Source organism: Erpetoichthys calabaricus, chromosome 2 (genome assembly GCF_900747795.2).
Source record: "Erpetoichthys calabaricus chromosome 2, fErpCal1.3, whole genome shotgun sequence".
NCBI classification, from domain to species: Eukaryota; Metazoa; Chordata; class Cladistia; order Polypteriformes; family Polypteridae; genus Erpetoichthys; species Erpetoichthys calabaricus.
The window spans coordinates 279,912,522-280,033,170 of record NC_041395.2 but is presented as its reverse complement, the minus strand read 5'-3'; the positions used below and the strand labels follow the sequence as shown (position 1 = coordinate 280,033,170).

Here is a 120,649-nt window from a genome sequence, read left to right as displayed (position 1 = left end):
CTCAGGGCAGCTTGCAGACAGAGTCAACTATGAATTGTGCATCATATCAAAGTGTGCTTCAGGAAAATGGAGAAACTGACCTTTTAACATGATAATGATCTGAAACACAAAAGCAAATCTACCAAGGAATGAATCAAAAATGGACGATTATTGAATGGCCTAGTCAATGCCCTGATTTGAAACTCATTGAAATGTTGTGGTGGGGAATTGAAATGGTTAGTACAGGCAAGAAAACCCACAACACCTGGCAACTGAAGGAATTTTGCATGAACGACTGGTCAAAAATTTCACCAACTTGATGTCAGAGACTGGTGGACAGTTATATAAAACCTCTACAAGAAGTCATTTCTACTATAGGGGGCAATATCAGCCTTTGAGGACCAAGGGTGAACTTATTTTTTTTTCCAGCAGACCATTACATCTGTTGATATTTTGTTGAATAAATTACTAAGAAGGCAAAATACCACCTCAACCTGTAGGCACAATTTACATACCTGTTCAAATACGTTTACAAAGTCAACAGTTTCCATGGGGTGTACTTACTTTTTTACATAATTGTATATGGAGGTTCAAAAATTTTATTAGGCAGGAAGGTTGTACTGGGAGCAACCCAAAATTGTGTATTACAGTGATCCCCCGCCTATAGCGGAAGTTACGCTCCAGACCCACCAGCGACAGGTGAAAATCCACGGTATAGAAAGACTACATTTTTTTATAGTTTAAGCCTTAAAATACCCCTCCCACATGCTTTAAACACATGTAAACCTATTAAAACACACTTTGTAAACACATATGATATGTGGATGCTGGGCTAAGGATATGAGTAACATCTCTCTATTATAAAACATTTTAACATCACGCAAGACAAGGCAGTGAGACAGAAGGACAGCTGCTGTACAGGCTTTTAAATGACTGACACGCAGAGCGAGAAGCAGAACAGGCATCTTGGCAGAAGCAGCACAAAGTCCACTTCTCCTTAGCGTGCATTCAGCTCCCCCTTCACAACGCAAAGTGGCAGGAGCATAGCGCGCCTCCATGGAGTGGGGGGTTTGAGCGAAGTGATGGAGACCAGATCATCTCGGATAGACACTTTGATGACACGCCCTACTTACAAACAATTTTAAACAAGTTCACTGACATCTAACCTAGCAGTTGTTGGAATGCTTTTGGCAAGAAGCAGAATACGCAGCTTGCCAGCAGCAGCTGCAGAAACCCAGCAGATGATCCAAGCACTTCTCCTTAGCGTGCGTTCAGCTCTCACCACCCCCTACCCCCCTTCAGAAAGTGCAGAGCGACAAGCAGAACAGGCATCTTGGTAGAAGCAGCACAAAGCCAGTAGCTGATCTGTCCACTTCTGCAACCCCCCCCACCTTACAAAGCAAGAGGCAGAGACACGAAAAGGCAAAAGGACAGCTGCTGTACAGGCTTTTAAGTGATTAACACAAAGTACAACAAGCACAACACACTGCTGGCCAGCAGCAGCAGCAGCAAGACACCAGTTGAACTGATCACATCTCTTTAGTGTGCGTTCAGACCCCCCCTTCGCAACGCAAGCAGCTTTATAAGTGCTACGAGAAAGAGATTTAACCACGCCTGGGGCAGGAAATAAAGGACAATTATTGTTTTTACAAAGGTTTTAAAGTAAAAATGAAAATAATGCATATGTAACAATTCCCATGAAAATAAGTCTCTTTAAATTGTTTATCCGGTAAACCAAACCCAGGGGTGGGCGAGCGAAGCGAGCAGGGGGCTCCGGCCCTAGTAATAATAATAGTATTAATAAATCTGCGATGTAGCGGGGGCACAATAGCTGAACTGCGATATAGCGGGTGATCACTGTATTCCAAAACAACTCAGTCAATCTTAATGAAATTCTGCAGGAGTAATATAGCTGAACCAACTTAACATCCACGTTACATGGTATTTTAAAAAATGTCATCAGGAAGGGTGGTTGTGATGGTGGAAGACATCACTTCAAAATCAGTCAAGGTTCATTAACTTCTGCACGCATATTAATGTTGAGGACACTTAAAATCTAGACTATAAGACCTTTCAAAAGTTCCAGTTGTAAAGAGGGGGCACAAACTGAAAACCACATTATCATGCCGAAACGGTTAAGCCGATGGAAATAATTTTGACACATTGTTTAGATTTATCCCTACTTACAGTGAAGGCTATATTCCACATCTTTGATTCAATTAAGTGATATGGGGGATTTGGTATAATGGTGGACCAACACTAAAAAGCAGGTATATCTACTTTCACAAAAATGGGCATATAAATATTATTCTTTATGCAATTTAACGTTACAGACTTCCAGGAATTTCACTGGGGAGTCAGAATGAGGACAAACTCCACAAAAATCACTTATTGCTCCAAAACAGCTTAGTGAATGTTCATGACAATCTGAATATATATCACAGTTAACCCAGTTTCACATGTATACATTAACGAGTTTCAAAAGTTTCAACATGAATCATGGGAACAATGCAAAAAATGGTAGTTTTGCCCAGCTTACATTCTGTATCAATGATTCAATTATTCAACATGCCATGTAGTTTATTAATATAGGATTAAACATCTAATGGTGAAACCACAGCAAACCAGGAAATACAAAGAGTAGTTCTCAAGGTTCCAACCAGACATGGAATTACAACAATTATGGATTCCAGTCATACACAAAAAGAACAAATTTTTTGACTCATGATAGCAGACAGCAGATAACTGTCTAGATAGCAGATTGATAGAGAAACCATGGAGATGATGGATGGGACACTAGTATTTCAGACAGTAATGACAAAAGAGTTATTACCGTAAATACCCGCATATAGGACGATACCATGTATAGGACACAGTGGATTTTTGACCCTAAAAACCATGGAAAAACCTGTGTACCTGTTTATAGGACGCATCCTGATTTTGAGTTATCGGGGTACTAATTAAAAGCTGCTGCCGCCAGCGCTCGTGATTGTATCCATGCATTTGTGTTAGGCTGGAGTATCTCTGAACAACAACAAAGAGCGAGAAACATACTAGACGGTGAAAATGACATCTCGGTGACGTGAATATTCAAAATAAAACAATTTCCAAACGTTACAATAAGGCATACAGGTGGATGTATAGTAAAATGAGCTTTCAAACGCTGTGTCATTCTCCAAAATCGATACAGTATTAGCGACGCTACACCTGAAAAATAATTTAATTTGAAATGGTGTGAAATGGGGCGGCACGGTGGCGCAGTGGGTAGCGCTGCTGCCTCGCAGTTGGGAGACCTGGGGACCTGGGTTCAATTCCCGGGTCCTCCCTGTGTGGAGTTTGCATGTTCTCCCCGTGTCTGCGTGGGTTTCCTCCGGGCGCTCCGGTTTCCTCCCACAGTCCAAAGACATGCAGGTTAGGTGGATTGGCGATTCTAAATTGGCCCTAGTGTGTACTTGGTGTGTGGGTGGGTGTGTTTGTGTGTGTCCCGCAGTGGGTTGGCACCCTGCCCGGGATTGGTTCCTGCCTTGTGCCCTGTGTTGGCTGGGATTGGCTCCAGCAGACCCCCGTGACCCTGTGTTCGGATTCAGCGGGTTGGAAAATGGATGGATGGATGGATGGTGTGAAATGCCAGTGCGGGGGCAATGGACTGAGGCATACCCCAGTAGCTACAATTGCAGCACTGCTAACCGACTGTCGCTTGAAAACAAACCTTGAAATTCAAATTGGATTCAAACCACTCCTCTCTGTCACCATCACACCGCCATTGTAGGCAAAGGAGAGGCACTGACACATGCACACACGATCATAAAGTCCAATATCCCATTACGTAGTTTTAAAGATAACTGTCCATTATTACCCAGTCAACATGGCGAAGACAACACGACAGGGCTATACTGCAAAGTTTAAACTGGAAGTGATCACGTACGCGAAAGAACACGGGAACCGGGCAGTTGAGCGGCAATTTGGTCCGACAGATTGCGTAATCAGAAAATGGAGAAAAGCCGAAAGTACCATCAAAGAAGTTTGTCCCTGTGACTTACCGTATTACGTAATTGTCATTGCAAATGCCAATCTAACAGGAAATTGTCTGCGTGTAAAAGTAAAAGAAAATTTGAATCTGATGGGGTCAGGGATATCCGGGGAATACGGTAAGGACAGTTTGTGAGGTATCAGCTGCGATAGTTTAACACTCCAGTACATTGTGGTGAATGCTGGTAACAGTCAGGCGGGCGGGCAGGCGGGCAAGCCATCAAAGTTTGTCGCGTTTGGGAATTGCTGTATGCAGCGTGTAAAACAGTTTGCGAGTGTGCGAGTGTGGCAGGAGAAGGGTACCGTAATCACGTTTGGGAATCGCTGTATGCAGCGTGTAAAACAGTTTGCGAGTGTGGCAGGAGGAGGGTAATTGTGTTTGGGAATCGCTGTATGCAGCGTGTAAAACAGTTTGCGAGTGTGGTAGGAGGAGGGTTAGATTTGGTGGGCAGGGCTCTGTCGTGTCGTGCGTAGTGAATTGTTGGTGGGCGGGGCTCGGTGAATTAAATATATAGATTTATAATTTTTGCAATAAATGTATCCATGTATAAGACACACCTGGGTTTTTAGGCCTACTTCTTAAGAAAATAATGCGTCCTATATGCGGGTATTTACGGTATTTAAGAAATACATAAATATTTGCCTTCTTACTTTAACCAATTATATAAATAAAACATATATTGTGACTGTTCACACTGCTCTTAATCCTCTAGTGCAGCTTATACTTCAGGAAAACACTCTTTTATACAGCATTCTAAAACAAATTGAAACTACTGGCACTAACAAATGCTGGATCAGCTGCCGCCATACTATGTAAAGCAGTTATTGCACGTTGCTACACATACTTAAAATACTCAGTTCACTCTCTTTCATGTTTTTCTAGTCTCTCTCTGTCCTGCATAGACTGCATTTGACTCAGTCCTGGCCTCTCTCTTTACAGCTGAAACCTCTTGAGGAAGACACCTGCAGGTTCTTTTAAACTCAAGAAACAGAGGCGGAGAGATGGAGACAACTTGGGAATTGCCTGCTTTGCTGAGTGTTTGAATAAAGGTTCCAATAGGAAATAAAGCTTGAGTACTATTCCTCCAAGTGCCAAAATTTTGTACAACTCAGTAACCCAGATATGAGAGTACAACATTAAAAAATGGACTGAGAACTGGACATATTTAGTTACAAAAAAGCAAATATTATTGGGATAAGCAATCTAATGTTCTGAAACAATTTACTGGCATTCTCTTGAGAGGACACACTGCACTATGATGCATTAGCCACATCACTTGCTTACATTATATCCTAAAGTAGGAATAAGACATGCAGCTATGCGAGAAAGTTAAATGTAATACTGCGTGAATATAAAAAAGCCTGTTTATAGAGGGGGCCTCTGGAAGTAGCATGGAAAAAGGAACAGGGAAATAGGGTTATTTCATAATACAAGTTCCCTGTCTGATAGTTGGCAGTAGGGAGGTCCACTACATCATGTGGCCTGCTTCTATGAATGGTAAAGGATGGCAGGCTCTTTAAAGATAAGCTGGTGCTCTGGTTTGCATAAGTTCCAATGGGCTATCCAAAACATGGCAAGAAATCTAAGGATTACCCAGACTGGTAGGGCCTGCCAGTAAAAGATGAGTCTGGAAGACAAGTTGAACAAGAGTTTGACTGAAGCATGGAAGGGAGACCAGAGAATCAGAAAAAGAGGTCCTGGACCAGCCACCTCACCAGACAAAAAGGAATCTGACATTGCATAGGCAGGCTCTAAGAGGCATTGGGATTTACTGCTTTCTGTTTAATCTATACTTTGTTACTCCTCAATATTACCCACTCCTTTGTTTGTTTAGTTTCTATTAACTGACACACTCTTTTATAAGAGGTTCATTATTTAGTACAGTGTTCATTATGGACTGTGGATGGGTCAGGAACACCAAAGCACCTGCAGTCATGCACAATTTGCTGCAATTATGCTATTAGATTGAAACAGCTATTGCATTTAAACATTCAAGTCCTCACAAAATGGCAGAATACATTTGTACCCTTCAAACCTTGTAAGAATCTCCTATTCCTCTGTGAAGAGTTGTGACTCTATGATCTGTTTATAAACCCTTATGGTAGTAAATAAAATTGTCAAATGAAGGTACTTAACTACTTCAAATTTTAAGGGCCGATAACTAAAGTGACAAATTATGATTTAATCATGTGATTAGAAACTGGTCAAAATGTGACCAACGGTAACTGACAAAGGGAAACCACGTTTTGAAATTCTACCAAAAAGGTGTCATTTTTTCTCATTCATGCAATTTACTTCTTAGGGTTTTAGGATCACATTTATTGCAAATAAAAATTGTAAGTAAAATATGTTAGCCTTGTATGGGACCAGTAGTTTAGGAAAAAAAAAAAACAAAGTTAGGCTTACCAGGTGCGTCATCACTTTCTGAATTTTGCCCATTGCACGCTATTCTTGAATAATCTGCAAGTAACAAACATGCTTGTCAGTAAAATGTTTAACTCCTACTTTGTAATAGAGAATTTTGGACCTGTTGCAACTTAGAAATTAGAACTTCTGCCATCTTCTAACAAATATGAGAGCAAATGGACGCGCACAATAAATTCAAATAATCTGGCTGAGAAGTTCAACTGTTATGGAAGTCCAGGAAGGTGTGCGATCAGGCTGGGCCCCCTGGTGGTCTGCTTTAATGCAGCTCATAGAAAGGAGAGCTAGACTGGGTCAGATACGAAGGCACTCAAGGACAGCCACAAGACTACAATACATAATAGCAGTATACATTTAAAAAGATTGACGCTGCTAAATAGTTTTGTTCCAATCATTATAAAATTATACATCCCATCCTTGGAAAACACCTGTTAGTTTACTAAAAAAAAATTAAAACTAGCAGCATAATAGTTTTTCATTATTTGATTAGTTATAGCAGAGTACACCCTTTAACTAATACATCTCTCATAAGATATCACTCTTGTAAACAAAGATATCTGATAACATCGAAGGAAATCTGTTAGCGTTATCAGATGGTGCTAAAGCAAACTGAAAAGACACCCGGTAGATTAAGCCATCATACCAGTGTCTTGACCTTATTTTGCAAGCTGGTCAGGCTGAACAAGCCGATAATGCATCATGCAAGGTTCACATTAAATACATCATGCGAGGTTCACATTTATTTGTGCAAACAGTGGCAGATATTTAGCAAATGACATAACATAAGAGAATATAACATTCTCAGACAGGCTTAATGCAATTCTGGGTCATGGGGTCCTACAGCCTACCCCAGTTACACTATGTGCAATACAGGAAACTGCCCTGGACAGAGTGCCAGTCTATCACTAGGCCCATCACTTGGGCATTTTTTGAACTGGTAATTAACCTAACTTGCATGTCTTCAGAAATGTGCGAATCTGTAATTCCCAGAAAAAACCCATACATACATGACGAGAATATGCAAACTCAACATGGAATATGCTCATGTGTAGACTTTGAATATTTAGCAAATCGCAAAAGTATAGTATAACCTTATCCAACATAACCATCCATTCACCCATCATATGCACCTGCCTTAGAAAAATCAAAGTAAAGTTGCTTGGACCCTACTCCAGCAGCATCAGGTATAAAGCAGGATCCAATCCTGGAGGGGATTTCAGTTTATCTTTGGGCACACTTACACATCACCCCAAAGTCACTCAGATTTGGCCAGTATAGTATTTGCTATAAATCTAAACCTACCCCACTAAAGCATGTGAAGAAAGTGCACATTTCGGGCAGACAGGTATCTAAACCCAGGACTCGGACACAGTGATGTAGCAGCACTAATTACTATAATGGCCCCTTTTAAGATCTTTTACAAATTAAGGTTACAAATGTAATTTTCTGAAATTTCACAACTATTTCCTGACTGTAGCCATATTACTAAGTTATTCTTTCTAAATGCATCTGTTACCTGGGATGCTGCAAATCCATTTGCCATCATCTTTATTGAAAATGAATATTAAATGCATTAAAGCAGATCAATTGGCATAAGTGCTTCTTACTTTCAATTCCTTTTTATAAGTTTCTGATACATGAATGGCACAATGGTGCAGAAGTTAGCTTTGCTACTTCACAGCTCAGGCACATTAGTTCAAATCTATATGTGCTTAGTGTGTGCGTATTCACTCCCTTCCCCAGATGCTCTTTTTTCCTCCTAGTTTTTCAAAGATACAAAGTTGACTCTGAATTGGCTGAATTCAGGGCTGGCTTTAGCCGTCTGCATGAAGGGGATTTCAGCATGCATAGACAACACTTACCCTTAAAAAGTAAGACTGCACTTCTCAACTATGTTTGTGTCTTCATACTCATTATTAATTTAAATAATAAGGACTGAGGTAACAGTGGCAGACGAAAAGGTCAGATTTAAATATCTTCATTACATTTGTATATTTAAAAATCAAGTCATACACAGCAGGACACTATACTTTCAAATGTAGAGACAAATCACCAATAAAAATTGCCATTTTTTGTAACCCTGCCAAGACTGATAATGGGTAAAGGGTGCTGAAGCCAACCTCAGCAGCATTAGTGCAAGGCATGAACTAATACTGGATAGGATAACAGGTCATCACAGTATACATTCAAGCACACACCCATCTAGGGTCAATTTAAAATGGCTGATCATGTATGTACATCTTTCAAAGGCGAATCCAAATCTTAAGTAACCAGCTGAAAACTAATGTGAGCATATGGAGAACATTTAAACTGTAAAGAATGTGTGGCCATGAAAGTAATAACATCCTGTTTTTTCAAGGTGTTAGGCAGAAACCGTTTACCTCTCCATCTAACTATAAAAATTTTACTGAAGTTGTGCAAAGATTTAGTTGAAGTAAGGGGTCAGGTTGGTTTAGGATTTCAGTCAGAATGAAAAAAATGCAAGCAAGCAACTTTAAAATAAACAGGAAAACAAAAAAAAAAAAGTTTTTCAGTGTTTGGGAAAAGAAAGTAATTCCCATCTAGTCCTGGCTTGTGCTTTTTTCTCATGACTGCCAGAAGACTTCTACAAGTAATCATGAACAGGATGAACCTTCTGTGTCAGTGAAAGCCTGAAAAAACTTTACATACATCAATACAGTATGTATTAACATTGCTTACGTTCATCCCTTCTCTCAACTCCTCTCATCTTACTGAAGGCTAGCAAAATCAGGAGAGCACAGAAATACAGAAGGCATTAGTCTTTAATTTATTTTAGATCAGTCAACTAAAACATGTTATAAAACTTTACAGAAAAACATATATTTCATTATATGGTGACACAAGTCACAGAGTCATTAACAGATGTTTATGAAGCTTATACTCTCTATGAAGTCTGCATGGAGGTTTTCTCCCAAATTCTAAAGTCATTCAGACCCTATTAATTGGCTGTACATGACCGAGTGCATGCATATTCATGAGAACATTATGCAATGGACTGGTGCTCCATTTCAGGTGGTTTCCTGCCTTGCTGCAATACTTGTAATTATTGACATACACCCCTGTAATCTTGAAATGTCTTAATATTGGGTGCACATTTTTATATTCAGGGTAATGGAGAATTGGAGTCTACACTTAACACAAATCAATGCCAGGCAGGGTACCATGCAAACTTCACCCAGAAAACATACATTTGTTTCCTAACATATTAATATTAAGGCATCATCTTTTTACCTAAAAATGTTATAAATGAAATTGTAAACAAAAATGTAACTACTACCAGCTTAAACATTAAATTGTCCTTATAATACATCTTGTTTTTCTGTTTGTAATTTCTGGTATATCTTATTTATCACACAATATTTTTACAAAGATAAAGAACCAGTTGAATAACTTCCCTTTATTATTTTTTTACAGAAAGTTAAATAATAATACAGATTTAACTATTTTCTCAATACTGTTGCATTACAAACATCAAAGTAAAAAAATGAACAAAATGACTTACCAAGGCAAAATAGGGTAAAAGCATAAATGCACCCCATAGATACTCTCATTTTGTCATCTGCTCACTTTTCTGAAGCACATACTTCATTATCTGTCCTCTTGAGATGCATACGCAGGTCATGTGACTTGTGCATTTAGCCACTTCCTGAGTCTGCTGCTTTGGCAGACTCCTTCCTGCAAATTTAGTATGACATACATATGGATTAGGCATATTAATAATGCAGCCTGTAGAAATTACAGAAAATCACTAAAACAAAACTAAAACTGAACTTTTTTTAAATTATTGCACATTATCATTTAATGTTACTATATTTTACACACAGAATAATGTCATCCATCCATTTTTTCACCCACCTTAGTTGCTTATTCTGGCAGCAACAGGTACAAGAAAGGAACAAAATATGAACAGTGCTCCACTGTGTAGCACAGCACCTTCCCTTAAGCTGTCATACTGTCTAATAAGGGAAACATTTACAGCTGCCGATTAACCTAACACTCAAAATCTTTCAAATGTACAAGGGAAACCAATCTCCCTCAAAAAAAACAAAAAACTTGCATATATTGGAGGAAGTTCAGTCTCCACATAAGTAGTTACCTGAATGAATGCATGATGTCCTAGAGGTAAAAAGGCAGGGACACCAGTACAGAAGAGAGACAGAAGAGAGAAAATTGTGGCTTGAGAGAAAGCACACAAGATAGGAGGATATGCAGCTGATGCCAGGAGCTGGACTGTAACCTTAGAAAACATGGGTTTCATTTATAAAACTATGTCGATTTGAGTGTGAAAATATGTTTTTGCCAAAAAACAAGAAAAGGCATATGTCAAAAAAAAAAGATCTGAATTATAAAACCTGGAGCACACACGTTTCTATGCAATTTACCTTTATAAATCACAACAATCTTGTAAATGTGAGCACTGGAATGCAACATGAACCGGTTGCCACCCTGAAACAATCATACCTGGACTATGCTAATAAATCTTTTATGTTACAGGTGGAGCTGAAACCAAAATGGTATTCGACAAAACACAAATACTGTGTTTTTACGAATATGTACAAATATTTCTAAAATTATTTTGTCTTTAAACTTTACAGCTTCCCTTATTGTCTTTATTGTTGTACAGCATCACGAGCATCCGTCTCCAGCAGGGCATGAAAATGGGCTGTAAAAGTTGCCACATCCTCACTATGAAATTCCAAAAATCTGGTCTTGACAATCAACCAAGATTAACGAAAATGTCCTAATTGTAGATCCACTGACTGCCAATTCATGAGATTTGTGTTTTGTAATGTTTTAAGTATTTGAGCCATTGATGGCTTGCTCCTCATCCTCAAAACTGAATAGCTCACCAGTGACAAGTCAGCACTGATCCGATGATAACTTTTTGACAGACACATTGCTTAACTGATTATTTTTATTTTGTTTGTGTTACTGAGAGATCCTAATACATATAGTATACTCTATACAAAATAATGTTACATTGTACTTAGTGTTCTAGATTACACTGTAATAATTTGGTTCTGCAAATATAATGACAGTTTTAGTAGCTCCCTGAATATAAGACCAACAAAAGGCACTTTATGGAAGAAAGAAAAAAAACAATCTTTTATTTGATATGCTATGATGTGAACTCTTGTTAGTAAGGCCCATATAACTAGAGACGAATTCTTTCATTTGCTCTACTATCTTGTTCAAATGTATTATGTTAGGAAAATAAAGTGTATGTGTACTTGTGAGGGAGTGTAGTGTCTTTTCAGATAATCTGACATAATCAGCAATCGTGGACAAACATTTTTAGCCAATTACAATGTTACAACGGTTTCCAGTGAAATTGGTGTGGAAAGTGGAGTATGCACATTTCAGAACTCTTTTTGTGCACGCACAGGTTTTATAAATCTGACTTCAGATGAACCAACAAATAGATGGCAACCAACAGGGAACAGCATATCATTCCAAGCAATAAGGCAGGAACTGCCTGGAGGCCACTTTATGAACCTCTAACCCACTGGGTGTTAGAACACGGTGCTGGACTAGAAGAAGCAGGATTATATATTTTGTTAAGGACACCAAAACCTAGTGCAGAGAGTTGCGGCTTAGTACGTCAGGCTATAATGTCTTTGATTCATCAGGTGGTTGAAAAGATAGGAACAAAAAACAAAAACTAAACTGTCCAGAAAGAGAGGGAGATGCATAGAGAGAAGGAAGGTATTAAATGGAATGCTATATTGTCATTGTGAAGAAAGCAAGTGGTCAAATCACCCTACCAGGAGGGCAAAGGTTCAAGAATTGTATACAGAGACCCAGAATGTGGCACCATGGTTTTGCTTCTGGTCCATCTATTTGTACATTAATGTTCTTCTTGTGTTCATCCCAGCATTGTTTCTGTTCAAGAAATAAGCATTCCTTATTTGGACCTGACCTGCCTGGTGCTCATACAACTCAACCACTCCTCCCTTGATAAACAGTGGGGCCAGCCTTGCTCTTCCTGACTTCTACCACCAGCTCCTAGATTTTTTTTTAAACAATGAGTTGCTGATGGTACAACCTGCACCTCAGCAAAAATGGCAACTGGGCCTCTACATTCATACCTTTATATCTCCATGACGCAGGTGTCATGATTAGTACCATTCCCTGCTTTGCTTAATTTGACAGCACTAAATAGTTTCACTCCAATAACGTCTTTATCTTCCCCTAAGAAGTTCTGTGTATTTGACACCCCCTTAAGCTGAAGAAATTAAATCCGGTGTTCTTTTATCTAAATTACAGTGGGCAATATGCACAGCATAGGAGGTTAACACACTAAAGCATAACTAGATTCCTATACTCACAAAAGAGGCCCCCGTTTAAAATGAAAAAGGTGCCTCAAATGTGACAGTACTTTACGAACTGTAAGTGCACTGATTTTGAGTTACATAATGTTGTGAACGGTGCACTCCAACTACAGTAAATGTTAATTTGGAATGCATGTGACGGAAGGATAAACACTTAAAATAATAATAACTTTAACATTTATACAGCATCTTTCTCACTACTTAAAGCACTTTTCATAGTGAGTGGGGAGTCACTTCAACCAGCAGCAATGTATAGTATCCACCTGGATGATGTGACGGTAGCCATATTTGCGCCTGTATACTCACCACAAATTAGCTGTTAGATGGCAAAGTGGTGACAGAGAGCAATAACCAAATAGAGACAGGGGATGATTAGGGGCCAGAATGACTAGGTCATGGAGGAAAATTTAGCCTGGACATCGGGATACACCCTACTCTTTACAAAGGATGCCCAGGGATCTTTTATGACCACAGAGAGTCAGGACCTTGGTTTTACGTCTTACTTACTTATTTAATTTTCTTATGTGAATCTTTCATTTTTATTTTCCATTCTAAGCATGGCTTAAATTCACTACTTGTCAGTATTGATAATCATCAAATTCTTCATCACTAACTTGGGTATCGGATTAATGGGAAAAAAAAAATCACCAAAGGCACATTAAGCACAACACATGAACAACAGCTACTTGATTTATCATTAAATACAACACTAGTTATAATTAAATGTTAACATTTTGGTATTGCAGCATCAGGAATGAGACCCATTTCATTTCTGGTTCAATCAAAGTGCAGAGTGTTGGGCATCTTTGTCTTTGAGGTCAACATGGTACTGCCTCCCACTGAGCGTTGTAGGTGCACTAAGCAGTACAATGACACACTGTAATGGCACCCACCTAATATTGACTCTAGGTGGCTAATGGAAAGACTGTGCAGGATAGTCTGGATAAATGAAACATATCAGAATGTCTGATTCCGCTTCACTCTTGTCATGTATCACACCAATCCAACATTTTTCATCATACATGCACCCAACATAGCCTTCAATAGGACACTGGTCTAATGTGAGGAACGCATCTGATCCATCAGGAGTGTGATCGTGAAAGGGATCTCAGCTGTTGCTTCAGTGGTAAATATTCGGAGAATCAATTGGCTGTCTTCATCAGACACCCAGCTGATTTTGAGTTTGCCATCTTCTTTCTGGTTTAATGGAAAGACTGTGCGGGATAGTTAGTAATGTAACAGTGATATTCTCAAGTACCAGGTACTCTTTTGGCCATGGAAAATCGCATTCACTGTTCAGCAACATTAGATCATTTAACATCATTTGATATTAAAAAATGTTTTGACATTTTAGATAACTTACTGATTGAAAACTCAGTGATTACCATTATTGACACATGGCGCATTCAACCTATAGAAAATAAACATGAAAGATTTGCATAAGAAAAGTAAGGTTTGTATTTTGAGAAAGAAGGGACAATGTAGAATAAATGAAAAATATTTTTAAAATTATCTGCACATTCTCACATGCCGTTAGGGTGCTCTGAAAATGGAATCCAAAATGATTTTTTGGATTTTGTGAAGTCTGCTGTGCAAACCTTGATACAGTTACTTTTCTGTTTGGTTTTTTTTTCAGAAAGCCTATATAGTTATATGGATAAGGAAAAAAAAATCAAAAGTCTTTGTTAGTTATAAAATTGTGTTTCTGAGGCCTAAGCTTAGCTAAGCCAAAAACCAACCAACCAACCAACCATTATTCTACCCGCTATATCCTAACTACAGGGGTCTGCTGGAGCCAATCCCAGCCAACACGGGGCGCAAGGCAGGAAACAAACCCAGGGCAGGGCGTCAGCTCACCGCAGTAAGCCAAAAACCCAAATTAAATTTTGATCAATTTCAAGAGGCTGCTTTGACCACGCAGGGGTCATCTGGACCAAATGTTTCAATTTTGTTACATACTATACCAATTAATATACCAGCGTGCAAAGTCTGAGCCTGCTCAGTGTTTTAGTTCTTGAGCTATGGACTTGTGAAATTTGATGAAGAAATAAGGCCAGATAAAATCGACACCCTCCTCCCCTTGGTAAACTGGATGTATCTTGGAAAATATTGCTCTTACACCAAAAAAAATAATAATTACAGGGTGCCTCATGACTAACATGGATACACCTAGTATTTTTTTCAAACTTTTTGGAGTCCGAAGTGCATGGGCCATTGGTTGATTTGACATGGAATGACCCATCTGTCTCAAATATTAAAATCGTTCACCTTCCTTGTTTATCACTTTCACAAAATTTTTCATCAGTCCATGTTTCACATGAAGAGGAGGTAAAAATATCTTTGCTGGATTGACAAGTGTTTTACGTGCCACACTTTCCTGCCCTTGAACCAAATGCTTATGGGGAGGCCAGGTCTTTGTAATGTAATTAGACACTTTAGCTTGGCTGTCCCTTTTGTAAATAACACAACAGTACTTAGTATATCCAAGCTGCATTCCTAGCAGCAGTGCCACTACTTTTAGACTACCTCAGACATCCCAGTTGTACTGCATATGTTATAACAATAGTTTCATTTTTTCGTAGGTTTCTTTCATTTGTGCTACATATCCAAAGGGTATTAAAGGGTGGACATTGCCACTGTATAACAAGACAGCTTTCAGGTTAAACAATGACGAATCAAAACACCATTTTTGTTTGTCTGCTCAAAATCCAAAGCCATGCATGGACTAAATAAAAAGCTTAAAAAATGTTGTGGGCAACATATTAGGAAACTTAAAATATAAGTTAAAAAATACTAAAGACAGACTGAGGCAATAAAACAGTATGTGATAGAATAAAACTGTCAATGTTTGTGATCAAAAGACCACAATACACAAAATACACCCCACAGAATTAAGGAAGCAGAAACTTTGTTGTCCTTCATAATTAGTTATTGGAATGACAGCCTTCAGATTTCTGGCTACCAATGGATTTGCCAGCAAAAAAAATGAATATGTAAAGGGAAACACAAATCACAACAGTAATAAAGAAGAATAATGATAATGTAAACAAATGCTTGCTTCTACATCCTGTAGTACTTTAGACTATAAGAATAATTAACAGAGCAGCTGACTGCTGGATCATCAGGTTTAATTTGACCAAGAAGTGACATCAAGTCAAGTTTTACTCTCTGCTATGCTCAGAGGGGAGCTATGAAAACACAAATCCAGATGCAGCACTCTCTGAGCCTTTGAGACCTTTAACATTACTCTAATGGAAAGTGCAGCAAAACCAGCTGCGTAGCCATATTTTACTCTAAGTTGTTAAAACATAAGTTGAATGCATACAACATCACCATCTAACTGCCACCTGCAAGCCTGTTCATTATCCAAACCAGAAGGTCTGATGTGTGTTTGGGGGAGTTGTTGTCTTTTTATTATAATATATTATAATTAGTGAGCCAAAATAATTCATAAAAAACAAGCATACGTGAAACAGCCATCATTGGGCTCCTGTATATGATCTATTCATAACAGGATTGTGGGAAGCTGCAGAATCACCTACAATTATTATTATCAGTGGCCGACACACTTTTCCAAGGTGACTCACTATCTGTTACAACATGTTACATATACATTGAAGTAGCTGCTAAAATGGTTTGCTCAGTGTCACACTGTGAGGCAGATGCAAGAACTAAACCAGAAACCATGTGGCGTAAAATTCACAGCCATAGCCACCACACCATTCTCTCTGCCATTAACAATGCAGGAACCAACAAGCAGCAAACCATACTTATTTACACTAGACCAATCTGCCATTAAACCTAATCAGCAAATCTTTGTAATTTTGTCAGAAGCCAGAAAAAAATTAAAATTAAAAGACAACCTAAAAACATGCATTGTTCATCAAGATTTATCCAAGAACTGAAGACAGATCTTTAACTCATAATTAACACTAACATAATAAATGTTGGCTGGAGATGGATTGTGTCTTGTGCCCCTTTCTTCTGGGAGAGTTTCTGACCCTCCACAATCCTGAAATGAGTTAGAAGGGTTTAAAAATGGATGGGTGGGAGTATTATTATAATTGCATGATCAATATCATCCATTATTATAATTGGCCTTTTATACAGTCTAGTGATCTGACTAATTCTCTACAAGGGTTTTAACAACTGCATACAATGAGGGTTTAAAATGCAACTCTGCTGCTTTCAAGTGTTACTCACTTCTCTCCACCGAAAACTGTACACATTCTCAAATTATACATATACTAAAAGTGATCTTGACATTGTGACATTGAAAGAGATCTCTGGCTTCACTCATTCATTTCTAAAATTTGTTGTGACTCAATGTTTGTTTAACAAAGTCTTATGACACTGCCTCTCATGGAACAGGTTGATGCTATTGGTTTACCATGGACTAGACAACAACGTCGCAAACCAAGCCAGACAGAAACAAACTGACAGAAGGGGCAGACGGTAATGGAAGGCAGACACAATTTTCATGTAGTACAGAAAGGAAGCAAAGTCAAAGCTAAATTACTTATTGATAATGAAGGTGCACAATCTGTACATTGAACTTTAACCAGTTTAAAGATGAGTACTGTACCTGGGAAAAGTGGCCCAAAGGAATATTAGGATATGTGCTGTGGTCCCCAGAGTGCTGAACGTTAAAGTACAAGGCTGTTGTTTTAATCCCACATTCATTTTATTGTGTGAATCTGAGCTAGACACATAACTGGCCTGAGGTGCAAATGAAACAAGAAAATACAATTGTTTACATAAATGTCTATTTATCTGTGCATGTAAAGTAATCTAAACATGTGAAATGTTCTCTGCAAACATAACGTATTATTATTGCTTAAGTAATTGAATCATGTTACGTGTATAGGAATCAACTTGGAACAAAATAACAAAATGTGAAAAGTATCTGAGGAAAAACTTTTTGAATTACCTAATAGTTAAAAGTAAGCTATTTATTATGCTGAGAATCTGAGAGTGTGGTTTTATAAATAGATTCATGTGATTAAGAGCATTGCTAAATTTTCTCAGTGTTGCTCAGTGAACAGGAGGTGTGTGCAGCAATGACTGCCAAGGCCCACTGTTTGCTAACAAAGTATTCTTAAAAGGTCTGCAAGGTTACATCTTGCCTGAAGAAGAGGCCTGAGTTGCCTCGAAAGCTTGCATTTTGTAATCTTTTTAAGTCTGGCCAATTAAAGGTATAATTTAGCATGACTTCTCACTAAGGTCTACCAGGGAAAAGTAAACACATGCTGAATAGAACAGGCAAGGAATATTCTGTTAGGAGCATTGGGGTCAGAGCAAGCTCACAAAACTTCAACTGAAAATCTCAGCTGGGAGAAATAAACTAATATTACTCTTCAACACTTTTCTAATGCCCCATAAAACCCCATAATGAAATGTTTTAAGTTTTTAATCCAATAGAATAAAGATCATTTAGATTTATGCTTACAATACTGTAGATAAAGAAACTAATACTGAATGCTAATACCTAGGGATATACACTGGCAATCGGAAGGTTGCCAGTTCGAATCCTGTAAATGCCAAAAGGGACTCTGCTCTGTTGGGCCCTTGAGCAAAGCCCTTAACCTGCAATTGCTGAGCGCTTTGAGTAGTGAGAAAAGCGCTATATAAATGCAAAGAATTATTATTATTATTATATTATGAAAAGTCTTATCAAACAATACTGATAAAAGACATCACAATTTCCAATGAGCTTTTTACAATAACCCTGCACACATACACAACCTCTGGAGATCTACCCAAAAATATAAATTACCCATTCATTAATTTTTAATCTTGCATAATCCAGTTCAGGGTCAAAGGACTGGAACATACTTCAGTAACACTGGACACCAAGAAGAAATAAGCCTGAGGTGACACTTAATTAATACTTATGCACCATTCACTATCAATAAATACAGTTAAAATAGATACAAGATCACATGTACCACAAACACACACACAGAAAAATCAGAACAGAAAAACACTTGATACACAGACAAAAACAATTTTTTTTCCCCACAATAAGCACTCCACAGTATACAATGGTGTAGAGTATGCCCACAATTCTGTCAAAATATAACAAAAATCTAAATCTTTGGTGTGAATGTGACATTGCCGGTGTTAGTCTCATTCCAAAATTAGAAGGGGGTGTCTGTGCAGTTTTGAACATCTGTTTGCAATGCTTGAGTAAATGCCATGCGTTCATTCATTTGAAAAACTGCACATTTCATTAATTAAATAAATTTACACTGGCTCAAACATGCTTATTAATTTTCACATTTCTGCAATTAATTTAAATTATGGTATGTAACAAATACATTAGATGCTGCTCAGTGATATACAGTTTATACTGTACATTTTATCTAAATGTACATTTACTTGTGCTATGTATGGTATTACATGTCTACCACCCATTTCATCAGACCAGCTTTTCCTGATCAGATTAGCAGTCAGCCTGTCAGCACAAGTCAAAATAGGCTGGTAAGCTTAGTAAGAAATTCTCTGTAACTTATAAAAAAAAAACAGCTAAAAATGTAACTTAAAAAATAGAGTTTATTGAAAACTGGTTTATTTTAGCAATATTACTACATTCTAAATGCAATCTATACTTACAGAAATGTATATGCTTTGATGGTAGCATTTCCTCTTAAGTAAAAAACAAATGCATTAAATGCTACCCCCAACAAGTGCCATTTAAGGTACTTTTTAATCACTTTTCAGGTGTTAAGGCTTTAAATAAATTTTTAAACAAGAGCTAAGGCATCTGTCTGGGACAGCTACAGTAGGGACCTGCGGGTTGTGACAAACAGCCTTTCATCCCTAGTGAGTCAAAAAAAGCTCCAACAGGTCAGTGATCTAGCATGCTAGAAAGTTTCTAGCTGTATCTCTGAATGATGGCAGACTTCTCCTTCTGCTGAGGCATGTGTGAATGTCTGTCATATCAGTGGGCTCTCCTCTCCAGTAGCTTGTGCTCCTGGGAAAATATTCACTGCTGCCATCTCCTATTATAGCATCGCTTGTCTGCAATATAAGGCTGTGGGAAGATTACTCGACGTGAAAACCATTTGAAAACTGTAGGGCTGTGTGCTCAGATCCTCTGCATACCCCATGACCTTCTTTGCTAAGAGGTAAGTGTCTACAGATAGTAAAATAAAAATGCCCTCAAATACCTTTCCACTTTTAAACGACCCAAGTGCCTACACAGCACAAGTATGAAATTAACCTACAAAATATAACTGAAGATAAGCCAGGTTTATGATAACATACTGTATACATTCACTTATATTCTGACAGTCACATTTTGCTCCGATAAAAGTATTCTGAATGAATGATATTCTAATTATATAAATATCCATTTATCTACCTTCCTAATCCTCTAATCCAGGGCAAGGTCACAGGGCAGCTGGAACGCACCTCAGCAATCATAAGGTGCAAGGCAGGAACAAAACCTGGACCGGGCAAGCAAACACACACAAACTTACACACACTCATTAGGGCCAATTTAGCAACACTAATTCACATAACCCGTATGTCTTTGTACTTTGGCAGAAAATCAGAGCGCCTGGATGAAACCCACGCAGACACAGGGAGAACACCCAATGAGCACCAGGGATATGAACCCCAGTCTCCTTAATGCAAAGCGGCAGAGTTACAAGTGCACTGACCCTTATATGACATATAAATAACATAATACTTTCACATTCCTAATCCAAATCAAGGACAAGGGAACTGGAGTCTGTCCTGGCAGCATAAGACACTAACCAGGAACTAGCACTGGACTGGGAACAGATATACAAAATTTAGACTTCCAAAATAAATCAAAAATAAATATAATTCACCCTAATTAAATTAACATTTCTTGACTTAGTCAGTGGGTAACTGATGTTCTATACTATTTGAAATTGGAAAAAATGTAATTCTCACTTAGAGGATCTGTTCAAAACTTTGTTAAAATTTGGCCGAATCAATCAATAATGTTTCAGAATGAGATTCTATTTCTTTCTTGTTGCTTTTACAGTAGCTTTGGTTGGTGGCTCTCCTTTCTTTCTCTTGGGTGGGGTTGAATTTTGCTTTGCTTTGTTAAGTTTGACTTGATTGTATAGAAGGTTATCTGCTTCTATTTAAAATCAATAAAAAAAATTGAAAAAATAATTAACATATTTTGTTGTTGAAATAGTTCATGAATTCATGAACTAACAGCGAAATTAATTAAAACATCAAAATGTGAAGATTAAAATAAACCAGAACAAATATAACATGAAAACTAAAACTGCACAGTCACTTTCTGCCTCTGTTTTCATATTTGCCAGCTGCATGTGCTATTAGCAGTGCTAATGTCTTCTTCGTTCTAATTAATAATCAATCACAAGTAATTAGTATTAATGTAGTCCCTTTAAGTGACTCATCTAGCATGAAGATTACATATATTTCTATTTAAAGCAGCATTCTCCACAAATATTATCCTTTATGCAATACAACATGCAGTGAACTTTACTGCCTTATTAACTTTATTTACTACCTTTGTAGAAAACTACAATAAAATTCTGGGAGTGCTAATTCAGACTAATTTACTGAACATTCTTAATTCAAGAAGAGAGAAGAGATGAACGAGGCCATAAGAGCTTAAAACCTAGCAACTCCAAATATAAAAATAGCTGATGAGCCTGTTTATTTCATCTGCCTGATACACGACACCAAATGGTTATTCCAATACGTGTGTTAGCTTCATCCCATGTTACAACTCTGTTTGGCTTCTCCAGCTTCTCTTTCTTTTTCAGTACTTTTTCTACACTTCTTTCTTGCTTAGTCTGTTTCACCTGGTAAATGAGGTGGGAGTATGTTCAAAGTTTGTTTTTGTTTGCATTTTTTTTTTGTTCAGCAACTTAATGGTTCTACCACTGACATGCTCTGAAAGTAATAGAAAAGTACCTATTTTTACTGAAGCTGCTGTGCTCCAATGACGCTATTCGGATTTCTATCAAGATACTTGCAGACTTGACATTTAAGCCTATCTCAAAATGGAATACAACAGCAAGAGGTAAGATACTTTCCATGATTTAATAATTTTGAGCTAGATCATTCAGGATATAATAAAAACAAAATGGTTGAGAACAAGTTTTAGTATTTTATATACTATTTCTGTAACTAGTGTAACTGATGTCTTGAAGTTGCAATACAAACATCTTTTAAGCAAACATACAAAATAAAATTCTTTAATGCATCTGAATGGTAAAAAAAATCATAAGGTATTTAAAAAATAAAAATATATTTCTTTACAAATACACATGTATTGTTTGACATATTTATGCTATCAAAACACTGTTTAAAACTGAAATTGACTAAAAAATGCATATATTTTTATATAGAATTATATAACATCATTTATGACAAATCTTAATTTTTTAAATACACACTCGGTTTTGTGTTACAAGTATATAAAAACACACACAGACAAGCACAAGAACATGTGCATATAAGGTATTATCCAGGTATATATTTCATGTACAATATAACGCCTGTTCAACATACACTATGTGTACATAAATATATAGTAACTTGGGACAAGAAGAAGAAACAGGTTAAAAATAAATGCTTCACATAACCAACAAGATATAAATCATCAAGTGTATATATTTTTTTAAATGGCAGATATATTTAATCAGAAGGGAACAGATATTGTACACACATGCATATGTATAACTTAGTTCTAGGTTTACAAACAAACACAGTTTAACTTTACCTAGTATAATATGCCAGCCTGGGTTAAGATTAAATTGTTTATAATTATAATTAAGCTTACATCATTTTAGACAGTTAAATTACATATTTAGTGAAAAGATTTTAAAGTATAAAATGTACCAGTTTTTAGTTGAATTGATGCCACATGTAATAAATGCTGGAACAAAAACATTTTGCTTTTTTCCCTGCACCCTGAAATTGATCAAGTGAGTCTGATGATGGGTAGATAGATAGTATTTTGGTTTTCATAATAATCATTTTATACCATGAATTAAATTAAGAGTAATGTTCTTTGCTTAAATATGTACGAAGCATTATTTTATTTACTGTATGGCTTTCTGTTAGGACCAATGTCTTTTAAATAAAAATAATGCAAAAACTTTATAAAAAAAGATTTGATAAAAAAAACACTGTGAAAATGTGAAATTATTCTGTTCAAATAAACTAAAATGAGAATTGTAACTTAAGAATCTCCAGCCATTACTCTGAACTGTCCCTAACTATTTTTAAAGCAATGCAGAAATTTTAAAGTCCTCCTGTTTCTATGGGATAGCATTTATATATAATTTTTCTTGGTAATTTTAATTTGTAAATACTCTGGCCTAAAATGTTAATCCCCCATTTTTGATTTAAAAAGTTTTTTTAGTAATTAAAATGCATTTCTGCTTAGTTTCTTAACAATAAATGAATAGGATCCTGTCAAACTAGCATTTCAGACGAGGCTACATCTTACCTTTTGTCAACCCTGTTTTTACCATTATGATGATGGATAATATATAAACATGTCTGAGTCAGCCTAATGTGCAACGTATATATGTAAGTTTATAATAGAACAAAAGACGATGAAGATGCGTAGGGATTACACATTCATGTGGGCCACTGTTTTGTTTTAAATTTATTAAAGATTACTTTCTAAACACGGAATGCAAAATATTTTAAAATGTGGTGACTGTTCATTTTAAAACATGGATCAATGTTTATTTTATTATTTCATAAAGCACACACTGCTGGAGTCTGGCGATATTTTGAAGCCTAAAAAGTGTTCTCTGGCCTTTTCATAAGCCCACTTTCATAAACATTAACTAGGTTAGCACATGGCTTGAATAATGTTAGGTTGAGTTCCAGTATGAATGAGCCTATTCATTATCCTTTGTAACATAGACACTCTTCAGGGCCAATATCCTAAAGACTCATATATGATATTAGCTTATCTAGGTATCTAGTTAACACTTTTAGAGGGTAAAACTGAAAATAAAACGAGAGCAGCTATCAAACTGTGCTGTCTGTTTTTCTTCTACTATTTTATTTGTAACTAAACTTGATAATTAGTTGCTTCCTAAATCCCAATTAAGCTAAGAATGTCCATTGAGATATACAGATTAATTTGGCTCAGGGTCAATTCCTCAAAAGTGTAAAAAGCCTCCCAAAATGAAAACTGCTCAGCAACCGAGGAACTAAATGCAAATTTAAAAGTTTACCAGGCTGTGGCCACCTGCTTCTGTAACATGACAAGCAGCAACTTAATAGAGCTAAAACAAAATAGAAATGTTATAACAGACAACTATCAATGTTGAAAAAAAATGACCATTTAAATCTTAGTAGTCTAATGAGCTATTGTGAGAAAACATCAATGTGCAGGAGACCAGAATGCAATGATTAGACAGCTCCTGTGATGTACCACAGCATTCACTCTGGTCATAAATGACTTTCCTCTCTAAAATCTTCTACACTAGGCCCTATCATTCTGTCGTATGGTTTCTTCTGTCAGTGCTATGCCGATGATATATCGCTATATCTGTAGTTTCCTGTTGAGGACTGCATGGTAAAAGCTAGAATCTCTGCATGTCTCACTGATATTACAACCTGGACGAAGGAAAACAATTTCCAGCTCCACTTGACAGACAGACTTTCTTATTATTCCAACGTGTCCATCAATTCAGCGCTAAATTTCTGTTCAACTCGGCTCATTATCGCTTACACCAGTGAAGTCTGTACATGAACTTGAGGTGCTGATCATTCTCCAGCTGTCCTTCACTGACCATGCTACAACAGTCTCTCCTTCACTCTACACAACATTCAAAAGATAAGAACATATCTGACAATGTATGCAGCAAAACATCTGGGCCAGGATTCTGCTGGCAGAAGTACTGGCATGTGTCACCAAGCCACCAAATATGATGCAGCAGCACACCTGGCGTTCAGCCAGCAAAGGAGGGCATGTGACTTCTCTTGTCAGATCACTACATTGACTACCTGTAGTGGCACATATTAGGTTCAAATCCTTGATGGTTTCCTACAGAGTAGACAAAAATTCAGCAGCTATATATGAAGACACTTGTGAGGTCCTGTGCTCCTTCTCGACTAATCAGATCTGCTGATGTTCAGTGTCAGGTGATGCTACCTCTGTGTGGCATCAAATCTCTATCCAGACTTTTTTGATGTGTAGCTCAAGATTGTGGAACAAGCTGCCCACCTCCATTTGAAATTCTGACTCCCTCAGTGTGTTTAAGAAGCATTTGAAGACTCTCTTGTTTGGTGAATTTCTAAGTAATTGTAGCTGTAAGGCTTCTGATACCTAGGAATTGTAATTAGCTTGTATTTTGTTCTGAGCTCTTCACTTACAAAGGTTCATTTTGTAACATTGTCTTGTAACACTTGTTCCTTAACAATCCTCTCTGAATCCAGACTGATTTTTATTCAATTATCTTGACCTCTTTTGTAAGACATTTTAGATAAAGGTATCTGATAAGCAAATAAATGTAAAATGAAGAGCAGTTGTCAACAGCAACTGCTCACAGTTAAATCCAACAGGTACTTTGGACAACGTTTTGCATTTATTACTATATGCACTTGTGTGAAAAATACAATGTTTTCATTTTAATATAGGTAAAATACAACTACAGATGAATGAATTATCTTTGTTTATCACTCGACTTTCCCTTATCATCTGTTCTTTATTATGTGCAGACACTGAAAAGTCCAAAATGTATATAACTGAGGGTAATGTACTTGAGAAAGATAGTCTAGAGAGTTGGGAGAGTAATTATATGAGATGCACTAAAGTTTCTGAGCATGAGTGTGTAACATGCTTAAGGAAGGATAACATACTCATTCTTTATGGGTTATAAACAACAGCATGAATGCTCCGAGACACAATCATTTCCATCCTCAATTTGAGATGTTTTTCAGTATTTACTCATTCTCTAACTTGATCAATCCACTTCAGGATTCATCTGTTCATCAAAAACCTACTTAATCAAGTTTAATGTTGTCCAGTAACAGGCCCTGCATGCTGACTCTTCTCCTTCCCAAGGTACACTAACACACATGAAAACACTCACATACTCATGGTGGACCAATTCAGAGTTTAACCGAAAATGTCCATCACTGAATTGTGGGAACTGGGAATTTACTATCCTCACCTTTATAATGTAAATGAAACATATCTGAGAAGTTGAAGCACTTAAATGTGAGACAAATTCGAATTTAAGAAACAAAAGAGATCTTCAGACAAAAGGGTCTGTTACTAGCCTGTGTTTCTTAACCATAACTGCTTTGAAATTAGTACTTTCTGTTAATCTTCAGTCCAATACTGGAATTAGCAACATATTGTATGAACACCAGCGGGAATACATCTAGAGACTTCTTTGTCATTTGACAGGCAACATACATAGCAACTGCAAACAACATGGCCACTGCAATGGTTTTGGGCTGCGCAAAGGACCATTGAAATACCTCTGATTTTTTATGATGTGGGTAGTTCTCCTCCAAAGTCTTCACAGGGGTCTCCACGCTGTCTTGGGAGCAAGTCAGAATCCTCACTGGTTCACTGAGACACACTTGACTCAGTCAGTTCCAAGGTGAGCTTTGCTGGTTTCAGGGGGAGCGAGCTCTCCAGAAGTGAAAAAAAAAAAAAAAACAATCCAAAACAAATATGCAGCAGATGAGAGCTACAGAGACAGGGTAGTCATCAACCTTTGGTTGCATATAGGGGGAGACAATGAATCTTTATAAAATAAAAGGTTTATTCACTCAAATGTTCTGAAACACAGAAATGCTCTGAAGAGCACACAAAATCACAAATGAATACACCTAAAAAGGCAATCCGATAACTAACAAATTCAGTAATCCAAGAATCATGGTCAATAAACAGAGAAGAGGTGAGAAATGCAGTAAACAATAAACCATAAATCACAGAAAACACAAGAGAATTCACCACAACAAACATATAAGAATGAACCGCATATGAAAAGTTTGGTCGCAACACAGAGACAGACCAGTAGCGTACCTCATAGGGACCACCCACAAGACACAAGGGGCCTGAGAGAACATGTGGTCACTCATAGAAACGTAATTACACATGAAAAAATATACACAATACATAAACTAATGTAATGCATATACTTGAAAATAAAGAAAGACATAAAAAATTGGAACTCAAAAGCCAATTTGGAATATAAATGAGCAGAACCGTGACAATAATTACTTATATTAAAAATCACAGCATTATTCAGGAATTAGTAGAAGTCTTTCAAAGCTTAAATTCTAAGCAGGTATTGGATTAAATAATCACTATAAGTAGATACAACAAATAAGAAACTGTAAGGAAATTATGTATGACAATCTGCACCTCAACTCTCAAGATTTAATACAAATGTCTAAATAATCTAACATTCAGTTCTACAAATATCTATGTCATAGTGTACAGCACTGAAAGTACATACATCAATTAAATCTGATAAAGATCAACTTAATGCCATTAAAAGTGAATGCTAAAATTTTGAGTTCTGAGACTTCCAGCAGACACTCTACTCTCTCCTCCATCTTTCCAGTACTTCAGAAGAACATTTAACCAAATAGCTTCTTGAAGCCTACCCACAGGGAATGTCAGGGTCACCAATAACTGCTAATTACCTCTGTACTTATGCTTCCAGACAGGCAAGTAGTGCTTCTTTTCTATCTCCAGCAACCATCTACTTCTCTGTGGTTCATTATTCTTCTCACTCTTGTTATTCAGACACTTGTTGCACCTTTTCTACAACTGAATATAAACTAATTGTAGCTATGCTTTTAATGATATTGTGCATATTTTCAAATATTATAAGTAACATTTTCTGGTGACTTGCACTTTAGAGTGACTTTAGCATAACCGAGAAGCAGTGGCTCTGGGGAACAGCTTTGCCATTATGCCGTGAAACTCTGAAAGCCTGGCCAAAGTAATTTGTAAATGAAATTAACAAATGTAGTATTGATGTCTGCACTACAAACACGGAAAAGTAGAATCTCGCAACATTAGAAAAAAAACTGTTGAGTTGATTAGTGACTCTAAATTGGCCTAATGTGAGTAAGTGTGGGTGTGCAAGAGTGTGCCCTTAAGACCTATCTGCGGCTTTTTCAAGCTTTTTACCCACTGCTACCAGCTCTGGCTTCCTGCCACTCTGTGCAGGGAGAAAAGTCTGTTACAAAGTGAGATGCACAAATTGATTATTTGATGGAGTGTGGTTTATTTTGGTTGCCTACATTCTAAGAATATCTATGTCACAAACATATATAAGCATTCTTTCTGCATTTTCTTTCTCACATCTAGATCTCATCTGTTTAGTTTTTATCATAGGAGATTTGCTTGTCCTTACCTAATTTTTAAGGCCTTTTGTCTTACACCCTACTGATTTTCTTAAATTTCTGTTTTTAAAATACCTATTTCTTCTCGATTGCTGCTTTAACTATAATCTTGTCATTTTTGTCTAAAAGTGATATTAATTCAAGGATAATGGCTAGTACTACTGCTCAAATCTCCAAGGACTGGAGTTTTCTTATTTGGTCTAGTCACTGTCCAAGTGGAGTTTCATTCCACCCATTTTTCCCAGGTACTCTGGTTGTACAGACATCTCTAAATTCTCTTTGTGCAAGTGTATGCACTCAGAAATAGACATGTCTCACCCAGGACAGGTTTCTCCCTTGTGCTCAATACCTCTAGCATAGGTTCCATCCTCCTCCCCAAAACCTGTAATGGAGTAAGCAGTTTCAAACATAGTAATCTATTTATATGATAATGCCTTTCTACAGAAGTTCAACACAGGAAAAGTTACAGTACATATATAAGGCCAATATATGTAATTTGTATAAAGAATGAAGAAACATGACTTCAGGTTTAAGTGTTGGAATGTAAACCACAAGGATGGCACTTTAAATCAATATCCTACCCTATGGATGTCAATGAACCTACATGTGGCCTAACTGTAAACATATGTGCAGTATATAATTGTTTCAGTTTCATTTTATGTCACTTACAACTGTCAATTAAAAAAGTAAATGAAAACATTCAATCAAGAATATATGTTCATTTTACCTGTGAACAGCTGAATTAATGTCAGAGACCAATTGGCATTACAATAACGTATTTGACAACTCCCTTAACACGGCTGTCAACTCAAGCAGACAAAAACTCTCAGTGCCCCAATTAGCATGCCTAATCTGTTGATTTACTTGCTGCAGATGCAGATTTTTTTTCTGAATTATTCCTGAAACGTTCAAGAAGACAGAGTTGTAAAGACAGTTTTTTCAAGAATCTATCAACATATTTTCAATGGAGCAATTTATTATTCTTTATCCGGACAGCAGTGACAAATTTTTAGTTCAAGAGACTGCCAGTTCCACATCCTAACAAACTAATGGGCTTCCTGATGGATTTTCTGCCCTCTTTTGAGGCAATTATGACTACAGAAAAATATCTGAGGTGTAAGTTTAAAATACCGTATATTTATTGTTGTGGGAAACAGCCCAGACACAGACAGGTAGACATCGTTAAAAGCACCACAACATGTTTATTTACAGGAATATTTACAAGTGAAACACGGCACACAACCCACTTTCACCCCCAAAGTCCAGGCCTGTCACAATGCCTTCCTCTCTTCCCCATCTCCACTCCTCTCCTCCCGAGCTCCATCTGTCTTCCTCCCGACTCCAGCCATCAAATGGAGGGAGGCGGCCCCTTTTATAATCACCCGGACGTGCTCCAGGTGCATCCCAATGAGCGCCGGCTGGCACTCCCTGGTGTGGCGGAAGTACCGGCTGTGCACCTGGAAGCACTCCAGTTGTCCTTGGTCTTCTTGCCCCCAGGGCCAGGGCTCCTCAGGCATCGGGGTGCCCCCTGGCGGTGATCACGGGCCCGTATAGGGTTGAGCTTCTAAGCTCTGTTCCCACGGTTCCCAAAGCCACCAGGGTGGTCGCCCCATTGTGGTCTGGAAAAGGCGTAATCCCTCCTCCAGTCCTTCTGGGCGTCCTGGCTGGGTACCACCCCCTGCCGCTTGCCACATTGTATATATAGTACATTCATTAAAAATATATTATAAAAAAGCAATAAGTTAAAAAATTTTACTGATCAAGTCATTCTTGTTATGTTTCCATCTGTAAATTTCGCCATCCAGTGTAGGGCTGCTTGGAACTGGAGCATTGGACCAAAGGCAGGATATAGCCCTAGAGAGGGCATCAATCAATCGTGGTGCAAACTCACACACAAATGACTGAATCTATACTGTAAACATAAGATTTTTTCCAACTTTATATTAAATAATATGTATCAACAAAAAAGCAAATAATGGAGTGTTGTTATCTTACTAAATGATAAGCTAAGAAACTATTTCCTTTCTAGAAGCATTATGGTGATCGATGAAAAAGGTAAAAGAAGTCAACAAGTTTGGTATAAGGGCTGGTTCTAAGGTGAACATCGGTTGGACCGGGCATTGAAGTGCAACTGCGCACAAGCAGCAAATAAATAAGACATTGCAGTTGCACCTGTTTTTAGAAGCACACTGAGCCCTTGCCAGCTGTCAGCCAACTTAAGTTAAAGAATGTAGTATGAAATGATGGGCAGAACTTCACAGAGATTACTACAAAAAGCTAATTAAATACGAAGTTTTATGACTAAAGCAACTCTAACATTTACATGTAGCTTTTTGAACTTTGGACTCTGACTCCAAACATTAACAAGTTTCCACTCTTCTGAATTTGTTTGCATTAGATACCAACCTCTTTTGGCTACAGAAGATCAAGGATTACATAATTTAAATAAATATACAGATATAGGAGATATCAAGTTTAACATATAGTAAGCAAAAATACTTAGCAGTTACCTCAGAATGTAGAGGGGCTTGGAGTTATAAAATACACCTTATTAGAACAACTAGACTCCTATTGGACTTATTACTGTCCTAAACCAAACAATACTCATAAGTGACCAGAAAAGCTAATACGATGGTTAACTGGCTTACCACAATGACACTACCCATATTCATGTAAAACTTAACATATAAATATTTTTTCTTTTTAAGAAGGTCAAATTTTATCAAATCAGAGAAATCATGACACTCTGCACTGGTCAAATATAATCAATCCGTAGTGATTACAATGTTCATTTCAAAATTGAGCAGAGGTATAAAATAATACATGCATAGCAAGCACCGCCGCACTTAACTATGCAAGGGCATCAAGCTAACTGGATCGAACAATCAGAATCAGCAAAGTTGTGCCCATGCCCTCCAAAGCTTTCCAAGGCTCTGAAAGTCAGTTTTATTGGACACAATTTTTCCTAGCTAGTCAAACTTACTGTTTTTGTAAAAACTGATTTTGCCCGGTTACCGACGAAAAATCAAAGAAAGTGATGGTACAGGTAGATTTTGTTTTAAAGTGAATTGTAACTTCAATAGCTTGAACTCATTTTAGTTTTAAACCAAACTGAGATAGAAAACATAAAAGTTATTTACTGGAACTGCTTGAAAAAGGTAGTCATTAAATTCTCAAATATGACCAAATTGAAGACATTTTTAAAACACAATCTTCCGATTATATTCAAATTCTTTGTCATCAGCCTCACCCTTCTACATCTGGGGGATTCATTTTAAAAACAGTTATAAATTGTGTCTTTTTATTTACATGTTAATTATAGGCTACTGTATGCAATGATGTTTATATTAAAATATCAATGTGCACTGTTTCTGTGAATAAAAAATTAAAAGTTAAAGTAGAAAAAAGTACCTTATTATTCTGTATTTTCTATTGACTACTGTCAGTAATGAAGAGATCTGTACTGATTTTGAACAAGCACATTTAAACTGTCTGTTTAAATAAATGAATTATGTTTAAAAAAATGATCACAAGCGTGCCTTATCCAATGCTCTACTGTCACAGCGCTACTATAACATTTAAAGTGCATAATGAACCTGTAAAAATATATCTGGAATATTGTTTGTAATTTTGGACTCCATATTAGAAAATGGACACAACAGCACTGGAAATGACACAAAGAAAAACTCCAGGGTGGCAGGATAAAAGCTAATTTTTAAGACTAAAGGAGCAACATTCATCCATCCATCCATTATCCAACCCACTATATCCTAACTACAGGGTCACGGGGGTCTGCTGGAGCCAATCCCAGCCAACACAGGGCATAAGACAGGAAACAAACCCCGGGCAGGGTGCCAGCCCACCGCAGGGCACACACACACACCAAGTACACACTAGGGACAGTTTAGGATTGCCAATGCACCTAACCTGCATGTCTTTTGACTGTGGGAGGAAACTGGAGCATCCGGAGGAAACCCATACAGACACGGGGAGAACATGCAAACTCCACGCAGGGAGGACCCGAGAAGCGAACCCAAGTATCCTAACTGCGAGGCAGCAGCGCTACCCACTGTGCCACCCAGCAGCAACATTACTTCAGCTAAACCAAATAAACATTAAGATGTATTATGACAGAAGAGTTTTAAAAAATGAAAGGGAACATTGTAACTTGGATGCCAATTTAAAAACACGGGGGCTGAAATGGAAGTTGGTAAAAGTTAAATACTACACAACAGTGAAGAAATATTTCTTCATATACATAACTTTAATAGACACTAGTAATAAAATATTAAGTAGTGCAGCTAAAAGAAGCACCTGTTGGATCTTCAAATCTCAACCTGGAATACATTGAAAAACATTAAGTGAAAAGGAAAAGAGGAGCCATGTTGTAATATGTATATTGTGCATTTACTCTGTCATAAACTTATTAATTTTTTGATTTGGAACTGCCAATGAAACAGTAGATCACTGACCCATAATTTGTCTGAAAGTCCAAACTGACACTAAACTTCGAAAGCTCTCCAAACAAATGTACAAACTGGCTGCATTTAGAACTTCTACCATCAACACAGAGGTGACAGCCACTGTAGCCTGAAATGCACACTTTTACTTGCATTCTGCTAGAGGTGCAAATCAACATTCAATCCATTTCTTCACATATACTGTAACTCTACAGAAGACAATTATTTTCTACATTAACTATTAGAATTTTGTTGTCACCAATCACTCCAGTTAAAAACAGCATTTGGTCCTTTATTTTCTGACTGAAAGTAGGATTCATATGTATATAGTGAATTAAATACTAAACAAATAATAAACATTATCAGCAATTTACTTCCAGTACAATCATTTACGCATATAGTAGTGTAGTAGCAATCATGATAGCATACTGTAGACCTGCTTGAAAATATTGGGAAGAAAAAAGAAGAAACAAAACAAAAGTATCAAAGGGGAACCTTTATGTTTTTCTATCTTTTAATAGCAAAAAGTACTCTTCTATCTGGACACTTTCCAGAAATTGTGGTGTGAAACAATTCAGCCGTTTCTGGATAAATTGCTAGAAAAAAATTGACTGAAGGCATCACTGGACTAGTATTCATCTAGTGTAAAAACTCAAAATCTCGTGAATCTACATGGAATGTGTACTATGCCGTGAATGACACAGTCTGTTCCTTAACTATGATACTGATACTTGGGATTTGGTTCTTTTGTCACTTCAGTACTATGCCAGTGATGGCACCTGTCCACTCTCCTCTGGCGTGAGGTTTTTGATATTAAAAGATAGAAAAACAGGATTATTGCCTTTTAAGACTCTACTACGCTTTCCACTTAAAAACTGATTTGGGTGTGAACTTGAACTCACTTAGTTTTTGATGACAAATACTGAAACATGTCTTCTAAAAGAAATGTGAGTGATAGTCTGCTTAATCAGAATGTACCACTCAGAAATATGAATTAAATTGTTCAAACTGTGTCTAAATATTTTTACTTGACTTTGAAAATATTCAGTTTTATATGTGTAAAGCTTTATGTACATTTTAATATAACAATCAACCATCAGCAGTAATTGCTTTAATAAAAACATTAAAGTGAAAGAGAGTAATACATTAATTTAGACTGAAAAACACAGGATTTTGTAATAGATTGATACATATACAGATAGATAGAACTTTATTTGTCCCAAGAAAGAAATTTGGCTTTTTACAGAAGCTCTTTAAATAAACAAAAAGAAAAAAATTCAATAATGAGAAATGCTGAAAATATGCAGAAATAGGACATTTTACCTGAAAGTAGAAACTTCATGCTTACTTTAAAGGAAATCTTGGTTATCATAACTGAAAAAGTATGATGGTCAGCTTGTGCTGTTTTTATGTCTCTCTATTATATAAAAAAAATCCTGGGATGAGATAAGACTTTTTTCAAGAGATTTTTTCAAGTCCTGCAAGATGAGACTTTGGCCATGAGATTTTTTCAAGTCACGCCCTCCTCTCAACCATATTCAACCATGCACATGGTACTCTCACCTCTCATTTGTGTGAATGCTTTTGACAGACGCAGTTCCTGCTTTCTCAGCTCTTATAAATTTTAATGTTTTCCTCACTTTAATTTCCCAGTTAAAGAAGACGTATTATGTCCAAATCTTACTGAAGAATTTCGTCACAAAGGTTTATCAATAGAAAAAATGAGCACACGGGCAATCCCAGCACCGAGAAACAATGAAGTCAAATGAATTAACGCCAGAAATGTTGATCGGTTACACGGCAAACTGGTTAAATGTGTATCAATAGACTATGCTGAAACAGATGGTGGTGATCGTGTGGAAGATGAAAACATCAACTTACAATATCCCGAAGAATATCTACAACCATTAACACCGTCCAGTCTTCCACCGCACAAATTACTATAGAAAGAAGGATGTATCCAAGAAAGGTAATGTAGTACATCTTCCAAGGATAACACTAGAATTTGAGAAAATCATTTTATTTAATAGAAGGAAACCAAATTCAATAATGGGCAGTTATACGTTGCGTTGTCACAATGAAGGTCCAAACACAGAATTAAAATTCAATGCGATATTGATGATAATTTAATTAAAACATTTGTTTTTACTTAAGTTTTACAGTAAAAGTGTAAGTTTAAAAAGTATTTGCACGTTAATTTCAAAGCCAAACAGAAGGAAATTGTATTACGCAACTAATAACTCTTAACGCAACATGAAACCTAATTTACTCTCAAATTATTACGTTTTACTATTTTTTAATATGGTTAATTACTCGCTGTAACGTAAAATTGTTAGCATTATTATGCATATGTAACAATTCCCATGAAAATAACAATCTGTTTAAATTATACATCCGCATCCCCGTACACGAGCAGCAGAACCGCAAAGAGGCTAATGTGTAGCGCAGGCCCGGGGGTTGGTGAGCGAAGCGAGCAGGGGGAAAATCCCCCTAGTTTTAAATAAAGAAACTTCTTTGGACTAGCTTGTACAATGCATTGAAAAAACATTACATCAATGAACTAGAAGTCAATAACTGGTGCAAAGGTTATGCTTTTAACACAATACTAATAGGTCAGAAAGCGGGCACCATTTCTAGTGCTGCTGCCTCACTGATTAAGCATCCTAGGTAATATTCTCATGTCTGGCTATTGTGTATGTAGAATTTACATGTTCTTCCTGTGCTTGCCTGTGTGTTCCTTTTAGTACACTAATTTTTCTTCCCACATTACTAAAATCATATAGGTTAGGTGTGCTGCAAATTCTGTATGGGATCTGTGTAAGTGCAAATGAGGATGTCTACATAAATGGCTCCAGCAATGGACTGGCACCATGTCTGGGGCTGCTTTTTGCATTGTGCCAATGCTGCTAGGATACTCTCCGGTCTGCTCAAACCTGAATTTTATTAAGCAGATTGGAAAATATTATGTTACCATACTAATACATACTAAAAATACACAAATACCCAAAAACAACATACCTTTCCAACTGCAAAAACGATATTTCTCTAATCAACAGTACTTGAACAGGCCCCACATGGCAAGGAGAAAATGAAGAGCTGAAAGATCTGGATTAAATTACTGTCAGAATGGGGGAAACAACACTACGACACCAAAACAAGGTTTAGTAATCCAACATTAACAAAGAAAAAAACAGAATGCTTATTAAAGCAATAAGCCAAATAAAAGCCATGTCAGGCCCCTCTACACAGATGTGTTGCTTACCTGATACAACAGCACAGCTAACTTCCTTACCCCAGAACACCCATCAGCAGTTTCTCACCAGAACTGGAAGCAGCACAGTAATAGTAACAATAGTGGTCCTGTCACTTCTATATAGTGAATTTTGTTTACATGTCTACTCAATATGTAACATGTCACCACACTACAACGTAATGATAAAGGTTAATATACTGTATCTAGAAACCATGACCCTGCCCTGGATAAGTGAGCAGGAAGATGGATGGATGGATGGATGGATGGATGGATGAATTAAAGACATCCTTATACAAAGACATGAATTTCAGTTGTTAATTCACTTTCTTATTCTTTAAAATGTGTCATGTTAATTAAAAAATATTTGTTAACTACACAAACTTAAATTATTTAGACTTTAATTGTGAATATCATAAATATTCTTTCAGGAAGTTTGAACGTACTGAGTAAAACTTAACTCTATGTCAGTAATGTTCCATTGATAGATTTGCCAAGTGTTTAAAATCAACTAGAAGTGTTTTAATATAAGACCAACACAATTCTCTTATTTTGAATAAAAAAGGCATAGTTATTCATGGACTCATTCAATATGCAAGTCATCCATATGTTTACTTGTAAAATATTGCTTTTTGCACCCTCATCCAGTCATAAAGGCAAAAACACTAAGATAGGCCAAGCTACAAACAATCCACTTCTGAGCCATCCTATTCCAATAAAGGGGTGTGGGGGAGGCGCAGTCAGTTTCTACACAGACCTAAGCAGTAATACATAAAGGATGGAATCATCCAGACAAGGCAGTACGGGTTCCTGGAGATAAATGCAGCCCTTTGTTAAAAACCGCACAAACGCGAATATGAAGCACACCACGCACGATGTCAGGTGACCCGGCGACCAGACTGAAGTTACCTTCTAACCAGCTACTTACTGGCGCAAATCTGTACAATAGTTTACAAGAGCTGGCACACACATAGGTTGCGCGTGAACCTGCTGGGTTGTTCTAAAGAGGGATACTGTACCCTTTATTTTCATTACTAGGACAGCAGAGCTTAGCAGTGCAATCTGGGTGCCGCCCCTTATATTCCTTTCGGTTTTGTAATATTTGTTTACAGTATGTTATCAAATTGAACTTGTTTAACCGGCCCTTAAATCAGCTTGGAAAATTATACATCTGTCACAGATATTAGTTAATAAAGGCATCTCAATTATTATTAAACAAATACAGATCGCAAAAGCCGATATCAAACAGCGAACATCTAGATGGGTGTTCACATCCTTGCGTAGTGGAAGTTACCCTTTCAAAGAAAAAATGTTTCCCCCACCAAAAATGAATGTTTTGAGTTTATATAATATAAAGAACATGCAAACGAAGACGTACTACATTAAAAATGAACTTGCTTTGGATCCCGTGATGCATATTACGGAATATCAATCCGATATGTTAGCAGACCTGTTTACTTGTTTCCTAGCGAAACTGAGGAATCCATTACTTCCACCTCGGCTGCAGCGGGCCAAAATGTAATAATCGGCAGATAATTTAGGTGTTAAGATAGTTCATCAAACAGTCCGTCGCGGGGTGCATCTGTATGCTAATCTGGCATCATTCCGACTTCAGTGATATAATTACTAAATTATCCGAAGCTGTATTGCTTTTAAAAATAATAAATCTATGCCACACTGCCACTCGCGTATAAACGAACCCAAAACACAGCGCTGATTAGAAGTGAAGGATCTCTGAAAACTAGATATAAACTTGAAAACGAGGAGAAGAGGGCAGGGAAACTACTGGTAATGTTACCGCTAACATGAACATTTTTCAAATCTCATCACAATATATTTCAAAAACATCACTGCAAAACAACAAAAGTGGTTATGGATTTCGTCAGCATCAGCAATAAGGAAAAATAAAGAACAATCCTACACTGAAAAAAATATGAATCGCGGTGTTGAAGTATACCGTTTCTATTGGTTTCTTTCTTCAGTCGAAACGTTTCGTCTCTAACTTATTTTTCTTTTAATACCATGATTAACCTTCTTATTTTTGTATTTGAAATACAATATGCATCATTCTTCTCATAATAAGGAAAGAACGCGACGCATCTACTTACGGGGTGTGAGCGCTACGGCCAGTCGAGTTAACCAAATGCACGCCTGGTTTTGGCAATGAGACAACTCGATGTTGCCAATATATGATGCGCGTGTTTGCCAAACTGTGCCTCCGCGCTGGTTTGGCACTTCTTATTACTAAAGCAGCACTTTGATGCGCGCTCGGATTGTGGTAAGCAGTTTACCTTTCTCCTAAGGATCATCCCATCTTCCGACAGGTGCTCTACGTAGGCGAGACTTGGAGACACGGCTGCACTTTTTGACTTCCATTATGTTATTACGTTTTCCGCGACGCGGTGGGGAGTGTTCAGGGCCAGCAAGCATGCATTCCCAGGGCATCGACTCTGCGGTGATAAGAAGTCAGTGAGTGTCATAATAAACTGTGCTCCTGTACATTACGCTTTATGTTATTTGTGCCCAACCACCGTTCAAAATCTGAAGTTACGGTTATTGTAAAATCTAAATATTTTTCCAAAACAGTGCGCAGGTTTTGTTATCGGTATCTGAAGAAATACATGTACATTCAGATTTAGAACCGCGTCATCCAATGAATCAGAATAACATTGTGAGAATGCTGAACAGCCTCCTCCAAAGAGTTTTACTTCAGCAATGGTGAAAATGTGCTTCAATGGGCCCATAATCCGTTTACTCAAACTTTAGAAAGGGAATGCCATACGTCGCTTCTGATCCCGAATACAAGACGCAGACCTGCGCCCCTTCGTATCCCATCGTCTCTCGCTTAGTCGATTTAAAAATGTGCTCAGCTGAACGTTAGCTGCTCATTGCCATGTTGCTTTTAGTATTCTTATGAAGCATTTGAGATGTTATTCTTCATTGTACCAATCTGTCCTGATAATGTGTGCAGTACTCTGTCTGTCTGGCTGCTACATTAGCGAGTTCAGCTAAATATGTGAATTTCCCCTTGGGATTAATAAAGTATCTATCTATCTATCTATCTATCTATCTATCTATCTATCTATCTATCTATCTATCTATCTATCTATCTAAATTTTAGTGGATGATCATTACAGATTTATTAATTGATGGAGAATTTTATAATTAATAGTTCATTTCTGTGGGTTTTTTGAACTGTAATTAGTAGAACATCTGTAAATCCCTTTAATCTAATTCAGGGTATATATCATGTGTACAAGGCAATCATAGGTACCACTGCGCACACACCCTCACCCCAAAGGGGCCAGTTAGGAAAATACAGTCAACTCAGCATGCACATCTGTAGTGATGTACAGTATAAGGAAAACCGGAATATCAGCAGGAAAATTCACATAGGCACAGGGAGAACTTTACAAAATGTATGTCAGGAATGACCAGGGAAGGATTTCAAAGCCAGGACGCTGGAACCTTGAGACAGCCTCTTACATAAAGAAATCTATTGCAATATACCTGAACATATGTGTACGTATGTTTCAATAAAATGTAAAATAGATGTAGTCCAAATATATATTTTTCAAGATTATATCTGAATTATAATTAAACAAATATTTACCTTTTAATATTGTAAAAATGTGTCTACATGGGTTACGTCTGGGCTTCCACCCACAGCTCAAAGACATGTTAAACTGGCATGTGTGTGTGTGTGTGTGTGTGTTGGGGGACATTCTGGACCAGTGCATCAGTCAATGATTGTTCCAGCCTAGCAACTGATGATTGCTGGGATAGGCTCCAGCATCTTCATGACCCAGCTATACATATGCTGGTATAGAAAATGGATGAATGGATGGATAATTTGACAAACATATTTAGAAATGCATTTTGAATAAACATGCAATACATTGCATTGCCAGTTCTACATTTCTGAAAGGTAATTTATGCCTTATCTTTTAACTTTGAAAAAGTAAAAATCACAGGCTTTCAAGTGAATCCAATTTGTAGTGAACTCACTGTAACTCACTATTGGTGGTTCACACAGGTACAATAGATGTGCCAGTGTATGTAGGATGCAATGTATGAAACATGTAATCTAAGCTTGAAATTTTTTGACATTTACAGTAAAAAATGTAAAAAAAACATTCTACTGTCAGGCTAACAATTTAAGTATAAACATTTCTGGAATGTTAAAGCATCTGTGCACAAATGTTTTATTTATGGAAAGTTGTAGATTCTCAGGTAGCATATCAAAATACAAAGCAATAATCTGCACTCAGAATGAAATGCAAGAATGTTAAAGAATTACAAAAAGCTCTTTAGATATAATTTATTTGAACTCACCTACTTTTAATTATCTTTTACAACGTACTATACTCAGGATAAAACATTGCAGTTTAAAATGTTATTATCTAATTTTAATAGGTTAATAACAGGTTTACATTTTGTGCTGTGTTATAGTGCAATTGGGTCTAGGATAGATCCCCACATAAACATCACTTTATAGATATCTATTGAATGATGCTTTCATTTTTAATATTATATATATATATATATATATATATATATATATATATATATATATATATATATATATATATATATATATATATATATATACAGTATATACAGTATATATATATATATAATTTTATATATATGTATTCATTGTATATATTTTGTATATTTTTAAAAATATATTGCAATATACAAAAATGGCAATATTGATATATTTTAAAATACATTTCAACATGCTTCAAGAGTTTATAATAAATTTACCCTTGAAGCATACTCTTAACATATTTCAAAATATACTCATATTTGTAGCAATGCATTTTAAAAAAATATATTTTAAATATATTTCATTTCTGTAAGGGACAGCACTGTGCTGCACAACTATGACGACCTATAATTGCTATATTTTCTGTAATACCTTTTTATTATAACTACAGTTAAAATAGTGCAGTTAATATTAATTAGCTATTTGATTTTAAGGTAAATGATAAATATTAAATTTAAAAGGTAAATATTACTTACACAGTCAAAAGTAAATAAAATTTGTTTTGGCTATGTATCAGGTAAAGGCTACACAGCTGAAATGTTTTGCCTTTTACCTTCTTTTCTTTATAGTGTGAGAATAACCTTTACATTTTTTTCTTACAAATGATTCATTATTAACATCACATTCAAACACAAAGATGCTCTTGTAACAGAATATCTTCGGCCAAAGATCAATGATTGACTTTGCAATCATGTAGTTTCTTCTGAGGCTTCATATTTTTGACACATATGTAAACAGAGCAGCTAAGCTCTCAACTAATCTGCAATGGTTGGTGAATTAGTTCAAAATGATCATCTGTTCATTAGATAGACCTGGAATATGCCAACAGGAAATTAATGTGTAAGGAGACTGTTGAGTTAACGCCCCTATTCGGGATGAGTTTATTTCTCATTTCTTAAACATTAGAACAATTTTGACCAGAACATGGCCACTCTATCCAACAAGTTTGCCAGTCCTAATCACCTAGATTCTTCAAGTTGTCCTATATGAAAGATTTATTTTAGACAACGGGATCAACTTTATTAATTTTCTTCATAATTTTAAGCACTTCACTGATGTCACCTTCAGAAGGCTATCTCCTGCCTCTCATTAGGAATCAGGAACATGGCTGGCATTTCTTTTGGCAACAACTGTTTTCAGAGACCCTGGTGAAACTGTAAACTTAAAGAAAAATTGGTCACCCTTACATTTTTATCACAGTGACCTCTGAATTTAACTGAGAGGTACCAGCCGGCCAGATAGGCAGCAACTGCAGTAGTAGATGTGGTGAAGGCATATGTGTGGAAGGAGTTTTATGAGGCCATGGGTAATGATATTTGGGTGGCATTAAAGATGTTCTGGCAAATTGTTCAATGACTTATTAAGGGTAGGCAAGATGTTTCCCAAGGTGTTGTTAGCAAGGGTGGGTAAACCAAGGTTCTGGCTTGTGACTGATAAGATAAGATTTCTTTTCTTAGGACATTTTTCTTTTGGACCTTCAGAGTCTACTACAGTACATCAAACCGACATGTGCCTACCATAAATATCAGAGAAGTGCAAAATTTAAGGAATACATGTTAACACATACAATCATAAAAAGTGGGAAAAGGATCTCTCACTCAACATATCAGAAAAGGAGTGGAAGGTAACAATGCAGAGTATTCACTCAAGCTCCATATGCGCAAAGCATACAATTATTCAACTCAAAATTATATATTGAGCACATCTGTCTTACGTAAAACTGTCCAAAATGTTTCCAGGGCAAGATCCAACCTGTGAATGCTGCAATCAAGTTCCAGCCTCACTGGGTCACATGTTTTGGCCTGCACCAAATTAACATCATTCTGGACCAAAATCTTTAAATGCCTTTCAGACAGCCTTGGTGTCACAATCCCTCCTAACCCATTAACAACTGTGTTTGGGGTACTTTCCAGATGGGCTTAAAGTGGAGAAGGACAAACAAACTGTAATTGCCTTTACTACACTATTGGCACCTAGACTTATCTTGCTCAACTGGAAGAATCCTAACACTCCTCTTTTAAGTCAGTAGGTAACTGATGTTATATACTATTTGAAATTGGAAAAAATCAAATTCTCACTTAGAGGATCTGTGCAGAACTTTTTCAAAACCTGGCAGGACCTAATCAATAATATTTTAGATTAAGCTTTTAAAGCACTGAGGAAGCAGATTCTCTTCTCTTTTCATTTTCTTCTCCATTTAACTTCCGCTTATTAGATTAGATTATTTATTTATAAAAGCACATTTAAAACAACAGAGGTTGCGCCAAAGTGCTGTAGAAAAAAAGCATTGAATTAAACACAATACAAAACAATCATGCAAAAGCAGATTAATAAAACAACCAATTTTAACATCCACCACAATCCCATCATACACAATGAAAGACAGAAGAAAACAAGTAGGACTTAAGCCAACTTTTAAAAACCTTGATTGAGGATGAAGACCTGCTGTGCAGAGGCAAGTCATTCCAAAGCTTAAGAGCAACAACTGAAAAAGTTCTGTTTATTAAACTCATCAATTTACTTATTTTTACTAGCTTTAAGTTTTACTCTGTTGGCCATGCTCTCTTTCTCAGGGGTGGGGGTTGATTTGTTTTCAATCCTATTTTTGTAAAAATTGATCTATTTGTATGGAATGATTACAATAAAATCAATAAAATTTAAAAAAAAAACATAAAAACTGCAAACATTCAGAATATCGTTAAACCTACAAAGACATAACCCCTGAAGTTTCCCCTACTTCATAGTTTTAAAAGCTTTGACTAATCACTTTAAAAAGAATGCTTATAACTATTTAAAGTTCATGGACAGATCCTGAAACACTACTGCGTGAAGTTGGAATCTAGAACATGTGTAGGAACAGCAGTGTTTATCTGAACTTGCCTAAATATATTTTATTCTCTCAACCTAAATCAAAACTGAATTGGTTTAAGTGTGTATGAACCTGGACTTCAATATACTGGAATACCATCCAAGGTTTCTTAAGTATTGCTGCTGGAATTGATTTTGGTTAATACTTCCTTTTATAGGGTCAAGTATTCTAAGAGAATAGATGGAAGAAATATTTTATGAGAAAACAATTATTCCAACATTCAATTTATGCAGAATATTGTAACCACAGAAAGCAGATTTGTTTCTTCACAGTGTAAGGTGGTTTTGACATTGAATAAAGTTCTCTGCTACATTGTTTGGCAGGTTGTAGCTTCAGTTTATTAAACTATATCTCTTTTTTTTTTTTCAAGGAATGAATATAAAAGTGATTTTGGATATCAACTCAATACCTGGTAAGTGGAATAAAAGATCTATGGGTGGAAATGAAATACATACCTTTTAAGGAATTTTAAAGTTATTAATTATGTATTAAAACAATTAACTGTCTAAATTGGTGTAATTTACACTTAAGTAAGTCTATTTATTTTTTTAAAGAAAATATGAGAAAAAGAAAGTAAGTTATTATCCACTTTGACCCACAAACAAACACTTTAGAAAATACTGATGCAGTAACATACTAAAGGAATGAGCAATATAACCTTGATTAAATTGCTTATTTTAAGAACTACACAAATTGATTTATGAATAAACAGAAAGAATGAAGTCATGCAGAACCAAGAATGGCCACCATGAACTAAGTGAAATTAACTACTTTAGTCATTCAGAAAACGCGACATACAGACACATTGAAAGTCTGTACCATTCTCAATGGCATCAAAAAAGTTTTACTGCCAATCAAAGTAAAGGCAAAATCCACTCCAAACACGAATTAGGATGCATTATATCTGAAATAAAGGGCAACTGTAATCTACAAAAAACTACCATATTGCATACAGTAGCTAACAAACATATATTGGGACAGTTTAGCAATCAGTTAACCAGATAAGCTTGATTAACTTAACGATCTTTTCACATATGTTAAATTTCGTAATTATTAACCCTATTAATTATAAATCAGGACTGAATTAACACTGTTCCCCAGATTCTGATTGGCTGGACTTTCTTTTGCCAATACCCTTACATAGGCTTTTCCTTAGGGTATAAGTAGTACTTTCCCTTGAAAGTCACCCTTAGGTCCTCTTTTCACAATGAGATTTACAGTCCTAGCATACCATTACAAAGGTATTGCCCCCTGTTTTTTAGTCATCATTGAAGATGTATATCAGGCAAGACTAGCATTTCCTGAAAGATATTTATCCACCTGCATGTCACTTTCTCTGCAGAATGTAACATGTAGATTTTGGCCTCTTGGCCCCATATATCTGAGAACTCTGGTGCATGATGGAGTACTTTGCAGTCAAATGTGACTTAGAGTGTACTGAAGACCTTTATTCTACAAATATAATATCACAATTCTCTTCTGTACAAGAGTGACTCAAGATCATAAAGGACTGAAGGCAGCACAGAATATGACTAGCTCACAGTTGCCTTCTTTTCAGGACACATGTAGCAGTTGCTGCCTAAGAAAAGCAAACAGGATTATTAAAGACTTCAGGCATCCTACACAGCTGTCTTTTCACTGATTTTCTCTGGTAAAAAGTACTAGACCATTGGCACTTATACTAGTAGATTCAGAAACAGTTTCTATACAAAGATTGTAAGGATATTGAACAGCCTGTTATAATAACAAATACTGTACATGTTCTTGCATACTTATGTTGCATTATACTGCATAAATGTTGCATCTGTATATGGGTCTTTTTGTTGGTATTGTATTACTGTCACAACTCTGAGAAGACAGAGTAAGTACTATTTAACTTTGCCATGTATACATGGCAATAAATCTGAATATGAGACAAGGAGGGTGCAGCTGTCTCAAATATAGTAGTTTAAGTAATGTGGCTCATGCCTTGCAGTTCAAGGTGCTGGGAATAAATGAACGGATGATTAATCAAATGACTCATATTCTCATATCTAGCAACATTCACAGAATTTACTTACAGATATGAATAGGTTAATTCTAAATATAATTAAATTCAAATGTAACAATTTTGATGCATATCTAAAAAACGCAATAAAAAGTTTTTGCTGTTAAATCTAAGTGAAATAATGAATCTTTATGTCCTTTTTACGTCCTCTATTCTAGTTCAGGATCTAAGAATTAAATCATTAATTTATGTAAAATTGTATCTTTAACTGTTATATATTATTTGAAATTGGAAAAAATAAAATTCTCACTTAGAGGATCTGTGCAGAAATTTTTCAAAACCTGGCAGGATCTAATCAATAACATTCTAGAATAAGCTTTTAAAGCACTGAGGAAGCAGATTCTCTCCCCGTTTTCTTTTTCTTCTCCATTTATCTATATTCATTTATTAATTTATCTATTTACTTATTTTTATTAGGTTTAAGTTTTATTCTGCTGCCCATGCTCTCTTTCTCAGGGGTGGGGGTTGATTTGTTTTCAATCCTATTCTTGTAAAATTGATCTATTTGTATGGAATGTTGTATGATTTCAAAAAAAATAATAAAATTAAAAAAAAATAAAAAATTAGGCAGGCATGTATTAATATTTTCATCAATTAATTGAACATGCTGAGCCATTGGAAACCTGTTGGATATTTCAGCATCTTTCAGTAATTAATTTATATACTTTTTTCTGTCTCTGCCCTCTAGAGGCATAAGAGAAAGGCTTTCAATTCTAATCTAAATAAGACTCATTGATCTGTGATTTATTCTCAATGAAATCCTATTAGGAAGCCATTAAGATCAATGATATTCAGGGTAGGGCGGCACGGTGGTGCAGTGGGTAGCGCTGCTGCCTTGCAGTAAGGAGGCCTGGGTTCACTTCCCGGGTCCTCCCTGCGTGGAGTTTGCATGTTCTCCCTGTGTCTTCGTGGGTTTCCTCTGGGTGCTCCGGTTTCCTCCGACAGTCCAAAGACATGTAGGTTAGGTGCACTGGCTATCCTAAATTGTCCCTAGTGTGTGCTGTGTGTGTGTGTGTGCTCGCCCTGCAGTGGGCTGGCACCCTGCCTGGGGTTTGTTTCTTGCCTTGCACCCTGTGTTGGCTGGGATTGGCTCCAGCAGACCCCCGTGACCCTGTAGTTAGGATATAGCGGGTTGGATAATGGATGGATGGATATTCAGGGTGTCAATACAGTCTATGTATTTAATAAGCTTTGCACTCATAAACTGCAACCTGCTTATAAAATATTATTATTTAAAAAAAAATTATTTAAAAAAAGTTTTTTGAACAACCAGTATGCTCAAGCTTTTATCAATGCAGCTTTTAAAAATACACTGATACTATATACAGAATGTAAATAAAAACAAACACATTAATTCAGTGTCAAAATCAGACATTGAAAGAGTGTTGGCTTTCAAAGATATTATGTGATAAGTGTAGAATTTGTACAAATAAAGAGTACAAAAAACGTAACCACTTACAAAGTCAAACAAAATTATATTACACTATTGAAGGCTAAAAACAAACTTTATAAATTATGATTTTCACCATGGTGATAAATATTACACTCAATATAAAAGTGTACATTTTTTTCTCATGTATAAACAGTAAAATAATGCATGTCTTCTGCAAATCAGTGACAGCAGTATAGTGGTACCAACAACAGACAACGACTACAACATAGACAGTAATGTACTGTAAGAATACACAGAATCAAAATCAAAGAAGACAAATTGCTATGACAGCAGTTTAGTTAAAAAATATAAAAGCTGCATAACAATACAGTTGTAGTCCTGTCAAATGATATCAGTTTCATAGTGCTGACAAAATATTCTCTGTTTCAGAGTAGCAGTAGGACAGCAACAGAACCGTTCAAACCTACAGTAGTACAGAATAAAACAAAATATTGCAAATATACATTAGAGATATTAAAATTGGAATACATGTAACTTGTGACATGACAATACGCAATCTGATCGGTAGATCTGAGCAATATATGGTACATGGACCTTTTAGTCTATCTAGCTCTGATGACAGTCTCAAATTCTAAATTAAAGTAGAAAAAATGTAAGCTATGTTAGGTTATGCAGGCATAGTTACTGCCTTGTGCTCAGTGTTAGTGTGATAGGGACTGTCTGCCTATGAGATTTTATATTGAATAAGTAGGTTCAAAAACTGAACAGATGGACAAATCTTGTGCCCACTGTGGATTTTACATTGGTAGAATTCTTTCATTGTCTTTTAATCTCTTTCTGTAGACAAAATATCACTTTGTCAGTCATCAACCAGCAAAAATGGACAACTACAGTATATCTCAGTTTCCTTTGGCTGAAATTTTGGAAGTTAAGTAAAAATAAAACATTTGCTTCTGCACAAATCACTGCTTTTTACATTTTAGACTCTTCACTGTGTTTTTTATTTAGTAAGTACAGAAATATATCTTTACATACTAGTACAGGGGTGGCGAACTCCAGGCCTGGAGTGCCGCAGTGACTACAGGTTTTCATTCTAACCCTTTTCCCCATCAGTGACCAGTTTTCACTGCTAATTAACTTTTTCCCCATTGTTTTAATAGCCCTGTTAAAAGGGTTCAGCCCTCTGAATTGATTCCTTTCTTCATTACATGACAGCCAAGCAGAAATGAGATGTGAAACGAGCTAACAGATGACCAGCTAAACTGGGGCTTCAAACTCCAACCAATTTCACTCCAATCACTTTCTTAATGAGAAACAAATTATTGCTGTTAATTAAACCCGTTATTTAATTCCATGGTTTGTTGCTGCTCTCATTCTGCCACAGCACGCATTTCGAAAACTGTTGTTTTTCTGTTCTTTCTAAGAGCACAGTCAAAATGTTTTGGTGACCTGAGAGATCAACCTTACCAAGACCATCACCTCTCTTTAATTTCAGAAATTGTGTGATGGGCACAGGGGAGCTGGTCATGTGGTGGCTTGTTTTGTGTCTCATTGTTGTTTGGCTGCTAATTAAAGAAAAAGAAACAACTATGGGGCCTGAGTCATGTTAATTAAAAGAAGTAAGCAGAAAAAACTGGTCACTAATTAAGAAGATGGTAAGAATGAAAACCTGCAGCCACTGTGGCACTCCAGGCCTGGAGTTCGCCGCCACTGTACTAGTATATATATTTATTTATATAATATATATGTTATGAAAATGCCGAATGTTAGACAATAAGAAGAGTTGGAGTGTCACTGTGGCAAAACCCCATTTAATGATTGCAAAATGAAAAAAATGAAAGAATAAGGCACTACTAGGCAGAAAGCAGCGGACACTGACAGTCATACACAGAAGTCACAAAAAAAAAAAGTTTCTGACTAAGAGCTCCGTGCCTACCAGATGAGGAACCAAAATGAACGCAAGTTGTCAACTCAGTTTTATAGTGCACTCCTGGAAGTGGCAAAACTTACTGGGCTGGCGAGGAAATGATGTCAGTCATCTGCCAGCTGGAGTCCCTTTGAACTGTGAAGGAGGAGGGAGACTGAGTTACTGTAACAACAATGTCACCTCTCTGCTCAGAGTGGTATTGCTTACCTGATGCAAGCCTTAAAGATGTCCCATACTCTCACATCCTTGACAATGCATATATTTTCTTGCTTATATTGTATTACATTACTGTAAAATATTTTTATCTGTCATGAATAGGCCACCTTTCAATTTCAATAAAAATATTTAAATGAGAAAATGTTCAAGTGAAATTTTACAGATACTTCATGGTTAGTTTGAGCATGAAGAACATCAAAGTTGCTTTCTCAGTGTTTTAAATTATTTTTTTTTTATTTTATTGATTTTAGTAAAATCAAATAACATTTCATACAAATAACTCAGGTTTTACAAAAAAAAAAAAAAAGGTTCAAAACAAATCAATCCCCACCCCTGAGAAAGAGAGCTAGGCCAGCACAGTAAAACTTTAAGCTATAAAAAATAAGTGAATAGATAAATTAATAAATGAATAAAGGTAAATGGAGTAAAAGATGGGAGAGAACCTGCTTCCTCAGTTTAAATGCTTACTCTATAAGGTTATTGATTAGATCCTGCCAGGTTTTGAAAATGTTTTGTACAGATCCTCTAAGTGTGAATTTGATTTTTTCCAGTTTCAAATAGTATAAAACATTAGTTACCCACTGACTTAGAATAGGAGAGTTAGGATTCTTCCTGTTGAGCAAGATAAGTCTACATGCCAGTAGTATAGTAAAGACAATTACAGTTTGTTTGTCCTTCTCCACTTTAAGCCCATCTGGATGTACCCCAAACATTTGAACTTCAAAGAGGAGTTTTATGAACCAAACACTTCAGCCCTTTAGGAAAGAGTAAAGTATTACATTTACATACTTCAAAAATTAACTCCTGAAACCTTTGAATAATCATTTCTATTATTCAATAAAAAGATAAACTTAAAAAAATGATCAGTATTAATTGAAATTCATTTAACTATTTTGAGGGCAATCATTTTTTAAATCACAGTGTCCTATGCACTAATGAAAGATTACCTTAAGTGCCATGTGAAGTTTCTCCATATTTTACAGCTTGCAAGATACTTTGCAAATACAGCCATTAAAAATGCATTACATGTACAAAATCTACTGTTACATTCAAGAGAGGAAATACAAGAATTAATATAGTATATACGTCAAATACACCATAAATAAAATCAATTACTTAAACTGGTCATTTTTCAGTTGTGCAGTTGTTGGCTTATTCTGTCTGAAATGTACTGGCGTGAGGTCAAGGTCACTGTTTGCCTGATGTCTAACTGCTGACCAACTGCTGTTCTGCTCCCAAGTGGTAATCTTCATTAGCAGCTGACAAAAGAGGTCAAATATGAAAATTCTTTGGGCAGGGACTGGAATGGTTATGCAAACAGGCAGTAGCTCACATTAAAGGAATGTTTTGCACAGCCTGTAACAACTGATGGAAAAGAGAATTTAGTAAAATTTAAATATGTGTTATGCATTGTGAAAACAATATTTCATGATTAAAGCAACATTTTATTTTGAATGTTAAGTTTTTACATTTAGAGTCAAAGTCAGGTCTCTGTACTGTTTGTAATATGTAACATGCATGTGCCCCAATGTAACTTCAGAGGTCATCTAGATGTCTGACTATTGTTTAATGGTGTGCAGTTAACAGGTAAATTCCATTTTTTGGAGTTTTCTGTCTTAGAAATAAGAAAAGAACAAAGATCCAAGACAGCAGAATATAAATTGATTAATATATTTGTTCATTAGGAACCTCTGCAAAGAGGTACACATGCTCAAAAACATTATTGTGAAGTAGAATCCTTATGTTTACTACAAGATTGTATCTAACAAGCAGACTTCATTACAAAATAACCCAGTAAAATACACTGTCTAAAAAAAACCATACCAGTAATTCAGACATGAAGGTTAAATGGTATTTTAGAACAGAACTTCCAGTTGCTATTTATGGTGTCTGAGAGAGACTTTGGCACACTTCTCTTACATTCTCAATTTAGCGGTGCCCAGGCTTTTTTAATCATTAGGCTCTGTGTGTACTTTTTCCTGTACTGTGTCATTGGTAGCAAATTGCAAATCTGTGAAAGAGCAGATGATAATCCAACAGGGCAATGTAAACCAAACAACCTTGATATTCATCTGCTGCACGATTCATTTGGATAATAAGCACCAAATAATTACAGATAAACTGTGTGCCAAGATTTAACACATAACAATGGTTTAAAATCTGACTATAAAAATCCAGCTTCAAAATGATTTATCAGTAATAAATGCACTATATATTAGATATCAAAATTAGTTGGACTTTGTTTTTGCTTTAATTAACAAAGGTCTCCCCTGTCTTTGTGTGCATCTCTTTGCTTTGAGCTGAAATCACTTTTAAGTAGTACTGCTTAATTCTGCAAAACAAATTTCATCCAGTGAAATATGCACTTAAATATCCATGTGAAGAAACAATCATAAAGCACTACGAAAAACGGTTAGATATTTGAATGCCTGAAAATCACAAGTTCATCAATAGACTCTCCTTCCATTTTTAAAATAATTAGATGACACTATTTTTTGTTGCCCTAATGAATAACTGGAGACATATTAAACAAGTTGTTTTTAGAATCTGATGTAAACTGACAACTGTACTTCTCCAATGTCTCTGAGAATTAATAGGTAGATGATAAATGTTATACTCATATACATGTATTTTCATAGAAAAGGGTTATTGTAATTGTTAAGGCAAATGTGTTCAGAATCAAATTGTTTCCTGGTACTGTATACAGTATGTATTTATTCTAGAGTTACAGACTATATTGTATTTTGTTTGTTGTGTATCTTTACCTGCCTTCAGAGACAATTAAATCATTTTCAATTGTAAAGGCATACCCACTTCATACATAGTATGTGTGCACAGCTTCTGCCTCCTCCTTTGTTGACATAGTAAGGCCCGGGCAAATGTTCTTTTTCTCATCCTAATAAGGTAATTAACAGACTAGTTCATCCACACATCCATAATCAAACATATTTAAGCCATATAAGGATTACAGGCCAGATCCTTTGACATCAACCTCAGGTTCAAGGCAGGAACTGCCATCTAATGGGCAGCAGTGCATTGTGTTATGCAACAGCAGCAATATTCAAGTGTAAAGTCTTCTCTCATTTTTAAAGAAGTGTTAATCACTTCATAACATTCTCTGACCTGCTTAATCCAATTAGCGGTTTCATGATGACCGAGCCTATTGCAGCAGCACTGGGCACAAGGCAGGAACCAATCCCACACAGGGCAGCAGTCCATGTCTGGTTCCCCTCACACACACAACATTAAATTAGAATCATAAATTAATTTAACATATGCATTCTTAGGATGTAGGAGAAAAAAAATTTGCAGAAAAAGGGATGGGGAGAATATGCAGGGCAGCAACCAACAAACAAACCATTTCAAAACTAAGTTTGCCAATGAAGTGTTTCTTACAAGCAAATAATGGAATCCCCATGTCTGACAAAAAAGTCCATGGGGTTTTTGGTTGATGGCAGATGGTCATTCTAGAGACTCTTTAGGCCATGTCTATTATTCTACATTTCCATTACAGACCAGTTTTGCATTTAGTTATAATGTTTGTTGTGAAGCTTTCACAAATACAAATTTTCAACATATTTTGAGTTGCTTCTTTTTTTAAAAAAGTGCTCTACTTTTGCACTAAAAACACTAATGTTTATTTATGTTGCTGTTTCCCATCATATTAAAATACATATACGCTGAGTACATATGAAAAAGTTTGGGAACACCTCTTAATTCTTTGGATTTTTGTTTATCATTGGCCGAGCTTTCAAAGTAGCAACTTCCTTTTAATATATGACATGCCTTATGGAAACAATAGTATTTCAGCAGTGACATTAAGTTTATTGGATTAACAGAAAATATGCATCATAACAAAATTAAAGAGGTGCATAAATTTGGGCACCCCAACAGAGATATTACATCAATACTTAGTTGAGCCTCCTTTTGCAAATATAACAGCCTCTAGATGCCTCCTATAGCCTTTGATGAGTGTCTGGACTCTGGATGGAGGTATTTTTGACCATTCTTCCATACAAAATCTCTCCAGTTCAGTTAAATTTGATGGCTGCCGACAGCCTGCTTCAAATCATCCCATAGATTTTCGATGATATTCAAGTCAGGGGACTGTGACAGCCATTCCAGAACATTGTACTTCTCCCTCTGCATGAATGTCTTTGTAGATTTTGAACTGTGTTTTGGGTCATTGTCTTGTTGGAATATCCAACCCCTGTGTAACTTCAACTTTGTGACTGACGTTTGAACATTATTCTGAAGAATTTGTCGATATTGGTTTAATTTAATCTGACCCTCATCTTTAACAAGGGCCCCAGTCCCTGAACTAGCCACACAGCCCCACAGCATGACGGAATCTCCACTAAATTTGACAGTAGGTAGCAGGTGTTTTTCCTGGAATGCGGTGTTCTTCTTCCGCCATGCAAAGCGCTTTTTGTTATGAACAAATAACAATTTTTGTCTCATCAGTCCAAAGCATTTTGTTCCAAAATTAATCTGGCTTGTATAAATGAGCATTTGCATACAACAAGCAACTCTGTTTGTGGCATGAGTGCAGAAAGGGCTTCTTTCTCATCACCCTCCCATACAAATGTTCTTTGTGCAAATTGCGCTAAATTGTAGAACGATGTCCAGATACACCATCTGCAGCAAGATGTTCTTGCAGGTCTTTGGAGGTGATCTGTGGGTTGTCTGTAACCATTCTCACAATCCTGCGCATATGCTGCTCCTGTATTTTTCTTGGCCTGCCAGACCTGGGTTTAACAGCAACTGTGTCTGTGGCCTTCCATTTCCTGATTATATTCCTTACAGTTGAAACTGACAATTTAAACCTCTGAGATAGCTTTTTGTAGCCGTCCCCTAAACCATGATACTGAACAATCTTTGTTTTCAGATCTTTTGAAAGTTGCTTTGAGGATCCCATGCTGTCACTCTTCAGATGAGAGTCAAAGGGAAGCACAACTTGCAATTGACCACCTTAAATACCTTTTCTCATGATTGGACACACCTGTCTATGAAGCTCAAGGCTTAATGAGCTAATCCAACCAATTTGGTGTTGCAAGTAATCCATGTTGAGCAGTTACATGCATTCAAATCAGCAAAATTACAAGGGGACCCACATTTTTCCACAGCCAGTTTTTCACATTTGATTTAATTTCATACAACTAAATACTGCTTCACTAAAAATCTTTGTTCGGAAAACACCCCAGTACTCAGATGTTCCTAGGAAATGAAAGACATACCACTGTTATCTTTTTTGTTGAAAGTGGAGTAAATTATTGTCCAGCCTGAGAGGGGCCAAACTTTTTCATATGACTGTGTATCTATGATTAATTAATATTTTAAATTTTAATCCTATTGATATCTATGGGGCTTCGTCCATTATTAAAGCCATACAAAACACTGTTGCCAAAGCTGCAAAAGTAGTAAGATTCAAGTGTGAAATTTTTTGAAATAAACAAACAATTTGGAAATAGCCTAGGCTTATGTGTAGCATAAACTAATAATAACCCATTGTTGCAAAAACTAAAGTATGCAGATGCCAACAGATATTCTCTATTTAGCATTCAAACTGAGGTATACAGATGCCTACCCTTAACTAATCACATTAAGGTTAAAAATTGGGTGGAAAATGCCAAACCATTTATTAGTATTATTATTTTTTTAAAGTTTCCTTTTTGTGAGGGGTAATGCAAAAAGAAAACTCTCACAATTGTTTGAGTATGTGTCAGAAATGCTGAGTAGTTGAGCATCATTTTTTTGTCTATTTGCAACATGGTGAGGTCTAAATGCGAACGTACACAGCAAAATCACCAGTTTATATTTAGAAGCAATCTTATCATGCACCCATCTGAGAGTTACTTCATCCCTGTAAGAAGTAATTGCTATGTACCAAAAAGAAGGTCTCACTCTGTAGTTCATAGATAAAGATACTGCTATACCTAATTTTCTAATTTGGTCTACTGTCATTAAACATTACTTCAAAGCATGGTTTCTGCTATTACTTACTCTCTGTTAACCACACATAGTACATAGAGTGCACCAATTTTATTTATCTGATGATACAGTATCAATCAAATAGATTCAGTTTGGAAACAAGTGCACTGATTTTGAAGATCAATACTTGTAATCTACAATTTCATAAGCAGTAAAACTCAAATGTGTAAGGTCATCATTCCAGTCATTAGTCTAACAGTTCACTTGCTGGATCACAATGTTTTATAAAGTCTAAGAGCTTTTCTTTGGCCATCTGACTATTGGATATTAGTTAAACTGTGTACTCCAGTCATATAATAATTCCATAACTGCGGTAGCTTGAGTGGCTTATTCTGCTCCTATACGCAGCAGCTGTCGAAACAGAAAAGGTCTAAAGTATTTTGCTAAATTCTTGTTATCATGGGTCTTAATGGGTTAGTAGAACTCAGGCCAAGAATAATGTTGAGATATTATTGTTGCTTGATGAGTGTTGTGGGATTCTTGAGTGGAGTGTGACGGTGGCAAGGAGTAGTGGTGAGGAAATGAAATAGCTATCTAACCAGTCTGCAAAGTTGTTGCTAAGGCTATCTCTACCTTTAGGGTATATCCCTAAAGTCTTTGTTGAGATTATAACACATATCCTTTTCTTCTTTGCTTCTGGTTTTTACAACAAGCATTTCAAAAAGTCTTTAAGTGCCACATTTGTATGGGTCCTCTTCTGCTTCCTTGTTCTTTTCTTTCACCCACTGTAGAAATTCACCCGTTTCTGCTTATGCCCACCATTTTTCAACCACCTAACTTTTTTTCTAAGTTAGCTTAGTTATGCCCCATTCCACAAAAAAATTTAACTTGCAACTGATGATATAATTTGTGCTGAAAAAAAATTCTCTCAAGAATTTTGTTTTTAATCGTAATGAAAACTTATAAGTTTTTTGTGCTGCTTTGTTAAAATATTTAACCGTGTGTATGTTCATATTGTTATGCATATATGAAGATGAAATTTGTCGAATGTTTAGCTAGGAAGGGGTTTGGTTGGCGTGGGGGCCTTATGTGGACAAGCACTTGACTTTCTTACAAGAGAACTCTTCCAGTGTCCTGTTACATGAAGAAGGTGAGACCAGGTACAATTGGAGTATTTGGGAAACAGCAATACAAAGAATTTTGGCACTGCATTAGGGTGCTCTAGGGGGAAGCTATAGGACTTTCTGGGGGCTTTCTTGATGGTTCAAGTGGTTTCTCAGGAGATAATCCCACAATGGTTTTTAAAGGTCCTGCCAGTGTTTCACTGAGGTTAGAGTTATAAAGTGATGGGCAAAGGCTCAAAATGGCAACAAGATAGTAGGGCCAAACTAGTGGTGGGAGATGAATAGAGAATTGTGGAAGGTGAATAGAAGATTTGTTTTGTTTGCCTGTGGCACCATATTTTCGGTAGTGGGCAAGTAGATCAGTCATCTGGTCATATGAAGAGCAGGGTTTTATTTTAACAACTATTATTTTGTTCCTTGTTCATTGGGTTTATTTTGAGTAACAGACCTATTATTCTGGATAAAAAACTATTTTAATTATACACGCAGTACAGTCTCACACACACCTTTAATATGCTTTTCAACTTTTTAACCTCTGATGTTCTGAGGACTTCACGTGTCATTACAACTTAATAATATAATGTAATGTTAATAAAATTACAGAGGAATAACTTGAAATTAGTTGGCAACAGTGAAGAAGAAAATATATTTACTATAAATTTAAATGAAATAAATGCTTAGAAGCAGAGATCATTTGGAAAGAGAAAGTAGACACTGACCTATGACACCTCACAGCTTATCCTTTCTACAGATGCCCTTTAACACCCTACAGTACAAGATATGGTAAAAGGAAACATTACAGTATGATTATCAGTAATGCCATTCTCTCTTCTAACTGTATTGAAGACCTGAACTAGTGAACCGTACCACTGAGAAGAAGAGATGAAGGGCTTAGTAACAGATGGTTTTGATGACTGCCATGATTTTTGTATTCAATAATGAAACACCAGCTGTAAAAATCAATCTGAAATGATGCTGTCTCAAAGTATTTGAAAAGTAAGTGTGCTCAGGGCCTTAAATAAAATAAGGCTACCATGTACCTCAGAAATGACATAGTGAAGTGTCATAATTCATAGAATTACAGAACTTCCTGTAGAGATGTATTGCTGTAATGAACACATTATTATTGTATCTTATCAAAACATGAAATTTGTGCCCATGCTTCATATGTTTCCTGTGACTACTGTATAAGATGATTAAATGTAAAGTGGTAAGCTCAAAGAGGAAATACAGAATTTTTACTCCTGTTTAAAAATATTCCAATACTGATGTGTTGAATTTGCCAATTCAAACATAGTAAAGCAGCTGCATCTGCACAGGAAACAATGCTATATTTACCTGACTCTGCTCAAAAAGTGCTTGCGCAGTCTCCCTCATAAGACCACTGAAATGAAATGAGCTCTTTCTCATATGTCAAAACTTGGAAACCAGTCATCTCTGCTTGCAGCTATATTTAATCATGCTGTCCGTACTTGGGAGGTACATAAGTGTTGATACAGTATGTTTCAAGCTGAAGTTTATTCAATGCTTTTCAGTAATTATTGCCTATGAAAATGTTGTTCTAGCTGACCTCTCAAAACTTAAAATGTATATACTCTGGATAACTTAAAAAAAATCTTGCTAATGGTAGGGTTTTAATTCTGTTCATTATCAAATCAATTAAATCCTGTTGGGGGTCTTAAGATGCTGGAGCTAGTCCAAACAACATCAGGTACAATGTGGCAATCAGTCTAGAATGGGGCACTCATCCATTGCGGGGCACATGTCTACACAGACCATACTCAGACACACAGGGACAGTTTGGAGTGGTCAATACATTAAATACACATGTCACAGGGAGGAACGCAGGTGTAACCAGAGAAAAATCTCACAGACATAGAGAGAATATTCAAGCTCAGCACAGGCTGTGTTCTTTGCTGGGATCTGAACAGAGGACTATGGAGCTAAGAGGCAACACCACTTAATCTGCAATCCAACTTCTTTATTATTTTTAATTATTCTGATATAAGAAAAGGCAGCTTGAAGAAAAACAAAGTGTCAGTCTGTAGTTACAGCATGTTCATTAAAAAACGATACTGCTATCCCTAATTTTTACATTTGGTTTACTGTCATTAAACATTATTTCAAAGCTTGGATTCTACCATTGCTTATTGCCTATTAACCACCGTAACACACGGCACATACTGTGTACCAATTTTATTTTCCAGGTTATCTGATAATATGTCACATTGATTGCAGTCTGGTAATCAGCCACTCTGAATGGTGTCTATACTGAAGTAAATGGGTTGCAGTCCACACGGAGTCACTAGTAAAGAAATATGGAGCAGTAAAGTGGGCTTACTGAGTAGAACAGCATAATCTCCACCACACTCCCTTTGTCACCTAAGCTTGCAGGTTGTGATCACATTTGCTCTTTGACTAGAAAGGTTAATTAACATTCAGCACTATAGTAACCAAACTTAAAATGTGCTACAAACCTGTCTTGTGTAAGAAAAACATGTATTTTCCATTAGTTTGCATAGTGCATATGATCCTGCTTATTGCTACTATGTATTGAATTCTTCCTTGATTTTTGCAGAACACTTAAACAACTATAAACTGCAGCTGCAGTCTACATTTAAAAATAAATTGGATGAATGTAAATAATTACTGTATTCCAGTTTTTAAAGCACAATTTTTATTACAAATCACAGTGATCTAGTAAATTAAAGTGTACAAATAAGTGTAAGAAAACCATTCCATTTATCATCAGTAAGTCAAATTGTACATTTTAAAACACTTTTTAAATTTTGAAAGTTAAATGCCATTTTGGTAGCCAACTTTCACATTTTCTTTAAAAAAACATCCAGGTCAGAATGATTAATTGTTGGCCACCTCAGTATTGTGTGTGCCACCAGTCTCACTGAAAGAGGTTTGCAGTAAAGCTTGATAACTGGACATATGAGTGACACTGACATCCTATACCCTCTGCCTTTTCAGTGAGATCCTTTTTAGATGCAGTAAGCTGCCTTAAATCAAAGAGACAACTTGTCGCAGTGCATTAAAAATAGCTTTGGATTTGATATTATTGTTTAGTTTCCATAGAGGAAAACTTTGATAAAGTTCATCTGAGGCCAGGTGAAGGACTTAAAGGACAAATTCCCAAATATGAAAGTTGTATTTTTGTATCTACATTTGTTTCTTTAATATGCAACTCTTTCTTCTAGGTGGCAATCAATGTGACCAAACCTAAGAAAAAAAGGAAACTTTTCATGTGAACAGAAACAGCAAAATATGAAGATAATTAATTCTGTAACTTAGGTATGTTTATTTTTTATTTTGAGTTTCTGAAAGATTATCTGCAGTTGTTACGATTTGCCTGGACTAAGGAACAAAAAGAAGGCAATGATTAAAAGGCAATGAATGCTATCAATGTGATTCTGAAAACTACATGTTTATTTTTCTATGTTCTGTCTTGTTAAATAATGAACAATGTGTTGTAGCAGTCAATGCAGTTTTTAACAGCCTTTACTCTGCTGGCTATGTCTCCTTGTCTAATGTACAGAGTAATTTGAATCGATAGACTCCACTGCATATAGAATGAATATTCTAAAAATTAATCTCATAAGTGATTAGCATATAATATATACATTTTCACAGAGTATCCAGGTAGGTCCAGTTCTGCAGCAAGTGGTATGTAGTACCAGTGAAGAGTTGGGTGACAAGATGCACTACTGTGCATTGGGAATGGAAACTTTGATGGCCTTACCAGCAACACCAGGCCACTACCAGCAGGGGGTATTATATCCAATATATGCTTCCCCTTTAATCACTGTAGATGGACTGATGTGGACCGTTAACTGGGTGCTGGGATTTAGGACTGTGGGGACACCAAGGGCTAGTGTGGGGGGTTCTAGCCAGAAGGCTCCTGGGATTTTAGAGGACAATATTGACCACAGAAATGAGAGGTCTGTCAAAAAGAATCTTATACTAAGAAATATAACATTTTGGGCTCATCACACCTCAAAGCATATTAATAAATTGTCTTCTGTGAAGTCCATTAATAAATCAATTAAAGCTCTGCCAATGTTTCTGTCAGTCTCATTAATTTATTAATATAGCTCATGGTAAGGTAAGTTAACCCAGAAGCATTTTCGGATCAGTAGTTAAAAAACAATTACAGTCAAACCTCCCAGTCAGACCTTTTCAGTTAAAGCAAACAGAGATTAAGAGGTGACATGATTGAAGTGTATAAAATTATGCAAGTAATTGGCACAATGGATGGAGTCTGTTACTTTAAAATGATCACATCACAACACAGGGGCAGAGCTGGAAACATGTGAAGGGTAAATTTTGCACAAATGATAAAATGTTTTTCTTCACATAGAGAACCATAGACACATGGAATAAGTTACCAAGTAGTGTAGTGGACAGTAGGACTCTGGGTGTCCAGGATTACAGGACATTCAAAACTCGACTTGATGTTATTTTGGAGGAATTAGGTGGATAGGATTAGTGTGCTTTGTTGGACTTAATGGCCTGCTCTTGTCAAGAAATTTTCTAATATTCTAATGAGTGTGGAGATGGGTGGAAGGGTTTGTAAAATGCTTTGTTAGTGATAGGAAGAGAGGCTAGGCTGAAATGAAGAGAATAAGGGGTGTACAGGATAAGACTGCATAGAAACACACTTTCAGGTAGGCAAGTGGGAAACCACCCTACCTATGAGATAGGTATAATTTATTCTGCCTTCAATTAAAATACAGTATAAGAAGATGAAAACTGTACAAAATGGGCAAAATTTGTAACCAGAAAGATTAACAATCAAACTATCAAAGTCAAAGCAAATGCTTAATTCATGGGTGTTGAACTTCGGTCCTGGAGGGCCGCAGTGGCTGCAGGTTTTCTTTCTAACCATCTTCTTCATTAGTTACCAGTTTTTGCTGCTAATTAACTTCTTTTGCCTTGCTTTTAATTAACTTGAATCAGGCCCCTCATTTGTCTCTTTTTCCTAATAAGCAGCCAAACTAAAATGAGACATAAAACAAGACACCACATGACCAGCTCACCTGTGCCCATCACACAGTATCTGAAAATGAAGAAAGGTGAATATCTCGGTAAGGTTGATCTCTCAGGTTATCAAAACATTTTGACGGTGTTCTTAGGAAAAACAGAAAATCAACAGTTTTGGAAATGTCTGCTGTGTCAGAATTAGAGCTACAACAAGCCATGGAATTAAATAACAGGTTTAATTAACAGCAAGAATCAGCTTCTCATTAAGAGATTGGTTGGAGTGAAATTGGTTGGAGTTTGAAATCCCAGCTGGTCATCTTTTGGGTCCTATCACATCTCATTTCTGTTTGGCTGTAATTTAATGAAGAAAAGAAAAAAAGAATAAATTCAGAGGACTGAATCCTTAAAAACAAGGCTATTAAAATTATGGGAAAATAAGTTAATTAGCAGTGAAAACTGGTCACTGATAAGGAAAAAGGTTAGAATGAAAACCTGCAGCCACTGCGGCCCTCCAGGTCTGGAGTTTGACACCCCTGCAAAATTGATAGTCAGATAGATTGTAAATAAAAGTCTAAAGCCAGAAAGTCAAACAATAAAGAAAGCACAAGAGCAGGGTTTAGGATATCCACAATATTGGATGACCAGGAGGTATATGATACTGACCTTTATACATTTGACTTAGTGATGTCATGAGCCACATACATTCAGTTGAGCCTGCTTAGTAATGGCATATGACTGCAGACAGATGATCACAAAATGGCAGTAATTTTCAAAAAACAAAATGCATAATGGGCAGTGCTTGAAGTGCAAACAAATAATTGCAGATGTTCTATGGTTTTGTTGAATTCTTGGACCCCCTTAAGATTCAGTATAAATTTAACGCAGTTTCATAATGGAGTGGGTAATGGATTACCTCAAGGTTTTGTTACATTGAAGAGCCAAGGTGTGGTGTCTTCCTTGTTGGTTTCAAGTGTGCCAGTAGGAGTACAGTATATCGAAGATCAGGTTGGGGGGTACCTTGGATTTTCAGAATGGAGGGAAATGCACTGGTATGATATCATTTAGAATATGCCATGCCATTAAAATGGAATATGCCATACCAGTGCATACCAGTCCACTTCGAGCACTGATCATGGGAGAATGTTATTAATATGTGTCTTCTCTCCTTTACAACCTCATTATCTTGTACCCTTTTGTTTGCTGTTATTTTTGCCAGTAAATACCCACTTTTAGTTATTTTGGTCTCCTTTAACCTTATTTTTTGGTTTAGGCAGCTTAAGTGCACCCTACTAGTCACAACTGGTATAGTCAACAGGGTCTTGGGTCTTGGGTCTTCTGTAAACCACGACTTGTAGAGTTTTACTTTTTTTAAGGCAAATCCTGCCCTGGTCTTCAATTACAATAGTAATGGTATTACCTTATAAATACCTTAATATATGTTTGTTGAGTTTTAAAGTATCTGCATTGATGAGTAGTAGCATTGTTGTGACATACTACTATAAATAAATTTATGCTTTTTCAATTTAATGTATTTACTGGTTACCTTGGCTGGATAAAAGCAGAGAATGTACAAATTAGATATCATCTAACTTGTACTTTCAATTCTATTACTTTAAATGAAAACAATATCTTACTCTGCTTGATTAGAAATTCTACAATATGGTTTAAATATTTTTTTAAGATGGGGAAGACCATCATGATATTAATGCAAAACTTTTATGTGATTTCATTTGCAGAAATATATTTAGTTTGCAATGTGAGGATGGAAAATTGTTCAGATGCAAGATAACATTGCTAAAGCACATTGGAGACTGACTAGAGCAACTGGCCTTGTGCATGAAATTAGGCAAATGAAATTAGCATTCTGGAGGAAGGCCATATGAATCACAAAGGAAACATGCAAGGGCACTACAAATATATGGATGGCTTTAGTGACACATCCAGCGTGGGAAGCTTTATAGATGATACAGACAGAGAAGTTAGTAATCTTACAGATCGTGCCTTTAGGAGTCTGTGCATTGGTGAAGATGCAATTTATAATGACTCAGATTTTGCTATTTCTCCTGTGGAATGTAATCCTGCTTTCACTAATCTTCCGGCAGGAAATGGTAAAAGGACTTCAAAAGAAAAATGTATCTCAAGTGTTCACTCGGCAAAGTTAGAAGAAAAGTCAGTAATTGCTGAAACATTCCAGCTACCTACGGTGCACAACTCCAAAGAAGATGGAAACGATACAATAACTTTTAAAAACGATGTTTTGTATGGAGCAGACTGGAGACAAAAGACAGACAAGTCAATTGTTTCATCCCTCATCAAGGCTTTTGATACAACAGGAGGAGATCATTTCAATGATGCAAGCCCTAACTTCAAACAAAATATCTTGTCAATCACTGCTAATGAAATGAACAAGGAAAATGATTTTGAATCATGGGACAAATCAGCTCTCATTAGTATTCAAAAGGAATTACTGGAATTTTCAAATGTATGTGAACAAAATTGTGCATCATGGAAGAAAAGAGATCTTAAAGAAAGGGGAAAGAATCATGATGGTTTGTATTTACATGCAAATAATTTTCTTGTTTCAGAGAAGGGTATTGCTCATCAGTCTAAAGTAGGAAATACAAACATTACAAACAAAGTGTCTAAAAGTAAAAGTAACAAAGGAAAAAAAGCTGGCTCAAAAAATGCATTCCTCCACAGTGTAGACAGCCCATTCAGAACATGGAATGATTATAAGAAAAGCTCATCCCAGAACGAAGACGTAGAAGATCTGCAGCATGCTAAGGAGTTTCCAAAATGGTCTGATTCTTCTGGCTGCAAAGGACTTAAAATTGACAGCAAAATTAAAACCCATCAAGTGAAGGAAAATAGTGACCTAAGGAACCCAAAAGGAAAAACTAGTGTAGCGTCCTCATCTGTTATGCAAAAGGCATCTGCTATTGGGAAACGATGTGAATCCGAGATGGGAAGTAATTTTACACCCTGGAGAAAAAATCGAAATCTGGTAAAAAATAAGCTACCCATTCATCGACCGTGTACTGTTTCTCCATCTAGTGAAAAAAGCAGCCAAAATGAAATTGGCTATGGTGTTAAAAAATCAGCACCATTACCATACAATGTATGCACAATACAGGATGGGCAAATGTCCCGACTAGAAACCCCTCCTTTTAGTATTTCACAGCTTTTGACACCTGTCATACATACAAGACAAGAAACAGATATATCAGAAATATTTAATTATATAACTTCACCTACTCTATCTGATGTATCGACTACTCATGAACCTGATTTCAAAGCAACAACTGACAATAAACTACGTGACAATTATAAATCCATGGCTTCAAGTCTGCTTTTCAATCTCAAGGATAACAGAAAACGTGTAAAAAGCACATACAGTCCTCCAGCCTTTCGAAATCATGATACACAAGACAGAACTAAACATGGCTTAAAGCAAGAGAGGACTTCTAAAAATAATCAGATTAAGTCAGACCTTCCTGCCCCTGAATCAAATGCTAAAAGTAATAACCATGTTGTGGAAGCTGCTTTGACACCTGCAGTGGAAATATGCACGACAAAGCCTATAGATTCAAAAAGTGAAATAGTTGTTGATGACTACTTGACTTTGAACTCTCCACCAATAACAAAAAAGACAAACATGACAAGTAACAAGGAACCTTTTCATAATACAGCTCAGGATAATGCAGTAATTAATCTGCAAGCAAATGAGCTTGGAAGTAAATCCAGTGAGGTTCCTGAAGTCATACCTGGTACAAGATCAAATGAAATGAGTTGTAGGAAACGACCAGAATATCCTTCTCTAAAACTGTACAAAAAAGAAGACTGTGCTGAAGAAGAGTCAAAACAACAAGTTAATACTGGGATTAAAAAGGAACCTACGCTTTTAGATCATGTCAAGGAGAAACAGAGAAGCCATTCAGACTTTCAACCAAATACTACTTTTCACAGAAATCTACAAATACCTACTATAACTCAGCAAGACAATGGAGAGGTGGAAGAAAATATTGCAAAGCAAAATGTTATACATTCATTCTCAGAATGTGAACTAAACAGAAGCTCAGCATCATCTAAACAGTCATATTTGTGTTTAGATGATGTCCATCATAGTGAAATGGAGCAGAACTCAAGAGAAGATTTGACTAGAGGGAATATACAGGTTACTAATGAGCAGAAGGCAGAGCATTTAGGTGCAGAAAGTATGACTACGGTAGAGAATGGAATGTTAGAGTTGCAGTATTATGCACTTAGTAGTCATGATAGAGCAGGTGAAGAAAAAAATGGAAGAGAAAGTGAAAATCAAAGATCAGTGAATACACCCCAGAAGGAAGAAACTTCCTTACCTTCAGATGTTGTGGAAGTAACAAACTGGGTGCAATGTTTAATGGATGATGCTAAGGCATTTACACCACTACCAACATCAAATGTGTCCTCTCCATCTAATATAAAGCTAAATATGTTTAAAATCAAAGACAACACATTTCGAGCTTCCCCAGTTATTAAAACTGTAAAGCCTCTTTTCCATAAAACATTTTCAGAAGAATTACCATCAAATTGTCTTAAATGGGGAATGAAAACCCCTGACAAAGTTAAAGATGAAAGAACAACTGAAAGAGAATTTGTCAGTGATATTCTTCCTACTACTGAGAACTCAAATGGAAATCTTGTTGAAAAAGCAGTCTTCAAAGTAACGGTTTCTGCTGCTGATACTGCCTCCCGTGTTGGAAGCCTGACCAAAGATATAACCCGCAAATCTAAGCCAACTCCCAAAGAAGACTTAGCGTGCAAACCATATGTAGCTGTTAAGGAAAACATTAGCCACAAATCAAAAGCTGCTGAAACAGAAAATGTACATCCTAAAGAGTCTGTAGCTTTCATTAAAAACACAATCCTCAAAACCAATGAAGACTCCACTCAGGTTGCTGCCCAAAAATCTAATTTAGTACACAATGAAAACTCATCCACCACTGTTAATGTAGCAGAAATTGGCAAAATTTCCCAAAAAGTATGTGACAGTTACAATGAATATGCTTCTTCAAAAGCAAATTTGGGGCCCAATGAAAACATAGTCTCCCCAAAAACTACAGCTCAAACTGGCAATACATACTTCAAAGCAAAAGATGGTTACAGTGAAAATGTGGTCCACAGAGTAAGTGCAACTCCTTCAGAGGAGGAAGCAAATAAAGTTGCAAAAGAAAAGATTCTGCATTTCTCTGAAAAGGTGACGCATAAAGCTAATGTAGCTCCCACTGAAAAAGTCTATAATGCAAATTTACCACTAGCTGAGAAGGTAGTTCATAAGCCAAATGTTGCTCCACCTGAAAGCATGTACTTAAAAAGAAAGGATGGTGACAATAAACTTGAGACATGCACAGCAAATGTAACTCCTCCTGAGGAGATAGCTCATAAAACAAACAATGCCTTAAATGAAAAGGTTCTCCAACCCACTGAGAAAATACCATTTAATGCAAATATAGCTACTACTGAAAACACTCATGGTAAGGAAGATATAAATCACACTGAAAGTTTAGGAGGTATACTCCATAAGGGAAATGTAGATTCAAATAGAAAGGTAACCCATAGAGAAAAAGTAAATAACAATGAAAATGAAAGTGTAATCCATAACACAGATGTAAATTACCATGGGAATATAGTCAATAGGGAAAAGGTCAAACCTACTGAAAGTTTAGAAAATGTAGTTCATAATGCAAATGTGGATACCAGTGGAAAGGTAGTCCACAGGGAAAATGTAAATCCAAATAAAAGCATGTTATGTGCTTCTAGTGTGGAAAATGTAGATTCCATTGAGAAAGTGGTCCATAGGGAAAAGACAGATACCACAGAAAGTGTAGAAAATGTGATCCATAAGTTAAATTTAGATTGCAGTGAGGGCACCGTCAATATGGAAAAGGAATATCCTATTGAAAGAGTAGGAAGTGTAGAACATAAACAAAGTGTAGATTTGATTGGAAAGACAATTAGTAAAGAAAATGTAAGTCTCACTGAAAATTCAGAGAGTGCAGTCCACCAAACAAATGTAGATTACAATGGGAAGTCAATCCAGAAGGAGAATGTAAATCCTAAAGAAAGCACAGTCCATAAGGCAAAGGTAGATGCCAATGGAGAGGGAGGACAGAGGGAAACTAAAAATTCCACTGAAAGCGTGCTTCATAAAGCAGATGTAGATTACAATAGGAAGTTATTGAATAGGGAGAATGTAAGTCTCAATGACAGTAAAGTTCATAAAGCAAAGGTGGATGCCAATGTAATGGCATTACAGAGGGACATGATAAATCCTAAGGAAAGTATATGTCATAAAGAAAATGTGGACTGCAATGGAAAGAATAGGGAAAATGTAAATCCTAATGAAAGTTTAGTCCAAAAAGCACGGTTAGATGGCAATGTAAAGAGAAGACAGAGGGAAACAATAAATGCCACCGAAAGTATATCTTGTAATGCAAATACAGTTTCTAATAGCAAGGTAGACAAGAAGGGGGATGTAAATTCCTCTGAAAGTGTACAAAGTGTCATTCAAAAAGAAAATGTTGATACTAGTGGCAAAGTAAGACATATGGAAATAAGAAATCCTACTGAAAATGCAGTTTATAGGGCTAATGTAGATACCACTGGAAAGGGAGCCCAGGAGGCAAGTATAGTTCTGAATGAACATGTTACTAGTAAACCAAAGGTTCTCCCAGAAATTTTAGTACTCAAAGAAAATGTAACTCACAAGGAAAAAGAGCAGACCATGAAGGATGTATCTTTAGCTGAAAATATATCTCATAAAGGAAATGTTGCATCCTTTGAAAGTACAAATTCCAAAGGAAATTCAGCTCTATTGGAAAAGGCATTTACTGTCAAAGTGAACAGAATGAAAGATTTTGACTCCCATTCAGATTATCCTTCTAATAAAAACATAGCTCATCCAGTTAACTTACATAGTGGAAATGAATTGTTCAAACCACTTCTAAGTCCCATTGGAAATGTGGCAAAAATTAAAGCTCCAGGCACTGATATAGCTCCAAAAATAAATACAGCTCCCATTCACAATTTAGCATTTAAAGGAAACATAACTCCCACTGAAAAGGTAGCTCAGAAAGCAAACATTTTCCCCATTGAGAAGGTCACCAGCAGAGCACACTCAGCATCTGTAGAAAGTGTTGCTCCAAAGGTATGTGTAGCATCCCTAGAAAATATGACTCATAAAGCAAATCCATCATCTAAGGAAAATGCCCTCATGAATGGATCTGCATCTCAATCTAACAATTTGACTCCCAAAAATAATGATGTCCCCATTAAATCTGAAGACCAAAACACAAATGTAGCTTCTCCTAAAAATATAGCCCCAAGATCAAACATAGGTCCCCTTCCAAAAAACAAAGTAGCTCCCACTGAAAACATTTTACATAAAACACATGTACATGCTGTGGAAGGTGTCTTCGTTAAAGCAAATGCACCCACATTTGAAAACACAGTCCCTAAAGTAAATGCATCTCCCTTTGAAAATGTAACTTCTGCAAAATATGCAACCAACAAACTAAATGCTTCTCCAGAAGTTAAGGACAATCCAGGCAGAGGTAAAGTCCCTGATACAAACAAATTATTTTTTGGGAGTAAAAAACATGTTCCAAATGAGTCTAGTCCATCCCTTGCATGCAGTTCACTAGCAGAAAAGGAAGCAGGACCGAGTTTAAGACAGCGGTTGCCACAAAGTTTAGAAAGTTCTGCAGCAGCCAAAGTGGAGCCTGAAACAAAAAGTCAACCTGTTGTCAGAAGAGAACATTTGAGGGACATTGCTGAAAGATCAGACTCAGTTTACAGTACTAATGAAAATAAACCATTAGGAAAGCCACCAGTTGTTCCTCCAAAAACTGAAAAAGCACTTCGCCGAGCTAAAAAGCTCACAAACAGAAGAAAAAAGGCAGAAACAAAGACAGACATTGAAAGCAATGGTGTGGGTGAAAAGAAGATTGTTCATACTGTTTCTAGTGTCCCTACATCACCGACTCAGTTGTCCCTGTCACCTATGAGCATGAACACAATACCGTTACAATCAGCAATGGCCCTAAAACCAAATATTATTTCATCAGTTCCTAATATTGTAGCATATGAGGGAGCCCAAGCTATTCAGTCTTTTCCAATTACACAAAGGAAGCTTTTGCAAGATCCTGAGTCTGGCCAGTACTTTGTTGTGGACATGCCTGTTCAAATGAAAACAAAAACATTCTTAGATCCAGAAACTGGAAAGTATGTTCAGCTCTCAATACGTTCTCCAGAAGGAGGATTGTCACACGCATCATCCTTAGATGTTTTAAATGCTCCTTATGTACTTTACCCTGGATTTCTACCTTTACCAGTAACATCTTTGCCAACGTTCAGATCTTCATCACAGATGTCAGCCCCAGCTGTTCTAATGGATAACCAAGGAATAAATGAGATTTTGAAAAGGGACCCTGTTGATCAAAAGTATCCTATAGACAGCAGTCCATATATCGAGCCTGTGCACGATACTCACAGCCAAAAAATGGATCGTTCAGTGTACAGTGAAGATAAAGATGCCAACACCCCCAGGAGCTTAGATATAATCTCTATGAGTGAATTGGAGGACTTTGCAGTAGAAAGCTTTTAGTGGTATAAAAATGTCAAAAAAAAAGGGATTGCATTAATTGAATATAAAAAGTCCATGTTATGTCTTTTTAAGAAAGCGTATCTTTGGAGTGTATATGGAAGATCACCTCTGCTCTCATACATGTAAACTGTTAAACTACATATCATTGTCTCTAAACATGAGATCAGGCATTCAGGTTGAGATCCCACATGCATTACTGCAGTGTTTCCCATATGGTACTTGGTCTTAGAGCTCTTCTCCTAAATTTATTTGGTTGCAAATAAGCAAATGTTCCATAAGTAATAAATTATACTAATAAATAATTAACATGGTAATGGCTTTACTCGTTTTGGATAATTAAAAATCACAGTTGTTTTTATGATTTTACAATAGCAGTATTGCTAGGTTAGGTAACTTGTGTGTCATCACACAGCAGGACTCTGGGTGACACTGAACCATAAACCTTAGCTATCAGATCAAACAATCTTATGTTGTTTAAACAATTATCTTACAATGTGAATGTTAACAGTGGCAAATGAAATAACATTAATTTTTAAGGGAAAATCATGCAGCACTTACGGTACATTGCAGAAAACGGAATTCTCTGGAAACTCATGTTTAACTATATGTTGTGCCTATCAATTCTTCATTTAGATTCCCATTTCATAGCTTAGGAGTTGCTTGTTTCAGTTGCTTCTTCTATCCAAGATCTTAGCTGTTACAAATTAGTACAAGTATTTTAAATTAGGACACTGTTTAAAGTATGGCACAATGTTACAGCAGGTAGCATTTGTACAACACAATACCTGGACCGTGGTTGAGTTTCCAGTTGTGGTGCTGTCTATGTGAAGCTTGAATACATTTACTTTGCTTTATTGGATTAATTATTTGGGGATGTTGGGGTCATACCAATACATGCTGTTCAGCTGATTAGCCCAGTGCCAGTGAATAACGCGGTATGATAGACTGACATCACTTAGAAAACTGATGGATGGAAAGAATTATTCAAAGGCTGTAATTCTGGTTTAAATGACAATCAGGTTTTTCAAAGATTATGATTCTTGTTTAAAGGTCGATCAAAAGACATTGTTGGTGACCATAACTGGGAAACACTGCACTAATGCTTTTGATTTGAGTGTATGTCCTATGACGTGCTAGTGACTGTTTTTTTTTTGTCTGCGTGAACAAACCACAGGTGTAATACTAATGAGATGATATACTCCTTCAAACAGATTTGTGCAGCATACTTTTGCTACTTTAGCATGTAAAATTGTGTGTTCTTTTCACCAAACAGTTGTGTTAAACCTATAACCTAATTTAACAACGTAAGGGGTCCAGGATGGATATTGTCTATACTTCTTGGCAGATCTACTATTTTGTTAACCAGAATGAGAACAATCCTTAAAGTGTTTGACAAAATGGTAGCTGCTGAAGTGCCTGTTCATTGATGACTGGAGCGTCTCTAGTATTCGATGTTGAGAATTATGCAGTATGATTCTTGTAAATGAATGAGCTTTCTTTAAACATTTTTATAAGGCTTGTTGTATAAAGATAATAGATAAAGCAGGGCTGTTTTTGAAAAATGTAACTTTTGAAGTTCACATGGAAAGCATTCCAATGAAAAGACCTATTCTCAAAAAAGTAGGTTTCTTGTGTTTTTGGGCATTTCTCCATGTGATTTGTTTTATTTGCCCAGATTTTTTGCTCTTTTTTAAGCAATACATCTGAAATTTTAGAAGTTCACTTTGCACAGCAAGGTTGCATGCATTAAACAAAAACAATGGTTTTGGGTTACATCTGTTTTGATTACAATATTGCTCAAAGAATCAAACAGTAAATAACTTTTGCAATATTTCAATATCTCTGTGGTTTATACTCCCTACACTTAAAAGCAGACTTGATTTTCAAATGCAGATGCTTATGTTCATATATATTTTCAAAAAATATAGCTGTGATTTATTGCTGATATACAGTAGGAGGTTGTTTTATGTCATGATTCATGAAGGAAAGATACAGCTCTTTAACAAACATTCCTTGCAGCAACAGAACGTATTTCAATTAGACTTCTGACATCATCACCCTTCTACTTCTAGAACATTAAAAAATAAGAATAAATTTTAAATGCATAACACTAAATTCAAAAGATTATTAGTATTCCTCATTTATTCATAACAGAATAATTACAAATTTGCAATTAAAACTAGAGAATGTCTACTTCAAACCTCAGTGATAAAAATAATATGAACATGTTATTGTATTACTGGTAGACAGCACAGTGGCCCAAAAAGTAGGATTGCTGGACTCAACTCTTGTGCTTGTTGGCCTGGGTGCTGTCTTTTTATGTTGCAGATTCAATATTTACATGGGTTTCTCCAGACTCTTCAGTTTCATCTCAAAGTTCAACAATAATCATTGTCACTGAATGTGACTTGTTAGCCTAAGTGTGTGGCCTAGAACGGACTGGCGTTCCATCCTGGGTTGGGTTGTACATTGGACGTCATACAATTGAGACACGCTTTAGATCCCTGGTATACAATGATAGAAATAGTGAGTATATACAATGAAGGATTTTCAGTTTAAATTATTTATCATAACTTTAAGTTATAATGCTTGTAACATCTTCTGAACAGAATTACACCCAGATATGTTCGAGTGAAACATTGTAGCCATTCCATTAGTAAGAATGGTTTAAGCATTTTTCATTACTGCAACATCTCATTTTCTCCTAGTACACTGTTTGTCCTACAAGTTGCTGTTAATGCACTGAAAGTGTGGATTTATGCATTAGATCTTTCATATATGGTTCATTTGGGATGATTTTTATCCTACTTTATGTATTCACTGAGCTGCATCTGCACCAAGATCATGAAATTCAGCAATCTTCACAATCACACATCACTTGCGTGATTTCACTCCACACTCACACACTGTACTAGAAGAGTCCTGGCCCAACACATCAAATTACAAGCCGCCGTGTATAAATTTGTACTTACTTCATTTATTGTTAAAATGCCAATAATAAGGATTTTTTAGACCTATAGAATGAAAAATATCTTGAGTCCTCTCAAAATGAATGTTGCTTCAAAGGAATGTTACCAGTGTCTGTATACATTAAAGCAATAAATAAGGTAAACTGTAGCAAATTTGTACAAGAAAAGTAAAACAACAGAAACTTATTTCAGTTTTTATATTTTGAAGAGGTAGTTTATTTTCAGCAGTTTTATTGAATTCCAGTCCTGCCAGAAATGAAATATCTGATGCAATTTCAACTATTAAAGTATCTAATGAAAAAGAGTTATAAATAGAATAATGAATATAATGAAACTGCTGAAATAAAATATTATTCCTGGACCTGATTTAGAGTTCCTACAAGTTTGGGATTAAAAGTTCATTAAATATATGCATTTTTGCTTATGATACACACTCCTCAGACTCATACAAAAAGGTAATCTAATTAAAAAACTATGGGTAATCAGTAGAATACCACTACATTTTTAATGATATTTTATATTTTGAAGATTTTCTAATCAATAATGGTTGTCTCTGTTATTTTAGGTAATGATTTTCATTTGAAGAGGAAGTGACACCCATAAATGCATATTTGTAAATTTATATTTTTTTACATATGGGATATTCTGTGGATTTATTTCTAACCTAATATTACCAAACTGCAGGCAGTTTGACACAGTTTGGTACAGGGATGGTAAACAAAAACTAAAAGGATCCCTTCTGTTTCATATACAAAATATTGAGGCTTTTTAACAAGTGTTTCTTTTCTGTTTCTCTAAGTTAATGATAACAGATGCATCAACAGGTTCTTGTGGCTTGCATTATTTGCACTGCATTGTGTCAACTAAAGAGTGGTGGCAGCCAGAAACTTAGGTTCAGAGCAACATTTTATTTTTAGGCAACATACCCAGAGGATAAGACTGCAGGAAAGAAACAGATTGGTTTCTTGGAAGATCTTGGAAGTATTATTAAAGAATCTTAATACAGTATGTGCATTGTGTTGAGGACACCATTATTTGGATTGCTTGTTTCAAGTTAATGTACAAAGTGACATAAGCTGACCCTGCATTTCAGATTGATGTTTGAAGGCGACTGATTTTTAAAGTCTAATGTTTTATACCTCTGAATGGGTTGGCTGGCATAAATATAAATGTGGATATAATGAGGTCTTCTTAGAAACATAATTTTCTTTCTTTCAGTTGAAATTTCTATTTTGCAGGAACAAAAGCTTGCATGTATAAACACTGCTATTTAGAGTGTGCATTTCAAAATCAACAAAACAGTCATATTATTGTATTATTAAAAGAGTAAACTACCAGATGACAAAATAAAAAAGTAAATATATAACTTGGCTCTCCCTTGTTTTAGCATGTACTATACAAAACCTAATTCCCAAAATCCACCTGTGTGTATTACAAAGCCAGGACTGAAACCAAAGTCATACTTGATTGCAATACTCAAATGAAACAGAAACAATATGATTTAAGAAGATGCTACTTTGGTATAGCTGTAAGATGATAACAGCCTCTCAAATGAAGGACATGACAACCGATTTGGAGGTAAACCCAGCAGGATCTAACAGCAGACACACATCAACTTGTGTCATACATTGTGATTATCTTCATTGTGGAGTAACAGTGTTCTCCACGTACAGTGTGAAGGTTCTCTTACATTGAGGTCATGAATTCCACTGCATACTCACAGCCCCTGTAGCTTATAATTTGCCTGAAATGCATTGCTAAGTGGAATACTGTTAAGTAAAATAGGTTTGCTCTCCCATTGTTTAATGTCTGGGTGATGTTCAGCTGCAGCTTCTAGACTCTTGAATGTTTATCAGCATTATCAGTCCCTTGTGCTTTTTGATCTTGTTTTGCATCTCCTGCTGCCATCCTCCAATTGTGAAGGCAAGTATTAAGCTACACCACTATGTGCTTTTGCTGGCCACTGTATTAACCTTAAGTCCAAATTCTTTCTTAGAGGCCAGTTCTAACCGTGTTTCATAAATATTTTGGCTGAGTTAATACATTTTTGGAGGAGGTCATGAGAAACAACCTATCATGACTAACTTTTTGGATGGTACAATACTTTTCTTAGGTCTAATTTTTTCACCTAAATCTGAATCCCCTTTTCAAAAGAAAAAAGTAATTTCTACAAGAACGTGTCTCTGCAGCAAAAGTTCTAAATATCTTTTAGTAATAATATTAATCACTTTCACACAAATATGATATTTTTGTCACCAGTGTTTAATCATATCTATTTAGTTTTGAGCACAAAGTTGTATTTTCCTGAAAAAGTACAGAATCATAAAATTTCTTAGACATTTATTCAGAAATGTATATTATTTAAATTCATGAATATATATATTTTCTTACATGAGTTTTTCAAATTTTAAAGCTAGTGATGCAAAATAGAATTACTAAATAAATATATGAGTATGGTATCTAATTACTTTATGAGACCTCAAACTTTGTAAAGGCTCTGAATCAGGACCAGCAAGTTTAAGATAATGTTAAGATACAAAAGCAAACAAAAAAAATACCTCTTTCTTTTCTTAAAAAATGATGTGTTCCTGTTGTAAAGACATCTTATTATGTTTACTCAAATTTTGCTTTTCAAGAGAAATCGTTTTATTAAAATGTATTGTTTGTAAATGTAATGAAAATATGTAGAATTTGTACTTAATCTTAATAAATATTTATTTTTTGTTCAATCATTTTTCAATTATGCTGAAATAGACATCTGCCTAAACACTCTGTTTTCCATGTTGAAGTGAATAATAGTGTATATGCTCTTCTCATTGACAATCTATTGGTAGTTAATCAATTGTTTTCACCCCACTTTAACTTCAAAGGGTAGCCTGACAGAGCTGCAGGTGGAGCTGCCACATCACAGCATGTCATGCCCCATTGATTTCTTAGTTGAGGTGTTGCTGGCTTTCCTTGTGTTTCATTCCTTTGGATAATCTCTTGTCCTCTCCTTTTCTTTCTTTCCACATGCAGACAGGTATTGGCAAGACTAAAGTGGCTAGATGTGTGCTGGTTCAAGGCTTATCAATGTCGTCCACCTGTTGCTTCCATTATTGTCAATACAACTGACTCTCCAGTTCTAGAAAAGATGTTCAATAGTGGGAGGATGAAAGGAAATGTCCATACTTCAAAATACAGTTTAGTATTATTTTGCAATGTGAACTGAAACCTATTCAAAGAAATATAGTAGTAGCAGTAGTAATAGTATTGTCATGTGTGCAGGGTGGAGAAACTCCTACCTGCATTTCTGACCAACATGCACAATGTCACCACTCTGTAATACCACTTAAACATTTTATGTATAAAATGGATTAAAAAAATATCCAGACTTCTTCACTTTATGCACATTATTGTGTTGTAGATATAATTTTAAATGGATACATTTGCTAATTTTGCCCATCAATGTTCACTCAGAAACTCATAATGACAAAGTAAAAACATTTTCAGAAAGGTTTGCAGATTTATTAAAAATCTAAAACTGTAATCTCTCCTTCATAGTGGTATTCAGCAACTTTATCCAGTACTTTATTGAATACCCTGTGGCAGCAATTACAGCTCTGAGTCTTCTTGGGTAAGTCACTACAAGCTTTTGCACACATGAATTTGGTCAGTTTATCTCATTCTGTCTGGCATATCCTCTCAAGCCCTACTAGAATGGATAGGAAGCATCTGTAAACTGCCATCTTCAGATCACTCCATGGATGTTCTATGGGATTAAAGTCTACGCTTTGGCTGGGCCTCTCAAGGACAGTCAGACTTATCCCAAAGCCACTCTAGTGTTTTCTTTCCTGTACGCTTTGGTCATTGTCATACTGTCATTGAAAATGAACCATTGTCTCAGTCTGACGTTGTGTGCACCTTGGAGCAGGTTTTCTTCAAAGAGCTCTTTGTACTTGGTTGCATTCATCCTTCCTTTGGTTCTGACCAGTCTCCCTGTCTCTATGGCTGAAAAGCACTCCTGTTGCATGATGTTGCCACCACCTGAAGGGTTATTGCAGAGGAAAACAAGTGCTGAGAGAGTGTACACACCTGAATCTCATAATATTGCTGTTTTTGTTGCTTTCAAAAATAACATATACAAGGTATTTTACAATGTTTCTGTAATCTTAAGATGCGAATCAATGCTCAGCAACTTCCTTGGCTTAAAAAATGGTTGTACTTAGTAGGTTTTTAGTCTTTGGATTTCTCAACATCTCATGCCTAATGGGTTCCTTTATAAAACACGATGACTATGTGTTTTTGTAAATGAATAGAAAAGGCTTAACTTCAGAACATAATTTCTGTGTCAAATGCATATATACTATGTTTGTGATGAAATAACTTTGACTTCAAAAATACCAAACTTATCTTTAAGAGAAAAAGAAACAGTGAAGTGATTTAAAATAAATGGAACATATGTATTTTGCAGTACAAGCACTGATTGGCTCTGGCTGGAATGAAAACCTGCAGTCACTGGAGCACTTCAAGACCTGCAGATCTGTGAGGTGCTTGCCAGCACTGACCCAATGGGGTTTTGCTCTCTTTGACACTCTTTTAGGTAGCTTGCCATCCTTAGAGGGACCACTCACTTTGGCCACACTAGAACGGAGATTGTACGAGTGTTGCATGTCCAACCTTTTTCATAGGCTGTCTTGCAGCAGGTATTAAAGCTACTCATTTGAATCATGGAGTGCCAGCTCATACAGCTGCTGACTCAGTGCAGATGCCAGCCTCAGCTGATGTAAATATTAATGGTTATAAAGCACATAAATATACAAAACAACCACAAAAATTGAGTCAAGGATATGAAAAATTTCTTAACACTTTTTCTGTTTTCTCAATATCTGCTATCCCCCAATTTCAGTGTCATCTTCAGATTTCACAAGTTTACTAACTACACCAAAATCCACATCATTAATATAAATCACAAAGGGTAATGCTCAAGGACAGACTCCCTGGGGACTCTACTGATGACCTCAACCCATATGAAATATTCTCTTCTGATCTGTATTCTTTGTCTGCAACCTATTATCCAATTTGAAATCCAGTTTTTTAAGTTACGTCTGATATGAATACCTTTTACTTTCACAATTAAGCTTTGTTCAGGAATTGTATAAAATGATTTTTAAATGTCTAAGTAAATTATGTTGTTTTCTTTTTTTCTACTTCTTCAGTTGCTTACTCAAAAAACTAACATATTTGTTGGACAAGATCTTTCTTTCATAAATCCTTGTGGGCTGTTATGAAGTGTATTATATTTCTATAATAGCCTTACACTTTATTTCTAATTGTAATTCACATAATTGTACACAAGTTAGAAGTAATTAGAGTTTATTAGTTCTGTAATTGGTCTGTATCCAGATCAAAAGAATCAAACTGACAAGTTCTAACATGTATCAGTATAACGTGTTTCAGTAACAACACAGCAGAAAGAAAATCATTGCTTTTATGGAAGATGTTTGTGTATAATTAAAGTGTACTATTTCACAAAATGCATTGACAGGGAAGTGAAACACGAGGCAATATTCTGTGCTGAAAGTTTACAGGGAATATGTATTTGCTTGTTTTTATGCTGAACAAGCATAAAATAGTTATTGAAATACCTGTAAGCACCTTTCACAAACATTATTCACTGCTTTTAAAGAATGCAGTGCTTGTATAATTTCCACAGGGGATGAGCATAATTGATTGGTGTATTGATCGCTCTTGTTTCAAAAAAAAGTCAAAACAAAAAGCAATATAAAATGCTTTACCTAACGTCTTCATCCTACGTAAATAAAGCATGCAAAAGCCATTACTGCTGCTGCAGACTACAATGCCCCACCAATATTTATTTCTTTATCTCTTTACTTATTTATAGTCTTGAGCAAGAGGCCTCTTTCTCATTGAAATGAGTCAAATCTTGCAAATGTAAAGAGTTTTCTTATTCCATTATTATATTTATGAACTCTATAATCAAATAAAAAGTTATAAATTTGAGTAGAATATCATAAACTGATAGATGTTACTGTAGTTAAAGAAAATCAAATGTTATCAAAATTTTACTATAGCACAGAAAACAAAGAAACCTTTTTGTAATTTTGTTATGCTTAATAGAATGCTTAGAAGAGAAATGAAATAAACTTCTTTTATGAAAGACAGATTTTATCTGCCAAGCTCAATAAAAGTTGATAATACTGAAACAGACACTACATTTCTTCATTTTAACATGGAATAAACTAATATTTAAGTGGAAAAAAATTTCAGAAATGAACAACACAATATTTAAAATTTGCGATTTAATTATTGAACTTCACTAACATCAAAACAATTGTTAAACAGAAACAGTGACCTAATTTTTAATTATATATTTGTCAGTGATGTAGAATACAAAAACTAAGCACAGGGATTACACATTTACAGTTCATTGTTGTACAGAAGTGTGTAAACAACTCAAAACCATTTAACCAAAAAAAAAAAAAGTTTTTCCTTCTTTTTATCTTTCCTTGACTTTTTTTAGCCTAAGAACCAGCTTAGATATTGTACCTGTTGCCTGTCTTGGAGACTGTGATGTCACATATGAATACATGCAACTGAATATATGTGCACATTGCAAGGATTATTTCTGAGTGGCAGAAATGCATGCAAACAAGTTTAACAGTCCCTCCATGGTTTTGTGATAATTTGCTCCGATTTCTGCAACCAAAACTGATTGACTATGCAGCTTTTCTTTTAAAATGTTGTGATTATTATATATTTAGAAATGGGTTCTTTTCACATTTATTTATATGAAAACCTATAACACACCTTAAATATTATTTTAAGCAATTGTATACAAAATAAAACCTATTATCAAAGTGGCAGAATGTATTCTTTCCTCCAGAAAAAGAACAATAATATTTCAAAGTAATTAAAAAAAAACAACTTATTGGAGTTTGCATGTTATCCCTGTACTATATCTCTATGCCTTTCCTGCAGTACTCCAATTTTTCTCCCAAATTCTCAAAGCCTTGTAGGTTTAGGTAAATAGTGCCAGTGTGAGTGTGGCTGTATGAGTGAGTGAACCCTGTGACTGGCTGGTAGGCACTCTGGACTGTTTTATACCACTGAAGCTAGGATAGGTTCTTGCTCCCTTCTTCCAAATTCAGGCTTAAAGGTACTCAGTCTATTATACATATTTGAAGGAAATGACGTTTTTGAGCATTTTTAACTGTTACAATGCAGTCATAAATTTGCAGAGGTTCATTTTATCAAATAAAAAGGGTGAAAAGGGCCTATTTTTAGCCTTCAATTTAGCAAAGCTTAGTCAAGTTTCTTCTGATGTACAGCTTAAACACAGGGCATCGGCAGCCTCCCAGGTCTTCAGCTTCTGCTGCAATGAACAGCCAATCAGATTAAAGAATTCCGCAGCTACACGCTCCATTCAAGAGCACCTGCAACAGGTAGGTAACATCTAAATCATGTGAGTGTTACTAAACATACTCAATGAAAAAAATAATGTCTAAGTAATAAAATTGATAGAGTTATATAACTAATGAAAAAAAAACGTTGGATGCAAGGGAGTTACCGATTTGCCTTTTTATACATGCTTTTCAGTTCTGTATTATCTGATCTCTCTTTGAAATTCAGTTTACTTTTAGTTAGTCTTAATTCTAACTAAATTTATATTTTATTTTTATATGTTGGTTTCAGTTTTAGCTTTAGTAATTCTAATATGGTTATATAACAGATATTATGGAGTTTAGGTTTGTGTCACTCACAGAGAGAACTGTAAACTTAATGGTTTTGGATATAATATTTGTTAAATGTTAGACGAAACCTAGAGTTATGTCCCATTAAAAACAAACCAGATACTGAATATGAACAATTTTGTAAAATGCTTACATTTTTTGATCAAAACATGAACTTTTCCATGCAAATTATCAATACAAATTTTACTGTAATAAAACAAATAAAAAATGGCTGAAGCAGACTAATATAGCAAAAATGTAAAGGAGAGAAATGCTTTTCTACAGTCAAACCATAACATTTATTCATGTAGCACACGTTAAACTTGGGGTCAACATAGCTTTGAAGACATGCCAGTTTTGATGACCTTCTTTGTGTTTTCTGCGTTTGACAGAATTTGTTCCCCAGTCCACTGCCCTTTTCATGTATATGGACTTGGACTTGTATGTGCTCGCTGATTCTTGGCCCTGTTTTTGAACCTGTCATTTTCTTTGCACAGAAACAGGTCATACAGTAGCTTGTGATGACTCTGGTGATACATTTTAAGTGTTGCAGGGTTTTTACCAATAATCTGAATTGCAGACAATATACCCTGCTCCATGACAATGCACTTATAATTATCACTTTCGATGTTGTATTTAAAAAATCTCCCATATAGTGCTTTGTCATTTTCTACCAACCACATTTATTTATAAAGCTGTCTCAGAGAAAGTTTTTATACAGAATTTTGCTACGTGAAGGCTCAAAAGGTTATGAAAAATCAGAAAACAGTTTCTATTCTGACAGATGTGATCATGAAAACAAGGGAGGGGGCTTAGAGGGTGGTGGCCCCTTGGCTTTAATCATTGCTTGGGCCCCACCTTGCTGTACTGAGGAAATCGCAGAAAAACAAGGATGTGGTGTCAAGGCTTAGGAGTAGCCAAGATATGAATCGCCAATGTACAAGAACAGCAAGCAGTCCATGAGCAGAAAGTGACAGCAGACAATAGGTGTATGGACAGCCACCACACAACAAAAGCACCATCTTTAATTATGAGATATATGCGTATACCGTTCATATGATATTATAACATGGAGGGCACAAGTTAAGACCAAAGAAATTGTGATACCAGAAAGTATCTGTTTTAAGAGAGAAATTAAGAAGGGAGGGAAATTATTTTAAAATACTATTTTTGTACCAAAATTCCACAATATCAGATATTTTCAGCTATGAATGCAAGACAAAATTAAAAACAAAAACAAGCAAAACATAGAAGCAGCAATTTTAGTTTTTCACCAATTTGCAGACCTTAGGCACTTTTTCCAAACTACCTTTTGTCATGATACCAATAAACTTGACCTGTAGTTGAGTACAAATAATGCGTACTCAGTAGTTGTAGAAGGTTTGTATCGCTTCACTGTCAAATGTTCTTTCTAAAGCACAAGTGTTTTGTCAACAAGAACCTTGTGCACAGGTATGTAGACTCTAGTGAATATCACTTTCAGTGTATCATAGAATGGCCTTATTTTGCAGAAAAAAATATTTCTCTTATGCAAAGTGACAGGCTTGTTGTTATTAACAAAATGCAAACACCTGTGTAATAAACTGAAACATTTTTCACTAATTTTCTGTGCACAAGGTAAAGATGTTGTTAATCAGCTCATTTCAACTTCAGGCTTTTTAATTATGCCTTGATATACCAAAGCACAAACAAAAACAGCAGCTTATCACACCTAACATCAAACTACATGTGTAGCCTGCAGTTTTACCTTGGGCCCAGTTTTGAAAATTGCCCAATTTTTGCACTTTTGCTACATCACGCTCATTTAGAAAAAGAATCATAGTTTACCTGTTAAGTAAGCTCTTCACCTTTGCATACCTCACTATCACTAGAACTAGAATCTATCTATCCTTATGTATAAGGACAGTCTGTTTCTAAAGAACTGTCACTGTTATCACACTATAAATTGCTTTCTTCGTCATGGGCTTTATGCTACGATATTGTAGCCTATACAGTAATCCCTCCTCCATCGCGGGGGTTGCGTTCCAGAGCCACCCGCGAAGTAGGAAAATCCGCGAAGTAGAAACCATATGTTTATATGGTTATTTTTAGAATGTCATGCTTGGGTCACAGATTTGCGCAGAAACACAGGAGGTTGTAGAGAGACAGGAACGTTATTCAAACACTGCAAACAAACATTTGTCTCTTTTTTCAAAAGTTTAAACTGTGCTCCATGACAAGACAGAGATGACAGTTCTGTCTCACAATTAAAAGAATGCAAACATATCTTCCTTTTCAAAGGAGTGCAAAGCAAGCAGTCAAAAAAAAAATCAATACGGCTTTTAAGTATGCGAAGCACCGCCGGTACAAAGCTGTTGAAGGCGGCAGCTCACACCCCCCTCTGTCAGGAGCAGGAAGAGAGAGAGAGAGAGAGAGACAGATAAAAAAAATCAATACGTGCCCTTTGAGCTTTTAAGTATGCGAAGCTCCGTGCAGCCTGTCCTTCAGGAAGCAGCTGCACACAGCCCCCCTGCTCACACCCCCCTACGTCAGCGCAAGAGAGAGAGAGAGAGAAAGTTAGCTGGATAGCTTTTCAGCCATCTGCCAATAGTGTCCCTTGTATGAAATCAACTGGGCAAACCAACTGAGGAAGCATGTACCAGAAATTAAAAGACCTATTGTCCGCAGAAACCCGCGAAGCAGCGAAAAATCCGCGATATATATTTAAATATGCTTACATATAAAATCCGCGATGGAGTGAAGCCGCGAAAGGCGAAGAGCGATATAGCGAGGGATCACTGTATTCAATTTGCCTTGCCACCTCAACCACTGGTTAAACTGCAGGCCTCCATGAATAGTTGCTACTCACTGGAAACACGTGAACTTTAGGATGATGGTGTGTTTGTGACTAGCTATAGACAAATGATCACAGAGAATAAGGTAATGGGGTAAAGAGGACTCAATCAGGACAAAGAGAAAAAAAAATTTCATATCATTTTATTGATTCTGGAGCCGTGGCAGCCCAGGTTAGCCCAAGCATAAGACTGCTCATCCTGAAAACAAAGTATTTTTTGAAATGTATTATTTTATTCGAATTATTCTTTTCAGCTACTGTAACAGTTTCATTTAATCTTAGGATTTCATTTCAGTTTTGTTAATTGTTTATTTTTAGCTTATTCATTTTTCTTTTTATTAATAGTTTTCACCTTAATATTAGTTTTTGTTTACAATAATAAAATTGGTGTTCTTGTAACAAGCAACAGATTGTTTACCAAATAAATGAGTGCAGGAAATTTGTGCATTAACAATTATAATTTATTCAGGATACCTGTATGTCTGTAGTACTAGGGTGTTGTACCGTGATAGCCATTATGAATGTAGAGAAAAGCCAAGCAAAATGACACCTTTTATTGGCTAACTAAAAAGATTACAATATGCAAGCTTTCGAGGGAACTCAGGCCCCTTCTTCAGGCAAGATTTAATACAGAAACTGGAGTTCCCTGTGTTTATATACACACTCTAGGACAAGAAACAACATTGGTAAATCTTTAAATGAGAAATTTTAAATGTAAAAAAATTAATAGATTCATTCAGGCTATGGGTTAATTTAACAATAGAGAGAAGAACAACGTATAGTCAAGATCTTTGGATAAGATAACTGTCCAACAAAGTCTTTTGAAGTTTGTAATGAGTTTTTTACACAGGTTCCACATTAAACATGGCAACACAGATGTTCCTGTAGCAGCCCACTTCAACAGCCATGGACACTGTGAGAGGGACTTTAAAGTCACAGTGCTTCTGGGCAACTTCAAAACACAGCAAGAGAGAAAAGAATGGGAAGTTAAACTTATGCTAAAATTTAATACATTACAACATGGCTTAAATAAAGACAAGAGTTTTATGGCCAGATATAAGTATTGTTTACATCTCTCAGACAACCTGTCTACAGATCCACATTGTTTTGAAAAACTCATTACAAACTTCAAAAGGATACCTGTACACCCATGCCAAAACACAACAATATGAGGCCTACACACATTTCCACATTCACCTGGATTTTTTCCTGTGGTTTCCACTGATTTACCAGCAAAATCTTCAGTCATGGTGATCTGACGAGGTGATGTTTTTCTGCAACATTCTTCCATACTTTGAAGGAGTCTATGGTTATCAGTTGTGGACTTTCTTCTATGCTCTAGCAGTCTGTTACATGGAATACAAAATAGGTAACCCACAATTTCACACAAAACACCAGAATATTGTTTTGCTTGATCTTTTACTGAAATGTTGTGTGGCAAAAACAAAGCACACCTTTATGCCATGTATGCCAGGTTGTCCTGGTTGTTGGTTCCATGACATGGTGCATATGTAGTTATTACTTGAAAATGAAAAACATTTCCCACTCAGGAAGAAACCTATGGAGCCACAAAGTCTTGAAAAGCATACACAGTTAAAAGGAAAAAAAAAGTTCTATTACATAAAAAGACATAGTCAAAATTTACAGTATGTTTGTGTTATTTAAAATAACTGCTATCATCTAGTATAAAAACATCACTGAACTGCAATTTAGCATTTTTTTTGCTATTTAGTTGATTTTGTTTAACACTATAAAAACAAAGATATTAATTTTTAAAGGGAATCTTACCAATTTTACATCTGTAAATTTTATTTTATTTGGCAATTCAAGTAGTATTATGGAAAAAATCTATTCAAGAAATAAACACAAAAATACACTGTAAAAATCCTTCAAATTAAAATCATATAACATACAGTATCTCTAAAGTCACAGTAATTTCGATTAGGTTATTAAGTAGCAAAAAGCTTTTAATTCAAATATACTCTGTGTTCTCAAGATAAATGTCTATTAAAACACGTTTTGCACACATTAAAACGTTTTAAACCAAGTACTGAAACCCTAAAAGATACTTCGTAAAAATTTAAGTGGTCTCATCATCACCCAGTTGAAAATATTTTCCAGACCATATTGAGTATGAAAGGTTCTCTTTTACTAGTGAGTTTGTGTTTATGCAATTATCTGATTAAATTTTTAAATTTGTCTTCACCTCAGTAGTACTAGGGTGTTGTACCGTGTTAGCCATTATGAATGTAGAGAAAAGCCAAGCAAATGACACCTTTTATTGGCTAACTAGAAAGATTACAATATGCAAGCTTTCGAGGCAACTCAGGCCCCTTCTTCAGGCAAGATGTAATACAGAAACTGAAGTTTCCTATGTTTATATACACACTCTAGGACAAGAAACAACATTGGTAAATCTTTAAATGAGAGATTTTGTATGTAAAAAATTAATAGATTCATTCAGGCTAGGGTTAGTTTAGCAAGAGAGAAAAGAACAATGTATTGTCAAGATCTCTGGATAAGATAACTGTCCAACCAAGTCTTTTGAAGTTTGTAATGAGTTTTTCAAAACAATGTGGGTCTGTAGACAGGTTGTCTGTCATTCTGAGAGATGTAAACAATCCTCATATCTGGCCATAAAACTCTTGTCTTTATTCAATCCATGTTGTAAAAGTATTAAATTTTAGCATGAGTTTAACTTCCCATTCTTTTCTCTCTTGCTGTGTTTTGAAATTGCCCATAAGCACTGTGACCTTAAAGTCCTTCTCACAGTGTCCATGGCTGTTGAAGTGGGCCGCCACAGGAACATCTGTGTTGCCATGTTTAATGTGGAACCTGTGTAAGTTCATTCTCTGGCGGAGTGTTTGTCCAGTTTCTCCCACATAGAGTGCAGTGTCAGGACATTTCATGCAGAAAATTAGGTAGACTACATTAGATGATCTGCAGGAAAATGATCCCTTGATGTGATGTTCGAGTCGGCAGTGTGGTATAACTATACGGTCTGTATCATAGATGTGGGCACATGTTTTGCATCTTTTCTGTAGGCATGGAGATGTGCCATTTTCTGTTGGTTCACTTAGGGAGCCTCGGACAATTAATTGTTGAAGGTTTGGTGGTTGTCTGTATGCCAGGAGGGGAGGTTCAGGAAATACATTTTTCAGTGTTTGGTCATTGTTTAGTATTGGCTGAAGTTCTTTTATAATTTTTCGAAGTGTTTCAAGATGTGGGTTGTAGGTGACAACAAGGGGGATGCGATCCTTGTTGTCTTTGTTTTTATATTCCAGAAGGTTGTCTCTGGGTATGGCAGTAGCTCTTCTTATTTGAGTGTCTGTTGTTTTTGGGGTGTAACCTTGTTTGATGAAATCTTGTCTGAGCTCCTGCAGTTGTTGATCCCGGTCTGTTTCATCAAACAAGGTTACACCCCAAAAACAACAGACACTCAAATAAGAAGAGCTACTGCCATACCCAGAGACAACCTTCTGGAATATAAAAACAAAGACAACAAGGATCGCATCCCCCCTTGTTGTCACCTACAACCCACATCTTGAAACACTTCGAAAAATTATAAAAGAACTTCAGCCAATACTAAACAATGACCAAACACTGAAAAATGTATTTCCTGAACCTCCCCTCCTGGCATACAGACAACCACCAAACCTTCAACAATTAATTGTCCGAGGCTCCCTAAGTGAACCAACAGAAAATGGCACATCTCCATGCCTACAGAAAAGATGCAAAACATGTGCCCACATCTATGATACAGACCGTATAGTTATACCACACTGCCGACTCGAACATCACATCAAGGGATCATTTTCCTGCAGATCATCTAATGTAGTCTACCTAATTTTCTGCATGAAATGTCCTGACACTGCACTCTATGTGGGAGAAACTGGACAAACACTCCGCCAGAGAATGAACTTACACAGGTTCCACATTAAACATGGCAACACAGATGTTCCTGTGGCGGCCCACTTCAACAGCCATGGACACTGTGAGAAGGACTTTAAGGTCACAGTGCTTATGGGCAATTTCAAAACACAGCAAGAGAGAAAAGAATGGGAAGTTAAACTCATGCTAAAATTTAATACTTTACAACATGGATTGAATAAAGACAAGAGTTTTATGGCCAGATATGAGGATTGTTTACATCTCTCAGAATGACAGACAACCTGTCTACAGACCCACATTGTTTTGAAAAACTCATTACAAACTTCAAAAGACTTGGTTGGACAGTTATCTTATCCAGAGATCTTGACAATACATTGTTCTTTTCTCTCTTGCTAAACTAACCCTAGCCTGAATGAATCTATTAATTTTTTACATACAAAATCTCTCATTTAAAGATTTACCAATGTTGTTTCTTGTCCTAGAGTGTGTATATAAACATAGGAAACTTCAGTTTCTGTATTACATCTTGCCTGAAGAAGGGGCCTGAGTTGCCTCGAAAGCTTGCATATTGTAATCTTTCTAGTTAGCCAATAAAAGGTGTCATTTTGCTTGGCTTTTCTCTTCACCTCAGGTAATTCTAGACCAGTTCTACATGCTTCCAAATCAATTAAAATGCATTTCAAATACAGTATCATAATTTACAACAGTGGGAAACATAAAACTGCAATACCTTGTAAAGTACTGTATGCTGTACATATGGTTGGGGGAAAAAATGCGGCAGCTTGCCATCGTTCATGTCCCGGATGTTTCTTGCGTAGCGTTAGAATGCCCACGTGGGCTACATCCGGGTACTCTGCCTAGTATCCTATGCTTACTGTGATAGGTTAAAGAATTTCTGCGATCCTGTTCCATTAAAGGTTTGTAAAAAATAAGGAGCATTCTATAAGAGTTTTACAGTTTTTGATAGTTGCGTTAAATATTTAAAGCACTTTTTTTTTCCAAATAAAAATGTAGAACTATGAATGGGCTCTGTAGATATGCAGTAAATGTGTTTTTCACATTTTTGCGGAGATGTACATTTATAGTGATAGATTATTTTCACGAAAGATCTGCATTCTTTAAAAATTTCAGTACAGATTTAAAAATTCTAAAACGTTTAAATATAAAAAAACATGTTTTTAACAGACATTTAACTAGACAGTGTCTATAAATTGAGTTTTGTCCCACTTTATTAACGTAATGGAAATAACTGTGAAAGAAGGGTTATTTTACTGTATGTTTAATGTGGTAAATATTTGTCTTTTAAGGTTTTTGGGTGGCACACATCGCTCCCTCTCCCGTACTTTTTACCGTTTTTTTTTCTTTCATTTTTTTTAAGCGGGAGAAATGTGGCACTTTATTAAATATGCGAGGACTTAAACATTGCGATGACTGGTTGATTTTCCTTTGAATTATGCGATCTTAGAAGCATTTAATCCTGGAGAAACTGGTTTAAAGACTGATCTTGAAAAGAGATAAATAATGAAAAGTGGAAAAAGAAAAAATGGCAAAGGTAAAACAAAACAAAAAAAAAAAATCAGAAATCAGAGTCTAAATGAGTGAAACGTTGACAGTCATTAAAATCTTTTCTCTGCAAGATTGTCCTTGGAATGAAATTGAGAAACTCCTTTAATAGGAAAGACACAGCCATCTTTAACAAAATGGTTTAATTCTATCACCAGTGGCGTAGTTAGAGTTCGTGCCGCTCGGTGCGGTTCGGTGCTTCAATTTGCCGCCTTCCAACATATCTGAATATGCTAACCTATTTAAACAGAAAATTAAAATGACGTATATGGAAAAATTAAGATAAAGTTTGCATAGATTTGTTCATATATAGAGAAACAGCAATATTTTTTCACATATAATTATTTATAAGCATCAACTAGACAATAAAATAGTATAGACGCACTGATAAGCCCTGTTCTAATTATTAGTTTAAAATAATTACTCTGCTAACCAGAACCAGTCTAGTATACAAGTGATAGGTGGGGATGTTTTCTGCACAGAGCAAGAACACATTCGGATTGATAACGAAACTAAATTATAAATTGTAAATTAGTTGTGTATCTTCCTAGAAATTATTATCAGTGTAATGTTTATGTTTATTTTTGTTATTGCCTCATAAATTTCAACTGGCTGTGTCTGATGCCATCACAGAAGGACTATCTGAAAATTATTTTTGAAGCATTTGTGGATAAAAATCAGAGAAATTTACTTTTTTCATTCATGAGTGATATTTTTTCGAACTCTGCTGCTTACACACGAATTGTACTGAGCCTTTTGGCCAATAATGCCACCCCCAAAAATGTGCCACCCGGGGCGGACCGCCCCTAGCTACGCCACTGACTATCACAGGTTGCAAACCATAGAACAAGGGTTGTTAATAAAAGCAATATGATGGCTTCCGTTCAACCAGCACACAAAATGGAAGCAACAACAAAATTTCTTACTACTTAACAGTTAAGACCATCAGGGAAAATTGAGTGCATACTAAATTGAAAAGAGCTAATGGCCTTTTTTTCATTTTAAAACAATGTTTGCAATCAGAGCGCTATACATACAACATGTTTCATATTGTTAAAAGTATTACACCCAGACACATGTTGAAGAAAGTTCTTTAGAGAAAGCTTTTCTACATTAGGAGCAGAACTTGACCCTTACTGACATCTGATGCTTCAGTAAATACTACTGAAATTAGGGCTTCTCAAAAGGATTGCCCACAAATATATACAACTAAGAATTTAGTCTGAACTTAAGTCACATTTTTAAGCAAGAAGCATTATCTTTGATTTTCAGAATTAAGGAATACCAGTTATACTTGTGGGAAAGAAAATTCAAATGTTTATAGAGGAGATGTGTTGACATAACAGATTACAAACTATATCACTGGTAACTGGGTCTTTGCTATAAACAAAATAACAGTGCTTGTGGAGAAAATGAAAATAAAATGATTCAGAGATACAATAATAATATGAAAGTAAACACGAAGAAGTAAACATTTAAGTGAATTTTGACAAATATTAACATTTTGTTTAAAAAACTATGCAACATAGCTCAGCCAACATTTTGACACAGATGGATCCCTGTTATGACTTATGGTTCTGATTCCAACTTTTCCTGTTTTTTTGTCATTTTATTTTGATTTTAATGTAATGATTATTTTTTATTGTACCATTTTAAACATTTCTACTTCACCAGTTTTTTTTTCTTTCAACAATTGAAGTTGCCATTTCAAAAGTTTTGTAAAAGTTCTTGTTAGGGTCATGTTATTGTTGAAAATGGGATGTGATTGTGATGTCATTGAGCTGCAACTATTTAAGATTGTGGCACCATATTAGTAATGTCCAAATTTCTGGACTCAATTAAAACAATATTTCATACTGTAATTGGTGCAAATCATTTTAGGAATTCTTTTTTTTTGCATATTTTTAGAATCTGACATCTGGTATTATAGGTTACCATTGGTTTAATTGACTTTTAATGTTTCTTTGACCCTTGGTAAACATTTATTCTCTGTCATCTCACAGTTAAACTTTTTAGCTTACTTTAAGTATTCATCTTGGCAGAACATATAAAATACTGCTGTTCTCCTTAAATAAAAAATTAAGAATTTTTAATATTAACTGCTGCCCATATCCAGAAATGGACTACCATCTGCTCTGAGTACTTTTCTTCAGAAGCACACTAATGATTTTTAAAGTTTCACTTAAACATGTAATACAGGGAAGGAGCAGCATCAAAAAGAATCCATACTAGAGTTTTAAGGAAACATGATAATCAGACAGGCTTGATGGTACTCATGTGAGTTGAGCAGGTGTAGATAAAGACATGAGCTACCCACATGAGTACAGCAATGTGTTGGCCTGCCTCACATGAAAAGTGACAGATGTTGAAAAAGAAATACTATGACTTTGCCTTAGGTAGGACACTTGCGTGTTGTGAGCATCATGAACTAAGGGACTATGCAATGGAACCAAAAGGATAATCAGTTACCAAGCAAAAGGTCAACACTAGAAGTCAAAGATACAATGAAGTTCAAAACATGACATAAAAAAGCATGTGTAAAAGCAAAGCAGAAGCTCTGCCTTTCTAAAGACCCTTTTGCTTAAACGATAAGCAGTCACAAGTTGTTTGCTTTGATTTACTGTATCTCAAATCACTTGAATGCTGTGGTTACTGTAGTACCATCTTCAATAGTGTTCACACCATGACATCACACATACAGTAATGTTACTGTCAAAACATATGATTAGCAATGAGTGCTGTTGCAGAAAGAAAAATTGATAAGACCAAGAAAAGAAGCCTAGTATGATATCAGAATGCAGTCATCAATGAAATACTAAAAACTAATAACATTATAAAAAACTGGTTTTAAATAGTGATGAGCAGACAGTTTGGCAAAATCACAAAAATATTAAGGAACATTGTCGTACTCGGTGAAATACATTGAAGTTAGTGGGAAAGGTATAACAGAGTTTTGATTGAATTATAATGGTGCAATGGTCCTTTAAGTGTTACTAATGGCTAGAGAAATGTCTTCCACCTACAGTATGCTGGACCGATTATTGTGGCCAAAAATGTGACCTGAGCTTAAAAGCAAAGAGCCTCCCAGAGATAAAATTAATACAAATAATTATCTGAACAGTGTGGCGGAATGCCGGGGTCCTTGCCCGGCCGGGACACCTCCACGCTGGGAGGATCGGGGGAGCAAGTATGGCCAGAGCGTTACTCCCCTGGAGCACTAGATGGCAGCTCCCCTGGGTTGCAGCAGTGCCGAGGGCTTCCGCAGGGCTCCATGGAAGTTGGAGTTTGGTACAGTCCTATTGGGGTCCGTGGGAGCCACCAGGGGGTGCTGCAGCAACTGCTGAGCCCTCATGGGAAGTTCTTCTGCCACAACTGGGTGCTTTATATAAGGGGCCAGCAGATATTACTCAGTGAGCCAGAGTTGGGAGGAGGGAGAAGAAGCTTGCCAGGGAAGAGTGGAGGAGAATGGAAAAGAAAGAAAAGAAAAGAAAGAGAGTGTTGTGTTTGCTGGAACTGTGTTGTAAAAGACAGCAAAAGAAAAATAAAATCTATATGCTTGGACTCGTGCCTCCTGCATCTGTCTGTGTCAGGTTGGGGCGATTTGAGTGCCCTCTATCTGCCACAACAGTAAAATCTGATTGAAGGTACTCACTACTCTCAAACACTTCCCTCAAACAGAAAAGTGCCATTTGGTTTTTTTCCCTGATGTTTTTGCTTGTTCATTATATCAGCTACCAAATAAGCACAACACTAAAGTTTGTGAATTCTTCACTCCTTCCTATTTGCATCAACTCTACTGCACTGTGGCAAATATTATTACAGGGTGTGGGGAACAGCCCGGACACAGACAGGTAGACGAGATGGTTTCACCACACACACGTTTATTTACATTATTTACATTCATCTTAGTGCACAATACCCAGTGCCGCAGCACCAATAACCCCTTAAGTCCTGGCCACAACACAATGCCTTCTCCAAATCTCTGGTCCGCCTCCACTCCTCTCCACCAAGCTTCGTCCTTCTTCCACCCGACTCTTGCCCTTGACTGGAGGGAGGCGGCCCCTTTTATTCACCCCGGATGGACTCCAGGTGCATCCCAAAGAGCTTCTGTGGCCACACCCCTGTGTGGCGGAAGCTCTGGCGGTGTATCCGGAAGTCCTCTGGGTGTCCCCAATCCTCTTCCCCCCAGCACTTCCAGGTGTGGCGGAAGTGCTGAGGTCCAGGGTTCCCAAGGCATCGGGGCACCCCATGGCGATGACCATGGGCCCCTACAGGGTTGAGCTTCCAAGCTCTGTACCCGTGGCCCCCACAGCAACCAGGGAGGACGCCCCCTCGTGTTCTGGAGGAGGCACAAGCCCTCCTCCGGTCCTCCTGGGCATCCTGGCTGGGCATGAACCCCAGCTGGGTACCACAAGGGGTAGTCTCATGTATTTTACACAGGTCACATAAACTGACACATTTCTAGCCTCCTTCTGCAACTGTTTAAATGTATTCACAAGTTTCCTGCTAATGTTAGATAGATAGATAGATAGATAGATAGATACTTTATTAATCCCAATGGGAAATTCACAATGACTAGGATCAATGTTATATTCTTGGGGGGTGGGTGGGGTCTGTCCAATTCAACATGGCTACTACAGTGGACAATGTGAAAAAAACATTATCTAAGCCAGCTACATAGCGAATGTCCAGTTCCTGTGGGAAACTCTTTGGAGAATTTTGACAATAAACACTAGCTTTAAATACATACTAATTTATAGAAATCATTTCTAATGGATCAAAACTAAGAATCATGACATAGTACATTCAATCTGAACTACAATAATCAAAAGTCTATTTATTTCTCTGTGATCTTTTCAAATAATTTTAGTTCCAATACATGATATATAAACAAGGTCCACATACCTCACACCAATAAATTTCTTGGTAAGTTTAATCATTATCAAACGTATTATTTATTAGTTGGAAAATGCACATTTAAGTGTGAATGTTGAAACCACAATATCATGGGATATTTTTTAATGATTTATATCTGCTTACAAAGCCCTAGAGAAAGAATGCTTTAGAAGCCAATAGATCTGTAAATCTAAAATAAGGCATTCAAATTTTAGGGACTGTATCATAGGCTGTTTAAGCTTCCGGAATTGCAAATGCGCAATAACAAAGGAGTTCAAGTCAGATTAATTGGCTCCTTACTTCTGCAGAGGAGAAGTTCAAAATTCACAGAACAAAGACACTTGAAAGCACTTGAAAACTTTCAAAGGATACACATAGTTTTATAAGGTATGTTACAATGATCAAACATTATGATTAATTTTCAGATAATTGGGTGAATTGTGGCATTTATATGACTTGTCTTAGCCATTTAATACACTATAAAAACTAATGTTTCAGGTCAAAAAAAAATATTGCAGCAGTTGGCCACTAGGTTTTTGAGTTAAGTTATATCATCTTCTGTTAAAACTAATTATATCCAACATATTTCAGTGAGTAAGGTGAATTAGCTTAGCATGTAGGTTTAATTACAAAATCAACAACAACAGCATTTATTTGTATAGAACATTTTCATACAAATGGTGTAGCTCAAAGTGCTTTACAAGATGAAGAAGGAAAAAATTATATGAAGCAAAAATAAGATTAGGCAATACTAAGTAACAAAGATTAAAATAAGGTCAGATGGCAAGGTCGACAGAAAAAAAAAAACTACAGATGGGCTGGAGAAAAAAACAAAATTTGCAGGGGTTCCAGGGCCACTGGACATTCTACCTAACATAAATGACCTAATTCAGTCCTCAGTGAAAGCATTTGATGAAGATGATCATGTGAACATCTGGGGTATTGGCCTCAATCCATCAATGTAGAGACTGTATGGTACCTTGATCAGGTGGTGGTGGTGCAGATCACCACCACAGAAAAAACAGAAAAAGAACAACACCAATAGCTTAACAGGGATACTATGAGAAACCATGTTAAAATAATGGATTTTTAGCATTCTTTTAAATGCTCCACCGTATTAGCCTGGCAAATTTCTGTTGATAAACTATTGCAGATTTTAGGTGCATAACAGCAGAAAGCTGCCTCACTTCTTTTAAGTTTAGCTCTTGGAATTATAAGCAGACACTCATTCAAAGATATAAGGTTACGATTCGGAGTGTAAGGTGACAGGCATTTCGAAATATAGGACAGAGCGAGTTTATTTAGGCTTTGTAAGCCATTAGCAGTGGCAATTCTGAATGGCACTGGTAACCAATGTAATGATGTCAAAACTGGAGAGATGTGCTCAGTTAAGATTCTGGCAGCTGCATTCTGCACTAGTTGCAACCGAATGATATCATTCTTGGATAGTCCTGAGAGGAGTGCATTATAGTAATCTAAAAAGTGTGAAATAATTTTTTAGCATCTCATTATAAGGTATCTAACTTTTGCTATATTCCTTAAGTGAAAAAATACTGTCCTGGTAATCTGATTAATATGTGATTTAAAATTTAGGTAAGAGTCAATAATTACTCCTAAATTCTGTACCTCTGTCTTGATTTTTAAGCCTAATGGATCAGGTTTATTTCTAGTACCCTCATTATATCCATTTTTGTCAATGACTAAGATTTCTGTTTTCTGCTTATTTAGTTTGAATGGATGATTAGTAATTTTCTTAGAAACACAAATAAGACATTGGATTAGTGAACCAAAAGAGTCGGGGTCATTAGGTGCTATTGATAAACACAGTTGTGTGTCATCAGTATAGCTGTGGTAGCTCAAATAATGCCTTGAGATAATCTGACCTAATGGAAGCATGTAGATTGTTTGTAGATAATTACCACAACTAACAAAGAATTTTCTATCTGTTAAGTAAGACCAATTTAAGACATTGCCAGAGAGGCCCAATCAATGGTATCAAATGCAGCACTTAGATCTAGAAGGATGAGAACAGCTAAATGGCCTCTGTCCACATTAACCCACAAGTCATTTACTACTTTAACCAGTGCAGTTTCTGTACAGTGATTTGTTCTAAAACCTAACTAAAACTTGTCAAGAATAGCATGTTTATTCAAGTAATGACTGCCTTTTCTAGAATTTTATTAAGAAAGGCAGGTTAGAAATAGGTCAAAAATTGTCAAAAACAGAGGAGTTGGAATTATTTTTCTTGAGCAGGGGTTTAACAATAGCAGTCTTAAGACAGTCTAGGAATACCCCCGTATCTAATGATGAATTTACTATGTCAAGCATATTATCAATTAGAACATTGGATACTTCTCTGATAAAGCTTGTTGGTATTGGGTCAAGGACGCAGGTGAAGGGCTTCAGTTGAGAAATTATTGTACATATATCAGGTAAATCTATCTTGGTGAAAGAATTTAATACGCTTAAAAAAGAATGGATTTAATAGGATCAGCTTTGGGGGAAGGTACTATATTATTAATAATATCATTAATTTTGTGTTTGAAAATATAGCAAAAGCCTCATAAGTTTCACTTGTAGTTTTTTGATGCATTCCATTAAGTGACTTGGGTTTAGCAAACAGTCAATAGTAGAACATAAAACTCTTGGATTACCAGCATTATTATTTATAATTTTAGAGAAGTAGCACTGCCTCTCCAGACAGACTATGTTACTATATTCTGTTATTTTAGCCTTCAATATTTCATAGTGAAATATTAATTTAATGTTTCTCAATTTACACTCAGCCCTCTGTCATGTTTTTTTTTTTAAATCAGACACTCTTTGGGTCTTCCACGGTATAACAGTGCTGGAGGATTTCTTAAATATCTTTTCAGGAGTGAGTATGTTAGCGGCAGCTCTCACTTAAGCATTAAAATTTTCCACCTTACTATTTACATCGTTATCACTATTGTAGTAAGCACTACAAATGGACAGAATGTGTAGAATGTTAGCAAATGTTGAAGCTGTAGATTTATCAAAATAGCGTTTTTTAACAATACGCTTCTCATTAGTGGTAGCTATCAGTATTTCTACATTAAATAATTTGAAAAAAATGGTCTGATAAACCGACATCCACGATCTGTCTCACATCAACTTTTAATCCTGTAGTAATCACTAAATCCAGCGTGTGTGTCCCCCATGTGTGGGCTGGCTAATGTGCTGGATCAGATCAAAAGAGTGCATGAGATTCATGAATCCTTTAGCTTTTGGGTCAAACTGATTATGGATATGAAAATTAAAATTAAACGATTAGGAACCTGTCATAGTTAGTTATTACAATTGACACTAAGTCTGAAAATTCATCAAATAAAAATATTACATAAGCATTATATTTAGGTGGTCTATACACGGACAATACTAGAGACGTTGAAAAAGAATACCAAGATACTCAGAAGACGTTAATGTACCAAAGCCGACATCTTTACACTTTAACCGGCTCGAGTAAATACTTGCTAAGCCACCACCATTTTAACCTTGGTGAACTGAATACGTAAAGCTGTAATTCGGAGGTGCAGATTCAATTAAAACACCTGTACCAGCAGAGGTGATCCATGTTTCACTTAATGTAAGAAAGTCGATTTTCCAATTTGATGTAAAACATCTTGTTGGTTAACTCTCTAACACTTAATAAAGCCATATTTAAGGTCTCACAAGAACAGTGCTGAATTGGCAGAATGTTATGGCTGCTCGAAATGGTAATTAAGTTATTTGTGTCAATGCCACTTTGTGCGGATTTACAGTATCCATCCATCCATTTTCCAACCCGTTGAATCCGAACGGGTCACGGGGGTCTGCTGGAGCCAATCCCAGCCAACACAGGGCACAAGGCAGGAACCAATCCCGGGCAGGGTGCCAACCCACCGCAGGACACACACAAACACACCCACACACCAAGCACACACTAGGGCCAATTTAGAATCGCCAATCCACCTAACCTGCATGTCTTTGGACTGTGGGAGGAAACCGGAGCGCCCGGAGGAAACGGATTTACAGTATTTAATTCATAATTTGTTGTTATAGTTTTAAAACAGTGCTTATCTAGAGGTGAAATGGTAATTAAATTATTTGCATTTATGCCACATTGTCCGGGTTTTTTACTTAGTCTAAGGTTGGTTATTACAGTGTTAATACAGTGCACATTTGAGGAAGAGCTCACTATAGAGAGTGCACATTGGCTGCACAAAAAAATGTAGCTTTTCCAAAGAACTTTTTTCTCAGTATGTAAAGATATTTTAAGCATCATCCATCAATCGTGTAAAGCCACTTATCCAGGGGAAGGGCAGTTGGGTGACAGCAGAAACAACTGTTGCGCGAGGGACTAGCCCACTACAGAGTGAACACACACAAGCCACACAAGCCAAGAATTGCAACAGAAGTTCACTTCTCCTGCATGACTTTGGACTGTGGTAATAAATCCACACAGAGATGGGTAGAACATGCAAAGACACACAGGGGGCACCCAGGATGCAAACCCTGGTCTTTTTATTTTGAGGCAGCAGTCGTACTACCATGTTACTGTGCTGGCCTTTTATATATTGTGTACTTAATAAATATAAGTAGGAAAATAAGTTTTAAAGTTGACATCATTTCACAATTTTTAATTGTTCCAAATAGTTGTATATTTTATTAGACAGCATTTTCAAGTTAAATTGTGACATCAGCATAAAATCAATATCTGTTATATATTGAACAAATTACTTTGTAGAGACATTGTTTTGTTCATAAAGTCACCGTCATACTAAGTGAGTGTTTACCTACACATGCAATGTGCCATGAACTTGTTTAGACATGATAAATTACCAGGAACTTAAATATCCCATTTCAAATGGATGTGGGAATTATGTCACTTAACCAAGCCTATTAAGTTATTACAAAACAACTTTTTTTTTTTTTCATCAATGAATTACTGAAATGGGAGTGACACGGTGATACAGAGGTAACTCTGCTGCCTCACCATAAGGAAACCAGGGTTTGTGTGTCGGGGCTTCCTTACATGGAGTATGCATGTTCTCCCCATGCAGGTTAGGTGAATTGGCGACACTAAGTTGGCCCTACTTTGTATGTGTGTGTGTGTGTATATATGTGTGTGTGAGTGTTCAACCTGCGATGGACTGGTGGCCTTTCCAGGCTTTGTTCCTACCTTGTGCCCTATGCTAGCTAGGATAGTCTCAACTATAGGCCAACCTCATGCGACCTTGGTCTGGATTAAGTGAGTCAGAAAATGGTATGATATTAATGAAATGGAGTTCGAATTTCTTACAATAGTAAGTTGAATTAATTACTATTATTAATGTATCAGCACAACTTACTAAATGTGTTTACCATTCAAAAAGTTTAACAAAATTATTAACTTTGATTTTTTTTAAATCTTGAAACGATGTATTTTTTTAAGTATTGGCTAAAGGTTCCCTGATTTATTTTTTAGAGCATATAGGAAGACAAGCATTGCTCATTTCAGCAAAGTAAATGTTAAGTTCTTGTTTCAAGCCCTCAGCTTGTTTTATTACTCAACATGATGGTAGGACCGTGTTTGAATAAACATTCCCAAACTTAATATTAACATAGCACAATTCGTAGAACATTTCCTGTTACTCTAACAGCTGAAGCATGCTAAAATGACAGTGCTGAAGGTCTAAAAGTTAAAAGGGAAAGACGGATAGTTATGATGTAGAGGATACTCTTGAGGAAGTAATCAGTGTCAAACTGAAAGACTGGAACCTGATTACAGGGAACATTTTAAATAGAAATCTCAGTGAACAGAAAGGCAACTTGACTCTTATATTATTAGGAAATCTATAATAAGTTTAATAACAAATAACAATATAAGGGTCCTTGTTTTTATTGTGGTGGAGCTAATCATTAAAGCATTGATTTCCAGATGCTCCAAGGAAAAGAAAGCTCTGGCACGTTTAAGGGAACACAGACAAAAGAGAAGGACTCACAGTAGAGGGAGAGCAACTGGGCACAAATATGTGGGAAGGCAGGGGCTTCTAGGGTCTTGACCCTCCATTCAGACGACATAGACAGCACTTGAGGAAGACAGCCACCAACACACTCAGTCTGTGTACACTAAGCAGGAGATTTTGTTCAAGTGATTCTTAGGATTCCCTTCTAAGGCATTCTTTATTATCTTCTCAGCAGGACACATAAGCAAGACGTCAGTTTGAATGGGAACATGAAAGAAAAATCATGCTCTAAAAATGTTGAACTAATTTAAAAGAAAGGGCAGTGTGCATGCTGGGAATTTGTACAAAACAATACCAAGTTTACTGACTGTGTCTTATTTACTCTTACTGACCCTCAAGACATAGTCAAAAGAAGACAGAAAGAGTATTCATTACCAAGCCCCCTTTGTAATGTTCAGTGCTCTTATTAATATGAATAGTTTGTCTCACTTGATCTCATTATTTTAGATGCATTATATTTAGACCATATACAAACCACAGTGTGACAAATGTGAATGGCAGTGTTTGATGCTAAATTATATGCTAAGAGACGTACCTAATATTCCCATGTCACATCAAACCTCCTCATCCACTATTAAAAAAATCAATCCAAGCTGTACTTACTTTCCTGCTTAAAATGCTGAGTGGGACAAGTGTATCAAATAGCTACAAAAACATTGCATGCCAAGTGTAAGTTGCCACTTTCTTTTAAAATATGACAACAATTTGATTTACTCGGAAATTTCCAGCTGCCTCCACACCAAAAAGCTTATTCATCATTATGATTGTTTTATTCGAGCAATAAGAGTTATGTCATCAATTGAAGAAGGTATTCTGCATCAATTTTCTATAACGAATGCTCACCACAATGTGCAGTGTGATAGATTTCAAGTAAATTCCTTGCATACAGATGTAAATATTAGTATAGTGAAAATGAGCTTGGGTAGCAACTCTCAAGGCATGTACTGTGCATTGTGTTTTACTATAACATCAGCAAACAGTTTTATCTAGCCACATTTAAGAAAGACACCATTCCAAGTGTGACACTATCTTATAGAGCCGTTGCATTTCGGGGTGCAGTTTTAAATTGGATAGGTGCTTGTGATGCCCTGGGCGTGCACAGCTATGGGTATCTTCCGTCTCCGAGGACATTGATAGTCATAACCAAAGATGAACTAGGGCAAGTGAGGACACAAAAACAGTTATAGTTCAAAGAAGTGACAAGTGCATGTTTATTACAAAAAAGAAAAAATGTAAAATATCTCTGTGCAGTTAAAAAACATACATTTCAATTCATAATTCTTTAAAAACTAACTTTGAGAATAAATAATTAATACATTTAAAATCTCAGTCAGCCATCATTCCTTCTTTGACAGTGAACCTCCTGTCCCTTTTATTCCTGCTCAACAGTAAATTAACATACTTGAGAAGCCAAGGGTACTGGTCTATTCTGCCCCCTTCTAGTCACACCCTCCACTGTCTGCTGTGTGTCTGCAGTGATCTTTGGGCCCTCAGTCTCCCTCTGCTTCTTCTAATCGTCAGCACAGCTTGATCCATCTCATTGAATGGCTGTCTGGACATATTCCTTCCCTTATTTTCTTTCATTTTTTCTTTCCCTTTTCCTCTCTGGACTCAGATTTTTATAAGGTTGTGTTGGTGCTGCACTAGACACAAAGTTGCTAAGGAGGGATTGTGGTGCTGGCCTCTCGATTAAGGATGCGTACTTAATAGCTGATTCCATCATTAACTGCTCCATGCCAGATCATCCTCAAGGCCTTATCTCATCTTCACTACTGATGTGAGGCTCCATTGTCCTAATGGAAACTGCACTTACCATGTTTGCCATGGTTTCATGACACACAGTGGTGCAGTTAGTGAATATGGTTGTGAGAGTAAAAGTAAGACCTGCAGACACAGCGCACTTAATGAGTGCATTGGCTAATTAATTCTGCACCTGCACTTGAGGGATCAGCACAGCTGCCCCTCATTGACAGCTTCTGATGGTAATTAATACAGTACCTATGCTAAATGTGTAAAACTACTGAGTATTGGCAAGGACGGAGTTCAACATTTGAAGGGAAGACAGACAAAGGAGGGGTGAGACCAGTCTGGAGAATCTCCTGGCAGCATGGTGTTACTTCCAGTGAAGGAGTGTCCAACCTGCTCCTCCAAGAGACTTCACTAGCCTGGCCAGATCTCCTTTACTTGTCTACAAAATGCCTCACCTCAATTGTTCCACTGGCTCCACCGGCCTGCCTCATGCTTCACAAGCCCAAAAAGGGGATTAAGTCTCAGAAATAATCTTAAATGCTCCAAAAATATAACAAAGACCCAATAGGAGTAGGGATGACCATAAACCTTTGGGGAACAAAAATCAGAAGATAAGGCAAAAATACTAAATAGAACCAGAATAAGTCAAAAAAGGTTCTCCTAATAGGCAATCCATGATAAAAAAGTCCATCCATCCATCCATCCATTTTCCAACCCGTTGAATCCAAACACAGGGTCACGGGGGTCTGCTGGAGCCAATCCCAGCCAACACAGGGCACAAGGCAGGAACCAATCCTGGGCAGGGTGCCAACCCACCGCAGGACACACACAAACACACCCACACACCAAGCACACACTAGGGCCAATTTAGAATCGCCAATCCACCTAACCTGCATGTCTTTGGAATGTGGGAGGAAACCGGAGCGCCCGGAGGAAACCCACGCAGACACGGGGAGAACATGCAAACTCCACACAGGGAGGACCCGGGAATCGAACCCAGGTCCCCAGGTGTCCCAACTGCGAGGCAGCAGCGCTACCCACTGCGCCACCGTGCCGCCCTGATAAAAAAGTCCCAACCACAATTCAAAAAAATAATCCAACAACAAAGAAAAAATTAATCAGCAGTCTTATATAGCCAGAGAGAGAGCTCAAGAGTCATGACAATACGGTGGCCCCGCCTCCTGTGGCTTCAGCCTCAAGAGACAAGAAACATAAGCACATTTAAAGAGACAGTGCACAATTAGTCAATGTAATAAACAAAATCAACAAAAATCACATAAAAATATGTCTGTGATATTTGTGATTTATGGCTTAACTCTTTATTGTGTTTTAACCAGGGTTTTTCTTCATACTTATTTTAATTGTGTGTTTTTCTGTTATTTTTGAATCATTAGTTTTCATGTTTTTATGTAAGCTCCGTTATTTTTGTTTCTAATTTAGTAATTGTGTACAGTAATCCCTTGCTATATCGCGCTTCGCCTTTCGCGGCTTCACTCCATCGCGGATTTTATATGTAAGCATATTTAAATATATATCGCGGATTTTTTGCTGCTTCGCGGATTTCTGCGGACAATGGGTCTTTTAATTTCTGGTACATGCTTCCTCAGTTGGTTTGCCCAGTTGATTTTATACAAGGGATGCTATTGGCAGATGGCTGAGAAGCTACCCGGCTTACTTTTCTCCCTCTCTTGCGCTGACTTTCTCTGATCCTGACGTAGGGGGATTGAGCAGGGGGGCTGTTCGCACACCTAGACGATAAGGATGCTCATCTAAAAATGCTGAAAGATTATCTTCACGTTGCTATCTTTTGTGCAGCTGCTTCCTGAAATGACATGCTGCACGGTGCTTCGCATACTTAAAAGCTCGAAGGGCACGTATTGATTTTTGATTGAAAAACAAACTCTGTCTCTCTCTCTCTCTCTCCCTGCTCCTGACGGAGGGGGTGTGAGCTGCCGCCTTCAACAGCTTTGTGCCGCGGTGCTTCGCATACTTAAAAGCAAACAGCCCTATTGATTTGTTTGCTTTCCTCTGTCTTTCTGACAGACTCTGCTCCTGACGGGCACTCCTTTGAAGAGGAAAATATGTTTGCATTCTTTTAATTGTGAGACGGAACTGTCATCTCTGTCTTGTCATGAAGCACAGTTTAAACTTTTGAAAAAGAGACAAATGTTTGTTTGCAGTGTTTGAATAACGTTCCTGTCTCTCTACAACCTCCTGTGTTTCTGCGCAAATCTGTGACCCAAGCATGACAATATAAAAATAACCATATAAACATATGGTTTCTACTTCGCGGATTTTCTTATTTCGCGGGTGGCTGTGGAACGCAACCCCCGCGATGGAAGAGGGATTACTGTACTGTTATTTTAAGTGCACAAACATTCCATGTACTTTGTGGGTTAAGCCCCAGGAGGCAGGGCCACCTTGATGTCACTGCAGTTGGGTTCTCCCTCTAGCCATTTATTGAGCTAGTGAGAGAATCTCAGCAGTTGATCATTGAAATCAGATTTTCATGTGGATTTACTGTTTTTTGTGACATTTTCTGCTCAGTCTTTAGATTTATGACAATGGATTGTTTAGTGGGATTTTCAGGCAACTCCTTTTTTCCCCTTTGAACATTTCTGGTATATTTTTTCTTTGTGTATAAATATTGTTACTTATAATAGTACAAGGGGGCTCTGTCCCCTGCTCGCTTTGCTCGCCTACCCCCGGCGTTTTGAACCCGTGCCCGCCGGGCAGCCGTAGGTTGCTTTTGTATTGGCCTCTCTTTCAACCTCATGTAGCATGTTTATAGACTTAGCTAATGGGTGATTGTTTATGACCTTAGTGACGTTTCTCATTATAAGCTCCGTGCATTGTTTGTTTTCAGGAAGGTTCATTCGTTGATAGATTGCGTCATCTGGATCTAAGATGTATATTTCTGCAAATTTGCGTTCGTGATTTGTTTCAGGGTGCACTGTTCTAATGCGATGTAATATTTGTCCACATACGCGAAAGCAGTATGGGCCATTGCCAGCTGGTGGCCTGATATTTACTCCGGTAGATGCAAAAGCAAATGAACTATTGTAGGATCTAATGCAGTTAATAAAGTTTTTACTTTCAGGTACATCGTTAGTTAGAAGCTTCCGTAGATATTCAGGATATTGATGTAAAGGAGGCAGTCTAACTTGACCCTTTTGACAACAACGTGTAAACTCATTAGTTGTATTGCCAGTTGTTTCTTCAGGGAAGTTAAGTGAATGACAATGATTGCAAATGACATTCATTAATTCCAATGAATTTTCATTAATTGTGGAGTCATTATAGAACGCGTTGTCAGCCAATTGGCGGCGTCTACGTTCATTGTATCTGTCCATTTGGGCTCGTTTCTGTACCTGTGTTAGTCGTGCTTTTCGTTTTTGGAGCCGAGACAGTTTTTCTTCCGCGGTTTCAGTAGGCGCCTGCGTTTATTGTTTTTTTTCATGCGGGCTCATCTTTGTGGTCTCGTTACTCGAGCCGTATAGTTTTGCACCCGTGATCGTGAATTCATGACTTGTCTGTTCTTTATCGTTAGTAATACGGGTAAGTAATAAGGATGATCGCACTTACTGTTAATAGGGAGCGTTTTCTGTGGTTGTACGGTTAATAGTGCATCACTGTAATGAGATTCACCTATGCTGTATAGTTTGTACGTGTTCAGATGAAGTATGTTTAATACGGAGCGTTCGTTTCTTCTTATTATTACCCATCAGGTGTTGCGCCTGTGTTATCTGTGGTTGTCCTGTTAATATTGCATCACTGTAATGTGATTCCAATATGTAGTGTAGTCCGGTTCCTTGTTGTTTATGTATGACGTCGGGTGTCCACATGCGGTTTTTTAGAAGTGCGTGGATTATGCTGTGTAGTGTGTACGTTGATTTCAAATGCGTGTTGTAGGCGAATGCTCCTATCGTAGTATCTGCCGTTTTCCGTACCACAATTTGCTTTCCGTAATATCTCGGGGTTGATGTGTGACCCTTTGTGGACTTCGTAGTCTGTCCCGTTTTACTCTGGTGGGGGGGAGGGGTGACTCCTCTTTTTCCGTACCATCTCGGGCTTGATTTGTGAACCTTTGTGGACTCCGTAGTATGTCCAGTTTCACTGTGGAGCGGGGATAATGTGATTCAAATATGTTGTTTTGTCCGTATTTGTGGGGTTTCTGTATGATGTCGGGTGTTTGCTTGCGGTTGCTCTTTCGTTTTTGAGCGGTAATCTCGGGCTTGATGGGTGACCCTTTGTGGACTCCATAGTCTGTCCCGTTTCACTCGGGGGCGTGGGTCTGACTCCTCTTTTTTGTGTGCTAAGGGCGCGTTGCCTCATTTCTTATTTATGTTAGTGTGTGTACTCCGTAGTCTGTTCCGTTTCACTCTGGGGCGTAAGTCTGACTCCTCTTTTTTGTGTGCTATGGGCATTGTGTGGCGCCTGCGTCTGACTCCTCTTTTTTGTGTGCTATGGGCGCGTTGCCTCATTTCTTATTTCTGTTAGTGGAGGGGGGCTTTGTGTGTCATTTCTTATTTATGTTAGTGTGTGTACTCCATAGTCTGTCCCGTTTCACTCTGGGGCGTGGGTCTGACTCCTCTTTTTTGTGTGCTATGGGCTTTGTGTGGCGCCTGCGTCTGACTCCTTTTTTTTGTGTGCTATGGGCGCGTTGCCTCATTTCTTATTTCTGTTAGTGGAGGGGGGCTTTGTGTGGCGCCTGCGCACCATGTCTCCTGCGATTTCTGTCAGTTGGAGGGGGGCTTTGTCTGGCGCCTGTGCACTATGTCTTTTGCGTCCACGGGCAGGTCCCTGCGTCCATATCCGGTTTACCATTCTCGTTTAGTAATATGGATAAATAAGTATAAAGATACTTTATTTGACTTGTCCATTCAAAAAATAAATTGACAGTTTTTCCCCTTTGAAAACATTTTGATATAATTTTGTTACATTTCTTGTATTTTGAATTTTTAAAATTGGCTTCCTTTTTGAGCCTGTGTAGGCCAAAGCCAGCTGGTAGTAGCAGGGGACTGGCTGATTCAATGTGACATTTTTGTTTCATTTTTGGTTATGAATTTCTCAATATTACCCTTTGCGTTTTGTCAGTGATGTCTCCTTAATGCCTTTTTGTATTCTGTGTTTGTATGGCTATCACCATTTTGCACAGCCATAACCACTTTGTTTACAGTCACTATTCCTTTTGCTGGTCAAGTAATGTGGAGGTCTTGTGTGTGCCATCTTATTTTGCCTATAAAAGATGTTGGTGCACAGCTTTTGGTATACTAGTAGACCTCATTTGTAAGTTGCTTTGGATAAAAGCATCTGCTAAGTAAATAAATGTAAATCCTAGTGTTGGATCTTTCCTATATAAAACAAATTTTTCTATAGCTTTGTCTGTCTTTCTGCCTGTCCTCTAAAGGTACATTTCTGTTCCCTGGTACACTTCTTAAAATTAATTTAAGATGTCTCCTACTGGCCACAACAGGAATTTTGAAATATGAATTCAAAATCGTATCAGTTCAAATTATATTTGTCATATACAGTTATACACACAGTACAATATTAGTGAAATGCTTAGTTGCTGGACTCTGAGACTGTGCATTAAAGAAGAAAAAAAAACAATATAAAAGAACAATATACATTAATATACATGACTTTACAAATATCAATGAAATCACTATTTTAGTTTAATGCATTAGTATTCCTAACCCCAGAGTTACAAACCATGTGACACACAAACAATAAATCAAAGGTTTGATTTAAAAAAAATTAAATAAAGTAATGGAGATTATTTAATATGACATTATCAATGCCATTTTGGTTTGTATGGGTACCAACATTTTGTGGTACAATTGCCACAGCATTGCTAAGGATTTTTACTTAAAATGCATAGCATGTGTCATCAATGATATAATGGTATAAATGTCAGTGTCATGAACTCCCTAGTAACAGAATTTACAGATAAACATTTGAAAGAGTTGCTGTGTGATTTTTCTTCATATACGTATTCCAAGAAAAAATCATTTTTGCTTTGTGTTTAGAATTTCATTTTGATCTTCTAATCAGATCATGTTTAATTCCCAGAAATACTGAACTACATCTCTTCTTCTGGACCCTGCATTCAAAAAATACTGCTATTTTCAACAACTAGTAGAGCAAGTTGCACATGGGTTTCTGTTAATAACATATTTCTAATAACTTTAAATCTCCTACATGTAATCTAGATTTTACCAAATATAATATGTGGCTTTTTTACACTCAGGCTCATCAATAAAGGTATATCCTTACCATCTTATTATAATGAATCTTAAAGGTACAAAGCAAGATTTGGAAAGGGAAAATATGAATCCCAAAGCAATTTTGACTTAAAATAGTTTATTTACAACTATAAGTAAAAAATTTTGAAGATGATTAGGCTAAAAAAATCAAAAACAAGAATAGGCCAAGATGTAAAAATATACAAAGAGGGAAAAGGATAAGCTTTCAAAAATATGCAAAGTAGAAAGGGCCAAATTATACACAAAATATAGAAAGAAGAAAACAAATAAGAGTGAAGTTATCAAAAAATATACAAAGAAAAAAAAGGAGTCCAAAAATACAAAAAGTAAAAAAATCAATCTTGAAAACCAAAATATTCAAGGCCTAAACCAAAATTACAGAAAGCTAAAATATTTTAGGCCCACAGAACTACATACAAAATGCCAAAATATTTTAGGCCTAAATACAAAGACTAAAAAACCGAACAAAGTCAGGAACACCAACATAATGTGCAAAACCAACCTGGGAAAAGAACAGTAAGAATGAAGCTCATATTAATTAGGCTCTCACTCAATATCTATCCTGGAGCCTACATAAACAGTTAGCTATTTGCCTGCAGTGCATGATAGCCAAAAGGACTTAATATAAAGAGTGACCAAAAATTAAATAATAATTACTAGGGGGCTCTGCCCCTGCCTGCTTCGCTCGCAAAACACTGGGATTGGGCACTGAGCTCCCTCTCTCTCACAGCTGAGCCATTCAAAAGGCATCAGGGCACTCCTCCATTAGAGAAAGTTATGATATATAGAAGAGTATGTGGGATGCAGGAGGAAGATGGTTTGGTCCTTAGTTATTATAGATAGAAAGTAAGTTACTTGAGTATTTCACTACAACTGTCTATTTTAAATACCAATGAATAATAAAAGTAGTAAAAAGTAAATGTAAAAAAGTAAAAGTAGAAGTAAAAAAGTAAAGCATGATAAAAAGTAAATAAAAAATTAAATTACATTAACACCTTGTCAAAAACAATATTATAAATTACTTTATCCTCTAAATTATATTCTATAAATGCTGCTTTTTTGCATTTCTGTTTGCATAGTTTTCAGGGTATTTTTCTCTTTTTTGTTTATTAGTCAATTCTCTTTGTTCTTGATATTTATTATATGCAGCACTTTTTTGTTAATTTTCTCTTTTTCTATCACAATCTAAAAATTCAGCATTCTTGAATAGATAATTTGCCAATATAATCGACTGCACTGAGAGTGTCACAGAGTGGTACAGAGAGAGGATGTGAGCAGTAGGAGTAACAACTGAGAGACCAGTGTGGAGGGGAGTGGTCAGAGTGGAGACGGAAAACTTTTTTAATATAATAGAGATAATACAGTGGGTGGCATGGTGATGTAGTGATAGCACTGCTGCCTCTCAGTAAGTAAGTTTATGTTCTGGGACCTCCCGGTGTCTGTGTGAGTTTCCTCCCACGTTCAGGTTAGGTGTTTTGATGATACTAAATTGGCTAAAGTTTGTATGTGTGTGTGGTGGGTGTGTGTGAGTGTGTTCTGCTGCGATGGACAGGTGCTCAGTCCAGGGGTTTATTCTTGCCTTGCACCCTTTGCTTGCTGGTTTAGGCACTAGCACCCTGCAACCTTGATTAAGTGGGCTTCGAAAATGGTATGGTATGGTAATAGTACAATCAAAATTCTGAATAATTACAAAATAGTTAAATAAAAACTAATGATAAATAATCATAAGAAGAATTGGGATGAATTAAAATATCAGCATTTAATGAGGAATAACAATATAAAGAAATCGGAAAGCACAAACATTCAATTCAATGCAGTTTATTTCTGCATATCGCTCTTCATTGGTTGGAAGGGCAGAGCACTATGAGAAGTTCTCAGGTAAATGCAAGTATAGATTTTACGTATTACTTAAAATATAATTAGTACACATAAAGATACAGACTTGTTACAAACACAGAAAACAGAGCAGAAACTGATTAACATAAATGGAAACCAACAACTTCTGTCCATTAATTAATTGTTAAACTATGGCCAGTTGACATATGGTTAAGATTCCCTGTCCTCATGTTAGCTCATTGTCATAGTACACAACAGGCTTTGGCCTCAAGTGTCAAAATCAGTTATGCGCTTAAAGGCATCAGATTTTAAGTTTTACAACCCATTTGAGACAAATAATTGATGTCCGATAACAAATGTCTGGATGAATGTTCTTGATTGTAAAAATAGTTCATGAAAATCAACTGATCAATAAACTCGGAGGTCTTTGCAATTTTCATCTAAACTATTGACAAAGCCCCATTGAGAGCAAGCAGGGTGACCAACTAACTCATTATATTCTAGAAATCAAGGCCTGGTAAAACTTTTAAATTTGGCAATTTGGAAATTGACATATGGTTCAATGGGTGAAGAGTTCAAAATCACATTACAATACTTACTGTACAAACATCAAATGGTTATGTCTATTAACATATGGTGTTTTATATAATACAGTATTTGACTGGTAGATGTCTCCAGGTAAGCAACAGCAGAGACAGAGCTCACTGACCTCACAATTTTAAAACTTTCTAAATTAGATCATTGATAGCAATGAATGAAGAACCAAAACAACAATGTGTTGATAATACAAAAGTTTGATCCCAAAAAAAAAATATGATAAGCGCCACATCATAACATAATACATTCTTTATTACCAGAAGGAAAATTCTTCATGAGCCATGAGAGAAGGCTCACTGGCAGATGAAAGACTATAGGACCTTTGGCATGAGAGAGATGGAAGGTGTCTTAAGAAAGAAGCACTTGGAGTACTTCATTTTGGCAAGTGGATTTTGTTAACCTGGCCTCATTTTCCCCTGCCACTTTGTTTGCTTGCATGAGGCCCTGTCCCCTTGTCATCCTCATATCAAGAGCCATTCAAAGCCATAATACATCTTGAGACTTCCTTAGAATTTCACACCAAGATCAATGAATTTTAACAGTGAAGAAGTTCCTCCTAAGTGGTTCTAAACATGCAAATCTTTCTCCCCCTTTCTTTTACACAATGCACAGGCTCCTTTTTTTGGCCAGCGTTTTAAGGTGATTCATCCCTGTTCTTACAGTCTGCATTGACCTTAACAGGATCTCTCTAGGTCTACATTACAATGCTACAATATGTTGGTAGATAATGCACTTTTCAGCCTTAAGTAATGTCAAAATTTTATCCAATTATCTGGAGACTGATTATGACCTTACAACTTATAACAGTTGTTCCATCAATTTATTTTTCATAAAGAAGTGTTATGAAGAAATGGTATAGACCTTGAAATATTCTAAAACAGAACAGTACTCCTCTGGTTTGGAACCTAAAAATAGTATTGCTCCGTGCCACCTTTGGCCTGCACAGAACCAAAATGGGGTGAGGTTTTCAAATTAAAAAAATATACATAAATTAAAAAATATAGACACACACACAAACACAAACTTGCCCATTAGAGGGGAGGATTACCATAAAACTGTGGCGTTCAAGTTTAAAATAACATTTAGTTCATTAATATTTTAATGTTTTGTTGAACAAAAAAGGTATGCCTAAAGCGTTTAAGATTTTAAGCTTAACCCAAAACAAGCAAGCTAGTACATGATCCAAATCCAAAATCACAAAAATACAGCAAAAAATGTAGAGCCCAGAAAATTCAACAATACTCAATAATGATCCAAACTCCACAACTCACAATGCTATTCTGGAGTACCTGAAACTCTGCCTCGAATAAATATGTAGAGGGCAATCCTAAAGCTTAATGTAATGGTAGCCCTGATACTCCTAAGAGGAGAGGGTGCTTAACTAAACATAAACACAATAATGTAAAATATATAAATATTTATATACCTGTTAAATATTCATAAACAATATACAAAACATAACACATAAGAGGACAGAACGTATTTACAATAACAAAAATATCCACCATTATATTAAACAGACAAAATATTAAATTAAAAACCTGTGCATGAGCCAGAGATAAAACTATACTATGACAGGAGGTCATGCCAACAAACAGCCAATTAGTAAGAACATAAGAAGTTTGACAAACATCAGGAGATCATTCAGTCCCTGAAGCCTGTTTACGTACTGTAGCTAATAGCTAAGTTGTCCCATTCAGACATCCTGATACTTTTTAGAAGTAGTTAAAGTATCTGTTAATACTACACGATTCAGTAGTTTTTATTGCATGTTCACACAACTTCTTCTGTCAAGAAGTACTTTCTGTCCTTAACTTCATTTCCAACTGTGTTCTCAAGTACATGATTCACTACTTAATTGAAAGAATTTTGCTGGATTGATTGTACTGATGTCTTTGAAAATTGTGAAGTAGGCCTCATCACAGGCAGGTTTAAGCCTCAGGAAACTGGCAGACCTCAGTCTATCCAAACCTAAAATGTGACTCACGGCAAACAGTTCCAAAAACAGTCTAAGAATGTCAAAAAAAAAATTGCTAAGAATGCCCTTCCACCGAGGGGTAAAATGTAAAAACCTCTGGCTTGAGAAGGACAAGGCCAGCAAAAGATATTTATCAATAATACAATTATTAAATAACAAAATCAAGAACAAAAAGGCAAAGGCAGGAAAACACAAAAAGTATTTGTCTAAAAAAAAACCCAAAAGAAGAAGCAAACCCTGATTGTAACCAAAGAGCATCAAAAACATAATAATAACAAAAAACTCTGTAGCCAGTAAATCAATACTTACCAATTGTAATTAATAAACAGCCACAAACTTGAAGAATTGTCTTGGGACTTGAAAATATAGGCTGATGGGGTCCCACGAACAAAGCACAAGGAACTTGAAAGATGAATGCAAGGAAAACAGACATAACAATAACAAAAATAACAGAAACACATGACACATACAGTACTTGAAAATAAACAGAAAAAAATATAAACATAACCCATGGACAAAACCTTGGCTAAAAGATAACAGGTTCTTTCATCACCTTCTCTACTCAAAATCAAAACAATCCTTGAACCTCTCACAGTAGGACAGGTCCTTTAGTTTTCAGAGGCACAAATTCTAGTCCTGCTATGGTTTTTGTTTCTCCAAAGCCAGTGTCACTACCACATTATACTCTCGGAGCATAATGCACATTCCTCTCACCCACCCCATGTGGAGCATTCATTTTAATTCATATGCCGTGTTTTTTTTTTAATCCTAAGCTAATTATGTCATATGTTTTACTTTTTTCTACTATTTCGGTTGCCTGTTCAAAAAAAGTCAACATTGGTCTGGCAGACCTTTCCCCCCATAACCTCTTGCTGGTCATTATTGAGTATGTTATTTTCATAAATTTATTTTTCTAATTTATTCCATATTATAGATTTATAATGGTTTATTGCTCCAGAATTAGTAGCATCCATTTTTTTCATTCTTGTGAAAGGGTGAATGGAAACCAGTCAATTAATGAATACTGTACAATAGTAAAACAAAATATTCTACAGAGTCTTAATTTTCTGGGATTTCTAAACCTTGCTGACTACAATTGATGATTTTACAAAATTCACCAAAACGTTTTTCGCAGCAAATTTGCTAGAATTGCCAGTGACTTTTGCCACCAAATATTTTCTTAAAAATTCATTTTGCAGGTGATTTATTTCTTTTCCCACCGCCCCATGATGCTTTGTAACACTGGTGTGACATCACAGAGCGGTAGCAGCCAATATTGGATGAGACAGCCCTCCCATATTTAATTAACGCTGATCCAACTTCTATATCAGATGAAATTCTTCATCCACTATGGATTCAATCAAAACTATTTTACTGATATGCTAAACAGTTAGCATGTTAGCATAAAACTGGTGAATACGTTTTAAACACAAAATTAACACGCAGAATGAAACTGGAAATGTGTTGGTGTATTTGTGTCTTAAAGGTAATGTCTTTTTGTATCGACTTTATGTGAACTCTGTGCAATACATGAGCCATCCCCTTTAATAGTATTACCCAGAGTGCTGTGTAGTTAATTCACATAGGAAGGAGTAAAGAATCCATGTGCTTTAGTGTTGCATTGGTGAAATCATGCATCCTGTTCCTGTAACATTTGCAAGAAATTTTACTTTTCTGATATTTAATTCTATTAATTTTATCTCAGTGAAGCACAAAGCTTATTTTGTAGCAGCAGTAGTGAGTGAGCAAAATGTCAGGGAAAAAAAAGTGGTGCTTTTCTGCTTGAGAGAGGGGAGTTCCTGCAATTGAATCTGTGTGTTTTACTGTTCTGATATTTAATTATATTAATTTTATCTCAGTTTCTCCTTCCCCATTGACTTTAATGCATTTTGGCAAGTTTGGTGATGTTCCCGAAAGATTTCCATCATTTCACCGAACTCGAGGCAAAATAAATTCAGCAGGGTTCACTCATCACTTGTGACCACACTATTTATCTACTGTATTATACGTGATAGATAGATAGATAGATAGATAGATAGATAGATAGATAGATAGATAGATAGATAGATAGATAGATAGATAGATAGATAGATAGATAGATAGATAGATAGATAGATAGATAGATAGATTAATCCCAAGGGGAAATTCACAATTCACAATCACAATTTGTGATGAGCAAATTATTACTAGAAATAAAACTTCATATGCATTATTCAAAAATATTACCATTTCAAAATCATGTATGTGTTCCATTAGTAAATTACTGTTGTCAAGAAAGTCACCCAACTTCCCACTTTCGAACCTGCTTCATCAGTTTTCTTAATTGCCATCCCAAATTTTAAAGCATGGTGAACACTGTGGCAGACGATCAGGGACCTTGCCCCACCAGAACACCTGAAGCAGGGAAGGACCGGGAGAGGAGCAATATCTCCCCTGGGCGCAAGAAGGCAGCCCCCCTGATTTCCATCAAGGACCACGGATACGGAGTTGGGAAGCTCAGCCCTGTGGGGGTCCATGGCCAACCCCAGGGGGCGCCTGAATGGTTCCCGAGCCCTGGAGGACAGCACTTCTGCCACACCAGGAAGTGGTGCCGCTCCAGGAACTGTGTACGCCCGGAGTGCTTCCGGGTGCAAGGGCAGCACTTCCGCCACACCAGAAAGTGCTGCCGGAAGACCATCTCAGAGCACCTGGAACACATCCGGGGCATTATAAAAGGGGCCGCCTCACTCCATTCGAGGAGCCAGAATGGGGAAGAGGAAGACGGAGCTTGCGAGAGAGGAGTGGAGGCGGCTGAAAAGAGAAAAGGACTGAGTAGTCGTGAGTAAGTTGGTGGAACCAGTTGTAAATGTAGTTGTAAGTAAACTGTGTGTTGTGGACATTTGGTGTCGTGTTTGTCTGTGGCAGGGCTGTCTGTTACAACACGAAAACTATTAACCAAATAATTAATCATAGATTCAATTCTACTAACTTTACGCAAGTCATGGTATTAAATCTGTACCGCTATAATAAATAATAAATGGACACATAGCAGACTTAGAACAGAACAGCAGCACAATGTTATCAAAAAACAAGTTTTTTAACCACTTGAACCCCCAGTTTGGTCAGGTATGGTATGGCATGTTTTGCCTGTTTTTAACGAAAGTTTGATTTTCCTCCTCACCCTGAATCAATAGTCATATGAGAATCTAGGCATAATACATTTAAAAAAACATTTAGAATGTAGAGTCTGGCATTTATTTTGTGAAACTGTGGTGGCTTCCAACTTCTTATTTATTAATAAGAAGTACATACAGTACTGTGCAAAAGTTTTAGGCAGGTGTGAAAAAATGCTGTAAACAAAGAATGCTTTCAAAAATGGAAGTGTTAATCATTTATTTTCATCAATCAATAACATGCAGTGAATGAACAAAAGAGAAATCTAAATCAAATCAATATTTGGTGTGACCACCCTTTGCCTTCAAAACAGCATCAATTCTTCTAGGTACACTTGCACACAGTTTTTGAAGGAACTCGGCTGGTAGGTTGTTCCAAACATCTTGGTGAACTAACCACAGATCTTCTGTGGATGTAGGCTTCCTCACATCCTTCTGTCTCTTCATGTAATCCCAGACACACTCGATGATGTTGAGATCAGGGCTCTGTGGGGGCCATACCATCACTTTGTGGTGTTATGGGTCCACAGCTCTCCAGCAAAGGCTAGTTCGTTTTAAATAAATAATCACCGTGCTCACGGCTTAGCGAGGGGGCGTGGTGACTGTAGCGAGCCGCAGGGCGATCTGTGGTGTGGGCGTTTCTCACCTAAGTGCACAGGTGAGAGACTGTCCACATCTGTGATCGTTCCTGTGGCTAATGGGCTGCAGCTGCCATGTCCTCTCCACATATATAGAGAAGCGTGAGCAGGTTAAAGGGAGAAAGAAGTAAAAGGAAAGACAGAAAGAAATTTGAGGTTGCAGGAGGATGCAGGAAGCAGTGGAGAGAGAGAGAGAAAGTCGGTGCGGGAGAGCGAGCGAGTGCAGGCTCGCGTGCAGCTGTACAGGTAGCTTGGGTGTTAGGCCGACACCCGAGGAGTAGCAGTAGTGGTCGCTCCCGCAGAGTTGATTCCAAAGGGCGGGAGTGACCGGAAGGTGGATGACTCTCCGCATAAAGCCGCGGACGGCAGCGGGAGTTGGGACTTGGGGTGTGTATTCCCCAGCGTGGGCGCCCCGGTCGCTGTGGAACCCAAGTCGCTGTCTGGAGGAGCCTACCGGAGCCAGGGGTCGGTGAGGCGATCCAAACAGCTGAAGCAGGACAGTGCAAAGAAGGTCAGCTGCATGTAGAGCAACTCCCCTGTTGAGAAGCCCAGATGGGAGAAGCAAGGGGGGCCGCCAGTAGTAGAAGGATGCACTGGAGTTTTAAAAGGACAGCTTTCTGCATGGTTTTAACCTCGTTGTTTTAAAGATGTTTTCTAATGGATTTTAACCTCCACTTCAGCACTGGTTTTAAGGATTATTTATTTAATGAAGTTTATGAAAGAACTGCATAGCACTTTAACTTTGAACACTGCACTGTTGCACTTTGGATTTGTTGTTTGAATAAAAGCACTTTGCACTTTTATACATCATCCCCTTACTCAATTGTTTATTGCCTCACTGTCTAGCTCATCGGTGACATTACCAACGGTGTTGTTTTCAAGGGCTCCCTAACAGCCGATGGGAGCGTGGAGCAGAACCCGCATTGTCACACACTTCCAGGACTTCTTATTCTTCTTTACACTGAAGATAGTTCTTAATGACTTTGGTTGTATGTTTGGGGCTGTTGTCCTGCTGCAGAATAAATTTGGGGCCAATCATACGCCTCCCTGATGGTATTGCATGATGGATAAGTATCTGCCTATATTTCTCAGCATTGAGAACACCATTAATCCTGACCAAATCTCCAACTCCATTTGCAGAAATGCAGCCCCAAACGTTCAAGGAACCTCCACCATGCTTCACTGTTGCCTGCATACACTCATTATTGTACCGCTCTCCAGCCCTTCGACGAACAAACTGCCTTCTGCTACAGCCAAATATTTCAAATTTTGACTCATTAGTCCAGAGCATCTGCTGCCATTTTCTATCACCCCAGTTCCTATGTTTTTGTGCATACTTGAGTCGCTTGGCCTTGTTTCCATGTCGGAGGTATAGCTTTTTGGCTGCAACTCTTCCATGAAGACCACTTCTGGCCAGACTTCTCTGGACAGTAGATGGGTGTACCTGGGTCCCACTGGTTTCTGCCAGTTCTGAGCTGATGGCACTGCTGGACATCTTCCAATTTCGAAGGGTAATAAGCTTGATGTGTCTTTCATCTGCTGCACTTGTTTCCTTGGCCGACCACTGCGTCTACGATCCTCAACGTTGCCCGTTTCTTTGTGCTTCTTCAAAAGAGCTTGAACAGCACATCTTGAAACCCCAGTCTGCTTTGAAATCTTTGTCTGGGAGAGACCTTGCTGATGCAGTAGAACTACCTTGTGTCTTGTTGCTGTGCTCAATCTTGCCATGACATGAAACTGTCTTCCACAACCTCACCTTGGTAGCAGAGTTTGGCTGTTCGTCACACAGTTGTAAGCCTCCTACACAGCTATTTCTGTTTCAGTTAATGACTGTGTTTCAACCTACGTGTGGCATTGATGATCATTAGCACCTGTTTGGTATAATTGGTTGATCATACACCTGACTATAATCCTACAAAATCCCTGACTTTGTGGAAGTGTACCTATAAGAATTGATCCTGGTTTGAAGGCAAAAGGTAGTAACACCAAATATTGATTTGATTTAGATTTTTGTTTTGTTCGCTCACTTTGAATTTTGTAAATTGATAACAATAAACAATCACTATATTTCTGAAAGCATTCTTTGTTTACAGCATTTTTTCACACCTGCCTGAAACTTTTGCACAGTACTGTATATATATATATATATATATATATATATATATATATATATATATATATATATATATATATGTATATATATATAATATAGCCGGGCACAGCCCGAAGAGGCAACGTGGGTCCCCCTTCCCATGGGCTCACCACCTATGTGAGGGGCCAAGGAGGTCGGGTGCAGTGTGAGTTGGGTGGTGGCCGAAGGCGGGGACCTTGGCGGTCCGATCCTCGGCTTCAGAAGCTGGCTCTTGGGACATGGAATGTCACCTCTCTGAAGGGGAAGGAGCCTGAGCTAGTGCACGAGGTTGAGAGGTTCCGGCTAGATATAGTCGGACTCACCTCGACGCACAGCTTGGACTCTGGAACCAATCTCCTTGAGAGGGGCTGGACTCTCTACCACTCTGGAGTTGCCCCCGGTGAGAGGCGCCGAGCGGGTGTGGGTATACTTATTGCCCCCCGACTTGGAGCCTGTTCATTGGGGTTTACCCCGGTAGACGAGAGGGTAGCCTCACTCCGCCTTCAGGTGGGGGGACGGGTCCTAACTGTTGTTTGTGCGTATGCACCGAACAGCAGTTCGGAGTACCCACCCTTTTTGGAGTCCCTGGAGGGGGTGCTAGAGGGCATACCTTCTGGGGACTCCTTCGTTCTGCTGGGAGACTTCAATGCTCACGTGGGCAATGACAGTCAGACCTGGAAGGGCGTGATTGGGAGGAATGGCCCCCCCGATCTAAACCCGAGTGGTGTTTTATTATTGGACTTCTGTGCTCGTCACGGATTGTCCATAACAAGCACCATGTTCAAGCATAGGGGTGTTCATAAGTGCACTTGGCACCAGGACACCCTAGGCCTCAGTTCGATGATCGACTTTGTGGTCGTGTCTTCGGACTTGCGGCCACATGTCTTGGACACTCGGGTGAAGAGAGCGGCGGAGCTGTCAACTGATCACCACCTGGTGGTGAGTTGGCTTCGATGGTGGGGGAAGATGCCGGTCAGGCCTGGTAGGCCCAAACGTGTTGTGAGGGTCTGCTGGGAATGTCTGGCAGAGCCCCCTGTCAGAAGTAGCTTCAACTCCCACCTCCGGCAGAACTTCAACCACATCCCGAGGGGGGTGGGGGACATTGAGTACGAATGGGCCATGTTCCGTGCCTCTATTGTTGAGGCAGCTGACCGGAGCTGTGGCCGTAAGGTGGTCGGTGCCTGTCGTGGCGGCAATCCCCAAACCCGTTGGTGGACACAGGCGGTGAGGGATGCCGTCAAGCTGAAGAAGGAGTCCTACAGGACCGGCAGGCCAAGCGGAATGCGGCTTTGGTGGTTGCTAAGGCAAAAACTCGGGCGTGGGAGGAGTTTGGGGAGGCCATGGAGAACGACTTTCGGACGGCTTCGAGGAGATTCTGGTCCACCGTCCGGCGTCTCAGGAGGGGGAAGCAGTGCAGTGTCAACACTGTATATGGTGGTGATGGTGCGCTGCTGACCTCGACTCGGGACGTTGTGGATCGGTGGGGGGAGTACTTCAAAGACCTCCTCAATCCCACTAACATGCCTTCCAATGTGGAAGCAGAGCCTGGGGACTCAGAGGTGGGCTCCTCCATCTCTGGGACTGAGGTCACCGAGGTGATCAAAAAACTCCTTGGTGGCAGGGCCCCAGGGGTGGATGAGATACGCCCGGAGTTCCTCAAGGCTCTGGATGTTGTAGGACTGTCTTGGTTGACACGCCTCTGCAACATCGCATGGACATCAGGGACAGTGCCTCTGGATTGGCAGACCGGGTTGGTGGTCCCCCTCTTTAAGAAAGGGGACCGGAGGGTGTGTTCCAACTACAGAGGGATCACACTCCTCAGCCTCCCTGGAAAAGTCTATTCGGGGGTTCTGGAGAGGAGGGTCCGTCGGATAGTCGAGCCTTGGATTCAGGAGGAACAGTGTGGTTTTCGTCCTGGTCGCGGAACAGTGGACCAGCTCTACACCCTTAGCAGGGTCCTAGAGGGTGCATGGGAGTTTGCCCAACCAGTCTACATGTGTTTTGTGGACTTGGAAAAGGCATTCGACCGTGTCCCTCGGGGAATCCTGTGGGGGGTACTCCGAGAGTATGGGGTACCGGACCCCCTGATAAGGGCTGTTTGTTCCCTGTACGATCGGTGCCAGAGCTTGGTCCACATTGCCGGCAGTAAGTCGAACCCGTTTCCAGTGAGAGTTGGACTCCGCCAGGGCTGCCCTTTGTCACCGATTCTGTTCATAACTTTTATGGACAGAATTTCTAGGCGCAGCCAGTGCGTTGAGTGGGTCCGGTTTGGTGGACTCAGGATTGGGTCACTGCTTTTTGCAGATGATGTTGTCCTGTTTGCTTCATCAGGCCGTGATCTTCAGCTCTCTCTAGATCGGTTTGCAGCCGAGTATGAAGCGGCTGGGATGGGAATCAGCACCTCCAAATCCGAGACCATGGTCCTCAGCCGGTAGCGAGATCCTGCCCCAAGTGGAGGAGTTCAAGTATCTCGGGGTCTTGTTCACGAGTGAGGGAAGAATGGAGCGTGAGATCGACAGGCGGATCGGTGCGGCATCTGCAGTAATGCAGGCTCTGCATCGGTCTGTTGTGGTGAAAAAGGAGCTGAGCCGCAAGGCGAAGCTCTCAATTTACCAGTCGATCTATGTTCCTACCCTCACCTATGGTCATGAGCTATGGGTAGTGACCGAAAGAACGAGATCGCGAATACAAGCGGCTGAAATGAGTTTCCTCCGCAGGGTGTCTGGGCTTTCCCTTAAAGATAGGGTGAGAAGCTCAGTCATCCGGGAGGGGCTCAGAGTAGAGCCGCTGCTCCTCCGCATCGAGAGGAGTCAGATGAGGTGGCTTGGGCATCTGATCAGGATGCCTCCTGGACG

The 120,649-nt window shown here is 37.1% G+C and overlaps 1 protein-coding gene and 1 non-coding gene across 2 annotated transcripts; both read left to right on the top strand.

The window, feature by feature from the left end:
- Positions 1–21,517: 21,517 nt before the first annotated feature.
- LOC114647095 (uncharacterized) lies at positions 21,518–59,212 on the top strand. The gene is made up of 3 exons (XR_007934070.1): positions 21,518–21,826; positions 43,651–43,692; positions 59,125–59,212. It is a non-coding gene; the product is annotated as an uncharacterized LOC114647095 (transcript).
- A 3,436-nt stretch (positions 59,213–62,648) lies between these two features.
- LOC127525804 (cardiac-enriched FHL2-interacting protein) lies at positions 62,649–75,249 on the top strand. Its single transcript, XM_051922433.1, has one exon. It carries the CDS (start codon positions 62,787–62,789, stop codon positions 69,549–69,551), a length of 6,765 nt encoding a protein of 2,254 aa, XP_051778393.1. The 5' UTR covers positions 62,649–62,786; the 3' UTR covers positions 69,552–75,249.
- Positions 75,250–120,649: the final 45,400 nt, after the last annotated feature.

What these genes read in the sequence shown, in the direction of transcription:
- LOC127525804 (XM_051922433.1), top strand. Translation starts at nt 62,787, where the DNA reads ATGAATCACAAAGGAAACATGCAAGGGCACTACAAATATATGGATGGC.